The following is a 144,179-nucleotide window of genomic DNA, read 5'->3' on the forward strand; positions in this document are numbered from 1 at the left end:
AGATCGGGAGAAGAGGGAGACCAAGCAGCAGTACCATCCGGTGGACTACTAGGAAGTCCTGAACATTACGTGCCACGTGTGGTCGCACATTCTCCTGATGCAATGTGGCCATCGGCAAGCTACGAAGGCAGGGGCGGACAACAGGCTCCACCTTTTCAGAAATGTAACACTGGCTGGTAAGTGTACCGGCAATGCGTACTACGAGGTTGCGGGAGCCGAATTCGATACCACCCCAAACCATAATACCGGGTGCAGAACCGGTATGGCGATGCATAAGGCAACAGTTCAACAGTCTCGCACCACGGTGCCTCCAGGCTCTAATCCGACCGTCATGATGGCGCAGGTAAATCGTAATTAGCCGGTAAAAAAAATGTCGATCCATTCGGTTTTCCATATCCATCGGTGATCGCATCATTGCCAGCGAAAACGTCTCTGGCGTTTTCATTGGTATACGCAGCAATGGGCGCCTTCCGGACAGTCCACTCTGCTGCAAACGACGTCGAATGGTACGAGCGAACACTGCCTGTTGCACGGCAGACCGAATTTGTAGTGGCAGAGCGATCCATCACTGCCATGCTCTCAATATGCCTGTCATCACTTGTAGAGGTGCAACGAGGTGGGTTCAATCTCTCCCGTCGGTCCGTCGTTCCTTCCTACATCCAGCAATTAGATATCGATCACAGTTGCTTGGTTCCGTCAAATACGATCACCGATTTCTCTTAAGGTTAATCGTCAATCCCAGTAGGCAACTATCTTCCTCAGTCGAAAGACGCTCTCTGCCTTCCATTGATGGATGCTGAAGCTGGTTACGAAAAACAGCGGTACGAAAGAACAATTCCAGTACGTCCACATGGCCGTCTATTCGGCCTTCATAAAGCGCTTGCAGGTCGCGCTCAAATGCTAATCATGTGCATCACTCGTCGCCGCACTCGATATGAATCCTTCTTTCAGTGTGTTGCATTTTAGGTGGCGAGCAGTGTATTAACTTAGTATAACAACAAAAAATAATGAACAGGGTAAAAAATTGTAAGTTCTTAAGTGTGCATGCTGATGAAAACACTCATGTAGACATGCTAAAACGTTGTTCGTTTACTTGTGCCGTATGAATAATTGCCAACTTTGGGGATACAGAAGTCATGACGTTATTATATTTTACATATTTTCATTCACTGATGTTTTATGTGATAATATTCTGAGGCGCAAAAGAAAGTAATTAGAATTATATGTGGCACTCCAAAATGTACATATTGCAGGCATCTATTGAAGTAGCTGGTAATAATAACCACAGCTTTACAGTACATTTATCCCCCTCTGAAATTTGTTACCAACAATCCATATAAGTTTGAGAATAACAGAGATATTCACAAGTACAACAGAAGAAAAAATAATTCGCATTACCCTTTGATGAACCTAATTTTGGTGCAGAAAGGAGTGTAATATGCAGCTATAAAACTCTTTGAGAATACACCCAAGCAAATAAAGTGTTCTCTAATGTAGATTAAAAATTTTATTCATTTATTTTTTTATTTATCGTATGGCAACAACAGCAAACATTGACAAGTACATAAAGTTTAATTTTACATGTATGTCTAGTTAAGTATTTACGTATACTTTAGTTTTACTTTTTGACACTAATTTTACACACATTTTTAAATTGTGAAAATTACTAACTTAATATTACTGAGTACTTTGACTCATATAATTGTAAGTTACAAAACGCAGATACATTTAATCATAGTTCAATATCTAATGATTGAAGCCAACTAACAGCAGAGGGAGTAGCATTAATGAAGTCAATATATGGTCCAGGATACTTCCTCCGAGGACAGTCTCTAACAATATGCTGAACAGTCTGTTCTTGGGCCCCACAGTCACAGGCTGGAGAATCTCGGAGTCCCCAATTGTGCCTCATAGCTTTTCACTTGGCGTGGCCAGTTCTTATTCTGTTCAGCCTTGTCCACTCCCTTCTCTGCAGATGAAGTCTTTGTTCGCTGGCTATTGGGTCTTGGACACCTTGATGTGCTATTGTTGCAACATTCCACCTCTTGGGCCACTCTTCTTTAGTGTCTTATCGTTCCTTCCACTACGCCACAGTGGATTGCGAGATTTTAAGCGGTCTGGGTGAGGGTTGTTTAAGACTGTATGAATTGGGAGGTCTTCTGGGTAGTCATGGTGGTGTAGTTTCCTCCATTCTCGATCGATTGCTTCTTGGCGTCGTAATTCAGGTGGTGGGATGTTGCTGATGGCGTGCAGCCAGGGGATCTGGGTGGATTTTAATGTGCCCGTAATAATCCTCATTGACTCGTTCAGGTGTACGTCCGCCTTCTTCGTGCGGGCACTGTGTTGCCGCACTGGAGCACAGTAGTCGGCAACTGGGTACACCAGCGTTATTACTGTGGTACGTAGAGACGATGCGTCGGCACCCCATGTTGAACCAGTTGGTTTCTTTACGATGTTGTTTCGTGTCTTTAGTTTTTGGCTTGTTTTCCAAATGTTTTTTATACGTCAGAGACCGATCTAGTGTGACACCAAGGTATTTAGGCTGGAAATCATGTCTAACCTTTTGTTGGCAGTAGCTCACATTCAACTGCTGGTTTGCAATTCTGTTGTTTAGATGAAATACGCAGACTTCTGTCCTTGCTGCATTTGGATGGAGTATTCATGCTTTGTAGTATGTGTTGAGAATATCTATGTCTCTAGATAATACAGCTTCTCCTTCCTCAAGTGTGCTGGTTTGTACGGATATGGCAAGGTCGTCGGCATAGCAAAACTTTGCGCTAGCAGTGTTTGGCATGTCACTGGTGTATAGATTGAAAGGTAGGGGTGTTAGGACGGACCCTTGGGGGAACCCATTTTTCAAGGTAAATGACTTGCTCTGTTTTTGTCCGACGCTAACCTTCAAGTAGCGGTTGGTTAACATATTTCCCACAAGTGTCGTCGGTTTCTTACTTGGGATATGCTTTTTTTAGCTTCAGCAGGAGTCCATCTAGCCACACTGTGCCATATGCTGCTGACAGATCAACAAAGGCCACTGATGTCTTTAGTTTCTTTTGGAATCTAGCCTCAGTGTAGGATGTCAAGCTTAGGACCTGTTCACAGCAGCTCCGCTTTCTTCTGAACCCAGCCTGAGATGTTGGGGTTATGTTGTTTATTATTCCTTGTATTCTGTTATGGATGAGTCGTTCCAGTATATTAAAGCACAGGCTCAGCAGTGCAATTGGCCGGTAACTTGAGGGGTCATGTAGTGGCTTTCCAGGTTTGAGGATTTCTGATGTGTGTGCGGATCTTTAACCGCTGAGGCACCCTTCCGGTCTTGAGTATATCGTTGCAGAACTGCTTCAGCCATGTTCTTCCATGTTCCCCTATGAGTTTTATAAATTCAGGGAATATGCCATCCAGTCCTGGGGCTTTTCTCAGTTTTGATGGCCTCATTTATACCTACTTCAGAAAAGGGGTCTGATAGTGTGGTGTTATCATAGAGGTGTCTATTGACTTCATTCAGTACGTTCTTTACTTTTTCTTTCATGTGTAGTGCCAGTTCTGATGGTGTTATCTTCAGTTGCTGATTGCAGACGTTGTTTGCAGTGCCAAGATTGAAGATGTTTCTCGTTAATAACTCCTTCTGTACCATAGAGGAAATCTTGAGATTTTTAAAGAAAAATACCTGTAAATGGCCAACATGTAGCCATATAAATATTATTTTTTATTTTTATTTTTTAGTGTATATAAGTGTTTTGACACATTCCACATCATAAAGTTTATCGTGAATTTCATCTATGGAATACTAAACTAACTTCCCTATCTCATTATCATCATTTCCAATGGTTTCTTTTCCCCTCTTCTTCTCAGAAGTACTTCTTTATTCTTCATTCCATCAAACCATTTCACTTTCAGTAGCTTTCTCCAGTATTATTTTTTCAAAACTATCCAAGTATATTTCCTACTTCCTTTGTATAGTGCGTGATTAGCTGCCAGTAAATCTTACATCCTTCCAAAACATCTTCTGCTCATAGATATCAACTTCTTATTTCCTTCACATAGCTTTCATCTTCTGTCACCATACTTCCTAAGTACCTAAAATGTTTTACTTGCTCCACTGTCTTACTTTCCTCCAATATTTTGACGGAGCCTTCATCTTCACTGATCCTCGTCACTTTGGTGTTTGCTACATTTATCCTCTGTCCATGCTCTTCTTCCTACTTCTATGATTCTCTCCGTAGTAAATCGTAGTTCTTCCTCTGATTCAGCCAACATTACTTGATCATCTGCGTACTTAATTGTCTTTCTCCTTTCTCCTCCTACTATTATGCCTCTTGCTTTTCTATTGCTTTGTCTGTTAGTTTCATAGCATAAATATTGTAAAACGTTGGTGTCAAATAACATCCTTGCTCAACATCCCTTCCTATCCCTATTTTTCAATATATTCTCATTATTCAATTTCTTATTTCCTACCTGGTAAATTAGATTTTTTGTATCTTGTTTTAATGTGCATTTTATTAGTCTATACTCATTTGAAATTTTAAACTGATTTAGAGCCATCACATCCCATCTAATTTCTTTTTTGCGTAAAAAAAGTATTGTCAGTTACATTTATAGTCCTACCTGGTTCTAGCAATGTCCGTTTACTAATTGTTAGCATATTAAAGACAAACATGTTGTTTTATCAGCAATTCTAATAATGTACAACCTTTATACTTTCTGTTATCATACTCAGAGTTTGTAAGTGAGTAGCCTTTCTTTAGATTTTGTCCTATATTTGCATTAAAATTTCCAGTTGTGGGCTTGCACTGGGATTTGCTCTCATTTATGAGTGTATTTAACATATTAGGAGGTTTTTGCCTCCTCATAAGTATGTAGATGCGTTGGTTCATACACTCTAATAATTTCCATGGAGTATCTTTTGTTTATTTTAAAAACAAGTCTTACTATGCTGACGAAGTGCACATCAAAAATTTCCTGCTTGTTCCGTTCCTCTATAACAAAGCATATGTCCTGATTTTAATCCTATCTGGCCTTTTACCTGCAAAACAGCTGTCAAGAGAGTTTACAACCGCCCCAGGAGTTGTAGTTCCCGATGACTACGTCTCAGTCGTTCAGCAGAGCTTGTCTGTACCAGACTTCCGGCATATTTACACCGCAGACTGCACTGCAGAGACGGGCTCGTAAATTATGGAATCACTAACTTCAAGATTGGCCCATCACATTTGGTACGACTGCAAATAAGTGTACACGTGTAATCTCCAGTTGTTCATTGCGAGGTTGTGTCCTTGGCCGACCATGCTATATGTAAATCTCAGTGGAATGTCACATTTGATATATACTTACTAGGAGAACATGTCCGCATCCCTTAGAGCACATGATACACACGTAACTTATCATGGTTTACAAAATACTGTGGTGGTAAGAGGTCCCCACCATTCTTACAGGTGAAGTTAGGGTTCATCAGTCTTAGTAAGCAAGGGACTTAACGTCTGGAAAAAAATACTGTGAAGGGGTGAATGAGAGCGGGCTCGGGATGATATAAAAATAACCGCATGTGTAAAATACCTCGCGTAATTTCAAATAAATTTTATATACACGCAACATATTAACTTGGAAAAATACCATAGGGACAATGGTGGATGAGGGAATGGGAATAGAGTCCCGTCTAAAAATAAACCCATGTTACTGTCGAGTCAACGGTGTAAGGGGTCGTTAAGCTGATGGTAACAGTGCTGTATTTATTAATACCCACGTTTGGTTTAACATGAAGATTAAAAATATGCAGAGCCTTCTCAAATTTTTTAGAAATGAATGGACTGCTCGAGAACCCACGAGAAGAAACTAAATGCACAGGCAAATGTTCTCTTGTGCATTAGTTTTCTGAGGAACAGCTCACTTACATATACACACGAATGCAAACACATGCATGATGACTCGGGAGGTAAGGAGAGGGTAGGGGAGTGATAAATAAGTCATCGGATAACGCCAGACAATCGGCTAGTTAAATAATAATAAACTTTGTCAGTTACAAAAAGAAGTCGGATAAATCTGTAGCAAATGCAATTTTCTCTCTGTAAGCATCACGTTATCATTGTAATTTTCCTCTTACAGTAGTTGTGAATACTTGTAAATTATAAACATTAATGTGATATTAACATTATTATTATTATTTCAGTGGCTAACGTGACCAACCGAACCAAGAAACAGAGGACATGGCCACACAAAAAAAAAAAAAAAATAGCCTGTCAGCCTCCCCTAAGCCGATCTGCTTCCTTACTCAAAGAAAACATACACACAGACACAAACACACACACACACACACACACACAAGCACACACGCGCGCTCGCCATACCTAAAAGAAATTCTCTCTCTACATTCTCTTTCCACTGACTCCGTCCCTCACCATTTCCCGTTCCCTGACACACACATACACACACACACACACACACACACACACACACACACACACACACACACACACACACGTCAAACTAACGAGAATGGAACTGTGTATTGGCACCCAAAACAAAACTAAATTACGACAGAAGAGTACACTACGACAACACTATAAGCAGAAAACATTCATATATAAACGTACCATACTAGCTAAGCGACAAGTAAAAATTGGTAAATAAGCTAAATTTCATGGTGGCCGCTCTGGATTGTACAAGACGTCAAAATCAGTTCCACCGCCGAACGGTTTTGTAGAAGGGAGCGCAGAACGTGGTAAGTGGAACTAATAACTGTTAAAAATTCGTGTAACATGTCCACCAAATAGCTGCCTTTAATTTGACCGATAGAGGCTAACGTCAAACACTGGAGTATAAAAACCTGTTCTATCTTATGTTCTCGTATGTATAGTACATATATCAAAAATCAAACATTGTATTACAATCCACTAATAAGGCTGCATAGCTAAATTAAGTGTAACTCGCGTCACAGACAAGCAAAGAACCTTATATTTAGTCATCAAGACGGATCTTATATATAAAGACGTTGAACATAACGATGTCTACCATCAGCTTTTTTGCAGGTGGGTTATTTTTTTGGAGCCTGTAACATCAATAATCATTTTAGCGAGTTCTTAAATAAGAAACACCGTTACGTGCTTATGTTGTTTCCACTTGACGAGACAGAAACATTAAACAGGGAATCTGTGGGCTTGTTTAATGCACCTCACTGTACCGTTGCATAACGGTACCTCATGCCAGTATAGGAAATTAAGTTGGGATCGACTCAAAATCGCACGAAGTTAGGTGCAGTAGCTTAGTGATAAGGACATTTTGCCGTGAATAAAGCAAACGAAGCAACCTGCCTGTGTGAGACGAAAAGAGCAACTAAACTTTTTGGAAGAATGAGAGGAAACTTGCCAGAAACCGGATTCGGTGTGAACACGATCACTTCCTCATCTGGTGCTCCGTGGGTATACATATTAGATCGATGTTAATTCTATCATCCCAGATCACGACAAATGATAATTACCCCAATGAAGTTAATAGAGTACTTGAAAAATAAAGTGTCGCATACAACAGAAAAGTTATCTGATAAGATCCTTAACCTGTCGTGGGCCTCTGCTATTGTTTATGGTTGGAAGGCTTGAGCATTTCACTTGGCCATTTCAAATGAATAATTTATTTTAATGGTTACTGAATGAAAGAGTTTGAGCTGTTACTAGACCTACATGCATTCTGGGGTGTGAGGGCTGCTATCCTGCTCTTCAGCCAAAAGGTTTAAAATATACATAAAAATGTTACAAATATAATTAAAGAATGAAAATTTAGAAATGTCTTTCAAATCGATTGACACATTTGTTTTCCGATACTATTTACATAAAATTAAACTCATAATTTTGTTTGGTTTTTAATTAAAATCAAAATGAGTAAGAGGTAAATATAAAAAGAAAAACATATATTTATAACACGCTAAAAAGGATCACTATCATATCACCAAAAACATGAAGGTCTTGCTCTGGGGACAACCCGGTTCTGGGGGAGGAAACGTTGTGTGGGGTTGAAGAGTTGGTATAAACACAGTGACCGTTGAAGGTATCTATCGAAAAGAAGACAGAAAGTGATAAGGAGTTTTGGGTGTAGGCAGTGCCGTAATAAAGAAGGTGATGGGGAAAGATGTAGTGGAAAAGGTGGAGGGGGGAACCGTGACGTGGAGTGGGATATGTGAGGAGAAGATACACTTTAAAGGATGGGTAAATACTGGGGCAGATTTCATCGTTTGGGGCGTGGGCGGGTAGGGGGAGGGGGGGGTGGAGGGAGTCGGGTGCAGTGACCTCAGGATACGCTATGGACATTATGCAGGTGTAGGAACAGTGGGATGTGTTGGTAATGGTGTAGCGACGTACCAGAATCTGTGATCAGAGGGGTAACAATGATGGTGATAGAATCTAGCTTTCAGATAATATAGGATATTTGGAGGTGCTCAGTGTGGATGAGGAGGGGTGGGAATTTGATGAGATTATATTGATGCGGAAAGCAAAACGGAATTCACGGCGCTCAAGGATTTGAAAGGAAATGTCCACACCCAGACGTAATTCTTATGGGGACCTCATCCGACAGTCGTGCACGCCCGACCGAATTGCTTGTACCCAGTCCTCTGCCTGGGTACGAGGTGCCAACTCCAGAGCATGTGGCAGATCACAGGTGCTGGTGCCCAGCGTCGCTGTTGATAAGTGCAGGCATATGGTCAGATGCATTTAAATTTGGGTTAGACAAGTGCGTTCCATTTCTATAGATTCTGATGCATGTTAGTTAAGATCTTAGCTCACTGGACATTTATGGCGAACAAATTATCTCGTGAAGAGCAATGTTTGTATATGATATAATCTTTGATGGCTACCATCATAGAACAAAAATCTTGCAGAGGTGAACCGTAATACTCCAACGTGAATTCTCAACTGCGGAACTGGTACTCTAATCAGTGGCTGCCTTGTACACTTACCGAAAGAAAAACTGGAGAGTATCGCTGAAGAAGATCCAACTGTATTACTGAAATGCTGACGTGATATCTGAGTTTGTAACGTCCAATAAAGTACAGTGCCTTAGCTAGGTGAAACGTTTTAACATAATCATCATCATGATCATGATCATTATCATCATCATCAAGGATTAATCGTCTGTCACAGAAGTGTTCACGTCCAATGTTTCTCTTTCCTGTTGGGTTATATGGTATTGTTGCTTTATTTATCCTTTTATTAGACTTAGGTTAGACGTCACCTTTCCAGCTTAGCGCGTATTTTTCATTTATAGTTGTAATGGGTTTTACATTGACTTCTTGTCTAATGTCTATATTTCTTTTATGATCAAGTAATGAATATCACGCTACAAAATAGAACTTCATCTCTGATGATTCGGTTTTTCGTAATTGATGTATTAGGGTTCAACATTCGTTACCATACAGCAGTAAATTGCTTTGTGAATTTTAATTAAGTTTTTCTATCCTTACGTTATACTTTAACGTATGTTGCATACGTCCACAGAAATGTCTGAATCTTCGCAGTTTTCGCTCTACGGTATCTGACTCGGAACACTTAAAATTGCACCCTAGTTATGTAAGCTCTCTTACTTGTTCAATTACTCGGCCAACTATGACAATTCCGGCTCTTATAGGTTCCAAATCCTGAAACGCTATCACTTTTGTTTTGTATGTCGGTATTCTCAGTCCGAATTTAGCGGCAATTTGACTAAACTTACGTACTGCAATTTGAACATTTCCCAAGGTTTTTCTCTTTTAAGTTGATTATCAGCAAACAGAAAATTCATTAAATTAAAATTATCAATTGATAATGTGTCGTTTAACACAACCGACCACTTATGAATGATGGCGTCAATATAAACATTGAAAAGGATGGGGGACAGTGGACAGCTTTGTCTAACTCCTCGATTAACAGCGGCAGATTCCATCCCATTCCAACTTACATTTCAATTTTATATAACTTTTTACTTTCGTTTTCCTTTTACTTGCACTCCTCATACTCTCAAATCAATCCAACATTGTTCTGCTTCACTGCTGTGGACTGAAGAACAGGATTTTACACCTATTCACAGCTGACTTTAACTATGAATGAAAATTCTGGAATATTAAATTTCGCCAACTTTTTACCTTCATTCAATGAAGCAAACTAATGCTTGCTGTTGTCTACCAAGTGAACGGAATCACGCAGAGTGTTGATCGTGCAGTCCAGATGTGATGTAACATGGCAGTTTCTCCATATCTAAAAGAGGGAATGTCCCGTTAAGTACCGCAGAAAGTTACAACAATCATGCTATTACTCATAAGCCTTGAATAATTGCTGCTGGATCTATTTTTGTACGTCTCTTGATCCGTTGTATTTTATTTTGTTACGCTCCCCCTGTTCCCAATTTTGTTGAATCATATCCCTCTTCTCAGTGTAAACTTGCAGCGCAGAGTCTGTATAGGACAGCTACTCCCCAAAAGGAACTATGTACATCGCTTTATGGAATCCTTTTAGAGGGATGGAAGTAGTTTCCATATAGTTAAGTAGAGTTTTGAAACTCAATTTTTTACGTATCGGACAATCTCATTGTTCATTTTCATTTTCCTGACGTACCAATATCTAGCTTGCGCTGACAAAAAACAGCAGTCCCGAATCTGAATATTCATAGAAAACGCTGTTTGTTTTCCCTACGCTGCAAAGGCAAAATTTAAAACCCATTCTGTTGTTAGTTTACGTATGAATAAACAGTATGTTGAACCGAAGCATGCCATCGTTGTTTCTATTCCAGCTGCGAATACATAAACGCTCCAGCAATACCAAAAACTAGAAATACGTGTTTCAGGCATGTGTTCGCTGTTTATGCTCGGCTATTTTAGGAATCTCTCTCGTATATTGAAGAGTTTAAAAATAAATCTTGGTGAATTCGGTAGCTAGCATGTCACAGCGGGGAAATAAGTGCCTCTTGGGGCAGATTTTATAAACTTCGCTGTAGCAACCACAAGGCACTAAACCCAGCCTGCGTTGCAAAAAGGGGCACTGCTGCTCACTGAGGCGCAGGCATTTGATTTAAAGGTAGCCAGTTCGTATCCAGGTAGTGTAAGATACTTTCGAAACGAGTTCATGATTAGTTTAGTATTCCCCACTTTTCCGCAGTGTCTTATCGCTAGAGGTATAGAGCCATTAAACTCGGCGGTCAACTTTTCTCGGAAGCAAAAGATGAAACGTCGGTAACGCGTTGCTCTCCTCTCTTCAACATTCACCTACAACAGCACAACGTTACTCTGTACACGCGCAAAAAAAAACTACCACATGCGTCAGGACTTTTTCTTTTCCTTTTTTACCCAACAATTTATTTAACAAAATTAACGTTACACAAGCACATCACAGTAACATAAAACAAAATCAGTTTATGAATTATTGTGCTCATTGTAACATATCCACACATGTCTTTAGTATGGAAAGTGGTGGGAATACAATTTCGATGTGTTTTTCATCGGGCTCCCCACATGTAAACTATCATCAACTTTTAATGTATATCCATTGGCTATAAACTTTCAGAATATAAAACTAAACAATATTCTTCTTTGCTTTTGTATACAGGGTGTAAACTTTAAGTTGACAGACCAGAATAACTCGAAAAATAAGCTTCACACGAAAAAATGTGTAGAATCCAGATTATTTTCGATGGGTACATCTGCTGGTGCTAAAATTAGCACGCCACCCCAGCCCCCTGGGGGTGGTGCGGGAGGCACCTTTAAAATTTCAAATGGGAACCCCCATCTTTTATTGCAGAATCAGATTCTACATAAAAAAAACTGCGTACATTTTGTCTTAAATATTTGTTTTGATTCTTGGTAGTTGGCGCTGTAATTCAAGAAAATCAATGTTCTCATTTTTGCGTGGAAAATGGTTACGGATAGATAAAAAATACTTATTTACTTCGTAAATTTTCATTCGATAAAGCTAAAACACTCCCTCTCTCCCCACAGGGTGGGGTTTGAGAGAGAGTTTTACAAATGTTGACCCAAATATTTGGGACCAGGGGGCTGGGCTGGCGGGCCAATTTCTGCCCCAGCAGATGTTCCCCTCGAAAATAAGCAACGTTGCGTTCTACACATTTTTTCGTGTGAAGCTTATTTTTCGAGTTACTCTGGTTTGTCAGCTTAAAATTTACGCCCTATGTACCTGTGGAAACTTTTACTGATTTGCTGTTATTCAGTTTTTCTTTCTTGTAGACGTTTTCAATTACTCATTTGTTTGTTATTAAATAGTAAGTTTTGAGAAATTTGGGAACTTTTCCTGATATTTTTTGGTTTTAGTTGCGATGCTGTGTAGTGGTATATAGCTTTTTTTGGTTTTAGTTGCGATGCTGTGTAGTGGTATATAGCCAAAAATCTCCCTTGATTGTATCTTCTTCTGTCTGCACACAGTATACACTTGTGCCGTGTATAAGGATAATGCCATTTGGCAGAGCACGGCAAGAAAATAGTTTTTTCGTTTTAAGGAGGATCGTTCTGGCGTTAGAGACACTCCACGTTCTGGAAGACCTTCAAAGTTAGATGAAGATCGTATAAACTCATTAATCCAGAATGATCCGCGCCAGTCTACTCGAAAAGTGGCAAATGTGATGAACTGTGATGATTCAATCATCGTGCGACATTTGCCTGCATTGCGTAAGGCTCAAAAATCGGGTGTGTGGGTTTATGTCTCGAGGAATGGGTATCACTTGCAAAACATAGACGAGGTTTGAAACGATATACGTACTTGCCAGTGATGCCTTCCGAAGTTCGTCAAGTTTGCTCATGCCGTGCTATTGTACGCTCACTCCTACGCTCGTGAGGACTTTTTCGCAATTGTGCTTCATGTAGGGTCTGTAGTCGACACCCAATAATTTCATATGGAAGACGATCTTCAGTTCTCAATGGTTTTGCACAGATATTCCGCGCCCGATGTTCATAATATCTGATTTAGATATATTTAACTTTGGTCATGATGCCAGTTCATACTGGTCCATGATTTGTAGAGTCTTCTCTGTTCATTGTCATTCGTACAGGTAACCATGAGACTCACTTCATCAGTGTATGTGCTACATATGATATTGTGAGGATTTACGTTTAGCCGTCTTCGCTGTTGTTCCAGAGTGGCTAGAAGAGGTCCAAATGCGATGTCGAATAGGGCCACCGATATTGGACAGCCTTGTCTTACCAAACTATTGCAATTAAATGTTCTCATTAGCTGACGATTTATTAGGATCAGGACTTGGACGCAAGCCTCCGCTATGACGTTCTGTTCAAAAACTTTCATCTACGAGCTACACGGAAGGTAGACTAAGACATCTAGAAATCCTCTACCTCTAACTCTCGGCGTGCGACTTAGGATCGCTGCATGTTCTTCCGTTTCTGCCTGTTTTGAGCTTCCTGTTGCCAGTTTAGTCGGGCTGTCTTTCTTAAGTCTCCGCCTCATTTGTCCAGTAGACATCCCCGTCATCTTCTTCACAAAATAGGCTCTAATCTAGTATTTGTTTTGATCACCTTCCATCTTTTCTTCGAGCGACATGAGAAGCCCACTGCCATTCAAGGTACACACTCTTCCCATTATGTCACTGACATTTTTTGTACATCTGATATCAACTGCTTTCTTTCTATCATTTTTACTGTAGTCCAAAATTGATCTTTCCATTCTTCTTTGGTTTACGATTAGTTTTCTAACAACGAATTCATTTAATGTCCATGTCTCACATCAATAAGGTATTACTGGTAGCATACACTGACCAAAAACTGTTTCCTTCAGCGCAGCCGACATCTTAGACTTAAAACTGAAGAGGATCTTTCATAACCTTGCCAGCCGAATTTAATACGTCGAAATATTTCTGGTTTTATATCTTCTTTCATATTTACGAGGTTACCCAGATAGACAAATTCTGTGACCCTTTGCATTTCCGTACTTCCAACAGATATATTTCACGCCGGTTTCCATTCATTCATAATGATCTTTGTTTTATCGTATTTCATTTTTAGACCAACTTCTAAGCAGAGTAGCGCAAGTTCACTAACCAGTATTTGTAGTTCTTCTATACTATTTTCAAGCAGAGGACAGTCTTGGTTGCAATGTTGACATTAATGCTTATTTATTCATCAGTGACGAGCGTTTCGCCTAATTCAAGACATCTTAAAATTGGCCAATAAATTTTTATAAGTAATTTGTATCGGGCGTGACAGACTGTCAATCCTAAGGGCCCGGGTTCGATTCCCGGCTGGGTCGGAAATTTTCTCCGCTCAGGGACTGGGTGTTGTGTTGTCCTAATCATCATCATTTCATCCCCATCGACGCGCAGGTCGCCGAAGTGGCGTCAAATCGAAAGATCTGCACCAGGCGAACGGTCTACCCGACGGGAGGCCCTAGCCACACGACATTTCCATTTCCATTTATCGATGATAAAACATACGCAAAAATTAACAGCCCTCGTCTTGTTCGGATGTTTCATCATCGATACCCCTAACTGGTTTATCAACATTTATCGGCCAATCTGAAGATGACTTGAATTAGGCGGTGAACTGATGAATAAATAAACAATAATTTCAACATTGCAAGCAACACTATTTTCTTGCTCTCACTGCTGCCGTATCACCACTGGCTGTTGTATCACCACGCCATTAAGAAGCAAACCTTTTATTTGCAGATAGAACAATATAATCAACAAGCATCGGTTATTTAATCTCTTTCTCACCATTTGGATTCCCTCTGTTTTTCCAACCCAGTTTAGACACTGCTTTTTCTAAGTCTGCTGAAAATAGTTTCGCAGATATAGTGACATTGTTTTACACCCTTCCAATAGGAAACTCATTTCATTTTATTTCTCCATCAACGCTCTCAAACGGTGTGGAGGTTTTGTATGCCATATATAAGACATTAATATAGCCCTTTACCCAATAAGTAGCAAATCACGAAGCTTTCTCAGAGGGTTAAGCGATGAAGATATGGAGACATACTGTAGTAGCTGATTGTTTTCGTTCCTTGCAGTTTTTGTAATAAACACTGTACGAAATCGCACAGTTGCAAAATGTCGTACCATAAGTGGACGATATGACTGAGACCTAGCACCAAGGAAGGCAGGATTGGGTTGCGATTGTGGACGGGTCCGTAATCAATCACTGTAGGTTATTTAATTTTTTTTGCGTGCACTTTATATGGAAACAACAACAAATAAAAGGTGACAATAAATTAAGAAATGTTCCATGGCTGAAGGCCTTAATGACGAAAAATTCAAACTATTTCTCGGCTGAAGACCCCAATAGTGATAATTTAAAACTGTTACATGGCTGAAGGCCTGAATAGCAATCTTAAGAACCAGTTAAACTACGTCAACCAGCAATTACAGTTATTAAAATATTTTTAAAAGAAAAATCATCAACATCTCACCGCTAGAATACAAGTGTCTAAATTAAATTTTAAGACAAGTAACACTCATGGCTGAAGGCCTTAATGACAACAAATTCAACTATTCCTCGGCTGAAGGCCCCAAGAGCAATAACTTAAAAACTGTTTCACAGCTGAAGGCCTCCATAGCAATCTTTTAAGAACCAGTTAACTTCTTCAACTTGCAATTACAGTTATTAAAATATTTTTAATTTTGAAAAAAAAAAAAACAATCATCAAATTTGACCAAACTAAGGGGGGAGGGGGGGGGGCGCAGACATTGCTTCAAGGATCGACCTGGGAAAGTCCCTCAGAACTGGCAGTCAGCACTACGTCTTCAGACTCCGGTGTTTAGAGCATCCAGAAGCAGAAAGCAACAACTATTACCACATAAGAAACAAAACAAAAAAACACCACCCAGCCCACAAGTCAAGGAAGCTGTCGAACTACATGCCTTACCGGACAGCAGAGGCAAGGAAAGGAAAAGTACACTGCCATAACATACACTAAGCTCCAGGGCAGATAACTGGGCCGTTAGTGGCCACTAGGCAGGAAAAATACCACTGGTTGAACTTCACAAATAATAACATATATGTTGCGACTTCTGGCACCACTTGTCAACAGCAGACACAGTGGCTGCGCCAAAGACAGAGACGGCGTGGAGTTTTACAATTATTTATTGAACTTTCTTTACAATTTCTCCCTTGTCGTCGCTGCCCAACCCTGCGGATCCCTCCGCCTGGCTGCTACTATGTAGATTCTCCGACAATGCGCGCAACGTGCGCCGCTGATCGCACTCGGGAGCCTCAGGCCACCAGTGCTCCGCTGAAGCCAGGATGCCCTGTGGTTGAGATGAACTCATCGCTGCTCGGCGCACAGTACGGCACGCCCACGGAGCCGCGTCGCCGTGAGGTCAGCTACCGACGCCTGCTGCACCGGCGGCTGGGAAGCCGTCAGTCGCGATGTCCGCGAGGTCCCGTCATGGGCGAACCACGCGCCGTGGGGCCAGGTTGCCGTGAAGTCCGGGCGTCAGTCCCCGGCGGCGCCTGTGACCAAGACCGCACTGCGGCCGGTCCTGCTGGAAGATCTCGCTGTAGTTAGTCAGCCATGGTGCCGACCGCTCGGGCCGACCCCCAGAGCTGAAGTTGACATCTGGCGACGAACGGATGACTCCTGGGAGCTGGAACAGATTTCCGGAATCGTCACCTACGAAGATTGAACATTCGGACACAGACCACGTCCGTCCTCAGATCCGAACTGCTTCCTAATGGCTTCTGTCTGTTGCTGCCTGTGCTCCACTATTTATAGCCGGCAGGGGGACGTTTTTTACACTTGGTGGTAGCTTCTTGTTATTACTCCCGCAGTATATTGCAGCGTAACTTAGCGTGCTGGCCTCACTTCCCCTTACTCAGCACTCTCCAAGCTTCGCTCGGCGCTCGGTCTGTGTGCGTCCTTGTGTCAGTCCCGCGACTGTCGTTGGTAAGCTGAAACGATCCCCTACTATTTCACAATTTGTCCCATTGATTAGAAAATCACTGTCCCGTAATTCGATCTCCGTGGTTGTTGTCCAATTCCCATTGTCATAACACTTGGCTGATATCCTCTTGCTGTTAGCAAGGCCATCTGGGTGGCCTTTCTTCGCAACGCCTCGGTCGCCGGCGTGCCTCTGTTTTGCCATTCTCCACTGCGTGAAGCAATGCTTATTACATGTGGCCGCAACACTGCCTCCTACTAAAAATTAAATTCGTCTCCGAATTTACCCGATACGTTAACTCTAGTTCTATCCTATATTCTACTTCTTCCCTATATACATCCAGGTTGCCTTGACTCATGCCCTACTGGTAATCCATTCTACAGGAATCTCATGGAGCAGTCTTGCGTTAACATGCTGAATACCACACCGATAAATCAACACGGTAATAGTACTGGTTGAAATACCAATGGTCACTATGCTACGTTTCCGCCTGGTATCGTACTCCTCCACGTGCCTTAATAATTGCTGCACTGAAATTTGACCTTTCTCCGAATCTACTAGTTTATCTTATCGTTTGCAATAGTGTAGCATCCAAGGTGTTGTTAATATACGTCAAATTTTCTCCTGGAGCGATGCTGAATAACGCATGTGGCCAGTACAACATTGGATGAGTATCTGTAACCTTGGTGACTTCCGTGACTGTCGCTGGTAAGCTGAAACGATCCCCTACTATTTCACAATTTGTCCCATTGATTAGAAAATCACTGTCCCGTAATTCCATCTCCGTGGTTGTTGTCCAATTCCCATTGTCATAACACTTGGCTGATATCCTTTCCATTGCGAATACTGAATACAACCAATGCCTCCAAACTTGCTGAAAATGTGGCGTAGGCTTCACTATTATTCTCCGACACTCCGAAGCTTCTGCTTCTGCCCTAGATAACTGGATCTCACACGACCCCTTGCCCATGAAAACAGCCCGTGATGGACAAATGGAAACTGACTCCGTTAGACATCTACTCAACTCTAAACTCGACATATTAGCATGAGTATCCCTCTCCTTAGAAATTAATAAAACCTCCTGTGTCCTGAACTGTACACCCTTCCCCATGCGCTCCCATCTGACTGGATAAGGATGCACTGTGTAACAGTGATACTCTCTCCCCACACTAGTTACTGGAAATCTAATCTCTATATACATCTTAACTAGATCCGTCGTTACCTTAATCGTAGACATATGGTAAAAAAGTGGCACACTCGCTTCAATTATCGGCACTTCGTGCTCTACCCCTCGGGAATCTCTCCCTCTGCGTGCTTCAGACTCGGTCTGAATTTTTCTGGTGACATCAACGTCACACTCACCTGCCCGTGCAATGCGTGATGTACTACCTCTTGCAATTCATCCATCCTCACTAGTGCATCACAAATGCTGTTAACCAATTTAGCTATTTCCAGCTTCCTTTCCACTATATCCAAACGCGTTTGTACCTGTTCGAGACCCGTATTCAATAATTTCTGTGTTTGTTCTATATAAGCTCGTAACCCTGTAGCCATCCCACGCAACACGCATGTCACATTCAACAACTCTGTACCTAATTCCCATATGTCTGTTGTGTGTATATCCACTAATTTCCCTATGCTTTCCTCCCTATCACGAATAACTGTTAAAGAATTGTTCAAACCCTCAATATCGTCTCTATCCGCTGTTCCAAAAATTGTTTTCAGCAACTTCCCACCTGCATTCAACCATCCCCTCTTTACTCTCTTTCTCCTCCCTGGAATCATGCTCACGACTTGGCGCAGTTGTTCCCTTATTTCCTTACAAGACCTACCCAAAACCTCGTACTCTTCTTGCACGTCCCATAATATTCTGTTCTTAGATGCAACCGTTTCCACACTCGATACCACCTCCGGTAGCTGCCGCATCTCGTTCCTTACCTGTAGGATGTTGAGTGCCAGCCGAAGCGTCCACTCGTGACTCATGAGGACCACATCCGGTTGTTTCCCGAACAACACCCCACTTCGCAACGGAATATCCTGTACCTGGTCAGCTTCTGTCAGCTGCCAGAGGACTACGCCTCATACTATCCACTTGTACCCCATCCTGCGTCACCTATAGAATGGAGAGAGAAGGAAAAAACTCCCATCACTTTCCCTTAATACCAATAAAACAACCCTAGTCCGTGCACGAAAATAATACACACATGATAATTACTGCTAACTACACATCCCTCGAACGCAACTTATACTTAATACCCCGTTTACTGTCTGCTTCTGGCGCTTCTTTTCGTTTTCTGCCAGAAGGAGAAGTACATATACACGGATCTACTACCCCCTGGAACGACTTAACCCTACTAACATGAACCACCGTTGTCGTGGTAGGCATTTTAATTTTACATTGACAGGTGATGTCATTTCCACGACCTGGTATGGTCCCTGTAACTTGTTTGTGAACTTCTTGGTTCGCCCTTTCGGAACATGTGGATTAGTTAGTAGCACCCATTGGCCTACTCTGTACTGTGGTAACTTCCTCGTTGTACCTCCCATCCGTTCTTGTCGATCCAACGTTTTCGTGTTAGCTCGTCTAACTCTCTGCCATACTTCCTTAATGGTTTTCGCACATTGCCTTACATGCTCGCCCTCCGCTCCCAGCCTTGGACGAAGCATGTCTAAAGATGATGGCATCTTCCGCCCATACACCACTTCGTACGGCGACAATCCTGTCGACGTATGTACCTTATTATTATATGCACTGGTTACGAATTGCAAGTACAGTCGGTGTGTTGACTATTTACATAGTGACTCAACATCTTAGCGATCGTGCGATGCACTCTGTCCGTTAGTCCGTTTGCTTGCGGATGGAATGGACTAGTCCCCAGTTTCTTTACCTTCAGTAACTTACAGAGTTGCTTCATCAGATCAGACGTGAAATTAGTATCTTGATCCGAGATTAAGGACTGAGGTATCCCACACCTGAGTAATCAATTATTAACTAAAGCTTGTGCCACCGTACTTGCTTTCTGATCTGGTAATGCGACCCTGACTAAGTACCTATAAAAGTGGTCAATCACTGTTAACACATACTTATTCCCTGCTGCACTCCTATTACATGGGCCTAATACATCAATTCCTATTTGTTGGAAAGGTTTGTCTGCCTCTGGTAATCTTTGAAGCTGAATCTTTTGATGGCTCAAGTCCACACGCCGTGCGCATGGCACACAATTCCTGACGTACTCGTCCACGTCTTCACGTCGTGTCCTCCACCAAAACTTCTCCACTATCCGCCTATCCGTCGCCCTTCTCCCGCCATGTCCTGAAAGAAAATGGTCATGTGCCTGTTGCAAAACTTCAGATCTTAACGCTGCTGGTATGACGACGTGCGGGCCGCATTTCCTCGACCTGCAAAGTAACCCGTCCTGTACTAGGAACTGCGGTTGCTTTCTGAACGATTGGCAATCACTATCCACGGCTTGTGCCCTTTTCCACTCATCTTCAGTCACCCCTGTTACTTGTAATACTGCCACTTTCCTGCTCAATGCGTCAGCATTGGCACGTCTCACCCCTGGCTTGTGTATTACCTCATAATCGACCTCACTGAGTTTCAGCGCCCATCTCACTAGCCTACTCGCTGGGTCTTTCAGACCTCATAACCATTTCAGAGCTGAATGATCCGTCACAACCTTAAACCTTCTACCGTGCAGATAACATCGAAAGTACGAAATCCCGTATATTACCGCTAGCAATTCCTTCTCCGTCGTGGTGTAATTTTGTTCCGCATTGTTAAGTTGACGAGACGCGAACGCAATCGGATGTTCTATGCCATCAATTGCCTGCCCAAGTACAACCCCAGGACCGTGAGTAGACGTGTCACGTTGTAGTATAAACTATTTCGAAAAGTCTGGAAACTTAAAAACCGGATCTGATGTAATTATCCGTTTCAACTCTTGAAATGCTTTCTCGCACTCTGACGTCCACTGGAAGACATCAACTTTTCTTAGCAGCTTAGTAAGTGGCCTTGCTATTTCTGCGAACCCCTGTACGAATTTTCGATAATAGTTCGCAAGACCAATATACGATTTCAGTTGTTTAACCGTTTGCGGAACCGGAAAATCTCGTACTGCAAAAGTGAGACGTTGGATCTATCCGTACCCCGTCCTGACTGATAACATGCCCGAGATAATTTACTTGTGCTTGCGCAAAATGGCATTTGCCCAAACTTAATGTTATCCGAGCTGCCTCTAATCTTTTAAACATCTCCTCTAACCGTAACCTCGCCATTTGCAAACACATTTCATCCAACCAGCCACACAGTCTAGCCATACTACGTACGTCACCAATGAAAACATTCACATCCTCTGATGTTTTACCCGAGAAGGAAGGTATCAAATTAGCCGCTGAACAATCTACCACACCGGAAAAGACAGTACCCTTGCATTCTAGACTATCACTTCCCGAGCCTGATTGAGTATTTTGCAACAATTGTTGCTCCATCCTCTGTATGTGCTGCTTTTGCAACTTATTTTCTTCAATCAGTATCTTAACTTGCTCTGTCAATGCGACTATGGCGTCACTTGTCCCGGTTGCACGAGTCTTTGGAATTTTCCATGTAGTATACCTTACCTCACAAAAATAAAATTGTATTATCCAGAAGCAAGTTAATTCCTAGCATGTCTAATGGCAAATCATCTATACATACCACATTGCCCTGTTACATGACCATAGAAGCTACACACATCACAAGTGCTTGGTACAAATTTATCGCAAGGAGCGACGTGACCGGTTAATCCACACACTACACATTTAGATGGTACTAAGTTAACGTGACTATCGTTCCCACGAAACTGCGATAAGTCTACAGGGCTGCTAGGCCTTTCAAATGACACTCTCACACCCCTTAACGTTGCCCTCGACATGTCTAGCTACACAGAAAACATAGAGAGAAGGCAATTGCTGGACTCACCCTGTTCGGTGTTTCTCGATTGCTCTGCATGGTGCTAGTCAAAGTCGTGGCGTGGGTGCGCCTGACACCACTTGTTACGACTTCTGGCACCACTTGTTAGCAACAGACACAGTGGCTGCGACAAAGACTGAGACGGCGTGGAGTTTTACCATTATTTAATGAACTTTTTTTACAAGTTCTCCCTCGTCGTCGCGGATTCCTCCTCCTGGCTGCTGCTATGTAGATTCTCCGACAATGCGCGCAATGTGCGCTGCTGATCGCGCTCGGGAGCCTCAGGCCACAAGTGCTCCGCTGAAGCCAGGACGCCCTGCAGTTGAGAAGAACTCGTCGCCGCTCGGCGCTCAGTACGGCACGTCCACGGAGCCGCGTCGCCGTGAGGTCAGCTACCGACGCCTGCTGCACCGGCGGCTGGGAAGCCGTCAGTCGTGATGTCCGCGAGGTCCCGTCATGGACGGACCACGCGCCGTGGGGCCGGGTTGCCATGAGGTCCGGGCGTCAGTCCTCGGTAGCGCCTGTGACCAAGACCGCGCTGCGGCCGGTCCTGCTGGAAGTCCTCGCTGTAGTCAGTCAGCCATGGTGCCGACCGAAATCGGGCCGGCCCCCAGAGCTGAAGTTGACATCTGGCGGCGAACGGATGACTGCTGCGAGCTGAAACAGATTTCCGGAATCGTCACCTACGAAGATTGAACATTCGGACACGGACCACGTCCGTCCTCAGTTCCGAACTGCTTCCTAATGGCTTCTGTTTGTTGCTGCCTGTGCTCCACTATTTATATCCGGCAGGAGGACGTTTTTTACACTTGGTGGTAGCTTCTTGTTATTACTCCTGCAGTATATTGCAGCGTAACTTAGCGTGCTGGCCTCACTTCCCCTTACACAGCACTCTCCAGTCTTCGCTCGGCGCTCGGTCTGTGTGCGTCCTTGTGTCAGTCTATTGGTAGACTGCTGCTGTTAGCAAGGCCATCTGTGCGTGCTTACTTCGCAACACCTCGGTCACCGGCGTGCCTCTGTTTTGCCATTCTCCACTGTGTGAAGCAATGCTTACTACATGTGGCCGCAACATATAGTAATTTTAATTTTAATAATCAACAGCCTCAGTTCCAGTACAGCACTCGTGGCTGCCACATCGCGGTTGTGGAGTGGGGCCAAGGCAGTTTCAGATAAGTTTTACAGTCTGACGATAATTTATGGATTTTTAGTTTTAGCTTGACGATGTCCACTACGGACAAACGGCAGTTACTGTTATTCTGAAGAAAGTTGGGTTATCCCGACTGAAACCTAGGTAAATTATAGGTAAACGGTGCAACTGAGACTGTTGATTATTAAAATTAAAATTAATATTTAAACAGTTGCTGACAGGGCCACGAAATGTTGAAAATATTTAAATAACATAAAGTATGCAACAATTAATAATAAGAAGTGGAGGAAGGCTTATTAGGTTCGCCTTCCCCAAACGTTCCACTCGCTGCTCTTCGCCTCAGCGACACTGCGAGCAGCAACATACAAGCAAATGGCGAGATCTCGCAATGGTGAAGGTTTCACCACTTGAATTAAGGCCCACTCAACTTAAACTTTCTGAGTGCAGTTGACAACGAGGTTGTACCCCTCGCGACTACAGCCCTTCCACCTGGCAGTGCGTGTGTGTCACCAATGGTCCCAGTCAGTGTGTTCTCGCGCTGCGCGGACCTGGCTGCTCGTCCGTCGCCAACCGAACTGCCGACTCACACGACACGGAAAGATCACAACGTCGCCCCAAAGATAGTACCACCGTTGTTAGATATCTATAACCGCCACTGCTGCCACAAGCGGACAGACAACGCTTGCAAACGGAGTGGCGCCAATGAACGCAAAGAAGAAGACAACAACCGTAACTATACCAACTAAACGATGCCAACCTAGCAACGGCACCAATGCTAGCCGCAGCTTGGCTCGGTGTCTTGTCAGTTGAACTGTATCTGCCCTAATCGGTGCGTACGCTCCCGTACTCCACCTCTGCGGTCCTGTTGCGCAACACACGCTCAACCCACGACGTGTGCGACGTGTAGAACCACAGCGATAGATACCACTTGGATTAGGCCTCTGGTCGTCAAGGAACTGATAGTACACAATATGGAGCTCGACAATTCAACTTAAAATCAGGGTTTTTGCTTGTTTAAACACTTTCCTACAGATAATAATTACAATGCCAATACAGTCAGATACCAATAAGACTTCTCCAAACAGATGACACGAAATTAGCTAAGGAGGGACAAGGACGACTTTCCTTTCTAGATTTTACGAAAACATTTCGCAGCGTTACCTTCGACCTTTTGCATTCTAAATATAACCTAGATTTCTCTCAAAGTGCAGCGCTATAGTTTCGCTCATCCTCATGTCTTGTATCTTGCCTGGGACTGTAGTGTTGGCAGTTAGCCAACACTACGCACACTACTTGAGAGAGGAGGCCGAATGCACGCCTTAAACTCACGCAGGATGGCGTGAGGTCTGAAACAGGATACGTAATGAATGCTATAAAGAAAAGTACGTAGCTTCTGGAATACTTAACTTTAATCCATCATTGGTATACATCGTTCTTGATGAGACATGCTTCATACGATAACTATAAATTGCTATGGCGCCTTGCTAGGTCGTAGCCATTGACTTATCTGAAGGCTATTCTAACTATCTTCTCTGCAAATAACCGAGGCTTCGTCAGTGTTGCATCGCTAGCTAAGTCGGTTGTACAACTGGGGCGAGTGCTAGTAAGTCTCTCGAGACCTGCCGTGTGGTGGCGCTCGGTCTGCGATCACTGACAGTGGCGACACGCGGGTCCGACATGTACTAATGGACCGCGGCCGATTTAAAGCTACCACCTAGCAAGTGTGGTGTCTGGCAGTGACACCACAGGGACACCAAAGTCGCAATGAAGATGGTATATCAGGCGTCCTTCAGGATTCGGTATTAGGTTCGACATTCTTTTCATTCTACATCAGTGACATGGCTTCAGTTCTATCCCACTGTTAATTCCATATGTATGCTGATAACCTACAGTTATATTTATACGCCAAATCAGTTAACTTGACCAAAGCTACCGAGAATGTTTATGCTAACCTGTGTGTCTTATCAAAATTGGGACGGAGTATAGGGTCAAATCACAATCGATTGAAAACCTATGCTGCCCTGGTTGCTCATGCTAAGCTCATTAGCTAACTGCTTAACAATTTTAATCTCAAACTGGACAAACAAAAATATCTCTCCCTAAGACGAGACTAAAAATAATAATAGACGATCAACTAAATTTAACTGAACACAAAGGAGAAGAATTTCAGAGAAGTCACATATACTTGTAATGCGCTCAGCTTTATTACCCGTGGGATATGTTTCCAGTCAGTGAAAAACACGGCACTTAATACTTATAAGTGGAATGTCCGACTGGGACATCGGCTTTCGAACTAAACAGGAAAGTTACATGTAGGAGACCTTGAAGCTAGCGTGTTGCAAAATTTTAAGTGTTTGTTTAGAAAATGCTTTTAATTCTTTGAATCTAGAAGTGACGCGTGCCTTTCTGTTCAAGTAGATTTCATCGCTATAAACAAGGAAGTGCAATAATGTTTTATTGTACAATCGATAAATTTATTTATCTGTAATTTTAGTTGATTTAATAAACAGATTCCTTTCTTTGCAGAATTAGATGCACAAAAATGTTAATGTAGAAAATACGCTTTCACGTTGTGTGCGTGCTGTTCCAAAGCCCATCTTTCACTTCTCCCACGAAGCGTCCCACTGTATTACCTGCAACGCAACACCTAACAGTCAGAACACGAATCCGACACTCGAGTTCAAAATAAAAAATGCGAGTGCTGCAGCTTCAGTCCGTCAGCTCACTTCCAAGATGGCCTCTTGGTATCAGATGGAAATATCTGAGAAACAAATGGAGCTTCTGCCTTTACACTTTCTACATATACAGGGTCAATCAATACGTCGCGAAAATACACTGAAGTGCCAAAGACACTGGTATAGGCATGCGTATTCAAATACAGAGATATGTAAACAGGCACAATACGGCGCTGGCCGGCCGGAGTGGCCGAGCGGTTCCAGGCGCTACAGTCTGGACCCGCGCGACCGCTACGGTCGCAGGTTCGAATTCTGCCTCGGGCATGGATGTGGGTGATGTCCTTAGGTTAATTAGGTTTAAGTAGTTCTAAGTTCTACGGGACTGATGACCTCAGAAGTTAAGTCCCATAGTGCTCAGAGCCATTTGAATACGGCGCTGCGGTTGGCAACGCGTATCTAAGACAACAAGTGTCTGGCGCAGTTGTCAGATCGGTTATTGCTGCTACAATGGCAGGTTATCAAGAACTGAGTGAGTTTCAACGTGATGTTATAGTCGGCTCACGAGCGATGGGACACAGCATCTCAAATGACTCAAATGGCTCTGAGCACTATAGGACTTAACATCTGAGGTCATCAGTCCCCTAGAAAAACTACTGAAACCTAACTAACCTAAGGACATCAATACATCCATGCCCGAGGCAGCATTAGAACCTGCGACCGTAGCAGTCACGTGGTTCCAGACTGAAGCGCCAAGAACCGCTCGGCCACCGCGGCCGGCTCAGCATCTCCGACATTGCAGTGAAGTGATGATTTTCCTGTACGACCATTTCACGAGTATACCGTGAATATCAGGAAACTGGTGAGATATCAAATCTCCGACATCGTTGCTGCCGGAAAAAGATCCTGCAAGAAGGGTACCAGCGACGACTGAAGAGAATCGTTCAACGTAACGGAAATGCAGCCCTTCCTCAAATTGCTGCAGATTTCAGTGCTGGGTCATCAACAAGTTTCAGCGTCCGAATCATTCAACGAAACATCATCGATGTGGGCTTCCGGTGCCGAGGGCCCACTCTTATACCCTAGATGACTGCACCAAGCAAAGCTTCACAGCTCGTCTGGGCCCGTCAACACTGACAGTAGACTGTTGATGACTGGAAAAGTGTTACCTGGTCGGACGAGTCTCGTTTCAAATTGTGTCGAGCGGATGGACGTGTACGGGTATGGAGACAACCTCATGAATCCATGGACCCTGCATGTCAGCGGAGAACTGTTCAAGCTGGTGGAGGCTCCGCAATGGCGTGGGGCGTGTGCAGTTGGAATGATATGGGACTCCTAATGTTTCTAGTTACTACTCTGACGGGTGACACGTACATAATCATGCTGTCAGATCACCTGCATACATTCATATCCATTGTTCATTCTGATAGACTTGGGCAATTCCATCAAGGCAATGCGACACTCCACACGTCCAGAATTGCTGTAGAGTGGCTCCAGGAAGATTCTTCTGAGTTTAAACATTTCCGCTGGCCACCAAACTCCCCAGACATGAACGTTATTGAGAATAACTGGGGCGCCTTGAAACGTGCTGTTCAGAAGAGATCTCCTCCCCCTCGTACTCTTACGGCTTTATGGACAGCCTTGCAGGATTCATGGTGTCACTTCCCTCCAGCATTATTTCAGACATTAGTCTAGTCTATGCCACGTCGTGTTGCTGCGTTTCTCCGTGCTCGCGGGGGCCCTACACGATATTAGGGGGTGTACCAGTTTCTTTGGCCCTTCAGCATAAATATGACAATAAAGCCGTTTGCAGTTCTTGTAGCCGTGGCTGAGCTACGTTTGCAAAATATGGTATAGAGAAACACACGCCCCCAGCAAAAATCACGATGCAATGTGACCATTGTAAATCCATCTTCAAGTACGTAATAATATTGTGACGTCATTATTTCCTTACAGTAGTTCCCACAGATCCTAAAACTTAAATACGGATAGGTTCTATGAAAATAGTTATGTTTGCAGCTAATATTTGTAAAAAACCACTTATTGATACTGTTATCAGACTCGAAGTACAGATAATTTGCCTTATAAATCACTGATTTTGTTCATTACCCTGATTTGTTTGCACGTGTTAAAACTTTAAATGTCTGTGTACATTGCAAAAATATTAAAATTATTTTAAGAAAATTCAGACTCAGTGTCTGAAGGTGGATGTTTTTCCTTTCTAATTTGTTCTGAAACACGTAAGCAAGAAATAATGCAACACAAATGTTTTGAGATTATTAGTCGGTATGTCATAATATGTTGTAGGGCCATTATACGACGCAGTAGCAAAATTTTGCAAAAATGTCAGGAGACTAACATCGCCCAAATCTCATGTATTTAGGACTATCTGTCTGAGGGTAAGAGACTAAAAGCTTCTAAACCTGTCATACTGCGGAAAGAATAATCCTCCGAAAACAGGCACTGCGAAACAAGACAGGTTTCGATGTTATTTCATTCGTGAAAAACGTTTGGTGTAACCAAGCTACAGAGGCTTTGAGTGACTGTGCCAGCGCGAAACAATTACGTGTCGGAAGCGCCCGCAGAGGACGTTGTTTGTACTGCGTCTGTGAATGAGTGTGGTTCATCCATAAAACTCATCGTGAACAGGCCTCGTCGAACAGGCCTGTTAGCGTCGATTTTACTTCAAAGCAATCTATTGCAACCTGCCCCTCGGGTTAGTAATCAATTATAAAATGAAATCCTACAAATGCCGTAGAGGGACCACCCTTGCAGAAGTGAATTATTTCCAGATACAGGTATAACGTGATACACTTTTCACAGAAGCTAAAATTCCCTTCGTAAAACCTTTTCCCAGATAATGAATTTAAGTGTTTCGAATCGTTACATACTACATGATGTTAAAGGACGTCGCCGACAGACTGTGAGAAACGATATGTCACACGTAGAGGGTCAGCTTTTGTTAAGGAACATATTGTTTTCAACCCATCGTGCGTCAGCCGTCCGAAAGTTTAAGAGAATGAATTACAACAACCGTACATAAATTGCATTTCGTTAAAGGGATATCAGAATAAATTAACAGTATTGTGTTTAAAACGTCTGATTTGAGCCCATGTTATGCTTCATATCTTTGCAACAATGACCATCCAGCTCTGTTGAGTGTCACTAAATGTGGCAGTCTCACCCCAGCTCTCGCGGCAGCTGGAGTAATATACACCACTCTCTTGACAACTAAAGGAGGCGTTAAATCCGACAAAGCGCTGACCACACAACATATAGACACGTTCCAGTACAAGATTCGATACGATATTTCGTACTGACACGGAAAAGGAAGTACTGAAAATAATACTAGATGCAGGATAGTTTTTCAGTATCTTTAAAGCCTTGATTTATTTTCAAGTGTTTAAATAATTTTGTACTGCCACTACATCTAACAACAGTTCTTGCAGATTTCAGTTTGGTGGTCTCTGTTTCCCTAAATTGATTGTACGCGTGTTTGACATGGGTAATGTCTAAAGCTATTAAAAAGCAAATATGTGGCAAACCTTCACTAGTGTATTAGACTTATAAATAAGTATAAGATATTTTTAAGAAATAAAACTCAGAAAACTGTTAAAGAGAACGATACTTCAGTGCAACCAATGACATGCGAATCCAAGTTCTGACAGTTCGAAAAGGCTTTAGAATGTGTCATAAATAAAATACTATACCTTAATAATCTATGTAAGTAAAAATATAACTTTTTTTTAATATTTTGTTTCCGAAAGTTGTTCACAGATTCCTTTGCAATTCTGACCAAATTCTCCACTCGAATTCGCGAAAATGTCATATATATATTATTATGTGCGATTGGACCCATACGGATCACGCAAAGCTTTTCCGATTCAATTTTTTAATTCTCCAAACTTCTCTCATTCTTTCCCCATGAATTCTCTTTCTTTCCTCTGTCCATTTTGTCCCCTGTCTCTTGCAAACTTCATTCTCGGGTTGTACTTTCCAACTATTGATTTTTTGCCTGTATACATTTCTGTTTATAACTTCTGAAGAATTTATTTGTGCATTTGCTAGATCTGTTTTGGTTTCTTGTATCCAGGGTATGGTTTTCAATTTTTCAATGTATATTAAAATTTTGTGGGAGAGTCTGGGTATTGGGAGTCTGTGGATATGACCGTAAAATTTTAGTCTTCTTTTCCGGATGTCTGCGGCGAGGTTAGATTATTTTTCTGTAGTTTTCCGAGACTGTAACCTGTATCCATCTTCCGTTCTTTTTGGGCCAAGAATCTTTCTGATAATTTTGCGTTCCTCTTTCAGGATGCCTTCCAGGTCGCCTTTTCTATGGAGTGTGAGTGTTTCGCTGGCATATAGTGCTTCGGGCTTGATTACTGTATTGTAGTGTCGTATTTTTGAGTGAATGGAGAGACACTTTTTATTGTAGATGTTGTGGGTTTTCCAGTATGCTCTTTTCAGTTTTTGCAGTCGAACTTTTTGTGCAGTTTTCTCTCCCCCTGTGGGTTCTAGGACCTCGCCTAAGTATTTAAAGAATGGAACTCTCTCAATTTGTCCATATTTTGTAGTCAGTTTTTGAGTTTCAAATTTTGAGCAGATGAATTTGGTTTTTTGGAAGGAAATTTGTAGCCCAACTTTTTCGGCGCATTCTTTGAGAATGTTTAATTGCTGTGGTCTCGTTTTCTGCTAGAATGTCCACGTCATCTGCAAGTGCCAAGCGTGAAATTTTAATACCATCTTTAGATCTTCCTACTTGTATAGGCTTCCAGTAATTTTGATTCTTCAGTTCTTTTTCCCATTCTCGGATGACTTTGTCTAAGACAAGGTTGAAGAGGAATGGAGACAAACCGTCCCCTTGTCTGGCGCCGGTTTTGATCAGGAAGGGCTCTGATATTTCATCGAGGAATTTTATCTTAGAAGTTGTGTTTGTGAGCGTTTCTTTGATAAGGTTTAGGGTTTTCGGATCGAGTCCTAGCTCCTCAAGGATATATATATATATATATATATATATATATATATATATATATATATATATATATAACAACTATATTTACATAGCATGTGGCACTGCCGTGAGTATACAGAAACATTCACGAATTTGAATGCAACGTTGTGTCAAAACTTCAAAGCAATTGGTGAAGAATTTTCGGAGATTTAAGATTTTGAATAAACGAACATTTACGTCTGTATCAATTAAAAAGTAAATGTTCTTTTGCTCGAAATCGTAAATATACGAAGGTGCTTCACCAACTGCTTTGAAATTTTGACACAGTGTTGCATTATAATATGCCCATATTTTTATATACCTGCTGGAACACCACATAAAGTATGCAAATATGTATATGTAGTAATTATAGGAAAAATCTATATAAGAATGTAAATATTCGTTTGTTTAACACCTCAGATCTCCGAAAGTTATTCAAAGACTGCTTCAAATTCTCTGACACGACATTGCATTCGAATACACGCATGTTTTGGCTCAAATGGCTCTGAGCACTATGGGACTTAACATCTTAGGTCATCAGTCCCCTAGAACTTAGAACTACTTAAACCTAACTAACCTAAGGACATCACACACATCCATGCCCGAGGCAGGATTCGAACCTGCGACCGTAGCAGTCCCGCGGTTCCGGACTGAAGCGCCTAGACCGCATGTTTTCATATGGCATTTTTAAATATGTAATATATAAGTAATTATGTAATACATAAAGAGGAAACGTTATTACCAAAAGTCTCAAAAACATCTTGAACGATTAACTTCGAATTTCTGATGGTTCAGATGGCTCTGAGTACTATGGGACTTAACATCTGATGTCATCAGTCCCATAGACTTAGAACTACTTACAGCTAACTAACCAAAGGACATCACACACATCCATGCCCGAGGCAGGATTCGAACCTGCGACCGTATCAGTCGCGCGGTTCCGGACTGAAGCGCCTAGAACCGCTCGGCCAGCTTCAAATTTCTACACAATACCGTAATGAACATTCGGACGGATATAGTCTATGTACCTTCAACACATATAATATATAAATATATATGTAATGCATAAAGGCGAAACGCTGTTACAACGATCTCAGAAAGTACTAGACCCATTTACCCCAAATTTTTACAAGTTGCAATAGCAAACTTTTCGACACATATAGAATGAATATAGTTTTAACACATACACTATCTGATCAAAAGTATCCAGACACCTAACTGAAAATGACTTACAACTTCGTGGCGCCCTCCATCGGCAATGCTGGAATTCAGTATGGTGTTTGCCCGCACTTATCCATGATGCCAGCTTCAACTCTCGCAGGTATACGTTTAATCAGGTGCTGGAAGGTTTCTTGTCGAATGGCAGCCCATTCTTCACGGAGTGCTGCACTGGGGAGAGGTATCGATTGTGTCGGTGATGCCTGGCACGCAGTCGGCGTTCCAAAACATCCCAAAAGTTGTTCTGTACGATTCAGGTCAGGACTCTGTGCAGGCCAGTCCATTACAGGGATGTTATTGTCATGTAAGCACTCCATCACAGATTGGGCATGCTGAACAGGTGCTCGATCGTGTTGAAAGATGCAATCCCGATCCCCGAATTACTCTTCAACAGTGGGAAGCAAGAAGGTGCTTAAAACATCAATGTAGGCCTGTGCTGTGATAGTGCCAGGCAAAACAACAAGGAGTGTAAGCCCACTCCATGAAAAACACGCCCACACCATAACACCACGGCCTCCGAATTTTCTGTTGGCACTACACACGCTCGCAGATGCCGTTCACCGGGCATCCACCATACCCACAGCCTACAATCGGATCGCCACGTTGTGTACAGTGATTCGTCACTCCACAAAACGTTTTTCCACTGCTCAATCGTCCAATGTTTACGCTCCTTACACCAAGTGATGTGTCGTTTGCCATTTACCGGCGTGATGTGTGGCTTATGAGCAGCCGCTCGACCATGAAATCCAAGTTTTCTCATCTACCGCCTAACTGTCATAGTACTTGCAGTGGATCGTAATGCAGTTTCGAATTCCTGTGTGATGGTCTGGATACACATTACAACACTCTTCAATTGTCGGCGGTCTCTGTCAGTCAACAGACGAGGTCGGCCTGTATGCTTTTGTGCTGTACGTGTCCCTTCACGTTCCCACTTCACTATCACATCGGAAACAGTGGACCTAGGGATGTTTAGGAGTGTGGAAATCTCGCATACAGACGTACGACACAAGTGACACCCAATCACCTGAACACGTTTGAAGTCCGTGAGTTCCGCGGAGCGCCCCATTCTGCTGTCTCACGATGTCTAATGACTACCGAGGTCGCTGATATGGCAGGCAGCAGGTAGCAGGTGGCAGCACAGTGCACCTAACATGAAAAACGTATGATCGCATAGTGTAAAATACTAGGGCTGGAAGAAAATGGACATAGAATGTGGAAACGAAGAAATGGACTGAAAGAAAGGACAGGAGGAGATGGAGAGAAGGATAGAAGAAGATGGCTGTAGAAAGGGGATAAGAAGAAGAGAGAGTGGGAGAGGAGAAGATAGAAAGAGAGAGGGGAAGAGAAGCTAGAGAGAGAAAGAGGGGAGGAGGTGATGGGCAGAGAGAGGGTGCAGGTGGCGAAGGACAGAGAGAGGACAAGGAGGCAGAGAGGGACAAAGGGAAGAGGAGGTGAAGATGGTTAGAGAGAGGGGGGACAATGAGATCAGGACGTATACTCAATTCCCATACATAAGAGAAACGTGTGCTTTCCCTTTTCTTTCTTTTTCATTAAACCAGATCGAGCCACAGCAACGTGTGGCCGCGAACAGCTAGTATACTATAAAAATTCCAACAGTATGCAATGAAATCAGTGACTACTATTTGAAAATAGTGGGTAGTGTTATGATCTTAGTGGATAAGGGGCAGGTAAACACATTGTATGACGGTAGTATCTCTTCCCGAAAGAACAGGTACTGTAGATGACCATGCAGCTTTGTTAGAAATGAAATGATAATTAAATGGACACCCTAGGTGCAAACAGGCATTGATATGCTTCATTGGGGACATGTTGAAAATGTGTGCCCCAACCGGGACTCGAACCCGGGATCTCCTGCTTACATGGCAGACGCTCTATCAATCTGCAGCTAGGGAGTCCATTTAATTATCATTTCGTTTCTAGCAAAACTGCATGGTCATCTATAGTAACTATTCTTTCGAAAACAGATACTACCGTAATATATAGTTAAAATATGGCTTCCTGGCCATTGACCTTCCTCCATGTGAACGCACACGCTATGCCCGAACTCGTACGGGACTTGGTAGATTAATCTGCCACGAGTAATGAGTATGATGGGCAAACATCTATTAGGCGCACTACGAATGTAGAGGTGTGGACGTGGGAATCTGGGTCTCACGGGGAGCGCGCAAGGGATAAGTCCCTGCAGGTGCACTATCCTCTGTGCCCTCGGTGGCTCAGATTGATAGAGCGTCTGCAATGTAAGCAGGAGATCCTGGGTTCGAGTCCCGGTCGGGGCACACATTTTCAACATGTCCCTAACGAAGCACATCAACGCCTGTTATCAGCTAGGGTGTCCATTTAATTATCATTTCATTAAACACTTTGTCATGGGAATTATCTGTACTACTTAATAATGATACCAATTATAGCTAAAAGTGTGGTCTTGCCCCAAAGATTATAAATTTCTTAGCAGCCGAGAAACAAGCAACAGCTTATAGCACCCAACTAACACAAAGACTCTCCAGATCCGCTGAGCAAAAGCGAATTCACTTGTGCTCAGTTCAGTCTGTGTACTGTACCTTCATCTTGCGAGTATTACGAAATGGTGGGATTCCCCTTAAGCTAAGCTACCGTACCAATTGTGGCGCATAGAAAGAGGATTCCGAGAGCCCCAATCCTTTATCAACTCAAGGCATAAACAAGTCCTTGAAACATACAGTTCTATCAAGACATGGGAAGCAACACACACACGTACACATTTCATGTGATACTCTTGTAGAATCGTAGGCTTTAGTATGCTGACCCATGTACAAGCCAATGTTGTCCTAGTCTTAACCAATATTGATAGACAAGATAATAGGCCGACTTGTCACAGAAACCAAAAGGCGAATAAGTGGTTTTAGATCAGACTAGCTAATAATGTAGAACTACGTTTACAGTATTATCTCCAGCTAAAATGAAGAGACCATTGTAGTCAAAACAAGAATCGCAGTAAATCAAGAGAAACTGAATGTAACATAGATCAGCTGGGCAATTTTGAAAAACGCAAGTTTAAATTGTAATAGTTACAAAGCAGTAACTGGTCGCAGCTCAGCCTGAAAAACTGGGATTCAGGATATTAGTGAGATTCAGAGAATACTGCACCCCTTCTAATATCAAACTGAAATGTTAATTAAATAAATTGATTAATTACTTACCCCCTCCACCTCTGGCAATTCCCAGCCCATCGGAGGATCCCTACCCACTCGTCCTCTAGGAAATTCCCATTCCCAGTTGCCAGTTCTGCGCCATTTTAATATCAAATTAATTGACTAAGTAATTAAATTGATTTATAAATTACCTCCTACCCCTCAGGTAAATACCCTGCTCATTTGTGGGTCTCTCCGCCTGGTGCTATTGGCGGGAAATTCAGAAACCTTTGGGAAATTCAAAATCGGTGGGAAATTTAAAGTGTCATGGTAAATTCGTATCTTGGTGATAAATTCAGATGCTAAATACCTTGCACTGCAAGGGACATAATAATAATAATAATAATAATAATAATAACAATATATTTTTACTTTAAAAATTCAGTTTCCATATTACTGGTATGGATGGATGTATGGTACTCTCTTTATTACAACATCTTTGGAATACCAGCGCAGTCTATCTGTAACAAACCAAGATGGCCGACGAAAATTCTTGCACAGTCTAACGCCCATCTTCCTCCTATCGGCAGAAAATTCAAAAATAGACAGAAAATTCAAAAACCAGTGAGAAAGTTCAAATTTTTTCCTCTAGCTGTTAAGTATTGGAGTTGAGGAGGGGATAGTTGCCACTGATCGAGCACTAGATAGTGCCTGTAGCCAGCTTTGTCAATAGCTGTTGGATGTAGAGACTATATTTTTGCTATTAGTCTAGCACTAGAGAGTTGCACCAGCCAGTCTACCCAATATACCTATGTAGGAAGGATGAGTAATAATACAGAGTTATGCTAAATTATGGACCCATTTTCAAAACTTCTTATTTATTAAAGTACAAATCCAAAATGAACAAGCTTTTTACCAATAAAAAGAATACTTTTCAAAGTTTTTTATAATGTTTATATCAATTTAATAATTTTATAATAATTTGTAATTAATTAGTTTTTAATAATTATTTAATAATTAGAAAGGTGATAAATGTTATAAATGTTTAATGTATCCACCGTTGGCTGTTCAGCAAACATCGACGCGGTAGGCAAACTCGCCCCACGCACGCGAAAGCGTATCTGCTGTTACTGAGTGCACTGCAGCAGTGATCCGGTTCTGCAGATCGTTCATAGTGGTTGGCAGAGGCGGGACGTAAACAGTCTCGGTGGCCAGAAGTGCAGAGCCAGGTCCTCAAGTCCTCTGCGACCGATCCAGCGTTGAGGAAGGGAGTCATTCAAAAAGCCTCATATATCACGTTGCCAATGGGGTGTAGCTCTATCCTGTTGGAAAATGAAGTCCTGGGAGTCTTCCACAACTTGAGGGGATTCCATTGTTCCAATATGTCCAGGTACATGATTCCCACTACAATTCTTCCCACAAAGAAAAATGGTCCATAAACTTGTATGGGATACGGCACAGTACACGTTGATTTTCGGTAGGTCTCTCTCGTGTTGCAATGGTGAATGTGGATTTTCCAAACCCCATATGTGAACATTGTGTCGCTGACTTTTCCATTAAAGTGGAACGCAACTTCATCGCTAGAAATTACACGCTGTAGAAATGTGTCACTCTCCATCTTTGCTAGCACATAACCACAAAATGCGAGACGCTTCTCTTTGTCAATGGGTTTGAGAGCATGCATAGGTTGTGATCGGTAGGGTTTGTACAGCAAATGCTGTCCCCGAACTTTCCATACGGTTGGTTGAGATATTCGAAGTTCTCAACTGTCTCTATTGGTACACTTACTGGGACTGCACACAAAACTTTCTTGAATCGATCGGATATCAGCCTCTGACAGACGCGATAGGCCTGTTCTTTTTTGCCTTTGCACACACTCACAGTCTGTTTAAATTGCTTAAACCGACGGCTAATGCTTTTGCGAGTTTGTGGGTGAATACCGAATTTGGTACGAAATTCCCGCTGCAATTTGCGACTCACTTCTCGCGAACTCAAGAATACAGAAAACCTCGTGCTCCACAGTCGCCATCTCACACACAACTGACAGTGAAACGGAATGACGGAGCTATTGCCGCTCGAACTCTACCGGCCGCTGCAGAAACCAACCACCAGCCCGTTGCCGCCTGCCAAAAACTTTGAAACTTCCTCTTTCCACTGATATAAAGCTTTTTCATTTTGGATTTGTACTTGAATACATAAGAATTTTTGAAAATGGGCCCATCATTTAGAATAACCCTGTATTAATAGGACAGCAAACTATCACTGAAATGCAGGGGAGTAGCCTCCTGCCGATCAACATGTGAATACGTACTGGTAGCAACGTAAGGATGGGTAACAATATTAGAACCGACCCCCTGTCCCACTGTCGATATTTTTCCCTTTATTGTTATTTCATCCCCCCATGCCCCATATGGGCAGGGGTCGGGCTGTCTGCAGTAAAGGCAACCTGCTCTTCAGCCAATTGACAATGAGAAGTTAAACGGGACAATAAACAAGAAACAGATAGTGGGGATAGTTACACTGAATTTAAAACTATTTAAGGGTGAAAAATAAATCGGAAGTACTTTTTAGATATACAATCGATAACTTCTGGCACTGGTAGTTAAAAAGTAGTAATAATAAAAGGTAAAACGAAACACAATAAAAACACATTTTAAAAATGTTGCCAAAACGCTGATATTTAAAAGACTCACTTTCCTGTCACTAGATAGGGAGTCAGTTGTTGAAGGGGAAAAGGTTGATTGGTTAAGAGGGTAGGCATGTGGAGGTATAAAGATGGAGGACTGGTGCATAGCAGTGATGGTGTAGGAGTGGCTGTTAGGACAGAAGAAGGGGTGGTGTAGAGGGGGGAAATGGTGACGTTGTTGTAGGAAAAGGGTGGTGTGGAAGGAAAAGCAGAAAGAAAAAAGGAGGATAAGGATGAATGGAGAGTAGAGGGAGAGGAAGCCCTGATAAGGCGGATTGTGTTACTATAGCGTAAGGTAAGGGTAAACGTCAGGATGGAGTTCATGATCGGGGAGAAGAAGCTGGTGGAAGTTTCTTTGGGAGAGCATGTGGACGGTGTGTACGTGAAGGGTTGATGGAATGTGTTTGTAAAGATGCAGCAGAATAGGTAGAGTGGGAAGTAGAGGGGAAACGATAGGATTATTGGAGTCGATGTTGCAGACAGTGTAGAATTTTCAGAGGCATCCAATGTGAGTGAGAAGAGGCAGGAATGGGATGAGTGAGGGAAGGTAAACAGATGTAGTAAGACAAACAGAGCACACAGCATTCGAGGATCTGGAGGGACTTACAAGACTTGGGAGAGGCAGATACCCAAGCAACGTTTGCGTAGCAAAGTATGGGCTGGGTTAGGCATTTGTATCTGTGTGAAGAACAGTGGAGGGGTGTAATCTCCATGTTTAGCTGGCTAGTGGTTTTAGTAGTCTTAGTCTACTGTGAGCTTTCTGTTGGGTGGTTAGTAGGTGGGATTTCCAATTTAGTTTCCAGTTGTAGGTTAGTCCAAGGTTTTTTAATGTGTTAGTTAGCGGGATGGGACAGTCATAAATGGCGAGGTAGAAGCTGTGGAGACAGAAGGTGTGGGTAGTGCATCCTATAATTACTGCCTGGGTTTTGGAGGGGCCATTGGTGACACCTGGAGGTAAAGTGAATGAGATGGATTTGGAGGGATCGTTGGGATGCCTGGAGCATAGTATAGAGGGCGAGAAAAGTGGTGTCATCAGAATACTGAAGGAGGTGGATGGGCGAAGGTGGTTTGGGCATATCAGCACTCCAAAACGTGACTGAACTTCCTTAATATGGATGACACTCTATAACACAGCTGTGATGTAAACGTTGCCCCCTCTGCTTCAACACACGAGCATCAATATTTTCAGGGTGGATGATGATGATTATTATGTGTTTAAGGGACAAAACAACTGGGTCATCAGCCCCTATTTATCATGGGAGAAACATGTCAAAAGGTAAAAAGTGCAAACAATGGCGTCTAGGCTGCTCAAACTATATAAGCAAGTCGAAGAGTTTAAAAGGGCGTGACAGTAGATGTACCACAATAGGTAAAAAAAAAAGAGAGAGAAAGCAGGCAGCATCTTGTACAATGAGGGGGGGGGGGGGGGCTAAAAGCACAACATGGTAAGAGGGGAAGAAAGAAATCTGCGGTTGCTTGGTGGATACCCGCCACAGGGGAAGGCTGTCGCCCCTACCACCGCCCCTAACACTGGAAGTCGAAGAGTAATATAGGTTAGAGTAAAAGCCTCTCCCCTCAGGAATTGCAACACTTTGGTAGTGGCTGTCACGTCACCCACAAGCACCTGAGGTAGTGAAGTAGGAAAGCTGAGGGTGTACCGTAGATATGCCAGCAGGGCGCACTCAACAAGAACATGCACTATCCTCAGTAGAGTGTCTAAGCTGCACTGAGGAGAATCCTCCCGACGCAGTAGGAACTTGTTGGTGAGTCCCGCGTGGTCAGTGCCACAACACAATGTCGTCTTTCGGAGAGGCCTGAAAACATATAGGCCACATCTTAAAGTCTCTTTAATGGCTCTTAACTTTTTTTTGGTCGTAGTAGCCTGCCATTCCAATTCCCAGAGCCTCAAAATATTGCGTCAGAGCTGTAATCTTAAGTTTGGGGCCCGGTATCCCGACGTCAAGTTGATCTCCTGAATGTTGTGTTTTTAGCTAGATGGTCAGCGAGTTCATTTCCTGGAATGTCTATGTGCCTCGGTGTCCAGATGAAGCTCATCATCTTTCCAGAACTGTAGAGGTCAGCCAGCAGGTCCTGGATGTTTGCGACCAAAAGATTTTTGGGATAACACAGGGTTAGCCGTTTAAGCACCTCATGGACTCACTGTAGCTCAGAAAGTTCGTCGTGGCCTGAGATTTAACATACTGCAAAGCCTGAGAGATGGCAACCAACTCTACAGTGTATACACTGCAGGCACTCGGCAGAGAGTACTTCTCATGTCCCACGCATGTGCAAAAGCTTAACCAACCCTGTCGTTGACTTTCGATCGATGTGTATAGATGCATATGGAATTACAATAATCGTAGAGGATTGAAAGAAGCAGATGTCGGAGAAGGATAGGATCAGCATCCTTCTTGAGGCCACAAAAGAGGTCCATCTGTATCACAGGACATGGTACAGTATCACTAGGGACATAGACTAAAGGAGACTGTTGGAGGTCCTTCAGTCGAAAATCGAGTCGGACACCAGCTGGTCTTCCCAGTTTTGGGAAATGAGCAAACAGTCTGAACTGCTGGTTGTGAAACAGTGTTGAGTGTCATGGGTGATAGGTATCTGGCAGACTGTGACTGTGTAACTTGCCAGAAGCTGCTGTCATCTAACCCACAGCAGAGAGACACTGGATTCTGTCAAATGGCTGTCAACAGGGCTCATACAGAAGGCCCGTGTTGTCAACCACATGCCAGTGTAGTGAACAGGGTCCAACAGGCTCGATATGGATGGTGCTGCTGACCCATAAGTAACACATCCATAGTCCAAGTGGAATAACATCAGCACTTTGTAAAATCTCAGAAGAACTGTGCAGCCCGCACCACATGAGAAACCACTAAGAAAACAGAGATCACTCAGCTTCTTCATGCAAGCTGCTTTGAGCTGACGGACATGTGGCAGCCAAGTTAGCATGTCGTCAAATAAAATATCTAAGAATTGGAGTCTCAACGATTTCAAGTAACTGGTCACCAAGATAAATTTCTGGGTGTGGTTGCACAGTCTGGAGTCGACAAAAATGCATAACTCGTGATTTTGCAGAGGTAAACTGACATCTGTGGTTCAGGACCCAGTCATGGACTCTCCAGACGGCACCCTGAAGCTGGCGATCAGTGGTTCGCAGTAATGCAGAGGCTCAGAACAGGCATAGGTCATCCACGTACAGTGATGGAGAGACTGTGGCCCAACTGCATTTTCGATACCACTGATGGCGATAGCAAACAGCGTTACACTCAGAACTGAACCCTGGGGAACTCCAGTTTCCTGTACATATTGGTTCCTGAGAGCCTATTTTTTATGGTGGAGATTGATACGGGTATCGTCAGAAAAGAGTTTTGTGTCCCACTGCTGCTTAACCCACAAAGAGTGGTTTTGATTCCATGTGACACATGGTTTAGGAGAGGAACCTTGAGAGGTCTTCCGGCACTTCATCCTTGTTTGTGGGGCCTATTTCGTGCTGTTTGTTGATACCTGCACTCCTGTAGTTGTTTGGAACTGCCGCCATAGACGTGTAGCATAGTGTTGAGGGCTTCTGCTTGCTGTTATACGCCTGATATTGGTCCAGTACAAGCGTTGCTTTTCTTCCGCGGCCACTTCCGTTGACGTTAATCGTGAAAAACAAAAAATTCATACACAATGAGGAAAGAAATCAACAAACTTAACTCGAAAACTTCACAAGAACATTAAGAGCATTCTACAAAGAGACGCAAGGAAAAAAATCCTAAAATGAAAATCAGCTACACACTGGAAATATACTCAATGAAATTTAATAACTAAGGAAATTTTTTAAGGAAAAACTGAAAGAAAAAAATTATGTAACACTTCTTAATAAGTTCTGCTGTGTTTATGTATATACAAAACTGAATCAAGTTTGTTAAAAACAGGACTCGGCCTCTAACCCTGAAACTGCTTAAACTTTGAACAAAAATAATCAGTAATGGTGGCAGAAGACTCACCTTCATTCTGCCAACGGCATTGTCAAAAAGGACGGAGGAGTGGACAGAGATTCAGGACACTCTCTTATCCTTGCGGTGAGAAACTGCCCCAGTAAGGTGGAAGAATAAGCAATGGTCAAAGGCATGAGGATGCAGAAGGCAATGGAAACCACTGCACTGAAAACACATATTGTGTATCCAGAGGACATGTGGCCTGTAATTGAAAAAGTGTCGCGATCATCTCTTCATTGGCAAAAGATTCCGGAATAGCCCCCCACTCGGATATCCAGGAGCAGACTGCCATGGGTGATGCGACCATGAGAGTCGGGGTGTGGAATGTCAGAAGTTGATCGTGGTGTGGAAGCTAGAAGTGAAAATGAGAATACTAAGGCTCAATCTGTATATAGTGGGATCAGTGAAGTGAAATTGAAAGAAGACAAGGACTTCTTATCAGATGAATATAGAGTAATATTAACAAGCAGCAGAAAATTGTATAACAGGAGTAGTAGTATTCGTTACGAATGGGAAGGTAGGGCAGAAAGTAAGCTACTGTGAACCATTCAGTGAGAGGGTTGTTCTCACACACCGACAAAAATAGTTCAGTTATACATGACGAAGTCGCAAGCAGAAGATGAGATACAGAAAGTATATGAGAATATTGAAAGGTAATATAGCACGTAATGAGAGATGAAAATCTAAAAATCATGGGGGGGACTGGAATGCCATCACAGGGAAAGGAGTAGAAGAAATTGTTACCAGAGAATATGGACTTGCTAGTAGGATTGACAGAGGAGAAAGAGTAACTGAGTTCTCCAATAAATTTAAGCTAGTAACAGCGCATACTCTGTTCAAGATTCAAAGAAGGAGGAAATGTACTTGGAAAAGGCTGAAGATAGGGGAAATTTACAGTTACATTACCTAATAGTCAGGCAGATATTTCGAAATCAGATACTGGATTGTAAGGCTCACCCAGGAGAAAATATAATCTCAGATCACAATTCAGTAATGATGAAGACCAGGCTGAAGTTCAAGATACTAGTCAGAAAGAATCAATGCGCAAAAAAATGGCATATGGTAATACTAAGGAATGAAGAGATACGCTTGAAGTTCTCTGAAGCTATGGATACGGCGATAATCGATAGCTGAGGAGGTAGTTCAGTTGAAGAGTAATGGACATCTCTAAAAAGAGCAATTAAGGAAGCTGGAAAGGAAAACGTAGGTAGAAGGAAGGTAAGGGCGAAGAAACCATGAGTAATAGACGAAATACTTCAATTGATCGACGAAAGAAGGGAGCACAAAAATGTTCAGAGAAATCTGGAATACAATAATACGAGAGTGGTTTAAAAAGTTCTCGGAACGGAATAGAAAAAAAGTACTTACATCCTTGCAAATAAATGTACTTGTTCCAACGATATTCCACTGCCTTGATCCCATCTCGAAAATGAGTTTCCTCCAGGCCTGCAAAATAGTTGTCAACTCTGGCTATCAGTTCTTCGTTTGAAGTGAATCGCCGGCCGCGGTGGTCTAGCGGCTCTAGGCTCTTCAGTCCGGAACCGCGCGACCGCTACGGTAGCAGGTTCGAACATGCCTCGGGCATGGATGTATGTGATGTCCTTAGGTTAGTCAGGTTTAAGTAGTTCTAAGTTCTAGGGGACTGATGACCTCAGATGTTAAATCCCTTATTGCTCAGAGCCATTTGAACCATTTTTTTTTAAGTGGATCTTTGTCCACGAAGAAAAATTTTCAGTTTTGGGAAGAGATGAAAGTCTGACGGAGACATATCAGGTGAATAAGGCAAGTGTGGCAACAATTCATACCTCAGTTCGTGTAATCTTGCCATGGCGACGGCATATGTATGCGGGCGCGCGTCAAAGGTCGTGGCACCTATCTTGCAGACATTTTTTTCATTTCTATTTCTTCAGTTAAAATGTGATATACCGTTTCAGATGTCATCTGGGAAGCATGAGCAATTTCATGCACTTTCAATCGGCGATCTTCGATGACCGTTTTGTGCACTTTTGCAATGATTTCTGGAGTAGTGACACATCTTGGCCGACCACTGCAGGACCATCATCTAAGCTTTCCCGACCAAATTGAAATTCATTTGTTCACCTGGAAATGGTTGAATATGAAGGAGCAGAGAACCCAGTGTATTCTGGAAATCGGCATGAATGTCCTTTGCTTTCATACCTTTCTTTACGAAGTACTTAATCACTGCTCGAATCTCGATTTTTCGCATCTTCGCAAATCACTACGCGGGAACAACAGAGCCACGTGACCGCCACAGCTCTCTTCCAAGAGCAGTGACGCGGCACGTGTTTACAGGCAACAGTCCAATGGATATCACGTGAACAATTCGTTGCGCTAGCTCTGACCTCTCGTGGTGATTCCGAGAACTTTTCAAACCACCTTCGAACAAGTCACTTAGGAACGAAATAAACAGTAAGTGCAGGGAAGCTAAAGCGAAATAGGAAAAGGAATGATTGTTGGGAGGATTGTTCAGCATATAGAAAAGTCAAAACAAAAGGGCTGTAACATTAAAATTGCAATTGGAATTCCACTGTTAAAAACAGAAGAGAGAGCGGATAGGTGGAAAGAGTACACTGAATCGCCTCTATGAGGAGAAGGACTTGTCTGATGACGTGACAGAAACAAGAGTCGGTAGGGAAAAGAGAGGGGATTCAGTATAAGAATCAGAATTTAAAAGTTTTGGAAAACTTGAGATAAAATAAGGCGGAAGGAATGGGTAACATTCCATCGAAATTTCTAAAATAATTGGCGGAAGTGGCAACAAAACGACTATTCACGTTGGTTAGTAGAATTTATTAGATTGGCGATGGACCGTCTGACTTCCGGCAAAAACATCATTTGCAAAAGTCCAAAGATTTCGAGAACCAACAAATGTGAGAATTATCGCACAGTCAGCTTAACAGCCTATGGATCCAAATTGCTTACGACAATAATATGCAGAAGTACAGAAAAGTAAACTATGTGTTAGACGGCGATTAGTCCGGCTTTAGGAAAGGTAATGGCACCAAAGAGGCCCTTCTGACATTGTGGTTGATAATAGGACCAAGACTGAAGAAAAAAATAGATACATTTATAGGATTCATCGACCTGGAAATAGTGTTTGGCAGTATGCTCGAGATAATGAGAAAAATATGGGAAGCTATAGGGAAAGAGGGGTAATATACAGTATGTACTCGTTTAAGAACCAAGGGGTAACAATAAGACTGGAAGACCAAGCACGAAGTGCTCAGATTAAGAAGGGTGGAAGACAGCGATGTTGTCTTTTCGCCCCTACTGTTCAAACTATACATCGAAGAACCAATGACGGAACTAAAAGAAATGGTAAAGATGGCGATGAAAATTCAAGGTGAAAGGATATCGATGATAAGATCTGATCATGGCACTGCAATTCTCAGTGAAAGGGAAGAAGTATTAAAGGATCTGCTGAATGTAATGAACAGTCTAAAGAGTACAGAATAACAATTGAGAGTAAATCTAAGAGAGACGAAACTAATACGAAGTATCAGAAATGATAATAGTGAGAAACATAACCTCAGAATTGATGTTCGCGAAGTAGCTGATGTTAACGAATTCTGATACCTAGGCAGCAAAATAAACCCACGCCGGACGGAGCAAGGAGGACATAAAAAGCAGACTATAACTGACAAAAAGGGCATTCCTGGCCGAGAGAAGTTTACTAGTGTCAAACATAGGTCTTAACTTGGGGAAGAAATTTTTGAGAAAGTACGTTTGAAGCATAGCATAGTATGGTAGTGAGACATGGGCCGCAGGAAAACCGGAACAGAAGGGAAAAGTCAAAGTGAGATGAGGTGTTACATAAGAATATTGAAAATTAGATGGACTGATACGTTGAGAATTGAGGTGGTTCCCCACAGAATCGGCGAGGAAAAGAATATAAGGTAAACAGTGGCGAGAAGAAGATACAGGACGGTAGGACAACTGTTAGGAGAACAGGGAATAACTTCCATGGCACTAGAGGGAACTGCAAAGGGCAAAAACTGTTGAGGAAGACAGAGACTTGAATACATCCAGCAAATAATTGAGGACGAAGTTTGCAAGTGCTACTCTGAGATGAAGAGGCTGTCACAGGAAAGGAGTTCGTGGTGGGCCGCAACAAACCAGTCAGAAGACTGATGACTGAAAAAAAATAGAAGTCTACAAACCATTACTTCGCATATGCTTTTTCATGAAACGTTGCATTGTCATGCTGATATAAACCATCATCACTGAACTATGCAATATGCAGTACTCTCCTGTAAAATATGTTCAAAACTTTCCGCAGAAATGTAGCAGTGTACTTATTATTAAAATATGTTCAAAACTTTCCGCAGAAATGTAGCAGTGTATGGCGACAATGGCAAATATTAAGGAACACATACAGTTTACAATTGTACATTCCACGGTGATCTTTTGTACTGCCTCGTATGCTGTCAGGTGATAGTCCTTTATCTGCGTACTGCTTCACTTTTTTCTACAATCCATCGAATAACCAAAAAATTGTCACACGAGAACATATAAGCGAGTTTGCATTGTTCTGTATCTTTTTTCCTTTTGTGCTCTAAAAAGATTGTATTTTTTGCTCCTTACGATCTGCGATCGGCTCCTGTGTCTTCTGCATTGCTTTAATACGTATACTACTTACTTATTATGGCGCTACTCACGCAGAGCTATTCTCAAATTCATTTCAACAAGATGCTATTGTCTCAGTGAGAGCAGCGCATTTTAACTAGTCCGAGATGCTTCATCAAATAAAGCCCTCATTCCGCCGAATAATTCTCTTGTCGGCTATAATTTGAATTCTTGGTCTGTCTGTCGAAAGGCGCAAATCTGAAGTAAGAGAAATGGATTATCAACTATTTCGCGGCACTTGTGAATCTTTGATAGATATTAAATAAGTTGGAGCTTGGTTGCCCTCTACCAGAGTTCTCTCAAACAGCAGAACATCGCCATCTGCACTCGACTGGAGGCACGGCAACAAAACTTGTCTGCCCAAACGTACACTTGACTGCATGTTCTTCAAAGGACTAAGTTAATTGAATTCAGTGTCCTGTCTGCCAGGCTGTATTTCCTTTTACATTAAAAGGGAAATCTCAGTATTTTCTTGTTCCAAATTCTTACGTTACACTGACTCTCACTAGATGATTTACTTTGTCCCGCTATCGCCCTTTATATCTAAATCGAGTACACATGTTTTCAGTGTCTCCTTGTAAAGTAATAGACGTAAACCAACCATCTTACAAAGAGACATGTAAGACAGTATACTGAAAAATAAAGAAATCTTTTAAAATCTTATCTCTAATATTATATCTTTGTGAAAGTACCAAGCGTCAAAAAATATCATTTAGAAGGAGAGATACAAAATATTGATTCTCCCTTACAGTCTGGTTGTAATTATGTTTCATAACACACACAGATCAAACCTAAATGAAAAATATTCGCGAAATGCTACGGTAACATTACAAAACGCATTTTTTTCTATTTCTGTTTACTTAACACGCTGATACACAAAGCTGCCCTCGACTGAATCTGAGAAAACGAGTGCCATGTATGAATTACTGCTTGGATATACTCGAATGGACAGAATTATCACATAAGAAGCAGTCAGATGGAAACGAGAAAAATGGAAGAACAGAAAGTAAACTGTTCATTAATCCAAAAGTAATAGCCACTACCCTTAATACAATTATTTCACTGTGAGACAAGGTGGTCAATGCCTTGATAGAAAAATGTTTGCAGTTGTCTACGGAACCAAGACTGTATCCAGGCGTAAACGTCTTCGTCCGAAACAAATCGACGGCCACGAATATCTTCCTTTGGGGCTCTGGAAATATGGAAAAACATTTTGAATAATCATTTTTTAAATGTTGTAGAGAAAATAGGATCTAAATGTTCATTAGAAGAAGCAAGGCAGTTAATGGAAGAAGCCTTAACCACACAATTATACAACTGAAATTCCACCCACCTCTCCTTCTATAATTAGGAAAATAATAAACTATCTCAAGAATAAAATCTCACATGGAATTGATGATATCTCCAGCAGGATAATAGAAGCTTGTTCCTAAGAGATAAGTGGGATTCTTAGCCACATATGTAATAGCTCTCTGAAGCAGAGTATTTCCCCAGATAGACTGAAGTATGCCAATGTTAAACCACTGCATAAAAAAGGGGATATGTCTGATGTCAACAACTAGCGCCCAATATCTCTTCAGACTGCCTTATCCAAAATTCTTGAAAAATTAATGTATGATACAGTAGCTTCACACCTTTGTAAAAATAAAGTTTTAACAAAATGTCAGTTTGGTTTCCAGAAAGGTTTTTCAACGAAAAATGCTATATATACTTTCACTAATGAAATATTAAATTCTCTGGGTAATCGGAAGTCATCCGTTGGGATTTTTTGTGATCTCTCAAAGGCTTTTGATTGTGTAAATCATATAATACTTCTAGATAAGCTCAAGTACTGTGGTATGAATGGGACAGCGCTCAAATGGTTTAAATCATACCTAACTGGAAGAGTGCAGAAAGTTTAAATAAGCAGTTCACTTAATATGCAAAAAACTGGTGATTTCTCAAACTGGGAAACAATCAAGAATGGGATGCCGCAAGGTTCGGTCTTGGGTCCTCTGCTGTTCTTAATATATATTAATGACTTGCCATTTTATATTCACGAAGATGCAAAGCTGGTACTTTTTGTCAATGATACAAGTATAGTTATCACACCCTACAGACAAGAATTAACTGATGAAATTGTAAACGATGTTTTTTAGAAAATCATTAAGTGGTTCTCTGCAAATGGGCTCTCATTAAACTTTCACAAAACACAGTATATATAGTTCCACACAGTAAATGGAATGATACCATTAATAAATATAGACTTCGATCAGAAATCGGTAGCTAAGGTAGAATATTGAAAATTTCTAGGTGTATGCATTGATGAGGGGTTGAACTGGAAAAAAGGCACACTTAAGATCTGCTGAAACGTTTGAGTTCAGCTACTTATGCTATTATGGTCATTACAAATTTTGGCGATATACATCTCAGTAAATTAGCTTACTTCGCCTATTTTCATTCTCTGCCTTCGTATGGCATCATATTCTGAGGTAACTCATCATTGAGTGAAAGAGTGTTCATTGCACAAAAGCGTGTAATCAGAATAATTGCTGGAGCTCATCCAAGATCCTCCTGCAGACAGTTATTTAAAGAGCTAGGGATCTTCACTGTATCCTCACAATATATATATATATATATATATATATATATATATATATTCACTTTTGAAATTTGTTATTAACAATCCGAACGAATTCAAAAGTAATAGCAGTGTACATGGCTACAACACTAGGAGAAAGGATGATCTTCACTACTCAAGGTTAAATCTAACTTTGGCTCAGAAGGAGGTAAATTATGCTGCCACAAAAGTCTTTGGTCACTTACCTGATACCATAAAAAGTCTGACAGGTAGCCATATAGCATTTAAAAGGAAATTAAAGGAATTTCTGAATGGCAACTCCTTCTACTCATTAGATGGAATTTTGGATATAGTAAGTGGGTAATTTCCCCACCCCCACCCAAAAAAAGAAAATTAAAAATATTAAATGTCATGTAATATTTTGTGTAATGTAATATCTTGTGTAGACACCTTTTATTAACCTGACACGTTCCACATTATTACGAAGTGTCGTTTTCATGATCTATGGAACAAGTACAAATCTAATCTAATCTAATCTAATCTGGAAATCGCATACGAAGTGGTCGGGACTCTATGGAGGACGCGAAACGGCTTCCCAGGGAATCTTCGTCAGCGTGTCGAAACAACTTTGGCAGCACATGTGCCCGATCTCTCCCCATGCGATTTCCACAGTTTTGGAGCCCTCAGGAAAACATTCGTGGCCGTCGATTTGTTTCGGAGAGGTGCACATTTTGGTACAAGTGTGATTCCATAGGGAACCGAAAACATTTTTCCATGGAGGTAGCGACTGTCTTGTCTTGAGGTGAGCTAAGTGTATTAACAGTTTTGGTGTTTACTTTTTAAGTAACAAAAAGTTTACTTACTTCTTTTCCATTTGTCTCGTTTCCTTTTGACTGTCCAGTATAAAAATGAGAGCACGTAATGTCGTCTATATGAGGTACAAGGCCAATACTGTACCGTACATCGAGATAAATGAGGGTGTTGTGTTACGTGGCGCTATACCATACGGTAATTACAGCCCATACCGGACCTCTGCGAGTAGCTGCACTTTAATTATAACCGCCTGATAGCTTTCATTGCTTTCATTTTTGACTTGGGAATAGTGATAAATTTTAACCAGTCTTTTGGGTCAACGCGAAATTGACGACCCTTATTTAAACTTATTTTACACGTATAGCAGATCACAAAGTAAATCCGGATACGCCAATTAACGTTGCGGAGCAAATCTACGCGCACGTCTCGTACTTTGTCTCGCGCTGCAGATCGCTGTGAGGGAGCGAATTGTGGTCGCAGCCGCGAGTGGACTTTTCGAAAAATCCACCGTCAAAGTTCACTACATTTCTGCGCTCTTAAGAGAACGTGTTCCGTTGTGATCTTGAAGCATTGCAAGGTTTCATTACGGGGGCCGTATCCAGTCTTGTCGAATATTAGGACGGTTTGGAACAGCAACCGTAAACAAGCACTTTGGGAAAAAAAAGGAAGCAATGAGTGGAAAGTATCGGCACCTGTCCCTATGAAGCATTAGCATGGATAGTGGGCTCTATCAGTGCAGACCGGACTCGTTTTGTTACCTAGAACTCCCCTCTCACTTCTCGACTTCATCTCCATCCTCCAACCACTGCAATATTTGCAGCTTGCATTTTAGTTTAATTTCAGGCACGCTCTTCTCCAGGGCGATCGTTTGTTACGCGCTTACTTTGTTTGTGCCAAATTCTTACGGTTGCTTGAGACTGCTGTATTTATCATTACTATTATTTTTCGTGTGATACTGAAGCAACTCTATCAAACTTTATGAGTGGGAAAGTTTGACATTACTCACCAGATCAGGAAATCCCATAATGAAGTGAGTGCACAGAAATGTTGTAGAGGTTACATTCCTTCTCCTAAAAAATTGTGGTCAACTTCTCTCTGTTAACAGCGTGACCGAAATAACTGTTGAATCTTTAAACACAAACGAAATGCTGTCGAAATACTGGGAAGAGTGTGATCGAGAGAGAAGAGAAGCTGGAAAACCATTAAAGAAACCGATTACCAATACAATTTTATTTGCTGACGATGTGAGGCTTCCTAATGTTTATGATGGTTATCAGAGAAAGGAACCTGCGAACGTATCACCCCAAGAAAGCAGGAGTTTATCAAAGCATTCGTACAACTTTATTTGCCGTTCTTTAAAGCCCAGAGTCACTTCTGAGGCCTGGGTTTCACAAAAGAATTAGGTGTCAATATATGTGAGAGGGAGATTCTGACCTGGTATGGGGCCGTTAGGTAACCTCGGCAAGGGAGGAAGAAGACCTGGAAAATTACTAATGTTAAAAAATATAGATTACTAGGAGTTTATTTCAAATAAAATATTTTTCAGGTGACTTTGGTTTACAGTGGGGTGCAAAGTAAAAAATCAGAGATATATCTGTTACGCATAATCAGAGCAAAATCCTACGTATTTCGCGAAAAAAATTAGTAATAACGGCTAAGCTACTGATAGAGGCCACGGTCAGAAAAGTCTCTGCCTCTTGGAATTCATCACGAAAATTAACAAGAAGTTAACTTGACTATTCTATCCGTTTTTCATGTCGTAATTCACACTCTGTCTTCCTTGTGGAGGGAGAAGGATTTCTGCGAGTTGCAGTTGATGACGTCTCTGAAGTAGTCCCACCAAGTTGTTCCAATGTTTCTATCACACCCTGCACTCTATGTTCACCTCAGAAGTTCTGTCTATGCTCTCCCTGACTGATGCTCTGGCTACCGCCAGTTACTCGTGAACTATTTAGTCAGCTTGCAACACACGCAAATATTTATTTCCATTTTTATGTTCGAAAATTTAATCTCTTTCATCACACAGAGAACGTGTATCCATTATAAGAGGGATTCATCCCTGCTTTTAATTTTTTGACACTTGGTCTATATCAAACTACAGGGCATATGAGCCCATTATCGTAGGGATTTATTTATTTGCCTTATGTTTGACAGTTTCCCTTCAACTATCAAAGCAAATGTAGCTGTTCTGCTTCAAAGGTCCTTTCGGTAATAACACGAGTTCCTTTCTTTTACTACAAGTCTTGCGCTCCGACAATACTCTAAGCCATGAAAGCCTGTTTCTCCTAGATTCTGCCTTTTCTGTTAACTAACCGAAGACTGGGATTCCCATTCGCGAATACTCCTCGACGTAGTGTCGCTTGCTAGGATAGTTTTGCCAATCCTTAGAATTACATTCAAGAAATATATATATATATATATATATATATATATATATATACATTCAAAAGATTCCATAAAAGTTTAACAACTGCATGCATGAAAGAAGTGTAGCGTAGCTCTGAATCACACAAATTCTCCAACAAACATTTTCTACAAGGTTACAAGAAGCTTCTTATAATCATTCTTGCTGCCCTCTATATTTTTGGCCTTATCCACATTTAATACAGCAAATATTGCAATACTAATGCACCCTGTCGTCCTAACTTCGATTTCGAGGGAAAATGAAAGCTGTGAGGACGGGCCATGAGTCGTGTTTGGGTAGCTCAGTTGGTTGAGCACTTGCCTGCGAAAGGCAAAGGTCCCGAGTTCGAGTCTCGGTCCGGCACACAGTTTTAATCTGTCAGGAAGTATCATATCAGCGCACACTCCGCTGCAGAGTGGAAATCTCATTCTGGAAACATCTCCCAGGTTGTGGCTAAGCCATGTCTCCGCAATATCCTTTCTTTCAGGAGTGCTAGTCCTGCAAGGTTCGCAGGAGAGCTTGTGTAAAGTTTGGAAGGTAGCCGGCACGGTAGCTCAGCGTGTTCGGTCACAGGGGTAGCTGCCCTCTGTAATAAAAAAACTGAGTGAATGGATCAATTACGAACTTCAACGGGCGTCAGGGAACGTCCGCCACGAACAATTGCAACGAACTATAAAGAACAAAATGAGATTAAAAAAAAAAGTTGGTAGAGCACTTGCCCGCGAAAGGCAAAGGTCCCGAGTTCGAGTTTCGGTCCGGCATACCGTTTTAATCTGCCAGTAAGTTTCATATCACCGAACACTCCGCTGCAGAGTGAAAATCTCATTCTGGTATGATTATTCTTTATCCCTAATACATTGTTTATGAAATGGTACTCCATTTCCGCTTCTACATCTTCTGGATTTTCTGGGGATTGTGTTATGATGGTAATTTTTACAGATATTGCTCGGTAACAGCCATTATCACCACAATAGTACCACAGTCTTTTTATCTAAAGTGAATTTTGCTATAACTTTTTACAGTTTTATTACACGTAAGTAACGATGGAGTAATGTTTGAAGTCATCTCTTAGATTCTGATCTTCAGCTGTTCTCTCTAGATCATCCTACCTCTTACCATTTATTTTTAAGTGATCCAACTCAGACGAGCGAACATACCACGTTAACAAATTGCCAGTGTGTATATGACACAATGTCATCTGTTAAATAGTTCATAACGATTTGAAGTTTGGATGCGTATTTTACAAAATTATCATCGGTGCCGCCGTCGTTTAGGGAGAACTGAACGGCAAGAAGCAACACGTGTGCTCAGAGCGTTCGAAATAAAGTGTGTTAGTGAAGTAGAAGACCATAGGTGGCCACTCCAAGTACTAAATTTTCTGTTGTTCAATATTTCTAAGCCCGAGGTGAGCACTGTGTGGTCTAGGATGCCACCTGGTGGTGCAAATACATCAATTATTGCTCTGGCATCAGGACTAGCAGAAGTGTCAAGTACACCCTCTCGATAGAGCTGTGAAGTCGAAGTTCGAAATGAAATGAAGCTATCTTTATGTACACAAAGAGATATACCATCCCAGACTTAGAACTGTCACTAAGTTAGGTAAATAAAAAAGACATACCCCGTTCTTGCCAAACACTGCCTCCAGAGATTAATGTTACAAAAGTGGTGAATCGCCACACACTTAGAGGGTGATTAATCTGGGCTTTTCACCTCAGATATTTCTGGAACCGTTAAAAATACCGGAGTTCTATTTCCACCCACATGACCTGTGAGAAGATCCTCCCCAACCGACGCATCTACATCTACATCTACATGGAAACTCTGAAAATCACCCAAGTACCTGGCAGAGGGTTCATCGAACCACCTTTTACTGTTATTCCACTCTCGATAGCGCACGGAAGAGACGAACACTTATATCTTTCCATGAGAGCTCTGAATTCCCTTATTTTATTACGTTTTTCCCAGTGTAGGTCGGCGTCAACACAATATTTTCGCATTCGGAGGAGAAAGTTGGTAATCGAAATTTCGTGAGAAGATCCAACCGCAACGAAGAATGCCTTCGTTTTAATGTTTTCCACCCCAAATCCTTTGTCATGTCCGTGACACTTTCTCCCCTATTTCTCTATAAAAAAAAAACGTACTGCCCTTCTTTGAACTTTCTCGATGTACACGACGCAGCAATACTCCAAAAGAGGACGCACAAGCGTAGTGCAGACAGTCTCTTCACTAGATCTGTTGAATCTTCTAAGTGTCTTTTCACAGCTACGTTAAATACAGAGATATCAACCTCTTTTTGTCAAATGGAAATACAGCAATTTCTGCAGACAGTGTGGTAGTTCTGAAACAGACACTCCACTCTTCAAAATGTGAGTAGTAGTTTAGGAACAATGACAATATTTAGAATTTAATATTTATCTGTTTTGATCGTGAACGATGTCTTTCATGATTTCATACCCAAATAAGGAAATACGTCACGGCGGATAAGGAGGGAAGAGGGTGTCACACCCCAGCCTCATACTGATGTGAAAATCGCACGGAGGAAAAGCAGCTTATGCTGTGTGTCGCTCACCCTTGTCCAGTGCTGGTTAGCTTGAAAAAGGAATGTATTTCACAAACAAAGAGGAACTACGAGGTTGTGCTGAAAAGTAATGCCTCCGCATTTTTTATGTGAAAAGCTTTTCATACTTTTTAAATAACATATTCCCGACATATTGCCGGTGGAATAGCGACCGTTGCAATACTGAAAATGAGTGTTTTTTTTTTGTAAATAAAACAAGCACTGTGAACATTCTACAACTTTATTCTTCACGTTTACACATTTACTTCCCAGCATCCTGGCGACGAACACATTTCTCACAACAAGAGACCAGTTTGTTGACAGAAGGTTTGACTTTGTTGACGGAGCCATAACATTACCTCGCCTTGCACCACTTCATTACTACCGAAGTGAGGTTCTCGAAGACGTTCTTAAAATTTTGAAAACAGGTAAAAATCGAATGGGACCAAGTCGAGAATGTATAGAGCACGATCGATGACACTGAACCCAACCGTCTTATTGTTGCAATTGTCGCAGCGCTCGTGTGTGGTCATTGTGAAGGAGAAAGTGCTCGAAGTGTGAGCCAACTCTTCGAATTCGAAACTCGATAACGGTTCCCTGTTCTCACTCACCGACGTAGTTACATTACATACCGCAATGTTACACGCTACAGTTTGGAGCACTCCAGTGGTGGATGGCTGCAAATATGCAGACAGGAAGAATCAAGATGCAGAACGTTAATAAGATTAATTTCATTTAAAAAGTTTATAAGAGTTTTCACATGAAAAATTAGGAGGCCTTACTTTTCAGCACGCTTTTTACATGCAAACCTGTGTAATGATTAATGTGAGTTTGAAATTTGCATCATAATTGTGCTAAGCTGAAGTAAGCAACGAACATTGCAGCTGGAGTTTCTAGGATGTGAAGATAACCGATATTTGTAGGGTCGTGTGGAACAATCACACCCTAACTTTTTATGGCCAAATTTTGTGGAAAGAGGAGTTCTCATATTCGGGCCATACGGTACACTGACAAGAGAATACAGTGAGTTGTTGACAGCATAGGATGGGAACACTAACAATTAGCTCTTTATGTAGCCGTTAGCCCTGTAAAACATTTCCATTATTTTGGGTGTGGTCACGACTGTCAGTGACGCTGTAGTCTGCGTTACAGGAAGACGCCGCGTGCTGGACATGTCCCTGACGTTGAGGCTTCACTACTTGTTCTAAAAAGTGGTGGCTATGCCGTTATTTCGTCACTACAATATGACTGAGGAAAGAACAAGAGAGCAGCTCTCAGTGTGACCTGCCCCGAGTCAGCTAAGGGCCTTCCATTACAGTTCTTAGACAATGTTGTGTCCAGAAAGACAACCGATTACCTTCTTTATCGAGGTAAGCCAGGACAGCACCGACAACGTGCTCTCTAGTGTTATCTTGTTGAAAGGTATCGCCACGGAGACCTGAAAGACAGTGAGAAGGGAAGAGGCGCGGATTGTGGGAAGTGGAGCATGCTGGAAGATTAGTGACTGTCAAAGACATGCTTTTTTAAAACACTTTATTTGATAGCCAACGGCTCGACATAAATATAACACTGCAGGTCAGTTCCATCGTACTCTAGTACATCACTGTTAGTTATGAGCATAACTTTTAATAAATTTAATTTGATACCTTGCAAATTGCACTAACATTTGACCATGCAGACTGCATGAGAGACTAATAAAGCTCACTTCAGTCATGTGAGCACAAATGCAATCTCATTAAATTAACAACCTTCACAAACATAAAAATTTTTCATAACTGAAAACGTATTAAACTGATTTATCCACCTTTTTAAAAATACAAGCTGAAAACAAAAGAAATTACGGTTACTGTATTGCACAATATTCAATAAGGACTTCTGTTATTTAAGTTTAGTCCAACGACAGTATATATATATATATATATATATATATATGAAAACTGTCACTGGCTTACGTGTCACGTTCCCGAAAATCGTAGTATCGTCTCTGTCTTGTCTTTACATTAACGGGAAGTATTAGTGAATATGACCCAAAGTTCGGAGCAGCTTGTCTTACTTTAATTATTATTAGCTCGAGCACACTAATTCTTTGGTAGATTGGTTACACTTGTACGGAAACACGTCCGTTATACATTTCAGTTATGTTCTCAGACATAAACAATTCCTACTGGTGTGACATAGCGTCGATACCTTTGCTTTAAATCTTAAAACCGCTTGTTTGATGACGCACGGCAGTCGGTCAACAGCTCCAGTGTTCAGCATTCGTGGTGGATGCATTCCAAATCCACGCAACGTGATCTAGGCCTATGAGTGGCCGCCTCGCCTCCGGTCATAGAGCCCGTACGCTGCCCCTTGTCTGTGTGCGCAGAAGGACGGGTAGTTCGCAGCGGCACGCTCTCTGTTTATGGCCTCAGCTCCTTCCAGAGCGTCACTTTGTATGGATTATCCGACTCGATTTCGCTCTGTTAATGTCCTCGTCCTCCTCCTTCGCTGACTCTCTTCAGCGATTATATATACGCACAGCATAGTTCACGTCTTTGGTAACAACCCACAGCCTTAACACGTCAGAAATGTACGGCTATTCTCCAAATTACTGGTTATGAGAAGCGCAAGTGATTGTGTATCGAGTGGTATCTCATACCATCAGGCTAGTAGTTGCAGCTATATGACGACGGCAGATGCAACCTGCCAACATTGATTCTCCCCAGGGCATTCACAAACGGGTATGTCCATCATCACAGAAGCAGGACTCGTCAGGAAAAATAACGTGGTGCCATTCCTTTATCCATTGTCGTACTTGGACGAACCGCAGCCAGAGCGCCACACACTGCTGCTGCGTTAAGAGAAGGCACAAAAAAATGGCTCAAATGGCTCTGAGCACTATGGGACTGAGGTCATCGGCCCCTAGACTTAGAACTACTTTAACTAACCTAAGGACCTCATACACATCCATGCCCGAGGCAGCATTCGAAGCTGCAACCGAAGCAGCAGCGCAGTTCCGAATGAAGCGCCTAGAACCGCTCGGACACAACGGCCGGCAGAGAACGCAGAGCACTGGTCGCAGTGCTGACGGCCCATAGTACTCCAGACGTCGTATGACTGTTCGTGCCTTGCCACTAACAAGCTTCATTCGTGACTCATGGCACGGGATGTGAGTAGAGAAGTCTACTAAATTTATGTTAACAACTCACTCAAACCACCCATTTCACTAAGTAAACTGTAGCCGAGCGGACATGGGCTAGTCTTTAGGGACAATTGAGATCATGTATGGTGTTACGGTGCTCCTGAGACCATCGCGCTCATATTCGCATTGGAGTTGTGTGGTCGTGACCAAAACGAGCAGGCACGATCTTGCTGCTGTCGGTCTTTGAGACTAGTCGACGGATGTTTCTCTTTCTTACACGAGGACAACACTATCAACAGTGAACATTTAAATGCGATTTCTGAATGAGAGAATGGCGTTACTCCTGTTTAATTCTTACTGTTGCGCTGAAATGCTCATTCAGACATGTAGTACAATTCCAGCCGTTTGATGTTTGTTGATTGCCGCTTCATGGGCTGGCAATTTGAAAGACATAACTTCCTTTCCAGAGTTCTCGAGCAACCATCAGCTATATTGGACTTGGCATCGTGGTCGCTTTTTCTCAAAGTTGCCATCTATAACCAGCAAAACGGAATTTACAAATATGTAAGTTCCCCTTAAGTTGGTTGGTTGGTTTGGAGGGAGGGAACCAAACAGTGAGGTCATCCGTCTCATCGGATTAGCGAAGGTTGGGGAAGGAAGTCGGCTGTGCTCTTTCAGAGGAACCATCCCGGCATTTGCCTAAAGCGATTTAGGGAAATCACGGAAAACCAAAATCACGAGGGCTGAACGCGGGTTGCAACCGTCGTCCTCCCGAATGCGAGTCCAGTGTGCTAACCACTGCGCCACCTCGCTCGCGTCTGCTCACCTACGCTCATTCCCTGAACCTGGAACTACCTTGAACTGCAACAACAGAGGGCAGCCGCACAGTCCATTTCCAGCAGCGGCAGACCCTTGCGATCTGGACACTCGCCAGTCATTAGCTGCAGATGTGGACTTCTGTGGCTCGGTTTGGAATCCATGTTTATTAAGCTGTGAATCATTCTTTGTAGACGGACCTTTCAAGGGTTCGAGCAAGCAGTTGGACAGTTGTTTATACTTCAAGTTGATCTTAGAAGTGCTTGGGAGTAAACGAACACTATTGCAGTTATCTACGATCTACTGACGAATCAAAAACCTACAAACATATGATCTTTTTTTAAGCTGTTAAGTATCTGGATGGAATCCTGCGTCTCTTATGACAGATTTCGTAACTGCTGTTGTCCAATCAGCAACAAGTTTGTTGCTTGAAACAGAGATTGCGAGTCGCAATTATCATTTTAATTAGTGTTTGTCAAAACAAGTGCAGTTCTGCGCCCTTGTTTCTGCCTGTAACGAAAATGAAGAGAATCGCTGGCATATAACAATGTCGTCAGCTCTAGAGTATCTTCTTCTTGAAATATTGAGCAATGGCTGGCTGTGTATTCAGGAGAGCACTCCTGAAAACCAAAAGCTTCGGGACTTCTAGGACTATTTAGCGGACCAGTAGCTCGATAACGAGCGCATGCCAAGAAATATGTGGAATTACAGTGGAAGGCGTCATCGCACTAACAACGTCTCTGAAGGATGGAACCGAAGAATAAACGCAGTAACATCAATAGTGCATCGAAAAGCTTACTCTTCACTAAAAAAAAAAACTTAGAAAAGACACAAAGTACCATGCCAGCCAGCTTGACCGATTAATTTTAAATATCTGGGAAAAGAAGAAAGAAGTCAGCAATTAAAATTGACGAGACCACTGCAAAGGCATTAAAAATCTCAGAATTGACGGTAACACTAGGTCGTTTGTAACTGGTTTGGCCCACGCACAGAAATTACAGAGGCGAAGAAAATGTTTGGATTCCAACGGAGACTGAGCGCTTGTCACCAACCACCAAGTCCCCTTTCTTATAATCCAACAGCAATGTCACTGCAGCGGCCGTCGTTAGTCCACAAACGATACTGAAGAGCCGTTCAGTCTAGCGGAGTTGTTAACTACCTCCTCTTGTTCCTGCCAGATTATTGAATGATACGGATCTGCTGTTCTGTATGGATCATTTTTATGTGTGAATCGTCTACTTAGAACAGGACAATTTTTCAATTGTTATTTCGACTTTCTTTTTCTATGTTGTTCTCTAAAGTACTCTTGCAACGGCATTAAATTGAATAAGTTCAAAAATAGTTCAAATGGCTCTGAGCACTATGGGACTTAACTTCTGAGGTCATCAGTCCCCTAGAACTTAGAACTACTTAAACCTGACTCACCTAAGGACATCACACACATCCATGCCCGAGGCATGATTCGAACCTGCGACCGTAGCGGTCGCGCGGTTCCAGACTGTAGCGCCTAGAACCTCTCGGCCACTTCGGCCAGCATTGAATAAGTATCGATCTTACTACTTACTGGCTTGTATTGTTTACGAGGGCGTGCTAAAAAGTAATGCTTTCGAATTCTTTTACTCCTTTCTCAATATCGATTGAGGTATTACGTGTCACGCGTATTACTCGGTCGATTATCCCGCTTCGCTGATGCAAGTTGCAACCCTCTGCCGCTAAAGGACTCCGAATTGTAGCGTGTAACACGGCATTGTGTAACATAACTATGTCGGTGCGTGAGAAACAGCGTGATGTAATGGAGTTTCTAACTGCAGGAAATGTGTCTCCAATGAAATCCATAGAATAAGCAGAAGTGTATACGGTGGTCATTGTATCGACATCGGCGATGTGCGACGTTTGATTGTTCGCGCTCGTAGTGAAGGAAACGGTGGTCCTAACCTTACCCGTGAGTGACAGAGCTCGGGGTTGACGACCACGTACGGCAAGCGACGAGATTCATTAGATGAGCTCATCAGAGGAAATCGTCGGATAACAATGACATGCCAGACCACACACGAGCGCAGCGACATCTGCACATCTCACGCCTTGAGTACTCCTGCCACCGCTCGTCTTCCATAATTCAGTGACACTACTTTTCAGCACGCCCTCGTACATATCGCACGTGTCTATTGTCCATTAACACATTTTGCGTAAAACAAAGGAGTGGCTTGTATAATATCTGACAGTCAATTATTTCGGCTCTATGTGAAACATTTGAGTAAAATATCTGTAAGAACAGGAAATTATTTTCCAAATCAACCTTCTGCCAGAAATGGGTCTGAGGTTTTTATAGTACTTCGGATTGCTCTCGAGCTGCAGTCTGAATGTGAACCAAATTCGTAAGCAGTGTTTGACGAATGTGGAAATGAAGTAGAGGAGTAGCAGATTTATAAATGTCTGACTCTAAATACAAAGCTTTAGCAGTACATTCATTAGCACAAGACACAGATTAACATTCGATCGTCAATTTCACCTGTTCACATTAATTTGGATGTTTCCTTGTCTTTCTTATTAAATTTCTTACTTATTTCACGTTGATGCATTCATGCCTTTTCGGTTTGCGTTCTTTAGATGTCATCTAGATCTACATCTACATGTGTGCTCTGCAAATCACATCTAAACCACTTTCATAACAACGAACACCTGTATCTTTCTGAGCGAGCTCTCATTTCCCTTATTTTATTATGATTATCGTTTTTCATTGTGTAGGTCAGCGTCAACAAAATATTTTCGCATTCGGAGGAGAAATTTATGTTAATGAAGTCCAGCCCAAATCCTGTAGCATTTCAGTGACACTCTCTCCTATTTCGCATTAATACATACATCAAAAAAATTTTGCATTAGCCCGGTTCCCAGAACTCCTGAAGATAGACGTTGACTGTGGATCTTGTATCACATACACAGTCCCTTTGACTGTTTAGAAATGTCACTAAACCCGCCCAAAGATGGAAACAAGCGTGCATGAGCAGCACCTATTAGACGGAGGGAGTCCGAGAACCGATCAGTTCCAGTCATTTACCAGGAAGTAGGCACACGGTTAGAAGCCAACCTCGGGGAAGATCAGTTTGGATTCCGTAGAAACACTGGAACACGTGAGGCAATATTGACCTTACGACTTATCTTAGAAGAAAGATTAAGGAAAGGCAAACCTACGTTTCTAGCATTTGTAGACTTAGAGAAAGCTTTTGACAATGTTGACTGGAATACTCTCTTTCAAATTCTAAAGGTGGCAGGGGTAAAATACAGGGAGCGAAAGGCTATTTACAATTTGTACAGAAACCAGATGGCAGTTATAAGAGTCGAGGGACATGAAAGGGAAGCAGTGGTTGGGAAGGGAGTAAGACAGGGTTGTAGCCTCTCCCCGATGTTGTTCAATCTGTATATTGAGCAAGCAGTAAAGGAAACAAAAGAAAAATTCGGAGTAGGTATTAAAATTCATGGAGAAGAAATAAAAACTTTGAGGTTCGCCGATGACATTGTAATTCTGTCAGAGACAGCAAAGGACTTGGAAGAGCAGTTGAATGGAATGGACAGTGTCTTGAAAGGAGGATATAAGATGAACATCAACAAAAGCAAAACAAGGATAATGGAATGTAGTCTAATTAAGTCGGGTGATGCTGAGGGAATTAGATTAGGAAATGAGGCACTTAAAGTAGTAAAGGAGTTTTGCTATTTGGGGAGCAAAATAACTGATGATGGTCGAAGTAGAGAGGATATAAAATGTAGGCTGGCAATGGCAAGGAGAGCGTTTCTGAAGAAGAGAAATTTGTTAACATCCAGTATAGATTTAAGTGTCAGGAAGTCATTTCTGAAAGTATTCGTATGGAGTGTAGCCATGTATGGAAGTGAAACATGGACGATAAATAGTTTGGACAAGAAGAGAATAGAAGCTTTCGAAATGTGGTGCTACAGAAGAATGCTGAAGATTGGATGGGTAGATCACATAACTAATGAGGAAGTATTGAATAGGATTGGGGAGAAGAGAAGTTTGTGGCACAACTTGACCAGAAGAAGGGATCGGTTGGTAGGACATGTTCTGAGGCATCAAGGGATCACCAATTTAGTATTGGAGGGCAGCGTGGAGGGTAAAAATCGCAGAGGGAGACCAAGAGATGAATACACTAAGCAGATTCAGAAGGATGTAGGTTGCAGTAGGTACTGGGAGATGAAAAAGCTTGCACAGGATAGAGTAGCATGGAGAGCTGCATCAAACCAGTCTCAGGACTGAAGACCACAACAACAACAGGCACACGGTTGGTTCTGTCTGTAGTTCAACCATGCCTAGACGGTCAATACCGCGGTTCGATCGCGTCCGCATTGTTACTTTGTGCCAGGAAGGGTTCTCAACAAGGGGAGTGTCCAGGCGTCTCGGAGTGAACCAAAGCGATGTTGATCGGGCATGGAGGAGATACAGAGAGACAAGAACTGTCGATGACATGCCTCGCTCAGGCCGCACAAGTACTACTACTGCAGTGGATAAGAGCTACCTATGGATTATGGTTCGGAAGAACCCTGACAACAACGCCACCATGTTGAATAATGCTTTTCGTGCAGCCACAGGACGTCGTGTTACGACTCAAACTGTGCGCAATAGGCTGCGTGATGAGGAAATTCACTCCCTACGTCCATGGCGAGGTCCACCTTTGCAACCACGATACCATGCGGCACGGTACAGATGGGCCCAACAACATGCCGAATGGACCGCTCAGGATTGGCATCACGTTCTCTTCAACGATGAGTGTCGCATAGTCCTTCAACCAGACAATCGTCGGAGACATGTTTGGAGGCAACCTGGTCAGGCTGAACGCCATAGACACACTGTCCAGCGAGTGCTGCAAGGTGGAGGTTCCATGCTGTTTTGGGGCGGCGTTATGTGGGGCCGACGTACGCCGCTGGTGGTCATGGAAGGCGCCGTAACGACTGTACGATACGTGAATGCCATCCTCCGACTGGTAGTGCAACCATATCGGCAGCATATTGGCGAGGCATTCGTCTTCATGGACGACAATTCGGGCCCCCATCTTGCACATCTTTTGAATGACTTCCTTCGGGATAACGACATCGCTCGACTAGATTGGCCAGCATGTTCTCCAGACATGAACCGTATCGAACATGCCTGGGATAGATTGAAAAGGGCTGTTTATGGACGACGTGACCCACCAACCACTCTGAGGGATCTACACTGAATCGCCGTTGAGGAGTGGGACTATCTGGACCAACTGTGACTTGATGAACTTGTGGATGGTATGCCACGACGAATATAGGCATGCATCAATGCAAGAGGACATGCTACTGTGTATTAGAGGTACCGATGTGTATAGGAATCTGGACCGCCACCTCTGAAGGTCTCGCTGTATAGTGGTACAGCACGCAGTGTGTGGTTTTCATGACGAATAAAAAGGGCGGGAATGATGTTTATGTTGATCTTTATTCCAGTTTTCTGTATAGGTTCCGGAACTCTCGGAACCGAAGTGATGCAAAACTTTTTTTGATGTGTCCACATAACGTGCTCCTCTTCTTTGAACTTTCTCAATGTACTCCGTCAATCCTATCTGGTAAGGATTCTACATCACGCAGCAGTACCGAGCGAGGTGGCGCAGTGGTTAGCACACTGGACTCGCATTCGGGAGGACGACGGTTCAATCCCGTCTCCAGCCATCCTGATTTAGGTTTTCCATGATTTCCCTAAATCGTTTCAGGCAAATGCCGGGATGGTTCCTTTGGAAGGGCACGGCCGATTTCCTTCCCCATCCTTCCCTAACCCGAGCTTGCGCTCCGTCTCTAATGACCTCGTTGTCGACGGGACGTTAAAACAACACTAACCTAACCTAACGCAGCAGTATTCTAAAAGATGAATGACAACCGTAGTGTAGGCAGTCTCGTTAGAAGATCTATTACATTTTCTAAGTGTCCTGCCAATAAAACGCAGTCTTTGCTTTGGCTTCCCCACAAAATTTTCTATGTGTTCTTTACATTTTAACTTGTTTGTAATTGTAATTCCTACGTATTTAGTTGAATTTATGGCCTTTATATTTGTCTGATTTGTCGTGTTCCCTAAACTTCTTTTTAGCAATTTTGTGGGTGACCTCACACTTTTCGTTATTTAGGGTCAACTGCTAATTTTTGTACCACACAGATATCTTTTATAAATCGTTTTGCAATTTTTTCACCTGCTGATGTCTTTACTAGTCGATAAACTATAGCATCATCTGCAAACAACCTAAGACGGCTGCTCAGATTGTCTCCTAAATCGTTTATTTAGATAAAGAACAGCGAAGGGCCTATAACGCAATCATGGGGGACACCAGAAATCTGTTTTAGTCGATGAATTTCTGTCAGTTGTGACCTCTCTTACAGAAAATCACGAATTCAATCACATAATTGAGACGATATTCCACAAGAACGCAATTTCACTACAAGAGGTACAGTGTCAAAAGCCTTCTGGAAATCTAGAAGTACAGAATCAACTTGAAATTCGTTGTCAGTAGGACTCAGCACCTCGTGTGTGTAAAGAGCTAGTAGGGTTTCACAAGAACGATGTTTTCTAAACCCTTGTTGACTGTGTATCAGTAGACCGTTGTCTTAGATGTAATTCATAGTGCTCAAGAACTATATAACCTACTCTTATTACAACTACGCCAAGCGACAGATTATGTTTATATTTCAAAACAAATTCATCTTTCAATATTTTCGTGCTCTTATGTGAAAGAGGACAGAAAGATTTAAAAATTCATAAAATATCACTAGTTGCTTATTCTTTCTTTTCCACAAACTTACGTGTTTATGGGATCTTGGCCAATACAGTAATAAAAATTAAATATTGAAAAAACTGTTAATGAGGAAATAATTTGCCACTTCCAGCATTACTCTCATGCAAATTTCATGTTCTCCCTTACTACATTCCAATGCCATCATACATTGTCAGCAGTAACTTAAAGATGCAAACAAGAGAGTCTTTGTCGCAGAGCTCTATGTTATCCTAAAGGCACTGCAGACGGTGAGGGGTAATCGACGGAATAATTTTCTCATCTACTCCCATTTCCTAAGTACCCAACAAACCATTCAGCACAAGTGCCCATGTGCACATGTGGTTCAAAACACACAAGACACACTTCACACACTACAGCGCAGCGGAAGGAAGTTTCATTGTGCTGGTTACCCGTCCACATGAGCATCTAGGGAAATCAGCAAGCTAACACAGCATGCTGTAAATCCGTAACAAAAATAATGTACTTTTGTATTTTCCTTGGGTGCTATTTCCTAGTCACTGAGGTCGAGTGTTATGTGTCGATGCGAGAATGTGGAGCTAGAGACATAAAATAAATAATTAAGGTTGATAGAGCCAGCAGTTATGCCATGGCGAATACCGTTTCAGTAACACAGTCGGGAAGAAGTGGCAATAGGAACGACTGACAATACGCTAAATAGGCTACTGCCTCTACGGCATAGGCACTTCCTCCAGAGAAAGGATCCACCGTCTACGGTGTTTGTGGCGTACCACTGTCAGTGCACTACATTTTACTTCACTCTATCTTATATTCTGACAAGGAATCGGCAGTATTTCTTGGGAACGGTTTGTCCATTGTTTAAGAATGAGGCAAACTTGGAAAAGGTTTTACGGTTTTATGTGTTGTCCGCATTCTTGCACAAAGTACTGGTTAGGTTATTTAACGTATCTCAGAGTGACTGGTTCATTCTGTTTTTATCAGCGATCAGGTCACACAGTTATCTGAATCACAGTTTTACAGTTTAAATGCATGCCCATTTTTCTTTTTAGTGTATAATTTTAAACTGGGACTCAGTTTTTTACTTGTGGGTTGTTAAAGTTCATATGTAGAGCTGTCAGTCAGCTTCTACTTGCTCTCACTTTGACTGAGTCTTTCCCTTCTTTAATTAGTGGGCAGCAAGATACATGAAACAAGAAATAGGTTTTAGCATTTTTTTCAATTAATTGTCGTATTTTCAGTGTTTTATCCCATGACTGCACCGTCCATCCAAAAAGTGCCGCGAGTAGCTTTAGTCCTGGCGTACAAGCGACGTCAGCGCAGTAGCTACGGTGGTTGCTTGAATAACAAGTGTAACAACAGGTGCGCATTCGACCAGTCATTTCTGAGTAATCAGTGTTAAGTAGTGGACGCGTGGCCATAAAGTGTCACCGTTGTTATGGCACAAATTGCACAGCAGGAACGAACTGAACACGTCTCAAATGCTTTGAAGAAGGGAAGTTTGTGCTTCACACCATGACCCCCAAACAAAAAACCAACGACGCTTGGAGACATGCCTCCATGCCACCGACATGAGAAACGGACAATTCTTTTCTGGAAAAAATCATCACAGGTGAGACTCGATGTCATCAGCACGAGTCTACCACAAAACGACAAGGTGCTGAATCGGTCTCTGGAGGCTAGTGAAGACGGAAGAAGATGCAAAAATGAGGCGCGATTTGAACAACATTCCAAAGGGGGACTTTTCTGTCAGTTTCACATGGTTGCAGAAGGAAAGTGCATGAACTTGGACATGTAAGCCCACATACGTGATTTCTACGACTCTTTTTAATAAACTGCACTAAAAATTAAAGAAAAGCGTTTCCGAAACACAGTAATTGTCTCCCATTGTGATGCATAAGTTTGTAATTTGTCTCAAATGGCGCCCGACGACGACGTCACTGTCGGGCTCGGCGATCCTTCAGACAGCAAGTTGACGTCGATCTGTCATACAATGGGAAGGTCCTCACGCCCCATCTCTTCTTTTGACCCCTTTGTAATGGAGGTCAGCGTTGAAGTCAAGCCGTTTCCTTACGGAGGCCGAGGAAAACAATTCAGACACACCGCCGTTCAGAGTCGATACGAGAAACCCTCAGGAGGTGACATAAAAGGCGCCAATGAAGCCACCTCTTTCCTAGGAGCATTCATTCCCGCAGATTTCACGTCGTAAACGACAGTTCGCACTGCGAGAAGCAACAGGATGACGTTCTTGACAACATTCGACACTGATGACGCCCCACGGACGATTAAACCCTTCTATAAGGACATCGCAGTTCTGAAACACCACTGAACATGGTCTGATCCTTTCGAGTACAGTGCGACCACAATTTTTGCTCTAGCATACATGATGGAACCACTAGGGACCATTCAAAACCATTCGACGAAATCTGAAGGCGATGCAAAACAGCAAACGCTGTTTAATCTTTTCAGGCCCTCCTATTTCGTGCCCTCCTGTGCCATGATCACGAAGGGGTGCAACATTCCATGTGTATGAATTAAATGGCAAAGCCGGCCGGGGTGGCCGAGCGGTTCTAGGCGCTACAGTCTGGAAACGCGTGACCGCTACGGTTACAGGTTCGAATCCTGCTTCGGGCATGGATGTGTGTGATGTCCTTAGGTTGTTAGGTTTAAGTAGTTCTAAGTTCTAGGGGACTGATGACGTTAGAAGTTAAGTCCCATAGTGCTCAGAGCCATTTGAACCATTTTTACGACCACCCAATCTGGAAACACCTTCAGTGCCACACACGCACCTCTGTTGACCATTTTAAAAATATACCAGCTAGAGACCTCGACGCCCATTTAATTGGATTTTCTCATTATCAGAGTACTGAAGGTCGATCTGTTTTAATTGTTAAAACCATTCAAAAGCCAAGATCACACAAAATATTTGTTATTCAAGACAATCGGTTGCAACAAAAAAAATGCTCAAATGGCTTAATATCTGAGGTCATCAGTCCCCTAGACTTAGAACTACTTAAACCTAACTAACCTAAGGACATCACACACATCCATGTCCGAAGCAGGATTCGAACCAGCGACCGTAGCAGCAGCGCGGTTCCGGACTGAAGCGCCTAGAACCGCTCGGCCACATCGGCCGGCTCGGTTTCAACAGTCTCAGCTGTCATGTTCAGGTCTTTTTTTTTTAGTAAAACATGTTCACTTTACGCTGACCTCATGCACAAGATGTCAAGTGGATAAAACTCAGCATATTATAAACGTTTATTTTGTCCAAAAGAACAAGGTGCTGTGTACTTGTAAATATTTTAGCCAAGATAAACGTTTATAATGTGCTACGTTTTATCCAGTTGACATCTTGGCATGAGGTCAGCGTAAAATGAACATGCTTTACTACAAACAATGTTTAATACCTGAAGATGACGGCTAAGACTGTTGAAACCGGTCGTCCTGAATATAAAATATGTTGTGCGATCTTACCTTTTGAATAGCTTTGACACCCAATTAGCTAAGTGTTGCCTCGTGGCTGCTCTAGCGACTGGGGCCAGGCAACCCCTTCGATACCCCTTAGACGGAGTTGTCTTTTAATATTTCCATGGGCCACTGTCACAGTAAGATTGCTTAGGAGAAGACAAATCATTTCAGCCAAGTATTTAGGTCATATTCTGAAATGGTGCTGATAATTTTACCACAGAGTGCCCAGAAAGTAATGTCATCATCAGTAAAATTTTCAGAAGTTAATTTTCCTCCGCGTTAAAAGTTTAAAGATAATATTCTACTATAACGGCATAAATGAGCTTCGGAAAAGACACAAATTTATGCAGTTATTGTGCCGCAGTTTAAGTAACGAATCTGACAGTTCTTACAACAGTGCAACGCCTTTCAGTGTCCAGTCGCAGATATCAGCGACAAGATGAGCACCCACTTATTATTGATCCTTAGATCCCACGAAGCAGAGATGAAGACACGTGGCTTCGGACGCCAACGCTGCGGTTGCAGCTCTACCACTTGGTCGGCAGCGAATCGGAGAGGCAGAAATTATGGCGGACACGCCACAGCGGGTGCGGAAAATCGCCTTAGCGGCTAATCCGCCGCTCTGTGGCGAGGGAGGCGGCAAAGATCCCCGCCGCCTGGTGCCTGAGTAATCCCAGCCCGTGTTTGCCGACACGGCTCGGCGGCGGGGCTAGCCCCGGCTGGCTTACCGACTGCGCTCTGCACCTGACCGCGTCTCATTCTCCAGCAGTGGGAGCCCGCCGCCTGCCGTCACAAAGTCCAGCTGCCAGATATCGCACCTCAGCAGTGCTCCGCGGGAGCGCTACCATTCACGTAGCAGCGGCGCCTCAGACGCTGTGAACACAATGGAAACGACGGAGAAAATACTCTATATTACCGCGTTGCAGTGACTTCTTAGGTTCTGTTTTGATGATTACGATGATGTATTGGGTTTCCAAAGGACTGGTTAGCATGGTTATGCTTATAAAGAACTGGCTAGTGGAAAAGTTTCGGGAGTAGTGTGCATCATCTCATTAGAAGCATTCCGACGCCTAGTAGTGGACCTTAATATGAGGTACGTCTACTCTTCGGTCTTATGACGTCTTGGACTGTACTGGGGACGCTTTCAGAGAGGTTTCCGAATTCCTGTGGAGGAATGGCATTCCATTCTCCCTAAAAGCCGAAAGAAAAGAAGAGAGTGGTGGTGGGCGCTGAGGGCTGTAGTGAAGTCGACGTTCTGACTCGTGAAAAGCTGTTCCATTGGGTTCAGGTTGGGAATCAGGACAGGCCAGCCCACTTCAGAGATATCATTAGCCACAACGCATTGCCTCACAGATACTGCTTTGTAATAAAGTGCTTTATCAAATGGTTCAAATGGCTTTAAGCACTATGGGACTCAACATCTGAGGTCATCAGTCCCCTAGACTTAGAACTCTTAAACCTAACTAATCTAAGGACATCACATACATCCACGCCCGAGGCAGGATTCGAACCTGCGACCGTAGCAGCAGCGCGGTTCCGCACTGTAGCGCCTAGAACCGCTCGGCCAAAGTGCTTTGTCATGCTGGACAAATAATCATCGTACCCGAATTTGTCCTCTATTGTGCACTTTACACAGAGCTGTAAAATGTCCTCATTTATTTCCGCATTTAGCATTTCCTTAAGCGCAGTAAGGGGACTATGCCTTAAACATGAAAAAAAGTGAAAAGCACTTCCTCTGTACGTCACTGTTAAGGCAGTACCTCATGGCAGGTAAAGTTTTCCAGGCATTCGCCAAACCTAAACTCTTCCATCAGCTGATAGAGTGATTCATCACTCCAAATCACTCGCTCACAGTCATTCATTGCCGTCATTCTTTACATTATAAGTGTCGCTTATCACTGACTATACAAATAAAAAAATGAGAATTATATTAATACCTTCAGCTGCTAACGGGCGTTGATATAGACTGCTGGCCACCGTAAATGCAACACCAAGAAAGACAAGAGGTAGCACAACAAGATTTATTTTGTAGATGACATGTTGACCAAGTATCAAATGATTACGTGTACAGACGTCTGTGACATATGGTTCCTGCCAGAATCAGTAGCCAGAGTAGCCGCCATTGTTGGAGATCACCGCTGCCACACGTCTCGGCATTGAGTCAAAGAGACGTTGGATGTGTTCCTGGGGTACAGCAGCCCAAGCAGCTTCCACACGTTGCCAAAGATCATCTGGTGTGGCAGCTGGGGATGTAATCTGGGTCACTCGTTGAGCAACCATGGACCACATGTTTTCTATCGGCGAAAGATCCGCAGAGCGAGCCTGCCAGGGAAGCAATTCAATCTGGTCATTGATGAAGAACATTTGGACAATGCGTGCCACGTGGGGTCGCGCATTATCCTGTTGAAATATGGCTGTGGCCGAGCCCTGAAGGTAAGGAAGGACAACTGGCTCCAGCACCTCGGATATGTAGCGCCGGCTATTTGAAGTACCGGCAATGCGTACTAGAGGCGTGCGAGAGTAATATCCAATACCTCCCCATACCATAATACCCGGTGCAAGACCGGTGTGGCGGTGCATAATGCAGCTGTCCAGCATCGTCTCTCCACGGTGTCTCCACACTCGAATCCGACCATCGTGGTGCTGCAGACAGAAGCGTGCCTCGTCAGTAAAGACAACGTCATTCCATTCTGCCGTCCACATCCGTCTGTCATCACACCATTGGCGACGGAGTCGTCTGTGGTTCTGCGTCAATGGTAGACGAAGCAATGGACGTCTTGCGGACAGACCACTCTGCTGTAAACGGCGTCGAATGGTACGCGCAGACACTGGATGATGCGTTACAGACGCAATGTGCTGTGCTATGGTTCGGGATGTCACTGAGCGATCCGTCACGGCCATGCGCACAATTTGCCTATCCGCACGTGCAGTGGTGCACCGAGGTGAATGCGATCGACCACGTCGGTCCGTCGTACCCTCCTGCATCCAACGGTCACATATCCGCATTACAGTTGTTTGGTTTCGTCCAACACGACTAGCGATTTCTCTGTATGATAATCCACAATCTCGGTAAGCCACTATCCTTCCTCTGTCGAACTCGGATACTTGATCAAAAGATGTTCGCTGTTGTCTACGAGGCATAACTGATCGTCTTGTGAAACAACCACAAGGTAAACACACGTGCCGAACGTACACTCGTCGAAATCGCCAAGCCTTAAATGGCGCTATGAGGTGGCGCCACAGGCGCGCGTGATGTGCGTCTGCGCTGAAATTCTAATCAGTTGCATATCTCATCGCTGCAAACCCATGGTGTAAATTTCACTTGATTCGGATACTTCCTTCAGGGTGTTGCATTTACGGTGGCCAGCAGTGTATATCAAGGGCGACGGGTGAAAATGTGTGGTCCAACCGGGATCTCCTGGTTACATGGCAGACGCTCTATCCATCTGAGCCAGGCAGGACACGGATGACAGCGGGACTGCAGGGACTATCTCGCGCATGCCTCCCGCGAGACCCACATTCTCACGTTGTATGTCCACACACTACATTTGCAGTGTCCCACCCTAACACACTCATTACTCGTGGAAGACATTCTTACCAAGTCCCGTAAGGGTTCGGAGAATATGCGTGCATCCGCACAGAAGAATGTAGTGCGTGGTCATACAAGGTGACAATATGGGTCTCGTGGGAGGCGTGCGCGAGATACTCCCTGCAGTCGCCCTGTCCTCTGTGTAGGCCTACTCCGTGGCTCAGATGGATAGAGCGTCTACCATGTAAGCAGGAGATACCGGCTTCGAGTCCCGGTCGGGGCACACATTTTCACCTGACCTCGTTGATATATATCAGCGCCCGTTAGCAGCTGAAGGTATTAATGTAATTCTAATTTCGTTGTAGATGGTTGAAGGTCATCAATGGTTTCTGTTCTTGCGGACATGTCCGAAAGAACAGGCTCCATATCCATATATGACTATACAAATATGTGCCTTTGACGAGCTGCTCAACCAATATACCCCATCCATTCTTTGTAACCCCCTACACACAGTGAATGTGCTAGCTAGACTGCTGGTAGCAGCTTGGAACACACGGGTGTTTCTTTCTGCTGATTTCATGCGAATTTTACAGTCACCCTCCACAATGCTCGACGGTCCCTGTCCATCAGCACATGAGGTCTGCTTCGTCTTGGTTTAGCTGCGGTTGTTTCTTGTGTTTTCACTTCACTTCGCGCCACCAACAGTCGACTTGGGCAGTTTTAGGGCGGTTGAAATGTCGTTGACGGATTACTAAGGCGACATCCAATGCCTGGTCTTTGTTTGAAGTCACTGAGCTCTCCGGACCGACCCATTCTGCTGGTACTGCTCCTCTATTAGCACTATGTCTACAGGCCACAAGTGGCCCATCGGGACCACCCGACCGCCGTGTCATCCTCAGCTGAGGATGCGGATAGGAGGGGCGTGTGGTCAGCACACCGCTCTCCCGGTCGTTATGATGGTTTTCTGTGACCGGAGCCGCTACTATTCGGTCGAGTAGCTCCTCGATTGGCACCACGAGGCTGAGTACATCCCGAAAAATGGCAATAGCGCATGGTGACCCGGATAGTCACCCATCCAAGTGCCGGCCAGGCTCGACAGCGCTTAACTTCGGTGATCTCATTGGAACCGGTGTATCCACTGTGGCAAGGCTGTTTCCCGCTTCTCTATTAGCCTCATGTACACTGGAGTTCCGTCTCTCGTAACATCCAGTGGTCAGTTCCCTATTATGTAGGGCTGTCCGGATACTTTTGATCAGATAGTGTACACTGACAAAAATAGAAGCACCAATCCGATATGTTGAACATGCCAAGGGTATTAACTGATTAAATTTCCATTTCTTTTGAACCTGATACCCATCACGAGTAGCAGTATGAGTCAAACTCAGCAGGGCAATATTGGAAGATACAACATCGATTATGATGATGATGTCTGGTTCGTGGGGCGCTCAACTGCGCGGTTATCAGCACCCGTACAAATTTCCAACCTTGGCTCAGTCCAATCTCGCCACTATCATGGATGATGATGAAATGATGAGGACAATACAAACATCCAGTCATCTCGAGGAGGGTGAAAATCCCCCTCCCTGCCGGGAAGCGAACCTGGAACCCCGTGCTCGGGAAGCGACAACGCGGGCGAGAGACCACGAGCTGCGGACACGACATCGATTAGTATTTTATCCACCTTCAGCAACTATAATCGTATGTAATGAAATAATAAGCGATCAGTTGTGTAAAACAAATTCAATTTCGTAACTGGTTTCGGGCACCTAGTTGCCTTCTTTAGAAGGTTATGCATGTTGCAAATAACGCGATGTGCAGAACCTTCTGAAGAAGGGCACTAACTGCCCGAAACCGTCAGAGACATTAGATTTCTCTTATGCAACTGGTTGCTTATTATTACATTTAATATCGATTAGGCAATAAATACACCGTTTTGAAAGACTGCCTAGATTTTTATATAGGAGGTGAGAGGCAGTACTTTGGTTTTTCCGCGAGAACGGTAGTACTAGTCTACGGAGCAGTGACAAATCTTGTAGCAATTCCTTAGTAGTTCCTACGGCAAGAAGTATTCGTCATCATTTCATTTCATCTTTCTCCTTGTTTATTTTATTTTTGCACTGGATTTTGTATATTGGGATAATGTTTCTTTTTTCTATTTTTACCGCCAAGAACTAGACCGAGTAATACCCAAGACTTTTCTCTTTGGATACTATTACTAAGAAGCATTAGTTATAAGCCGCGTAACAGCAATTCCATAAAAAGCAAACAATGACGAAAGGAAGGAGGGATTTAAGAAGTGAAAGGCGCAAAAAATTACTCAAATTCGATAAAGCAGACCTGTGCGGTAGCGCTGAACTTGATGGTAGCCAGTTAGAACCCTGGGGGTGAAAGAAAGTGTCGAGGAGAGGACAGGTAGCGGCGTAGAGTTTCTGATCATCAGACTTTGCGGCAGTAGACTGCGTTTAAAAAAACCCAGAGCTTGAAACGTCCCCTTAGAAAAATTATAAATTACTGTGCTGGTAAACTTCTACGTTATTTGATTTTCAAACAGCTGAGCAAAACTGAACGTACACAGACATTTCTCTCTTTACTTATTCTGATCATCACTAAACCGACACACAATATTTTTTTCAGCGCAACGCAAGCTGACTTTCAACAACCCCTACAAAAGAATGGCCCTGACTAACAATAACCTATACCTTTCATGAATCACTTACCTCACAAAAATCTTCGTTACTGGAACTACTGCAATATAGCGAACGCCAATACTGCCAGCTAAATATATATCAGTTCATGATACCCAGTCTTACAAACTTCCTCTTTCTGACGGACACACGTCCATATCGTCCGCTCTTAAAACTCTGGCATCTCTGTCCCACATCCACCACTGCTGGCGGCTCACCTAAAACTGCACAACGCTACGCGCTGTTCACATCCAACTGCCCAACACTACACAAGCTAATATTCCAAAAATGAGTCCAACCAGCCACAGACTGCACACAGTACAGTCAGTGATTTTCATACAGAGCGCTGCGTGGCGTTACCAACATAAAAACCTAAACAGCCTACTTACAACCTCTCAGCAATGTCATACGGAGTGAGGTCTTCTGACATTGTGGATGACGATACGTCCATCGGACAGGCCACGGTCGGTGCCCATGATAGTATTACAAGGTATATTGAACATCTAAAGGCAAACTGGAACGTAAGTGGTACAGAAAACCGATGAATTTCAAAATATTCGTGCATGTTTCTTACACTGACAGCGAAGCTGATACATCACAACACGAACGACTTCTGGACAATATTGCTTGCGAACGGATAAATGAGCAATGAGGGCCAGCGAAGACAAAATAGATAAAGGAATGGGAGAACACTTCCCTGTTGCTCGCTTACCTTAGAGTACATTTACACTGCAGCCTCGTAACTGGTACATGGCTGCCCGTTGTTGGTACATCGTATCTCGTTGCTCGCCAGGAACCTTGTTAAGGTGAAGCTGCGACCTCGCTGCTGGCTCGTCGTTAGCCACGCGAGCGTCTCGCTTCTCTCCGGGAACCTTTATCCTACAGCTATTCACATCGCTAGCTGAGTGGATTGAACCGATATTCTCTGCATTATTTGACGACAGTAATAGTAGTTCGTTCAAGTCAAAAATGTAGTTATTGGCAAGAAGAAAGAAGTAGAGATATGGATGCACCCTTTGAATGAGGGAAAAATGCAGTTTCACTCTCTTTTATTAAAAAAGTAACGAATCAGATCGGTAAGATTTTACAGAAAAATGACGTAAGACCGGTCCTTAGGCCAACAAAGAAATTAAGTCAAGTGCTCCGATCTGTGAAGGCTAAACGCCCTCCTCTGTCGACATGTGGTGTATACAAAGTTTCGTGTACTTGTGGTAAAGTATTTATTGGAACTACCAAGAGGAGCGCAAACACACGGCCAAAAAAAGTACAAAAGTCTTTGCCGACTAGGAAAAATAGAGAAATTAGCTGCAGCAGAGCATGCTCTTCAGTCAGGAAACCACGAAGTAATGTTTTCTGAAACAGAAATTTTATCTGCAACGTTAAATTGTTATCCACGACTATGTAGAGAAAACAATGAAATTTGTAAGCATCAGGATAATTTTAATTGGAAAGAGGAGGCAATGAACTTTGCGACATATGGACAGTAGCTCTGCAGAATCGCTAGGCGGTTTTATCTCGATAGTTAAGTTTCATCTCTGACAAGGATTATCTCTGCTTATCACGTGTTACTTTGACCACGCCCCCTTTCCTACGGTGTTTATGTCTCTCGCGCACGTCCGACCGGTCAGTAGGCAAGACTCAGCGGAGGAGCGCCTCTGAGGATGTCGTGCGCAGTCTGGACGAAACGTCAGGAACAGAAGAGTTTCTTGGACCAAGACCTCACATCCCGAAAGGCTTACCAGCAGCTACACTTAATATTATCCATCATGAAACGGATTTACTGATCCGTATGCTACTGGTCCCAGATATCACTGCGCCCAGAAACGGTTGAAATCAATGCCTAATTAAAATCTTCACTTGCAGTTCTCACTCTTGAAATTATCTCGTATTATCGCAACAAGCATTATTGTCTGCGTACGATGGCATACTGAGAAAATGCCTTCAGTCGGCAAAGGAAACTACTTCGACCCATCCTAGAATATTAATCAAGTTTGCGGGGTCCATACCAAATAGGACTATCAACAGATATTGAAAGTATACAAAGGATGGTAGCACCAATGCTCGCATATTTGTTTTATCCACAGGAGTGTACCTGGGAATGATGAAAAAATCTGAATGGCAGACGTGTCAAGACAGATGCTAACCCTCAAAACCGTGATTACATTTTCAAGAACCAGTATTGAGGAACATACTACAGCCTTATATATATCGCTCCTGTAGGGCTCGCGAAAGCAAAATCAATCTAATTACACCGCGCACAAAGACGTTTAAGTAGATATTCCCCCCACCCCCCCTCACCCCCCTCCCCCCTGCCCCATATGCAAGTGGAACGAGAAGAAACCCTAAAATATGGTTAGATATTAAGTACACTCTGCCACGCACTTCGCAGTAGTTTGCATAGTACGTATGTGAGTGTATGGTACATATAGACGAGAGGCAGTCCTCTAAACAGCGCAAGGGCTAGAATGACCCTGAAGTATTCAATCACAACTGAGTTTTCAGGACGGCAGGTTATGGTCCCCATTCCAAGTACAAACCATCTGGATATTCTCGCCTGGCGAGGACTGTAGGGAGCAGCGCGGTTGTAACCTAAGTGCGTGTCTCTGATGAGACTCAGTGGGCGAGGCTGAAGCAAAAGGGTACATTTGAATGAGATGCTTCAGTGGCATCATACACCAAGACGGGCACGGTCGAGGAAGGAAGTCAGTATTTTCGGGCGCTGCAAGATTCGAGATACACCGAGGCCCACGAAGAATTCCGTGCATGCTCTGTCGCTGTAGGCTTTTACCATCTTCGATGTTAATTCGACTACCTCTGTGTTGGCAAATCCCGGAGACCGATTAGCATTAGTGAGTCGAAGCATTAAATTTAAATGCATCAGAGGGAACAAAGTAATTTAGTAATAGGCGAACACGACTTGGACTATGGTCTTTCTGTCAATTTTGAAGACGATCGTGTTATTTGTCGGTAGTCACGGTTGCAACACCGAAAAATAAGAGAGGCTGTTGACGTAATTAAGAGCCCTAAGAGAAAAAGTAGGAGAATGGCCTGGCTGCCATATCAGTTCAACGACACGCGTTTGTTCGTCAACCAGCACCTCCTCAAAATCCGGGAACAAGGCACCACAGGAGAACTGCCGTGCGGAATCGACCACTAGCTGTAAGGAAACTTTACCCCTCTGTACAATTTGCTGATTCGTTGCTACGTGCCACTCACCCGCTAGAGTTGCACAACAGTCTCCAGTTTAATCACCCTGGGAAGGGCCACTACGAAAACGGTCGTTTGTTTGTTTTACAGTTGATTTAGTATTACATAATGACGCAGGCTAAGATCCAAAATTATTTTCCGCAATTAGCACTAAACCGTACAAACACTGAGCAGTCAGCCATGTGACACAGGTCCGCGCTTGATACTTCTTATTAGTTCCAAACAACTTTCACAAGTATCTCCAGCGATGTGAGAATCCCCAATCAGCCTCCAGCATTCATTTTCCGAGTATAGGATTCACCTTGTCTTTTTTGTCATTTCCTGTTTAGCAACAAGATTTTCATGCCTACATATCTAGTAAACTGCACACCCTACATTACACTGGGCAACGGAAGACTTGTGACAGTGATACTTTCGTAACAAAATACTGTATATTTTAGTTCTGATGATGACTCATTACAGTCGAAACCGGTTAACTGTAATATGCCTACGAAATATAATCAAGGCATGTGTGGATAAGGAACTAGTGGTAGGCATGCCAACATGGACCCCTTTCAACATAACTGAGTACGTACATGATTCCTGGTCAGACGGACGGCACTAAGCAGGAAAATGGAATTAACTACAGCTTTACTCAAGGGAAAAGGAGGATTATAGCTGAATATCTTGCCGACAGGGTCATCATAGACGGAATCAAAGCTTGGGTCTGCAAAGCTATGGAGGTGATAAGTTGAGAAAAGTGTCCCGAAACACATGTGCTACAAAACGCCAGTGTTTCCTGCGCATGTACCCCGACATCAGTATGGGATATGATCACCATGCACATGTACACAACCCGCACAACGGGTTGGCATACTGTGGATCAGGTGGTCGAGCAGCTGTTGGGGTATAGCTTCCCATTCTTGCACCAGTGCCTATCGGAGCACCTTAAGTGTCGTAAGGGTTTGAAGATGTGCGGCGATACGTCGACCGAGAGCGTCCAAGACGTGCTCGATGGGGTTTAAGTCTGGAGAACAGGCAGGCCTCTCCATTCACCTGATATCTTCTGTTTCAAGGTACTCTTCCACGATGGCAGCTCGGTGGGGCCGTGCGTTCTCATCCATCAGGACGAATATGGGACCCACTGCACCCCTGAAATGGTAGACATACTGGTGCAAAATGACGTCCCGAAACACCTGACCTGTTACAGTTCCTCTGTCAAAGACATGCAGGGGTGTACGTGCACCAATCATAATCCCACCCCACACCATCAAACCATACATGTCCCTTTCAAGGCCATTAAGGGGTTGGTATCTGGTTCCTGGTTCATGCCAGATGAAAACCCGGCGAGAATAACTGTTCAGACTATACGTGGACTCGTCCGTGAATATAACTTGGGACCACTGTTCCAATGACCATGTACTGTGTTCTTTACAGCAGGCTTTACGGGCTCCTGCGACCAGGGGTCTGTGGAATGCACCTTGCAGGTCTCTGGGCGAATAAACCATGTCTGTTCAGTCGTCTGTAGACTGTGTGTCTGGAGACAACTGTTCCAGTGGCTGCGGTAAGGTACGAGCAAGGATACCTGCAATACTCCGTGGCCGGATGTGGGCACTGATGGTGAGATATCGGTCTTCTTGTGGTGTTGTACACTGTGGACGTTCCGTATTGTTGCGCCTGGACATGTTTCCTGTCTGCTGGAATCGTTGCCATAATCCTGAGATCACACTCTGTGGCACACGGAGGGCCCGTGCTACGACCTGCTAAGTTTGACCAGCCTCCAGTCGCCCTAGTTTCTACCCAATATAACGTCATCAATATGTGTTCTTTGAGCCATTTTCAACACAGAGTCACCATTAGCACTTCTGAAAAAGTCTGCACATTTACTCGCTGCACCGTATTCTCACATGCACCAATACACCTCTGCGTATGTGGACTGCTGCCAGCGCCACCGTGCGACGACCGCAGGTCAAATGCACCGCATGGTCATACCTCGACGTGATTTAAACCCACAAACCGCCCACCAGTTCGTTGTTTCACCATGTATCAGCATTATCCTTAATATATGAGCACGAGTGTAGAAATAGTTCGGTTGGAGGTGGTATACATCTTTATTCCTCTCACCCTTGGAAAATCTTAAAAGAGTCAGTTCTAGGAGAACCTTCTGTTATAACTGCACTTTTCACATACAGGGTTGGACAACGATATGGAAACACAAAATACACAAATCATTACTGAAATCCCCTGCTATACCCACAGGACAGGACAGATAGTTTAATTTGTGGAAAGGGCCCAAATGAGTGGCTGTCAGTTGCGCTCGAACATACTACTTTATTCATTTGGCAAAAATTACAAGAGTAAAGAAAACATTAAAAACAGATCAAGTCAAACATTAATTTTAGAACTTAATTCCCGGCTAAATGCGCCATTCAATCTCACACCTCAAGGGCAAAACAACTTTAATTTTAAACCGGCTGAAGGCCAGTCCCTTAAAACTCAAAAACAAGAATCTGAATTTTAATTGCAGAAGGCCTCATCTTAAAACATATCTCTAATTTATGCTGACGGCCCAAACAATCTCACGCCTTAAGGGCAAAACAACTTTAATTTAACATCGGCTGAAGGCCAATTACTTAAGACTCAAAACAGGAATTTGAATTTTAAAAGGCAGAAGGCCTTATCCTAAAATTTCTTTAAATCAGGCTGAAGGCCGAAACAATCTCACGTCTTAAGGGTAAAACAACTTTAATTTAAAATCGACTAAAAGCCATACGTAAGCAAACAACAAGGACAAATAAGAAAAGGCAGCACATCAAACGGCGCTCTAAAGTTTCCAAGTGTCGGCCTGGAATTCAAACACCAACACTCGCTTAGGTGAGACAGGCAGTCGGCCCAAAAATTCTCAATCCGACGGCAACCCAACCGACAGACAGTCAACGGACCACGCGACAGGATAGCTCCCGCCACAGCCGACCAGCACATAACAGGGAGTTCAATGGAACAGCGCAGAAGGTATCGGCGCCCACAGAGAATTACACATTCAGCTGTCAAACTACACGCCGTGCTGGACAGCCACAACACGACGAGGAAAATACATCGCCTGAATTTACGTCAACGGCCAGGGCAGGTAACTGGAACGTTAACGGCCAATAGGCAGAAGATTCCGCTGGTGCACTTCAATTCAAAAATAATCATGTTAAGCTAAACTTCACAGGAGGGCGGCTAGAATTTCGGTAACTTGGAAACACACATTGTTGCTCGCGGGAATGTCCCAACAGCCTACAACGAAATTCAAACGACACAATGTGAACAGTTGGGGCTGGCTGGTAGATGAAGTACTTAACTTTCTTGTCAGGGATCGGTGAGCCACGGACCTCGCAGCAATGGGAACAGCACCTCACACACTGACCGCGCGTGGACGCCGGCAGCGGCCCCGGCCAGACACGCGCAACGGAGACTTCCTCGCTGCTCCACGCCAACCGACCAACCCCGCATACGGCTCAGCCGGAAACTATAAGCGTGAGGCTAAAGATAGTACAAGGGTGCGAATATCGATACACGCTGCTGCTGCCACTCGCGAAGGGAGGGGATAACACCATAATCGCGATAACCGCGGGAGACTAAGCACAGAATAGCAACCAAGATTTAATGCAAAGCTTAACACGAGCCAGCCACGGCTCAGTTACCATACCTAATACGGTGGAGGCAACCCCTTGGCGTTAAAAACAGCTTCCAGCCGTCTCGGAATGGATAAATACAGATCCTTCACAATTTTCAAGGGAATCTTCTACCACTCTTTCTGCAAAATATTGGCAACTCAGTAACGATGACGGAGGTGAATGGCAATGACGCGCACTTCTCTCCAAAGTAGGCGCAAAAGGCTCAATAATGTTAAGATCTGGTGACTGTAATGGCCAGGGGAGATGCGACAATTCGTTCTCGTGCTCACAGAACTAGTCCTGGACAGTGCAAGCTGTGTGAAGAGGGCCCTGTCTTATTGTAAAACAGTATGACCAATGGGAAACAAATATTGTACCATGGGATGGATCCGGTCAGCCCAAATGGTCACATAGTCCTTAGCAGTAACGTGACATTGCAGATTAACCATGAAATCCATGGATACCACTCTATAACTGTCCATGCCATAACAGAACCCCGCCATGTTTCATTCTTGGGACGTACATTTGGCCAGAAAATGAAAAAAAGTGTGATACAGGACTCATCCGGCCAAATGACTTCCTTCCATTGCTCCATAGTCCAGGTCTTCCAGCTTCGGCACCACGTTTGCCTCCTACGGGCATTTGCATCGACAATGAGTGCTTTTGAATTTCTAGCCCGCCCTGCGATTCTTTTCCTATCGACAGGGCTCGCGAGTGCAAAACTCATTTCAGAAGTGACTTATACAGCTGTCGTCCTCTTATTTTTCGTCACAAACCTTTTCAATTACCGTCTGTCACGATCATTCAACACACACTTTCGTCCGTTGTTCCTCTTTCCCTGTATGCGGCATAAATCGCCGATACGGTGCCTCTTGAAACACCAAATACATCGGCCCTCTTGACTACAGAAGCGCCAACCGTATGTGCAGCAACAATTTGCCCGCGTTCGAATTCTCTTAGCCCCGACATAATGCAATCACTACTACACAGTACACTTTTCTCGCCGTGACTCACAGTTGCATCATGTTGAGGACATTTGACAGGTATCGTCCGTGGACAAATACCACTGTACAACATTCATGCCTGGTTAGCAGCTACATTTATGTTCAAGCACACATTTCTCGCGGTGTTTGTCCAACCCCCATACACTTCCTGGTAAAACGATGGTACACCTGGAAGACACGGTCGTCTGTCAATGTAACTTCATACAAGTACACAACATCGGAGGGTACGTATATGATTAGCGTTACAATACTCTGTGACAGGTACAACGGCCACCAGAGTGCTTTAGTGTTCCTACAAAGCTGGTAAGGTATATATGAAGCGCTAAAAACATCAGATCTTGTGTGATCACTGTGAAGGCCACGCACATACTGTGTCCTCGTGAGACAGAGTTATCTGCTCGAAACAGAATTTGAAAGGTGCCTCATTGTGTGTCTCCATTTGACCAGCTAGTCGAATCGAGCAATAGATTTGTGATGTATTCGAGCGCGACAGTGACGCGATGCTGGACTACTTAGATACGTGAAGACAAACGTACTCACAGTCATGGTTCCGATCGGCCACTGCTGACCACCACAAGGAAGGACATAGTCACAACTTCACATCAGCGAATGCCATACAAGAACAAGTAATGGACCTCTTATTTTTCATCCCTCGCCATAGGCCGAAGATTAGCAGCAGTTGGACTGGGGAGTTACCGATCCATGACACAAACGGCTGCGTTTGGAGAGATACCTTAACCAGGAAGCATGAAATACTGAAGACATGCATTGTGATCAGCGATGAATCGCTGTTCTTCACCACCCCTGGTGGCCATCGAGGGAGAGGTAGGCGGTGATCTGGGGAGGGGTGCCGCTCCAACTTTTTGGAGAGGCACAGTAGGGTAGCCCCAGGCGTCATGGTGTGGGGTGACATCGGGTATGACTTCGGATCACTGTGGGTACTGATTCAGGGAACGGACATCCTGTGTCCCATGTGTTAGCTCTTACGCGACAGCAAATCTCAATTTTCAAAAGCAGAATGATCGTCCGAACATGGCATGTGCCTCTATGAGCTGGCAGCATGATGCTGAAGTGTTCCTGTGGCAAGTGAGATCCCCAGATCTGTCACCCATAGATTATGTGTCGCTCCAGCTCGGATGTTAACTCTGTCCCACTGCCTTTTATCCAAGGTCTCAAGAACCAGCTACAACAGTTACGAGCTAGCTTGCCTCAGGAGAGGATATGACGGTTTTATGCCATCAAAATCAGTGCGTGCATCCAGACCAGAGGAAGAGCAAGTCGACCGACACGTGGTCTCATATTGCCAAGTTCTTTGTAAATTTGACTCGAATTTGTAATCAGTGAAATAACATTACGTACCTTCTCATACGCTGAAATTTCATTTCGTTTTCTTTTCCCCTCCTGGTTCCTTCCCTTTTTTTCAGGTTGTTTACATAACTTAGTGCCATGACCCAGGGTTTAAAAAAAAAAGGCAAGGTGGATGCAAAAATCTGTCACTTCTTTCTTTTTCCTTTCAAGGTGTTTGGTTGAAATGTTTCTGAGCACTATGGGACTTAACATATGAGGTCATCAGTCCCCTAGACTTAGAACTACTTAAACCTAACTAACTTTAGGACATCACACACATCCATGCCCGAGGCAGGATTCGAACCTGCGATCGTAGCAGCAGCGCGTTTCCGGACTGAAGCGCCTAGAACCGCTCGGCCACAGTGACCGTCAAGGTGTTTGTTAACGTGAAAAATGTCGAGCTGCACACTAGTCCTGAATCCATACTAACTAGCTGTCCCCTATAACTAACTGTGTTAGTCTGCTCAAATATCGGGGGAAGCAAGGCAATATGACCTTTAACAGGAGCATGTCTACTAAAGCAGTGTAATATTCAAACCAAACTTCGGGCTGATGTCACTGTAACTTAAATCATAGTTCAGAAGTGATTAACAACAGAAAACAATTAAAGGCCAGCCGAGAATTTAACCGAATCCTTGGATTTGGACTATAGGTGAGTTAAGGTGTTAAGGCAACTAAGGTAAATTCTTTTCATGCGAAAGTGGAGCAAAGCAGAGTGGAGTGTTAGCGAATGGCTAATATATTCAACGAGCTCGCTGATCGGCGGTCTTATAATAGGTAATCCGGTATTACGCGATATCTGCGGCGTTAATTCCTGCAATTTGCCAGTTCAGCACACACACACACACACACACACACACACACACACACACGCACACACGCACACGCACACACACACACACACACACACACACACACACACACACACACACACACACACACAAGGACACGCACACCTGTACGTCGGAAATGCAAGTAATCCATATTTCAATTTCAAAGGGTTGCGAAATTAAAAAACCGAATTAATTTATCTTCCACATAACTGCTGGCGAAGAGTAATCTCTAATAAATTCTGATTCCTTTTTTGCAAACGGAATAGTGAAAAATATTTATCAGCACCGCGCGAAAGCGACATGTGACGAAATGACACGAGGCGGTTCTTTTCAAAGAGACGGCAGTCAGTTGCCGTTGATAAATGGAACTCTGGAGCTTTAAAACATTCCATTTAATATACCGCCAGGGCAGTTTGCTGCCCGCCTGCCTCGCTACCTGGAATTTGTAGTTTGTCGATCACCAAAAGCTTCCCGCTAAAAAGGATGGATTTTACGTAAATTCGCAGCATACCGTCTATGAATACGACGAGTACAACTCATTGCACCGTTAAACGTAATTGTACTTTGTGTCAACCATTATTTCAGCTTTTTAGTGTTCGGTGCCACAGTCTGTAAAAACGGAACCTTTATGGAATCGCTTTGTTGTCCGTCAGTCTGTCTGTCTGTCCGACTGCTAAGAATGATTTTTATCAGGAGCAAGTGGACGTATCACGTTCAAATTTATGTCACATGTTAGGGTCGACTGTCCCTTAGCGGTTTAAAAATTTTAAGCTTCTAAGTCTGTGCAATCAAAAGATACCGCCATTTATGTCACATATTTTAATACTCGAAAACATACTCAGAAGAACTTCCACTGTACTTCCAGTTGACCTAGATACACGAAATTTGGCAACAAGCAAGGTTTCACAGCACAAATAAAGGAGAAAATGCGAAATTGTTAATTGCAAAATTCTTTTGTCATTTGTTATCCAACTTCGAACTTGAAATTAAAGCATTCTCGAATGTCTTGGAATACCTGGGACCGATATCTTGCCGGTATCAATGTCGATAACAGGCAAAAATGATCAATATCCTCATTTCTTAGAATGTCTGTATACAAAAGTAAGTTTGTACGGAACACTAAATGCGCGAGTGCTACTAGCACCTGAATAATTGTTTTTATTTAAGTCACAAATCTGTTACAACCTTTTTCGTATTAAAGAAAAAAATTAGTAAAAGAAGAAGCGAGTAAGCAATTACACAACAGAGCCATGTAACCTGTAGGTATCGTAAGTAAGCTGTTTAGGTTTTTATGTTGGTAACGCTACGTAGCGCCTATATGAAAATCACTGACTATGCTGTGTGCAGTCTGTGGCTGGTTTGCATTGTTGGAATATTCACTATTGTAGCGTTGGGCAGTTGGATGTGAACAGCGCGTAGCGTTGGGAAGTTGGAGGTGAGCGGCCAGCAGTGGTGGATGTGGGGAGAGAGATGGCAGAATTTTGAGAGCGGACGATCTGGACGTGTGTCCGTCAGAAAGAGGAAATTTGTAAGACTGGATATCATAAATTGATATATATATATATATATATAATGACTTTTGGACTCTGTTAACGTAAATACATTGTTTGCTCTCTATCAAAATCTTCCACTTGCTAACTATGCCTATCAGTAGTTAGCGCCTTCAGTAGTTAGAATCTTTCATTTAGCTGGCAGTATTGGCGCTTGCTGTATTGCAGTAGTTCGAGTAACGAAGATTTTTGTGAGGTAAGTGATTCATGAAAGGTATAGGTTATTGTTAGCCAGGGCCACCCTTTTGTAGGGATTATAGAAAGTCAGATTGCGTTGCGCTAAAAATAAATATAAATAAATAAAATAAAATAAGTATTGTGTGGCAGTTTAGTGATGATCAGAATAAGTAAAGAGAAAAATGTCTCAGTACGTTCAGTTATGCTCAGCTGTTTGACAATCAAATAACGTAAGAGGTTTACCAGCACAGTAAATTATAATGTTTCCAAAGGGGACGTTTCAGTATAGAGACAGTTTCGAGCAGTAAGTAGTACAACAAAAATAAAATAGAAATAAAGCGTACATGTGGGCAACTAATTTATTGCCAACACCAAGATTCAATAAGAAGAACATAAAATTAAGAAACCCAAGTGCGTGTTAAAATAAATGTAACAGGAAGCAACGTGGAATGCGTCAATCAGTCAGCCTCTTATGTAACCTTGTGATTTTGCTTTAGCAAGTTCAGCAGGGCAATTTTCCTCTTCCTGCATTTGCTCACATTTTCAATATCAGGGAGGAAGATCGCGATGGGAATCTGAATTATACGTCTTTATTCTCATTTTAATAATAGATAGCACAACATGCATCTATGGCCACCTGTCCCAAACATGGCTGATCGCTCCTTGTGAATGAATGTGTCATAATGTGGTGTGTGTACTGTAAGACCTTCGGTACACACACCATCAGATTATTTGACTTGTCGCTCTAACGAAGGAGGCGAGTGTCAGTAATATGTCTCGTGGTCTTATCGTGGCGTGTTTATCTTCTGCCATTAAGTCAGACGATATAAATGCCACTTGCATGCTTAGAGTAGCAGATTGACGGTGACCAACTTTCAACAGAACTTGATTAATTTTCACACACATTTATTAAAATAATAACAAGCATAAAAATTACTTAACTTTGTTCTGGATGCTATTTACAATTGACAGTCTTTGGTATTGGCACGTTAATCTTATTCTCACATGTATCTCTGATACTTGACAAAAGTGTGCTATTTACAATTGACAGTCTTTGGTATTGGCACGTTAATCTTATTCTCACATGTATCTCTGATACTTGACAAAAGTGTCTATACATTTATCTTCATGGCTATGTACAGGAATATGGTAATCTTATTAGGTGCAGACTGAAACTTGACTACAGACTGGTACAGACAAACGTAGAACTCGTACAGACTGTTGCACACCAATACATACTGGTCATCGGAGGTCTGTACACTCGTTATATTACCTCGCGCAATCATGTATCACTGCACGAGTGTGATCCGCGAGGAGAAAACGTTCTACGTTAGCAGCAATCTCATTGGCTGCGTTACATATTAATACGCGGATCGGCGGAAGCAGAATTTGGTCCGTCTCTACGGCAGCGCCATCTCGTAGTGCGGAGACGGACGGGCGCTGCGCCTGCGCTGTTGTGCTTAGCGGCGCACGCTCTAGTGGGAAAGTTGTGTACGCGCTGACTACGTGGAACTATGTACACAACACATAACAAATACACAACCAGACAAATTCAGGTGGAATTTCTTGAATTAGGATTGCAGTAACACCCTGGGAAGGCAGTTGAACATTTTTTTCGAAGCCAGCTCCGATGACGTCAGGTTGTCGCGACGCCTTGTCGCCACACGTGTCGGCCTGTCTCCAGGCCCCGCGGTTGGCCGTTTCGAATCCGAGCACTGGGACGCCATATTCAAAATTGCTGTCGTTGAACGGAGTGGAAAACTTCAGACCGAAACGATCAAACATTTCCTCTCCTGTCCTCTGGGTAGAGGAAACGCCTGCTCTTACTGAAAAAAGCGGCTTGGCGATTGTTCAGTGAGCCGTGGTAAAATTTGCTGTTTTTAAGAGCGCACCGCAGCGCGTCGTGTGAGGCAGTCGCCCTCCATTTTTGGCGGTGGCGCCGCTGTGGCAATCGCAGCTCTGGTGGGAAAGGGTAAAAGTTGCCTGTTCACGTGCATTTAAGGGGCGCTATGAGCTCGGCAGTGGGTCAGTCTGTCAGTAGTGGCGAGTCTGGGCAGTTGGTCAGTCGTAGTGAAGCTGGGTCAGTCTCGCGTCACCAGTTGCTGGTCTGTCTCTCGTTCGCATTTGTGCGGCAGTTAGTGTCTGTCTGTCGTCGGAGGGCTAGTATGTCTGTCGTTTGGATCAAACTTTAAATCCAGAAAAAGGAGAGTAACAGAACTCAGCTAGTGGTCGCCCGGTCGGAGCTGAGTCCTTGCATCTGAGTTCCTAAATAACAGAACGCGGCATGTCATTTTCAATGGAGAGAAGTTTTCCGAAGTAAGAGTGATTTCAGGCGTGCCGCAGGGGAGTGTCGTAGGACCGTTGCTATTCACAATATACATAAATGACCTTGTGGATGACATCGGAAGTTCACTGAGGCTTTTTGCTGATGATGCTGTGGTATATCGAGAGGTTGTAACAATGGAAAATTGTACTGAAATGCAGGAGGATCTGCAGCGAATTGACGCATGGTGCAGGGAATGGCAATTGAATCTCAAAGTAGACAAGTGTAATGTGCTGCGAATACATAGGAAGAAAGATCCCTTATATTTAGCTACAATATAGCAGGTCAGCAACTGGAAGCAGTTAATTCCATAAATTATCTGGGAGTGCGCGTTAGGAGTGTTTTAAAATGGAATTATCATATAAAGTTGATCGTCGGTAAACCAGATGCCAGACTGAGATTCAATGGAAGAATCATAAGGAAATGCAATCCGAAAACAAAGGAAGTAGGTTACAGTACGCTTGTTCCCCCACTGCTTGAATACTGCTCAGCAGTGTGGGATCCGTACCAGATAGGGTTGATAGAAGAGATAGAGAAGATCCAACGGAGAGCAGCGCGCTTCGTTACAGGATCATTTAGTAATCGCGAAAGGGTTACGGAGATGATAGATAAACGCCAGTGGAAGACTCTGCAGGAGAGACGCTCAGTAGCTCGGTACGGGCTTTTGTTGAAGTTTCGAGAACATACCTTCACCGAGGAGTCAAGCAGTATATTGCTCCCTCCTACGTATATCTCGCGAAGAGACCATGAGGATAAAATCAGAGAGATTAGAGCCCACACAGAGGCATACCGACAATCCTTCAATCCACGAACAATACGAGACTGGAATAGAAGGGAGAACCGATAGAGGTACTCAAGGTACCCTCCGCCACAGACCGTCAGGTGGCTTGCGGAGTATGGATGTAGATGTAGATGTAGATGAGTCTGCGCGTTAGGCCGCCAGTCTGTCAGTCTGTCAGTCTCGGCGAGTCTGGTCAGTTGGTCAGCCGGGTCAGTGTGGGGCAGTCAGTGTCTGGTTCAAAAATGGCTCTGAGCACTATGGGACTTAACTGCTCAGGTCATCAGTCCCCTAGAACTTAGAACTACTTAAACCTAACCAACCTAAGGACATCACACACATCCATGCCCGAGGCAGGATTCGAACCTGCGACCGTAGCGGTCGCGCGGTTCCAGACTGAAGCGCCTAGAACCGCTCGGCCACTCCGGCCGTCGTCAGTGTCTGTCTGTCGTCCGAAATGCTAGGATGTGTTAGGCCGCCAGTCTACTTGAGTTTGTTCAGGCAATGGTCATTGGCGGTCGGATCGATCGGTTGCTCGGTCGCGCACTGGGACACAAGATGACTTGTCCGTCTTGAGCGTCGGCGCATGTGAGGTCAGCCCAGTGTTCCGGGCCGTATAGTGAGGGGTAGTGGCTTCGCGGCCGACACGAGAGCAACGGGAGTCAACCCACGCCATCGGTCTGGCCGGCGCGAGCTGCGACGCCGTGAGACGGGAGATCGGCGCGCCTTCCTGCGTCCGTTGAAGCGGCTGGCAGCGTACGGTTCGGGAGAGCGTTTTAGCGTTTTGGGGGTGCTGCGCCAGGTCTTCGCCAGACATCGCAAGTTATTAAAGGTTAAGTGATTCGTGATATGTTGTTTCAGTTACTTGTTAAATTCTACTTGTTTTCTTGGTCAGTCTCTCGTCCCCAGCTTGCTCGTTTCTCTCTTGTCCGCATTTGTTAGGCAGTTAGTGTCTGTCTGTCTGTCGGTCTGCCGTACGTTAATGGCTGTCTCTGTCATGTTTGTCGGATTCGGTGTTAATGAATTTATTGCTTAAGGTATAAAGGCCGAATTCCAGAAACATGTTTTTATCTTGCCTATCATCTTGCGAGGTAGTATATGTGTAATGTAGAGCATGTTGGTACATTTTATGTAAAACTGCATTTCATGGATTTTATTTATATGGTCATTTTAGTTTATAAAGTTGCCACCCTTCCACCGTAAGAGTTCTTTTAAAAACTAGTTGCACTTTCGGTGGCAAATAATTTTAATGTGAGTGCTTTGTACCAGCCCCATCCCTCTTACGGGGTGCATAGTTTATGTGTTTGTGTGAGTTGTTAAAACTTTTAGTTTAAAGTAATCTGGTGTGTTGCAGATTTGCCCCCGTGTAGTCTTTCAGAGGTTGTTGTCAGCGGTCGTGACTACGGCCTGTTAAAAGGGAGCGGCAAGGTTCTCAGCCCGAAAGCTGATACTATCAAAAAACAAACTGTTATTTCTGCCTCTTAATAAATTGTAACTTGATATTTACAGGGTGCTTTCTGATTACAATTTTAAATCCGTTTAAAACAACAGGGCTTTTAGGAATAAAATTTCGATGTTTTGAAAGAAATTTGATTTGTTTCCATCAGTTACGCACTGGCAACTACTTCCACTCTCACATAGTGTGATTAAATGTGTTAATTTTCTTGGTGAATCGCTAGCAAATAAATTAAATTCTGTAAGAAAAGGTTTTGAAAGTAAAATCACGGTTTATTCAGTATGTCCCCTTCAAGTTTTGTCTTTCTCGGTACGCGGAGACAAGGGCGTTTAAGCTGTGAAGAGAATTTATTGGGCCCAAGGCGAGTAGTCGGAGCAAGCACACGCTGCTACGTAATCAAGTAAGTGGTCATTGTTGAGAGGGAGTACTATTTCGAATTAGGTTCCTCTAGAACGGTGAAACTCCGTCGTTGGGAGCAATGCGGAATTCTGGTGAGCGATAGTTTCAGTATCGTTTTACGGGAATTCATACGAATTCGAAGAAAGGCGAAAATAATGAGAAGTAGCAGAAATGAGAGCAGCGAGAAACTTAACGTCAGAACTGATGGTAACGAAGTAGATGAAATTAAGGACGGACGGAGCAAGGAGGACATCAAAGCCAGACTAGCACCGGAAAAAGGGCATTCCTGGTCAAGAGCAGTCTACTTGTATCAAACATAGGCCTTAAATTGAGGAAGAAATTTCTGGCAATGTACGTTTGGAGTATGGAATTGTATGATAGTGAAACATGGACTGTGTGAAAACAGGAACAGAAGAAAATCGAATCATTTGAGAAGTGATGCTATAAACGAATGAGGAGGTTCTGCGCAGAATCGGAGAGGAAAGGAATATGTGGAAAACACTAACAAGGAGGAGGGGCAGGATGATAGGACATCTGTTAAGACATCAGGGAATGACTTCCATGGTACTAAACGGAGCTGTAGAGGACAAAAACTGTAGACGAAGACAGAGGTTGGAATACACCCAGCAGATAATTGAGGATGTAGGTTACAGGTGCTGCTCTGAGATGATTAGGTGGACACAGGAGAGGAATTCGTGGTGGGCCGCATCAAAGCAGTCAGAAGACTGATGACTCAAAAGAAAAATAAATAATAAAACCGAATTCGAATCGGCCACGACACACTTCACGTATTGTGTACCCAATTGAGTACCACGATTCCTTTCACAGTGTCACGAGATGGCTCTGGTGATTCATGTAGTAATGGAAAGTGGTGAACTTTGCTTTCGAATCTTTGGTTTGAGTGATTTCCGCACCCATGTTGCGTTTTCTTAATACTGACAATTCTTTGCTGACATATGATCGACATGTTATTACCGTTTGCTCGTAGGGAACCAGAGTACCAGTATTTTTGTGTTCCAAGTAAATGCAGTTTCAGGAGTACGCTCCTCTGTAAAAAAGATTGTTAATAATACATCCACTCAGTTCGTTAAACTTCGCCCCACCGCCCGTGCAAGCACATTTTCCCTTGTCCTATAAACTTTTACTTCCTGTATCCTGTGAGAGAAAATATCGTAAAACTATTAATAAACTCAACTCGCTGATCAGTTGTTCTGGAGTGTTCATGGAACTTCAGACGATTTGGTACTCAGCACCGAGTGTGTAACGTCAACTACAGTATTTGTGCAACAGATAGCACTCAGCTACCAAACGTCCTTGTCATAAGGCGAACTTTTAAACTTTCCGTATACACTGAGGCGACACACACGCACGTACGCACGCACGCCGCAAGCAAGCACTCCGCTGCTCGACTCGCTGCGGCTCGCATCGTTACCGTCGCTCGCTCGCGCGCGCCAACGCCACTAGCCCAACACCATGTCCGGACGCGGAAAGGGAGGCAAACTTGCTGCTGTGGCAAAGCTTCTGCTCACGTTGGCAGGAGACGGCCGCGGCAGCAAAAAGAAGAAGAAGCGCAGCCGACCGCAGCACAAGAGGCAGTGCTACCGCTGGCAGAAGATGAGACACGTCGCCAGGACGTGCAGGGACGCGGTCGCGTGTCTGAAATGTGCAAAGGCACATGATACACGCGACTGCGACAAGCCACCACACGTCGCGACAACGTGCGTTAACTGTGGCGGCGCGCACGCCGCAAATGCACGCAGCTGCGCATACCTGAAGCAGCGGACACCAACAACCGCCAATAAAGCGGTACATGAAGAAGAGGCAGCCGTCCCGCCACCCCCGCCCAAGGGGGAAAACGGGGCGGCCGCAATCCCGCCCAGCGCCGCTACCGACGACGCCGTGGCCGCCCTCAAAGCCGCGATGGCGGCAGAGAGAGCGGCCATGCAGAAGGAGATCGTCGGTCTCCACCGGCAGCTGCAAGAGTTGCGGGAAGAAATCCGGACGACGCAGAAGAAGACACCCGCCCCCGTTGCCACCCCCACGGTGGCACGACAAGTTGGGGTGGATGTGTCCACGCAAACGGACGTGTCCACGCAGACGGATGTGTCCGCGCAAACGGACGTCGCCCCGGAACCTGTAGCAATACAGGAGACCGGGGAGACGCCCATGGACGTGGTACAGTCCGTCTCGCCGCCGCCGCCGGAAGTGGTGAAGCAGCACCTGCAGGACATACAAGCAGTCGTCACTCCTGTCTCTGCGGAAACGCAGACGACACAGGAAGTGCCGATGGAGTCCGAGGGAGAAGAAGAAGACGAGCCGTTCGAGTGCCTCCCCCTCCCTAACAAGAACTGTGTGAGGAAGGTGCTCACCAAGATCGCCGATTCCCTGCGAGACGGTGGCTACCCTCATCATGACCATCCCTACCCTTTCACGGTAGACAACACCCCTCCCCTTCCTCACAAACCTTACGATTTCCACCGGGGGTGCGAACCCTTAAACCAGAAGCTGCGCGGGAGGGCAATCGTCAGCCGTGGAGATCTGGAGCTCATAAACAAGCACCCGATCTTCACGGATGAGGACTGGAAATACATGACTGAGGAAGCAGTCAAGTATATCCGGACACAGACGCCGCCAGTGGACTGGTCCCGCCTGAAGAGAATAGAATTCGGGCAGTCAGGAAGCAGTAATAAGAAGAAGAAGAACAAGAAGCCGCCGGAATCAGCCGGTAGATAAGCTGCTGCATCCAGAGAAACCAGAGGACAGACCAACACGCGAAGAAAAACCATTCCGAACCGAGAGGACTTCAGGAGGAACAGCTCAAACAGCTTAAACTCCGCTACCTCGGGCCAAGGCAGGCCCGTTTGTAAAGCGTAAGCGTAAGCACTGAGGCGACAAAAAACGTGGGATAGCTATACGCGCTTATACAGATGGCGATAGTATCGCGTACACATGTCTATAAAAGAGCAGTATACTGGCGGAATTGTCATTTGTACTCAGGAGACTCATATGAAAGCGTTTCCGTCATGATTATGGCCGCACGACGGGAATCAACAGACTTTGAACGCAGAATGGCAGTTGGAGCTACACGTATGGAACAGTCCATTTCGAAAATCGTTACGGAATTCAATATTTCGAGATCCATAGTGTCAAGAGTGTACAGGAATTGCTTCTCACCATGGACTTAGCAGTGCCCAGCGCCCTTCACTTACCGACCGAGAGCAGCGGCGTTTGCGTTATCAGTGCTAACAGACAAGCAACACTACATGAAATAACGGCAGTATTCATTGTGGGACTTGCGACGAACGTATCCGTTAGGATAGTGCGGTGAAATATGGCGTTAATGCGCTATAGCAGCAGACGACCGACGCGAGTGCCTTTGCTAACACCACGACATCGCATGCAGCGCTTCTCCTGGGCTCGTGACCGTATCTGTTGGACCGTGGAACGATTGAAAAACCGTGGGCTGGTCAAATGAGTCCCGATTTCAGTTGATAAGCGCTGATGTGTAGGGTTCGAGTGTGGCGCAGACCCCACGAAGCCATGGATCCAAGTTGTCAACATGGATGGCACTGTGCAAGCTGGTAGTGGCTCCATAATGGTATGAGCTGTCTTTAAATTTAATGGACTGGGTTCTCTGGTCCAACTGATTCGGCCACTGACTGGAAATGGTTATGTTCGGCTGTTTGCATACCATTTCCAGCCATGTATGGACTTCATATTCGCAAACAACACTGGAATTTTACACAGTTGTTTGCGACTGGTTTGACGAACGTTCTGAGCAGTTCAAGCGAATGATTTCGCCACCCAGATTGCCCGACATGAATCCCATCGAATATTTATTGGGCACAATCGAGGTGTCAGTTCGTGCACAGAATCCTGTAACGGCGACACTTTGGAAACTACGGACGGCTATAGAGGCAGCATGGCTCAGTACTTCTGCAGGGGACTTCCAACGACTTGTTGAGTCCATGACAAGTCGAGCTGCTACTCTACGCCAGACAAAAGCAGGTCCAACACGACACTAGGAGGTATCTCAGGACTTTTGTCACCTCAGTGTAATTCCTTGGTACTGGACTGAATTCTTGGCTCCGAAATCGTAAAAAAAATCACGATACGAACAAAATATTTAAGTTGTAAATGAATAACCTAATAAATTAGATTTAATTATGATACTGGTAACGAAAACATACCAAAACTATCACAGGAGTAACAAGCTACTTATTTTCTGTGTTCTGTCTTTAATATATTCTACGTTTGCCCACAGCCGCGTCATATTTGTTGGCAGAAGTCATTTTCCTTTATCAATGTGTTTTTAATTTGAAACACGCCATTCATTTTATTGACACATGAGTTCGGCTTATACCCAAATTTCCGACTAGACGCTCCTATAATATTTACTTCCAGTCACACAAACGAGTATCGCTTGTTTCTGACACAGATGGTATTGTTTGGATTTGAAATAGCTGTATTGAGCACTGCCTTTATTTCGTCTCTGAAGATGCCTGTATACCGGAGCAGGTTACGTTCCTGGAATTAATAAATCATAGTAATGTATTTCTTCGTCAATTCTTGGGAAAACAGTTTCATACTGAAACACAAACGAACTTCATTTTGTTCAAGCAATGATTATTATCACATAGTTTTTGGCTTATTAGAGCGTCATCAGATGGCAGTTGACTAGTGTCTACAAGAAACACTACGGTGTAAGAATCCAAAAGTTTAAAACTAAAGATTTTCCCAAAGGACAGAATAATCCGCCATGATACTGATACGTAATGGGAAATCGTGTCCTCAGGCCAAAAACGGTTGATGCAGCGCTCTACGCTGTCCTATCCTGTGCAAGTCTCCTCGTCTCCGAATGGCTACTGCTTCTGCTTCATCTCTTGCTCTCCTAAATATTTTACCCCCCCCCCCCCCAGTCTCAGAAGGTGTTCAGAAAAGATAGATTAGGCAGAATTGGTGGTGGAGTGTTTGTGTCTGTCAGTAGTGCTTTATCTTGTAGTGAAGTAGAAGTAGATACTCCGTGCGAATTGGTATGGGTGGAGGTTATACTTAACAGCCGAACGAAGTTAATAATTGGCTCCTTCTACCGACCCCCAGACTCCGATGATATAGTTGCTGAACAGTTCAGAGAAAATTTGAGTCTCGTAACAAATAAATACCCCACTCATGCGGTTATAGTTGGTGGGGACTTCAACCTTCCCTCGATATGTTGGCAAAAATATTTGTTAAAAACCGGTGGTAGGCACAAAACATCTTCCGAGAGTGTCCTAAATGCTTTCTCCGAAAATTATTTCGAGCAGTTAGTCCACGAACCCACGTGAATTGTAAATGGTTGCGAAAACACACTTGACCTCGTAGCCACAAACAATCCAGAGCTAATAGAGAGCATCATGACTGATACAGGGATTAGTGATCACAAGGTCGTTGTAGCTACGCTCTATACCGTTTCTTCCAAATCCACCCGAAACAAACGCGAAATAATTTTATTTAAAAAAGCGGATAAAGTGTCACTAGAAGCCTTCTTAAGAGACAATCTCCATTCCTTCCGAACTGACTATACAAATGTAGACGAGATGTGGCTCAAATTCAAAGATATAGTAGCAATAGCAATTGAGAGATTCATACCTCATAAATTGGTAAGATATGGAACCGATCCCCCATGGTACACAAAACAGGTCCGAACGCTGTTGCACAGGCAACGGAAAAAGCATGCGAAGTTCAGAAGAACGCGAAATCCCGAAGATTGGCTAAAAGTTACAGACGCGCGAAATTTGGCACGGACTTCAATGCGAGACGCCTTTAATAGGTTCCACAACGAAACATTGTCTCGAAATTTGGTAGAAAATCCGAAGAAATTCTGGTCGTATGTAAAGCACACAAGCGGCAAGACGCAGTCAATTCCTTCGCTGCGCAGTGTCGATGGTACTGTTGCCGACGACTGTGCCGCTAAAGCGGAGTTATTGAACGTAGTTTTTCTAAATTCCTTCACCAGGGAAGACGAATGGAATATTCCAGAATTTGAAACACGAACAGCTGCTAGCATGAGCTTCTTAGAAGTAGATACCTTAGGGGTTGCGAAGCAACTCAAATCGCTTGATACGGGCAAGTCTTCAGGTCCAGATTGTATACCGATTAGGTTCCTTTCAGATTATGCTGATACAATAGCTCCCTACTTAGCAATCATATACAACCGCTCGCTCACCGATAGATCTGTACCTACAGATTGGAAAATTGCGCAGGTCGCACCAGTGTTTAAGAAGGGTAGTAGGAGTAATCCATCGAACTACAGACCTATATCATTGACGTCGGTTTGCAGTAGGGTTTTGGAGCATATATTATATTCAAACATTATGAATCACCTCGAAGGGAACGATCTATTGATACGTAATCAGCATGGTTTCAGAAAACATCGTTCTTGTGAAAGCAGCTAGCTCTTTATTCGCACGAAGTAATGGCCGCTATCGACAGAGGATCTCAAGTTGATTCCGTATTTCTAGATTTCCGGAAAGCTTTTGACACCGTTCCTCACAAGCGACTTCTAATCAAGCTGCGGGCTATGGGGTATCGTCTCAGTTGTGCGACTGGATTCGTGATTTCCTGTCAGGGAGGTCGCAGTTCGTAGTAATAGACGGCAAAACATCGAGTAAAATTGAAGTGATATCAGGTGTTCCCCAGGGAAGCGTCCTGGGACCTCTGCTGTTCCTGATTGATATAAATGACCTTGGTGACAATCTGAGCAGTTCTCTTAGGTTGTTCGCAGATGATGCTGTAATTTACCGTCTAGTAAGGTCATCCGAAGACCAGTATCAGTTGCAAAGCGATTTAGAAAAGATTGCTGTATGGTGTGGCAGGTGGCAGTTGACGCTAAATAACGAAAAATGTGAGGTGATCCACATTAATTCCAAAAGAAATCCGTTGTAATTCGATTACTCGATAAATAGTACAATTCTCAAGGATGTCAATTCAACTAAGTACCTGGGTGTTAAAATTACGAACAACTTCAGTTGGAAAGACCACATAGATAATATTATGGGGAAGGCGAGCCAAAGGTTGCGTTTCATTGGCAGGACACTTAGAAGATGCAACAAGTCCACTAGAGAGACAGCTTACACTACACTCGTTCGTCCTCTGTTAGAATATTGCTGCGCGGTGTGGGATCCTTACCAGGTGGGATTGACGGAGGACATCGAAAGGGTGCAAAAAAGGGCAGCTCGTTTTGTATTATCACGTAATAGGGGAGAGAGTGTGACAAATATGATACGCGAGTTGGGATGGACGTCATTAAAGCAAAGACGTTTTTCGTCGCGGCGAGATCTATTTAAGAAATTTCAGTCACCAACTTTCTCTTTCGAATGCGAAAATATTTTGTTGAGCCCAACCTACATAGGTAGGAATGATAATCAAAATAAAATAAGAGAAATCAGAGCTCGAGCAGAAAGGTTTAGGTGTTCGTTTTTCCCGCGCGCTGTTCGGGAGTGGAATGGTAGAGAGATAGTATGATTGTGGTTCGATGAATCCTCTGCCAAGCACTTAAATGTGAATTGCACAGTAATCATGTAGATGTAGATGTAGATGTAGAAACGCCAATACTAAAATGATGATTCCTTGATGTCTCAGAATATGTCTTATCAAGCGATCCCTTCTTTTACTCAAGTAGTGCCACAAATTTCTTCTCTCCACAATTCTGTTAAGTTCCTCATCATTAGCTATGCAGTCTACCCATGTAATCTTCACCTTTTTTCTACAACATCACATTTCTAAACCTTCTATTCAGTTCTTGTCTGGGCTGTTTATCGTTCACGTTTCACTTACGTACGAGGCCACACTCCAGACAAACAAACAAATAGCTTCATAAGGACTTCTGAACACACAAATTTATAATAGACATTAGCAAATTCCTGTTTTTAGAACACTTTTCTGTCCATTACCAGTCTACATCTGATATCTTCTCTACTTCGCCCATCACTAATTATTTATTTTACGGCCTAAGAAACAAAATATCTATTACTTTTAATGTCTCATTTCCTAATTCAATTACTTTAGCATCGCCTGATTTAATTCGACTAAATTTCATTACACTTGGTTTGCTTTTGTTGATGTTCATCTTACATCCTCTTTTCAAGACACTGTCCACTGCGTTCAACTGCTCTTCCAAGCCCTCTCCTGTCTCTGATAGAATTACAGTTTCATCGGCAAACCTCGAAGTCTTTATTTCTTCCGCCTGAACTTTAATTCCTTATCCAAATTTTTCTTTAGTTGCCTTTACTTCTTGCTCAATGTATGGCTTATATAAAATGAGGAATAGGCTACATAACTGTATCACTTCCTTGTCAACCACTGCTTTCCATTTCAACAGCATAGAAATGTACATCAAATAATACTAGGAGTGAGGATGAAATGCACGTATTCCCTCAAGGAGAACCTCAATTCAAAATCAATATCAGCAAATACTAAGATATGATTATATAATACAGCGATGTTCCCAGCAGTCATTTACTGTTCAGAAACCTGGAGTGCGACTAAACGAGAAAAGGAATAACTATTAATATTTGAAAGAAGAGTAATGGGAAACATATGGCGAGCAGTCTGAGATAAAGGAGAATGGTGGAGGAGGAAGAATGAGAAAAACTGCCTCATGATGCAACAACAACCAACAATATTATTATTACAGAAGCTGAATAGCAAAAGAATCTAGTGTAGCTCGTATGCCAGAAGAAAGACAGGTGAAGAAAGCACTTGAGGAGAAACCAAACACCAGATGGCCCCGAGGATGAACAAGACGACGCTGAATAGACGACTTGGCAAAGAATCCGGCAGCACTGGGGACCGAAGAAACAGATGGAATGGATGCAGTTTGTGGAAGCAGCCCATGATCTGCAGGAATTACGGTGGCTGGATGTGTATGTATGTACAGGGTGCCAATTATTGAACTATATGAAAAAAACTTAAATTAGTTACAAACTACGGCGTGCACACACTTTATTCAACATGTAAACGTCACTACAGACATTCGGATTTAGATTTTGACGTGTTCGATATGCTTGCCATAATTGGCGATGACATGGCGCAGATATATAACGAAATCCTACATGACCCGCAGAAGTGTCTAAATATCTATGCTGTCGATGACTTCTTGAATGGCTGTTTTCAGCTCAGCAATGGTTTTGGGGTTATTTCTGTACACGTTATCTTTGATGTAGCCGCACAAAAACGAGTCGCATGTATTTAGATCCGGAGAATATGGCGGCCAATCGAGGTTCATGCCAGTGTCCTCTGGGTACCACAGAGTCAGAATCTGGTCCCCAAAGTGCTCCTTCAGGACATCAAGCACTCTCCTGCTTCGATGGCGTCGAGCTCCGTCTTTTATGAACCACTTCCTGTCGAAACCAGAGTCACTTTGGATAATGGGGATGAAATCATCATCCAAAACCTTCACCTACCATTCTGTAGTCATAGTACCACCAAGGAATATCGCGTCGATTATACTCTGACTGGACATTGCACACTACACAGTCACCCGTTGATGGCGAGGAGAATTCTCGATCGCGAAATGCGGAGTATCAGCCCCCAAATGCACCAATTTTGCTTATTAACGCACCCATCCAAATGAAAGTGGGCTTCGTCGCTAAACCAAACCACACATGCGCATACTAATTCCCATTTCCCATCATTCCCCGCCGCCTACCCCGTAGTTTTAACGTCCTAACACAAAATGTTCAGAAGGTATGACTATTTTATTTCGTGTAGTTCACTAATTGTTACCCAGTATGTATGCATGCGTGTACACCTCGCCGTATTTTAGACGCATGTTTCCCACGTGCATGAAAGTAATACTTTTCATTAAGGCATGTTTTATAGTTTTAAAATGCAAACTGTGCACTAGTTCTATTTGGTTTTTCCATGTTTTGCTGCAGGTCTGAAGATGGTCATCGCTGTCCGAAACCGGAAGTCTAAGGACCAAAAAGTTTGGTGATCATTCTACTGTACTTTCTAGTGTTAGCTATTGTGCTTCACCTTACTGACGATCTGAAGAACTTAATTTATGATCTTTGCAGTTTCTTAATATATTTCTTAATTGGGGCTCAATACTTCCCAAAATACTGACGCAGGAACTGTAATCACTTCGTAGAATTTCGTTTCAGACTCTTGACCTCCTTTTCCTGCATTGTTGTAGTCCTTTCACATATCTTGTTAGTAAGCGTCTTTTTTAATAATTATATCTTTGTCATCCTCTTAAGATACATAACACCCAAGATACTAGAAATGTGACAGTTGCACTAATGAGATCCCACCAATGAGGATCTTTAACCGAACTGTATCGTTTTCCGTTAGTACAACAATCAGAAAAGACGCTGCAATCAGCAAATCTTCCGTTGAATGATTTATTTCCATAACCTGTTTCTAACTGCGGCAAACATTTCTTACGCTGCGCGTATTTCAAAGTAAAATTTCATAAGAATATGATGCCCTCGGAAAATTAATTAGTTATGGTAAAATAAATAGTTCACTCTAGAAAAGTCTGCCTGTTTCAAACCCTTTTCCCAAACAGGTAACTTCCTAAAAAGCTGCAGGTTTCTCAAGCCATCTCGGATAAACTAACTGAAAATTAAAAAATTATAATTGGAGGCCAGCTGATGCGGCAGCTGCATTGTCATAAGCTGTTTAACCTCATTTTCTTGTATAAGAGTTTGGATAGAAAAATGTAGGCTAGAAACATTGTGTCTTCATCTCCAGTGTCTAATTGTTGCACCCAGAGAGCCGTTGTCGTCATACACCATAGATAGGACTTTACGTGTAAAATATCATTTGGAACATAACACATTGTTTCTTTAACTTATATCTTCCTCAGACGGCAACATTTTTGTAGTTTGTGTAATAATATTTGCGTCAACATAGACACTTTCGGCAACTTTTGTCTACACAGTGAAATATTTTATTAAAATTTGTGAATTCCCAAATGGAATTCCTTTCTTTTTCTATACTATCTGTTTATACTAGATGAAGCACTGGGTTTGAATGCTTATTCTCTTGCTATTTAACAATAGCCTCTTTCCTTGCAGTATCGTTTTTCTCTGTTAATTGAGATTATTCCTCCTCTATCTTTTCTGACATGTCCAAGAGCTTTGTAAACTGAGATTTTGACATTGTCGACTTTTATTTAATGTCATATAGAAAGAACAACGGCGGCTGCAATTAAAACATGTTTTGTTCTTCTATCACCGCAAAAGCCGATAACCGCGGAGTAAAACTTAGACTTGAACTGCCGCTTTTGAATAACAGACTGGCATTAACTACCCTCAGGTTCAAAAGATGGAAAATTACCTTCTAAACCAACACTGTGATTCATCCTGCTATCTTAAAGTGCAAGTATGAGAGAGTTCACTACATAAACGTTGCAGTGATTGCGGAATGGCAGGAGTGAAGAGGCGAGTGGGTGATGTTAGCTAAGGCGTGAAATGTTGGGGGAATAGTCTTTCAGGGAGGTGCCGCAGGCCGTGCGAAATTAATTCACACACATTATGAAGGATTATATAGTTTACCTCTTGCGTAAGCAATTCGTACTTCTTCATCTACTTGCAGGAGGGATTCATGTCCTGTAATGTTACTGTCCGCAGCTCGTGGTCTTGCGGTTTCGTTCTCGCTTCCCGCGCACGAGGTCCCGGGTTCGATTCCCGGCGGGGTCAGGGATATTTCCTGCCTCGTGATGACTGGGTGTTGTTGTGTCGTCTTCATCATCATCATTCATCCCCATTACGGTAGGAGGAAGGCAATGGCAAACCACCTCCACTAGGACCTTGCCTAGTACAGCGGTGCGGGTCTCCCGCATCGTCCCCTACGCTCCTCGGAGTATGGGACATCATCATTCATTCAGTGTTGCTGGTAGTGGATTTCCTGTTAACTGTGATTTTCACAGGATAACGTATGACCTTCCTGTTGTTATTACCCAACACAGTGCGTACATTTATGAGGAAAAAAACAAATAAAAGTGTTTATTAATATTTTGACTCAAGGAATGTAGTCGAAATTTGACTGCTACAACAGTTTTTATTTTACTGACATTAGCACCTGTTATACCCAAAGGATGTCTTGAAATATAATGCACCAATACACTGGAGAAAACATACACAATAAACCTTTATAGCACATTGTTCTTCTACTGCTAGTCAGTACTTAAGTAGTACTTAATTAAGGACCAACCATACAGGAAAGGGTCCCTCCACCCAACGGCCAAAACAGGCGCTGGCTTTATTACACCACTACATTCGCGGTAGCTTTCCTGCCCTTATTTGCAACTTTACTGTTAATTTAAATATATGTGCTATCGATTCGCACTTAACAAGACGAAAATAGAAGTGGGGAGGAGGGAGGAGGACAGTTTAATGAGATGGCTACCTGTTCCAACAATTAACAATTACTACATTGAATTGGCCGACTAAAATTAGGTACTCAAAGGATAAGCCATATTTAATTAATTATTTCATCCATTCACTCCTCCAAAGGTAATAACTTATTAATATGTATGTATTGGTTATGTCTTTGTGAAGAAAGGCAGCTTTAGCCTTTCGCATCCTTTGTGTAACGATGGGCCACAAGTTCTTCATACCTAAATCCAACAGAGAGAGAAATTTCGACTCTGTCCCTTAGTAGTATCCTATAATTCTCTTTTTTGTCATTTAACGGTCTCGGCAGCCCCACGAGAGATGCTATACTACAGATCTAAATATTCGTGATTTAATCTTCTTTCTGCCCTATGACATTTTGTAGCGATTTATATAACATTAATTTTTTCGAAGGACAAAATTTTGTCTATGTTAAAATATCATCTAGTATAAATTGGATTCCATGTCAAACCGTAGGTCACCACAGAACTGTCAGTTTGAAGAAACAACGGGCATTCGTTTGAAGCGTTTTATGTATGTGTTACAAAATCTAAAGCAGGATGACTGGAGTGACTGGAGAATGGATCTAAATTCCAGCTATCCTGAATATGAATCCAGTATTAACCACCGCGACACTTCGGTCGGATCTTAATCTTCTCCGTTCCTACATTTTCCTGTCTCATTACTGCTTCTTCCAATAGAAAAATATCTGTTCGTTGAAATCGTATCTAAAGAATCACAAATATATTCTTCATTCAGTTGTTTATCTTCCCTAGCCAATTCGCATCATTAGTGACCATAACAACTCGTAAATTGAAGAGCATCACGCATATAAGACAGTTACTGTCCCCTTACTGCGTGATTACAGCTACATCAAGCTTGCTGTATTTACTGGCAGCTTTTGACAGTCGTCTTGCTGCTGTATCTCACGGAAGAATTGTTTCCGTCGACAAAAGCACTTATGAGGGCTATGTACACCTCTACTGTTCCGCTTATCTTTGCGGTAACACAGACATGTGACAGCTTACCACTAAACTTTTCTTCTACAGAAGCGTAAAATGGATTTCATTTTATGACAACCTCAACAAACCCCGAGCTGCACGACCAAAGCAGCTGCACGCATGTTGGAGGTATAATACCCTTTATAAATCTGAAGTCTCCTGCGAAATACTACAGCACTGAACAGCAGCGATTCCCATAAAGCTAAATAAATTCCGTCAGGTCCTGTTTGCATAAATATGCATGTACGCAATGGTTAAAAGATGATCCCTTCTGTTTACGTTAGCCATATTATTGTGATTTATTATACTTTTATCAGATTTTCCATTTTGGAAAGTAACCGGGTTTTTCATCGCTTCGTCGTCGTCAAGCAGCTTCCTAAAAAAAAGAGAGCAATATGTTCGAGCAATATTTAAACAGATAGCTACATTCTAAATTTATGCTAATTTATCCATACAGGATGAATTGATTCGGAGATGGTACAGGTTTCGGAATCTTGAGCATGGCTCATGGCTGAATGCAGCTACTGTAGAATCGAATCTGCTTGAGGATAAAGTTGGGGGATTTTAGTGATACAAGAGATAATGAACATGTCATTTTCCTCTATCTGTTACTGTCCCAATAATGGGTTGATAACGTAAATACACACATCAAAAAAAAAAGTTTTGCATCACCTCGGTTCCGAAAGTTCCGGAACCTGTGCAGAAAACTGGAATAGAGATCAACATAAACATCATTTCAGCCTTTTTTATCGCTCATGAAAACCACACATTGCATTTTGTACCACTATACAGCGAGTCCTTCAGAGGTGGTGGTCCAGATTGCTGTACACACCGGTACCTCTAATACCCAGTAGCACGTCCTCTTGGATGCCTGTATTCGTCGTGGCATACTATGCACAAGTTCATCAAGGCCCAGTTGGTCCAGATTGTCCCACTCCTCAACGGCGATTCGGCGTAGATCCCCCAGAGTGGTTGGTGGGTCACGTCGTCCATAAATATCCCTTTTCATCCACCCCAGGCATTTTCGATAGGGTACATGTCTGGAGAACATGTTGGCCACTCTAGTCGAGCGATGTCGTTATCCTGAAGGAAGTCATTCAAAAGATGTGCACGGTGGGGCCGCGGTTCCTTGCTAAGAGTTTATTACAGCCTCAAAGTAACGGACTCAAGACTTACGCGCTGTTTTCTGCGCAGGGAACAACAACTATAGAACACTGCAGGTTGATGAACGTTTATTAGAACTTACGCAGTCCACTCAGGGCGGTGGAAGCAAATAGGCATCTCGCGTGTACTCCAATGAGGTCAGTGGCACATCATCTGTGATAACACAGAGAAGGTATGAAGGAGGGAAATTGTAGAGGAAAAGGGTTTCTCATATGCCCGTCTGTATCTCCCTTTCTCTCTTTTTCAACTCGCCGTACCAGTAAGTGTAATTAATTAGTTATTTTTCACTTTTTCTCTGTACACCCACATTTCCGCATGTGTCTAAAGTTAACTATTGTACGTGTAACCATTGATCCTTATGACCAAGACGTTTTTAAACAGGTCGAAACCTAGGACAAGGGGTTTGAATAAACCTTTCATTTCTGCAACTAACTGGCAGCATTTCATTTTACACTCACAAAGATCCATATGTCAATTCTGTTGTAATGTTGCAAAACGTTAAAATAAACTTTTAGAAAAGGAGAAGTAAACACTAGAACTGATCATCGTTCATTACATCATATAAACTATTTCTCAAGTCTACATCTCTTTTTCTCAACAGAAACATGAATGAGGTATCGTTAGAAAGGTTTGTTAACCGGCTTCAGGAACTGCATACCGATTTTGCTCTTAAACTTACTATTTGAGAAAATTCAACATAAAAGCGTCTTTTAACTACGTTAACTAAGTGTACCTTCATGCCTATATTTTACGAAGTTAACTTATTAACCACGAATAAGGAACCCCATTTTATTTGCTTTAAACTACCTATCAACTGGATAATTTGTGTATACCATTGTCATAGATAGTAAACGCGACCACTATGGCAGTCCATTATCTCTGCCTGTCGTTGAAGTTGGCTTTTCTTAACGAATATACTTTCCGAAACGACGAACATATTCGTCGTTGTCGCCCTGATTTGTGATTTAGCTATCGTTGCTAGGACTCAACATTTTTACTGAAACTGAAAATAATTGTCGATTTAAAGTTATATGTTATGTGGCCCCACCAACAGTCTCTGACATCTGCCCGTCGTACAAGTAGGGACAAACATTCCAAACGCAGAAGACATTTTTGGAGACATAGAAATATATGTACAAGGATGTATCATAAATTGATTATTAATTCACGCCGTTCGGTTCATTTTTAAAAACGTTTTCTCTTCGTTCCCATAACTACCCTTCTCCCAACGACCACAATTATTCCAAATACTGTCATTATTTAAAACTATGAAAGTGCGGAAGTTTCGCCCGGGTCCCCTGTTCATTACAAATTTAATAATATCACTATTTTATTAATGTTGCCTCACTGCTTTTGAAACACCAGGAACGGTAGCAAATTTAACTTCTTGATCGAATATAGTATAGCAGCAGGAACACATGATTAAATTTGTAGGTGATTTGATGGTGTAAAGAAAGTGGAAGTTAGTTCACAGAAGTAGTGGGACGAGGTTCGTGTCACCCCACTCTCCATTGTTGCCAGATGTATCCAAGATGGCGGCCATGACGTCATCTACGATGGCAGCCAGTAGACTTGGAAACAGCGCATTATATCATCCAAGACGGCGGATTTTGGCGGGAAGATAGGTCAATTGGGCTACCTCCACTAACCTAACCCCACCCCTCCCGCCTCCCCTAAAAAATGGCAGGAAGTTCAGATTCCATCAAGACAATGCAACACACCTCTACTAACCTAAGAACATGGCTAGAAAATAGGTCACTTGGGCTACCTCCACTAACCTAAGTCATCTGACCGCCACATCTTCCTAGGAACTGGCAAGAAGTTCGAATTTTGGAGGGAAGATAGGTCAATTGGGCTATATCTCCATTAACCTAATAAAATAGCAGGAAAGAAAGGGCAGTTAGGCTACCTCCACTAACCTAAGTCATCTGAGCACCACTATTTCCTAGGAAATGGCAGGATGAGGACTCGACCTGTGCTGGACATAAGTTTTTATTTTGCATGCACTATTTATTCAAACAATTAGAGGCACTACCATGATCAAGTGTAGTCACCATGGGGTCCGCAGTCCAACCGACCCCGTACACAGTACTGCCACCAGAGGACACTGTCATCTGTTCTGTGACATAATCCAAGATGCTGGTCTGGGTTGGGGGGGGGGGGGGGGGAATGGCGAGGGGGGGGGGGGTATGGCGGGAAACAGTGTGGTCGCCATGGGGTCAGGAGTCCAACTGACCTAGTACACAGTACTGCCACCAGAGGGTGCTGTCGTCCATTCCGTGGCATAATCCAAGATGGCACAGGGAAATGGAGGGAAACAGTGTGGTCGCCATGGGGTCCAGAGTCCAACTGACCTAGTGCACAGTACCACCACTAGATGGCACTGTTGTCCATTCCATGATGTAACCGAAGATGGCTGTCTGGAGGGGAAAATGACTCAGCCTGCACTGGGCTGCTGGAGAGAGGAAGGAGTGTGCTTTATTTATTTTGGAACAATTTATTTAAGGATCGATTTTAGATAGTACATTTATCACACTGATACAAAACACATGCTCAGACATGCTTGGGGTCACACCACACAGCCTACAGCCTGCTACTCGTAAATTACAGAAATAACGCCCTGCAGACACTCAAACAACTCCTAAATTACCGAAATAATTTCAGTACACAGCACACAGACATGCAAACTCCTCCTAAAAATGCAGTACACTGATGTTCAGACAAGAAACCAACTTGTAAACTGTCCAAATAACGCGTAGCACAACCTACAGACCTGTTCGCAATATAATGCGACAGACATGGAGCCGGCCAGAGTGGCCATGCAATTCTAGGCGCTGCAGTCTGGAGCTGAGAGACCGCTATGGTCGCAGGTTCGATTCCTGCCTCGGGCATGGATGTGTGTGATGTCCTTAGGTTAGTTAGGTTTAATTAGTTCAAAGTTCTAGGCGACTGATAACCTCAGAAGTTAAGTCGCATAGTGCTCAGGGCCATTTGAACAGACACGCAAATAATGTGCGCAGGCACCACCTGCCGACCCCTGTGCACTGTCCTGCACAGGAGGCTACCACACATGCTCCCAGAAGTTGGGATGCACCGGCAGCTGCCAAACCATGCACAATTGCCCATTTGGCTCCCTCAAGTATGAGGCAGCAGCATCCCTTTCATACTTGAAACCTGAGAAATTCCTCTCGAAATACGTAATCACCTAGGCACCATTGGTGATGTGACCAGATGGGAGCAAAGACCTATGTGCAGAGTGCAGATGCTCTAAGGGCTCACGCATGTTGACACCACCGCCAGCCACCACCAGACGCAGTCCTGTATGAGCCATTGCTCTCATGCCACTGCTGCCTACAGCGAGCAGGTGAAAGTTGGGTCTGTTTTCAGGTGTACAGTTAGAGTTCTTTGAGTGTTGTACTGACATCACAGAACTCCAAGGTGCACACACACCAGTCCCATATGTGAGACGCCTCTGGGCAGCACATGTGTTTACTGTTGCTGACGCGATACCTGCAGATACTGATGTCACAGAATAGCATAGGGTGCATTGTTCCTAGCGATTCTAATAGAGCATGCGAGCTGCATCTAGCTGTGCACGAGTACCCATTGGGGCTTACACATCCTGTGAAATAACATTAAACTTTCTCACCGCTAAAAGCCTGTGCATGCTCGCATAAACACCGTTAATCATAAAAGCTTTTAATGTTGTTTGGAAAGAGAGCACCCTCTAAGCTCAGACGGGGGAGGGGTGGAGTAAATCAGATCAATTTTTTTGATATATGGGAAGAGAGAGATGTGGTAAAAATCTTATTGAGTTCTCTATCGGATGAAGTTAGTGGAGCTTTTATTGCTCATAATTTTTTTCTGGTGGATGGAATAGAATAATGATGATAGAATGGTGAGGTCATCGATGTGGATGGGCCCTGAGGGACGTGGATCTATAGTACCTGCTTGTAGTTTGGAGAAACACCACAATGCAGTGTAGTTTGGAAAAGCACCACAATGCAGTAGCAAAATCCACATCACTCCCCCAGTTCCAGTACTGACTTTTATACTACATCTTGTTGCTGGAGCAGGCTTCGTTTCCGTCGAATTGTCAAAACACAATTCTGTCACAGTAGCTCATCTTCCCCTGTTTCTGCACGGGTTGCAGAAGGTGGTAAATGTAGTATTCTTCTGACCCATACTTAGTTCCAACTTACATTGGAACAATCAAGTGTGCAAAGCTGCAGGGATGGTAGTGCAGAGTCTGAGGGGGCTGTTACAGGATGCATAGGGGCTACCTAAAACAAGGTGGTGATTTTACTGTAGCAGATAGGTTCGAGAAAAGTGACTTGTTTTGAAACACGAGAGTGCCAGAAATATGATTCACTTGTGGCTGTAATCATTAAAAGACTTCTCCGTAGGATCCAACGCATGTGTGTGGTTGAATGGAAAGACTTGATTCCAAATCATAGATATCATTTCTAGTGGATAGCGTGGCACTAGAGATCTGAAAAACTAGTGCATATTTCTTATGACCTCAACCAGCGTACCATCTACTACTGTTTATGATCCTTCTCAGTCAGTCATCGCCTATAACTCAGTGGATATATCGCAGAACCTCTGGCATGGTATTGAGACAGAATATGTTACAAATAATGGAGAAATATATAGTGGCGGCGGCCTGAGGGGATTGCAGATAGCGGTTTCATACCACTTTCCTTAGCCGAATCACTTTCAAAATTCAGCGATTTTATGACAAGGCTGAATCGTGGGCTATGTGTAACAGGGCTGCTGGTCTGATAATATACACTCTGGCTATCACCGTCTTGGTATTTGTGTGGAGAAACCACATGATTTGTAGGTAATGCCATACGTGGTTTTATAAAGCCGATATAGCTTTTAACATGGATACTTGTGTGCACATGTAGAACCAAGACCACTTGTGACAGTAACATACAGTAGTTGTTGGGAGCGGGTTTTCCTAGCATCTGGTAGTTTGTAAGATGATTGAACCTTCTCTTTCTAAGACATGGTGGTAGCACTCACAAGAAAAACTTGTGAGATATGTCCACCAATCGTTGATTTACAGCCACTATTACTTCGTATCACCAACAATCAGTTATTGATGAAGTATTATATTTAGTAGTAGAGGTTGCATGATAGGTTCACCTTGAGCATCAGGCTTATAAAGTATGTGTTTATTTTCCAACATGTCCAAAGCAAATGACTAAGTCACATGAATAAGGAAAGTATGGATTTGACGTCGAGTACTGTGATAGCAAAGGGAAGAGTATGTCAAGTCATAAGAATGGTACTCATATTTCTATTTCCAGAGCCACAGCCATCAAGTGGGTGTATTTCCGATACTTTGCTCATTGTCAAATGTCATTCAACTGAGACTGTGATCATAACATTTAGTTGTAAATACAGGGATAAAATATAAATGAGACTTGCAGCGTCAGTGATCTGTGTGGGAATGATTCACGTTTCCTGTTAACAGTAGGAGCCGTCCGAATGGAAAGGTCTGTTGGAGTGCAGGAATGTAGCTGACGTGTTGTCCTCTAGACTACTGAATAGCGGACTAATACTTAGTATGTGTTGGATAGCTTTTGTGATCGCATGGAAATCTGAGGAGATTTAATATGGAGGTGTGTTTGCGCTGGATCGTTATTCCCTCAGATGTAAATTGTTAGTTGACTGCTTCTGCACATTTCGCGCCTTTATTTAGTTGAGGGAACATTGATTGTGGTGTGTGCATCTGGCATGTGGAAGACACGTTTGCCGGTTCTCTAGATATGAGAAACACCTTAGTTGGCTTTGTAAATTATAAGGATGATTTGGAATCTGCCACATCGCCGACATCGGTATTCCACGAGTGGAAATAGCACTTTTTTCCATTTTTTTTCGAGTTTCCATGTCAACGAACTCGCTGACGTGACAAGATTGCTAGTTAGTCAGTGGTTTACAGCATGCTTCACCTGACTTAAGTTTTGGCTTTGTAGAGAAGTAATTTCCAGTCTATACCATCGGAATTATGTTGCGTGAGCGATCAGTAGGATACTGCTGTGTGCCTGATATCAAGAAGTACCGCGAAAATTGTATAATATTATGGCAAACCATGCAAAAATGCATGTGTTCTTGTAATCCCAGAGTCTGGAGATGGGTGTAGAAAAAGCAAGCAAGCAAGCAGGTCCGAACCAGAAACAGTGACACGTTTGTGCCGAGAGGAAACGAGCCCAAATTGTAGAACAGTTCTGAGAGTGACTTTGGTCCGCAGAGGGCGCTTTGGTCACCCGATGGGCGCCGATGTCCGCTGACCTTGCAGAAAATTTCTAGTGCTGCGAGGAGTGTATACAGTGCTGTCTGTCTTTGCGGTATATATGTAGGAATAATGTGAAAGGACTGATTTTGTATGGTGCAGGATACAAATTGTATGTTTACTACATCGACATGGTACGCAGTGATATATTGCTGGGTTGGAGATCTGTTTTGCACTCTAATATTCAAGTTCCTGTCCTCAGTGGGAAAGCAGTGTAATTGAGTAAGAGTCTTTCCATATTTGACGATCTGTAGGCTACTTTGTAGGATTTAATTGTCAGTGCAATATGGTGATCTGTACAAAATACAAACATAATGCTCTATTCATTCACAAGACATCCTTTGTGCTGGGAATTAGGAGAGTCTACAAACTGATTCGAACAGAACAGAGGCAAGGTACGTATGGAAAGTTTTGAGAAAGCAAGTGTTCAAAGACAAGTTGAAGCAGACCCTCCATCTCTGGTGGGGAAGCCGTCACTCATCTGCCACTGTGGCATTAGGATATCTTCAGACCTGTAGCTGCAGGATACCGAAAATTCTGGCTATTTATTTCTCTTCTCTAAGACTGTGCTTCGAATTCTGTTTGTGTAATTGTTCTGATTTACAACCCCCCCCCCCCCCTCCTGGTCTGTGAATAGTAGGGAGTGCTCTCTTTCCAAACAACAAGAATGCTTTTATGATTAAAGGTGTTTTTGCGAGCGTGCACAGGCTTTTAGCGGTGAGAATGTATATTGATAGCAGGAAGAACATTTTTAGCGTGATGCGTCAGCCGCGCTGGGTATGCATGCATGGCTAGACGCAGCTCGCATGCCCCATTAGGATCGCTAGGAACAATGCACCCTGTGCTATTCTGTAATGTCAGTATCCACAGGTATTGCGTCAGCAAGGGTAAACACATCTGCTGCCCAGAGGCGTCTCGCATATGGGACTGACGTGAGCGCACCTTGGAGTTTTGTGACGTCAGTATAACACTCGAAGAACTCGGACTGTATACCCGAAAATAGACCCAACTTTCACCTGCTTTCTGTAGGCAGCAGTGGCGTGAAAGCGATTGGTAACACTGGCCTGCGTCCGGCGCTGGCTCGCGGCGGCGTCGACGTGTGTGTGCTCTCTGCAGTGTCAAGAATGAAAGGGATGCCGCCGCCTCAGGGTTGAGGGACCCGAACAGGCTCCTGTGCGTGGCTTGGCAGCTGCCAATGCATCCCGACTTCTGAAAGCCTGTGCGGTAGCCTCCTGTGCAGTCCAGTGGACAGGGAGCAGTGAGCGGTGCCTGCGCACGTTGTCTGCATGTCTGTTGCATTATTTTGCAAGCAGGTCTGCCACTTTCTTAGATTAGTAGAGATAGCCCAGTTGACCTATCTTCCCTCCAAAATTTAAACTTCTTGCCAGTTCTTAAGGATAGGTGGCAATCGGGTTACTTAGGTTAATGGAGGTTGCCCAAGTGACCTATTTTCTCGCCCTGTTCCGCTATGTGAACGAGAAGTTTTCGTGTTGCGTAGACAATGGCCCCCCAATACACGACGACAGGTGCTGAGTCCATATGATGGCTTTTCTGTCAATGTTCATTCTTGAACTTCCTTGCAGACTTAAACTGTATGCTGGACTGATACTCGAACTCAGAACCTTTTCCTTTCAAGGGCAAGTGTTCTACCAACTGAACTACCCAAGTACGACTCAGCACTCATCCAGACTGCTTTACTCCCAATCAGTACCTCATCTCCTACCTTCCAAACTTCACGGAAACTCTCCTACTAAACTTGCAAGACTAGCACTCCTGGAAGAAAGGATAGTGTGCAGACATGGCTTAGCCACAACCTGGAGGATGTTTCCAGGATCAGTAGAGGTGTGTAGTATTTGTCCTGATGGAATTTAAGCTTCCCTCCATTTTCTGGGGGAAGGGGGGAAAGGGAGGGGGTTAGGTTAGTGGAGGTAGCCCAAAATCCACCATCTTGGATGATGTCATGCACTGTTGCCAAGTCTACAGGCCGCCATCGCGGACGAAGTCATCGCCGCTACCTTGGATACATCTGGCAACTATGGAGAGTGGGGTGACACGAACTTTGTCTCACTACTCACGGACCTGTCATCCAAGGTGAGAACAATGTTTCTAATCTGGTTGAGCATCGAGGCGAACTGAGCTTAAATGACAAAAATGGGTACAACGTTCCGTACTGCTTTGCACTCTTGCTAGAGTTTATCAGTTGTGGTGGCTGGCGAATGTCGGAGTGCCAGTAACTCACAACCAAGATGTTTTCAGTTGGTGCAAGATCTGGACAACGTGCTGGCCAGGGCATTAGTCGAACATTCTCTGCATCAAGGTGCATCAGGAGAGCACGGGCAGCATTTGGTCTTGAGTAATCTTTTCGAAAGATAACGTTACGGTAATCGAACATAGGTTGCAGCCGCCGGCCTTCACGTGTCGGAAATGTGAAGCCTGCTGTCCAAATTAGCCGCTATGTGAACGAGAAGTGATCGTGTTAGATAGACAATGGAACCCCAATACACTATGACAGGTGCTGAGCCCATATGATGAATTTTCTGTCAATGTTCGTTCCTGAACTTCCTGGCAGACTTAAACTGTATGCCGGACCGAAACTCGAACTCGGAACCTTTTCCTTTCAAGGTCAAGTGTTGTACCAACTGAACTACCCAAGTACGACTCAGAACTCGTCCAGAATGCTTTACTCCCAATCAGTACCTCACCTCCTTCCTTCCAAACTTCACGGAAACTCTCCTACTAAACATGCAAAACTAGCACTCCTGGAAGAAAGGATAGTGTGTAGACATGGCTTAGCCACATCCTGGAGGATGTTCCCAGGATCAGATTTTCACTCTGAAGCCGAGTGTGTGTAGATATGAAACTTCCATGCAGATTGGATCAAGACCCGAACGCAGGACATCGGAAAATCCGTAGGGCTCCACACGTCCTAAGCACTGTCCAAGAGGATACTTGTCTTTCTGTAATAAAGCCCTTTTTATGCCTCAACATACGTGACGCCGCTAAGCGATCTCGTAAGGCCGCGCTAACAAACCGGTATGTCTGTTCTCTCAGGCACTGGTATTAAGGAGCCTATTTTGCGTTGTGTGTCCTCCCCGGAGCCCATAGATTCCATATTCTCATGACAGTTGTGGGATTCTGAACAACGCGAGCTCCATCTCCGAGAAACAAATAAAACCCAGTCTCGATAGGCCACGATCCTGCCGCTGTTGTATTTCCGACACTTGCTGTTCATACCTGAGGCTTAACACAAGCCTCTCACACTCAACATTCAAACGAAATTTCTGAATTAAAAATCCTCTGTGTAATATTTTACTGTCTGCCTTCGTAGTCAAGGGATCAAAACGACAGACTCTCATCCGGGGGACCCGGTTTCGGTTGCCGGCACTGCCAGGTATGTTTTTCTGGTGAGATGACTGGACTAGGGTGAACTGAGCCTCGTGATGCCAGTTGAGGAGCTACCTGATCTAAAGGTAGCGGCTCCAAGATCTAAACGTCGGGAGAGCGGTGTGCTGTCCTCATGCCATACCATACCACTTGCGATGGTGAATTATGAGGATGATCTGACTGTCGGTCGACTACCGCGTTGTCTTTAAGGCCTCATCGCGGAGTTTCTTATCACTATATACCAAATACAGATGGCGTTATCTTTCCTAATTTATGTGCCAGCTCTGAAATGTTCTGTAAAGTTTTATGTTCAGTTTTCCCTAAGGTCTTATTTGCAAACCAGCTGATAACAACCGACTTCGCTAGGGTTTTAAATTTCTTTCGGTAGCTTATAAATGTAATAAGGGATAGAAAAATTGCAGAAAAAGACATTTTCTTTTTTTCGGGCAAATATCTTACATATAAATCCATTGCATTAAATTACATTCTTATATAATATAATTGATGTTTGGCTGTGTGGCGCATACACCTATATATTTTTTGCTCGTCCGATGCGTGAACACGTAACGTATAGATGACCATGTGAGAAACTGGGTTCCTTCAAATTAACTCCGCAATAGTGAAAAGTTTGGCCCTGGATATTTTAAGGCGTCATAAAAGCGATTTGTTTGAGCGACACGCTGAAACAAATATGTGCTCCTTCGCTGTATCACATTATCACGATAGCTAATCTCATTGCCCACAATTACAGCGGCCACTTCATTTGATTGAGGTGCTGTGAGCCGTCTTTCATGCTCGCTGTTGGTCTCTTAGCTTGAATTATTATTCCGTAAATATCTGCGACCATATTTCCGATCTGACTTTAAACATTCGTGACAATTCATTATCTTTACGTAGGAAACGTTGTAGATCCTGAATTACATCTCGATCCAATCCGGTAATGTTCAAAGAGGGATGATCGGCTTCATGATCTTCATTTCCTACAAAGTAAACTTGACAAATCTTCGGTGTTTCATTTGTAAGTGGTAACAATGATCCATTTATGGTACACTTGTCCGAGTTCAATCCTACCTTCTCGGTGATTGCTGTTCCTCCAAATGATATCATTTAGGAGCATGCGTTATAGCGCCTTATTTTTTTCAAAAAGTCTTTCGATATCATCATTTCGCCTTTCACGTATTCAAAAACTTCAGGTGCTGGAAATGTAATTTTACCACTGGAGCAGCATATACTTGGCGTTTCTCCTTTAACTTTTTTCGCCTTACAATATCTACATTGTTTAGCCATTCTACCGACTGCGATACTTGGACGTTCATTATATTTTATAGTTGAATACTAATGAAATGCCTGATTTTTAAGACAGAGACGTCCTTGCTGCCTTGCGTATCCAGCATTTGAAGATGTCTTCAATGATTGTGCAGCATCTTGATTTCCTAACGTCCGTATTCTGTTCATCACTTCTACTGCTATTGGATCTTTTTCCTGTTTTTCTTTATGACTGCTTTCTTCTCCAATCTGTCTATTTATTAACGTCACGTTGCTTTCTATTCGATTATTTCTTCTTCGTTGAGAATTTCGTCGTAACACTGCTAGACATGCTTCGTTTTCTTGATCGGATTCGTTGTTCCACGCAATCGTTTGTCTTTTCGATACTAAACGGGATCGAGAAAAGTTTCTTTTCCGTTTGGGCATTTTGCTCCAACATATTTTCACGTTCTTTACTGTTACACAAAGATATTAATTACTCCTCCTTTAAATGCTGATTTGGAACTGAATCATACTTTTCGTGAGCAGTTTTTCCTTTGTTTTCTATCTCCGATTATTATAAATAATATTGTGAAGCGATAGGCAGAGATTAAACCAAGCAATTTGTGTTGGCAGCGACGAGTCTTAATTACGTTCACATTACAATTTTTACCACCCACCGCGACCAAAACACTATAGCACACAACGCGAGACTCAAAGCTACCCCCATGCATAAACGTCATTGGTTCAAAAATGGTTCAAATGGCTCTGAGCACTATGGGACTTAACTTCTGAGGTCATCAGTCCCCTAGAACTTAGAACTACTTAAACCTAACTAACCTAAGGACATCACACACATCCATGCCCGAGGCAGGATTCGAACCTGCGCCCGTAGCGGTCGCGCGACTCCAGACTGTAGCGCCTAGAACCACTCGGCCACTCCGGCCGGCAAACGTCATTGGTCTGCAGTGAATAGTTATGACTACAAAGTGAAATACACAGACACACATCCCATAACACACATACACTGAAAAGTCAAAGAAACTGTTACACCTGCCTAATATCGTGTAGGGCACCCACGAGCACGCAGAAGTGCTGCAACACGACGCGGCATCAAATGGTTCAAAAGGCTCTAAGCACTATGGGACTTGACATCTGAGGTCATCAGTCCTCTAGAGTTAAAACTGCTTAAACCTAACTAACCTAAGAACATCGCACACATCCATACCCGAGGCAGCATTCGAACCTGCGACCGTAGCAGCAACGCGGTCCCGGACTGAAGCGCCTAGAGCCGGCCGGGGTGGCCGAGCGGTCCTAGGCGCTACAGTCCGGAACCGCGGGACCGCTACGGTCGCAGGTTCGAATCCTGCCTCGGGCATGGATGTGTGTGATGTCCTTAGGATAGTTAGGTTTAAGTAGTACTAAGTTCTAGGGGAGTGATGAGCTTAGAAGTTAAGTCCCATAGTGCTCAGAGCCATTTTTGAAGCGCCTAGAACCGCTCGGTCACAAGGCCGGCTACGACGCGGCATCGACTCGACAAATGTCAGAAGTAGGTGGTGGTGGTGGTTAGTGTTTAACGTCCCGTCGACAACGAGGTCATTAGAGACGGAGCGCAAGCTCGGGTTAGGGAAGGATTGGGAAGGAAATCGGCCGTGCCGTTTCAAAGGAACCATCCCGGCATTTGCCTGAAACGATTTAGGGAAATCACGGAAAACCTAAATCAGGATGGCCGGAGACGGGATTGAACCGGCGTCCTCTCGAATGCGAGTCCAGTGTGCTAACCACTGCGCCACCTCGCTCGGTGTCAGAAGTAGTCCTGGAGGGAATTGATACCATGAATCCTGCAGGACTGTCCATAAACCTTGTAAGAGTACGAGGGCATGGAGATCTCTTCTGAACAGCACGTTCCAAGGCATCTCAGATATGTTCAACAACTTTCATGTCTGGGGAGTTTGGTGGCCAGCGGAAGTGTTTAAACTCGGAAGAGTGTTCCTGAAGCCACTCTGTAGCAATTCTGGACATGGGGGTGTCGCATTGTCCTGCTGGAATCGCCGAAGTCCGTCGGAATGCACAATGGACATAAATGGACGCAGGTGATCAGACAGGATGCTTACGTACGTGTCACCTGTCAGAGTCGTATCTAGATGTATCAGGGGTCGTCCCATATCACTCCAACTACACACGCCCCACACCATTACAGAGTCTCCACCAGCTTGAACAGTCCCCTGCTGACATGCAGCGTCCATGGATTCATGAGGTTGTCTCCATATCCGTACAAGTCCATCCGCTCGATATTTAAAGTACAGCGTCTCGCCAATCACGAGGACAATGCAACAAAACCTTAGATTGAGCAGAATGGGGAAGAAAGCCGGGCACATCTATTTCGAGGGAGCATCCCGTTAACTGCCTTAAGCGATTTAGAAAATCATTTAAAAATGGCTCTGAGCACTATGCGACTTAACTTCTGAGGTCATCAGTCGCCTATAACTTAGAACTAATTAAACCTAACCAACCTAAGGACATCACACACATCCATGCCCGAGGCAGGATTCGAACCTGCGACCGTAGCGGTCACTCGGTTCCAGACTGTAGCGCCTAGAACCGCACGGCCACTCCAGCCGGTAAAATCATTTAAAACTTTGACATGGATAGATGCAAGTGAATTTCAACAGCGGGCCTTCCGAATGCGCGTCCAGTTCCTTAACCACAGCGCCACTGAAAATTAAGTAATAGTAAACGGGCACTTACGAGAAGAGGAACTCGCAGCGAGTTTACCCCTTTATACTCTGACGGAAAAAATCTCGACACCAAGAAGGAGTCGTGCGCCATAGATGAAAGTTGGTAGGTGTTTTTCTACATCTGAAAGATGATTTCTATTCAGATTTCACGCCAGGCGCGTAACAGCGGTGCTAGTAACGCAACTCTGAGTCTACAAATCAGATTTGCTTTAAATACGCGCTGTAACAGTCGTGAGCATTAGCTACCTTTGAGACTGGAAGCGGTGAGTGATGTTAGCCAAGAATGAATTCGAAACAACTAAGACGTCATTATCAACAGCTCTCCAGGTTTCAGCGCGGTCGTGTAACCGGTGAAACGTCCCCTTAGAAAAATTATAAATGACTGTGCTTAAACTGACACACAATATTTTTAGCGCAACGCAATCTGACTTTCAAAAATACATCGAGCGCCACTACTGCCAGCTAAATAAAAGATTCTAACTACTGAAGGCACTAACTACTGATAGGCATAGTCAGCAAATGAAAGATTTTGATAGAGAACATACAATGTATTTACCTTAATAATGTTCCAAAGTCATCATATATATACCAGTTCATGATATCCAATATTACAAATTTACTCTTTCTGATGGATACACGTCCAGATCGTCCGCTCTCAAAATTCTGCCATTTCTCTCCCCACATCCACCACTGCTGGCGGCTCACCTCCAACTACGCAACGCTACGCGCTGTTCGCATCCAACTGCCCAACACTACAATGGCGAATATTCCAACAATGCCAACGAGCTTCAGTCTGCACACAGCACAGCCAGTGATTTTCATACAGAGCGCTACGTGACGTTACCAACATAAAAACCTAAACAGCCTACTTACACAGGGCTATAAGAGGCTAAATGTTCCTCCAGAGATATTGCAGACAGAGCTGGCAGGAATGTAGACACCGTACGTGGTTGTAGCTGTCGTCACGGGAACGTACGGTCACAAGATCACCGCGCTGCGGACTGCCACGTGGCACTACCGAGAGGGAAACCCGTCTGTTCGGCGCATGGCTCTGGCGCATCGTACTTCATCTGCAACGGCATCTGAACAGCAGTTAGCATCACAGTGGCAGACCAACTGTCGCAAATCGGTTCCTTAAAGGACACCTCCATGGTAGACGCCCTGTAGCGTGCATTCCACTAATCCCAAACCACCGCTATTTGCGACTTCATCCTGTCAAGCGAGAGCTCACTGGAGGGTGGAGTGGAAGTCAGATGTATTTCCTGAAGAAAGCCGGTTCTAGCTTGGTGCCAACGACGGCCGTGCGTTGGTTAGGAGGCGGCCAGGTGAGCACCTGCAACCCACCTGTCTGCGGCCTAGACACACATTGGGCGTACACCTGGAGTTACTGTTACTGCGATTTCGTATGACAGCAGGAGCACTCTCGTGGTTATCTCACACACCCTGGCTGCAGATTCGACTGGTGATTCCACCTGTTGTTCTGCTATTCATGAACAGCATTCCAGAGCGTGCTTTCCTACAGGACAATGCTCGCCCACACCGTTGTTGTAACCCAGCATGCTCCACAAGTGGCGTTATGTTGCCTTGACCTGCTCCAATCGAGCACGTCTGGGACATCATCGGACGAAAACTCTAGCCTTACCCACAACCAGCACATGCCGACCCTGTATTGACAGAACAAGTGCGACAAACCAGGAACTCCATGCCTCAAACTGACATCAGGCATCCGTGCAAAACAATACATGCACACTGTCATGCTTGCATTCAACATTCTGGCAGTTAAACCTGTTATTAATGTATCAGCTTTTCGCATTTGCTGTGGCTTCTCTGGCGCTTACATTAATCTGTGAACTTCCAACGATAATCACTGAAATATATTACCTAACCAAATGTATTCCAGAAAATTCGTTACTCTGCATTAATTATTGTCTGGTGCTGAGATCTCTTTCGTCAATGTACAGTAAGGTATATGTCTGGTTACTGTTGGCGTTAACATTACTTGATTCATATCTGTGTCGAGAGCATTGTTTTAGTCGTACTTCGCTAATCTTGAGCTTCAATTCTGTCTAAATGTGCCTAGTAGAATACATGTCATGTTCTCAGACGAACTGTAGACATAATATGACGTTTTCCAGGCATGATCTTCTCAATATTGGGTCTTGATGACGTTGACGGCTTTATTTACCTTTAGGACATCTGAAAATATCGACTGAACGGGCAGCAAAAGAAGCAAACAGAATGATAAATATTGCCTGGAATGGAGGCTACTCACCTATCAAGGAGAAGATGCCTGTTGGCAATTATTAGGAGAGACAAGAACCAAGTAATTCAGGATACACACTGGAGTGTGCAGCGGCAGCCGCCGAACCGAGAGAACGCGCAGCAGTGCAGCAGCAGCACTTGTCTGATAAACTATAAATTAATGTAGTCTTTGTAGACTAGTGCTTACAAAATTAATCGTAGTTTTAGCCGTTGCGTAAGTCTTGTGAATATCCTTGCGTATGGCGCCTTCCTAGCGTAAATGTAGAGAAATTTATTTCTGTTTAATAGCTTGCGGTCTCAGAGTATAGTGAGAAATCTGCACACCAACTTTTAGTTTTACTTTATTCTCCTTTGATATGTTTTCAAACTCAGTTGCGCCATTTCAGACCACGTATCTGTTTTATACACAGCACGATATGGCTAGGGATTGTGCTTGTTGTGAGCGGACACAAGGAGAGTTGGCTGCTGTCCGTAAACATCTGGAAGCTGCGTTGGCTACCGTCGACAAGCTTCTAGCTAATGTTCGAGGTTGCGGTGGCGTCGGGGCCCCAGTGACGAGAGCTGCGATGCCTTTGGTGCCACTGGAATCCCCCGGTGGTCCGCACGTCGCTGCGGCTTCCGATGCGCAACATCTGAGCGGTCCGTCCTCACTCCAGAGTGGGTGGCAGACGGTGGTGTGTTCGCGTGTCACTGGGCAGAAGGCGAAAGAGGGAGCAGACCGTGCGACTGACTACCTAAATCTTAGCAACAGGTACGAGATGCTTCCCAGTGTTGATGATAACTCTGAGCCAGCACGGGATACCTCTCCTGTTGGGCCAGCGGTCGATTTTCCTAACCGATCCGGCCAAGTATAGAGGGTGGGTATGCTAGTAGTAGCTCCAATGTTAGTCGGGTTATGGAGCCCCTCTGGGAGATAGCAGGCAAGACGGGAAAGAATTCCAGTGTGCATTGGGTATGTTTGCCTGGAGGTCTCATCTGTGATATGGAGGAGGCCCTGCTGGCGGCTATCGAGCGCACTGGGTGCAACCGGCTACGTGTAGTGGCACATGTCGGCCGCTTGGGTTCTGAGGCCATCCTCGGCTCCTTCCGGTGGCTGGCTGATTTAGTGAAGGCAACTAGCAACGCACGCGGGGTGCAGGCTAAGCTATCTATTTGTAGCATCGTACCCAGGGTTGATCGCGGTCCTCTGGTCTGGAGCAGAGTGGAAGGTCTAAACAAGACGCTCAGACGACTCTGCGACGGTATCGGATGCGAATTTCTCGACCTCCGCTATCGGGTGCAGAATTGTAGGGTTCCCCTTAATAGGTCAGGCGTCCACTACACGCAGGAAGCGGCTACTTGGATAGGGGAGTTCGTGTGGCGTTCACATGGGGCTTTTTTTTAGGTTAGAGGACCCTTCCTTTGGGAGCAAAGACGATTTGCCTGTTAAGTCGGCCACAGCGATCTCAGAGAATCTTGGTCCTCGCAGATCAGAGATAAAAAAGATTAATATGATTTTAGTAAACTGTAAGAGCATCCAAGGAAAGGTCCCAGGGTTAGTATAGCTTCCTGAAGGTAAGTATTGGGAACAGAAAGCTGGTTGAAACCAGACGTCTATTACAATGAAATCCTAAGTTCAGACTGGAATGTTTATTGTAAGGACAGCTTAGTCGCCGTGGTGACGGCGTGTTTATTGCAGTAAAAAATTCAATAAAATCTAGTGAGGTTATTACGGGTTCCGAATGTGAATTAATGTGGGTGAAATTATCAAATAACAGCCAAAAACGCTGAACGGATGCTATAGACCGCCTGGGTCAGGGTCTGTAGTTGTAGACCGCTTCAGACAGAACTTTCAGGATATTATTAGTAATTTTCCTGATCATGCCGTTGTAATAGGGGGTGACTTCAACTTGTCAGGTATAGATTTGGAGTGTTATGCCATTCAAATTATGAAGGTGGAAGGCTATTTACAATTTGTACAGAAAGCAGACGGCAGTTATAAGAGTCGAGGGGCATGAAAGGGAAGCAGTGGTTGGGAAGGGAGTGAGACAGGGTTGTATCCTATCCCAAATGTTATTCAATTTGTATATTGAGCAAGCAGTAAAGGAAACAAAAGAAAAATTTGGAGCAGCAATTAAAATCCATGGAGAAGAAATAAAAACTTTGACGTTCGCCGATGACATTGCAATTCTGTCAGAGACAGCAAAGTACTTGGAAGAGCAGTTGAACGGAACGGACAGTGTCTTGAAAGGAGGATATAAGATGACCATCAACAAAAGCAAAACGAGGATAATGGAATGTAGCCGAATTAACTCGGGTGATGCTGAGGGAATTAGATTAGGAAATGAGACACTTAAAGTAGTAAAACAGTTTTGCTATTTGGGGAGCAAAATAACTGATGATGGTCGAAGTAGAGAGGGTATAAAATGTAGACTGGCAATGGCAAGGAAAGCGTTTCTGAAGAAGAGGAATTCGTTAACATGGAATATAGATTTAAGTGTCAGGAAGCCGTTTCTGAAAGTATTTGTATGGAGTGTAGCCACGTATGGAAGTGAAACGTGGACGATAAATAGTTTGTACAAGAAGAGAATAGAAGCTTTCGAAATGAGATGCTACGGAAGAATGCTGAAGATAGATTGGTAGATCACATAACTAATGAGGAGGTATTAAATAGAATTGGGAAGAAGAGGAGTTTGTGACACAATTTGACTAGAAGAAGGGATCGGTTGGTAGGTCATGTTCTGAGCCATCAAGGGATCACCAATTTAGTATTGGAGGGCAGCATGGAGGATAAAAATCGTAGAGGGAGAGCAAGAGATGAATACACTAAGCAGATTCAGAAGGATGTGGGCTGCAGTACGTACTGGGAGATGAAGCAGCTTGCACAGGATAGAGTAGCATGGAGAGCTGCATCAAACCAGTCTCAGGACTGAAGACCACAACAACAACACAATGCCCTCGAAACTGGTGCCAGAGACAGGAAATCGTGTAACATTGTTCTGGATGTCTTGTCCGAAAATTACCTTGAGCAGATAGTTAGAGAACCAACTAGTGAGGGTAACATCTTAGACCTCCTTGCAACAAACAGACCTGAACTTATCGAACTAGTTAACGTAAAGGAAGGTATCAGCGATCATAAGGCTGTGACAGCATCTATGACGACCGGTCCTACAAGGAATGTTAAGCAAGATAGGAACATATATTTGCTCAGCAAGGATGACATGATACAAATTTCAGAATATCTCAGCAGTCAGCATCAGATATTCGATGATGAGGATGAAGATGTGGAGAACAAGTGGAAAAAATTCAAAGGCATTGTTAAATATGCCCCAGACAGTATGTTCCGGGTAAGGTTTCAAGGGATGGTTTAATAGCCGTGTTAGAAAAGGGTTACGTAAATAAAGAGCACTTCATCTCAGATTGAAGAGAAGTAAAAACCTACCTGACAAACAAAAGCTGAACGAAGCGAAAATAAGCGTAAGGAGAGCAATGAGAGAAGCATTCAATGATTTTGAAAGTAAGACGTTGTCAACCGACCTGAGTAAAAACCCTAAGAGATTCTGGTCGTATGTAAAATCAGTAAGTGGGTCCAAATCATCTATTCATTCTCTCAGCGACCACATCGGTACCGAAACGGAAGATAACAGAGAAAAGGCCGAAATACTGAAATAGGTCTTCCGAAGTTGGTTCACCGCGGAAGATTGTAACACTGTCCCTCCTTTCAATCGTCGTGCGAACGTCGAAATGGCAGATATTGAGATAACCGATGGCGGAATTGAAAAGCATCTACAGTCGCTTAGTAGTGGAAAGGCTTCAAGACCAGATGAGATTCCTATAAGATTCTATAAAGGTTATGCAAAAGTACTTGCTCCCCTTATAGCAGTGATTTATCGTAGATCGCTTGAGCAAAGAAAAGTACCTAACGACTGGAAAAAAGCGCAGGTCATTCCCGTTTTTAAGAAAGGCCGTCAGGCAGATCCACACGATTATAGACCTATACCGTTGACGTCAATCTGTTGTAGAATCATGGAACATGTTTTATGTTCAAGAATTATAACGTTCTTGGAAAATGAACAACTCCTCTATAAAAATCAACATGTATTCCACAAAGATCCTTCGAAACTCAGCCCGCTCTGTTCTTCCATGAGATCCACAGTGCAGTGGACAACGGCTCTCAGGTTGATGCCGTGTTCCTTGATTTCAGTAAGGCATTTGACACCGTCCCGCATTGCCGTTTAATGAAAAAAAATACGAGCTTACGGAGTATCGGAGCATACCTGCAATTGGATTCAAAACTTTCTCACAGATAGAACTCAACACGTCGCTCTTAACGGGACTAAATCGACAGATGTAAAGGTAATATCCATAGTACCACAGGGAAGTGTGATAGGACCGTTGCTGTTTACAATATGTATAAATGATTTAGTAGAAAGCTTCGGATGCTCTTTAAGGCTATTCGCAGATGACGCAGATGTTTATACCAAAGTATCAACGCCAGAAGATAATAAAAATTTGCAGAACGACCTGCAGAGAATGATGAATACATAGAAAAAGAAATCCACTGCTGTACAGCTGCACTGTTGATAACAAACAGCTGGAAACAGCGTTTGCCGTAAAATATCTAGGCGTAACTATCCAGAGAAACCTTAAGTGGAATGGTCACACAAAACAGATAGTGGGTAAAGTGGGTAAAGCAGACACCCGACTCAGATTCATCGGAAAAATCTTAAGGAAATCTAACCCATCCACGAAAGAAGTGGCTTATAAGGCGCTTGTTCGCCCGATTGAGTATTTTTCATCTATCTGGGATCCCTATCAGGTAGGACTGATAGAGGAGATATAGAAGATCCAACGAAGAGCGGCGTGTTTCGTCACGGGATTGTTCAGCTGGCAAGAGAACCTTACGGAGATGCTAAACAAACTCCACTGGCAGACGTTACAAGAGAGGCGTTGTGCACCACGGAGAGATTTATTACTGAAAGAGGAGTCAGACAACATATTACTTGCCCCTCGCGTATTGACCACGAGGAGAAAATTCGAGAATTAGAGCCAATACAGAGGCTTACCGACTATCATTCTTCCCACGCACTACTGGATGAATTAGATTTCCTTAAGATTCTTTCGATGAATCTAAGTCGGGTGTACCCTCTGCCACACACCATTAGGTTAATTGCGGAGTATGATGTAGATGTAGATGAGTGGCAGAAGTAATTATGACCATAATGAAAATTAAATGCAGCCAGGCGATTGATTGTATGATAGATGGACCAAGCCTTGTTGGTTTCCAGATGATGCCGAAACGACGTCCTGAAGGCCCTGATGGAAGGTGGATAGGTGATATAAGGAAACATGGAACGTAGCCTTTTAATTTTTGAAAATCACTTTGTACGTACCGAATAGCTGATGATGATAGCACCAGTATAATGATTACGTTTCTATGGTTATCTTCCTGTCTCCCCTCCTGAGATGTAACTCGATCAATAATTAACCAATAAAACACGCCTGTCAGTGGCTCTTTTCAGTCGGGACGGTGGTTTCCAGTTGTATTCTCAATGAGATCCTGTCACAGAAAAACTTCGTGCTGTTCGTAACCGATGCAGTTCTGCGTTTTTACTGCGAGAAAACGACCGATCTGACATCGATGAGGAGAGTTTTCGCTATGGAGGGCGCCACCAGCAGATTGCAGACTTGCACGTGCTCATGCAACGCCCGTCTCTAATGACCTCGTTGTCGACAGAACTTCCTTCCTTCAAGCAAAGTGGGTACTCCACATATGCGCCGACGGATTTTTAAATAGAGGATGAAAGAAAAATACCGACGCCAGCCGCATAAGGGCTTTGAAATATTTCAGTGGCGACAAGCGAAAATTTGTACCGGAGCGGGACTCGAACCTGAAATTTCCGCATTACTCGAGGGGTCGCCGTATCTGCTTCAGCTATCCAAGCACGCAAGCACGCTTCACGAACAGGCCAAATTCTCGACCTATCTCACATAACTTCCGTTGCCGTCATTGCCTTCAGCATTTACCTCACTATTACATGTTTGGTGCTTCACTATTATAAGTTGTGATATCTGTTCTTCTGGACACGCCTGAAGGAACATATAGCACCATATAATATTAAAGAGGTGAGCTCAGTGTACTGTCGCCAACATAGAGATGGCCAGAAGACTCTGGGCCGATAGAAAGTGACACCAAGTTACTGACTCCTGGTAGTTCGCCCTAAATTTTATGGAGCAATCTATGGGCTGAGAAAATTTAAAATTTCACAACAGTCGGGTAAGAGTTTCTTTGAAGGAATCCTCCAGAAATCAACATGACTGTCTGTTAATGACTGTGAATAAAGACTGACACAAATACCCTAAAAAAGCCAGCCCAAGTGGCCGTGCGGTTAAAGGGGCTGCAGTCTGGAACCGCAAGACCGCTACGGTCGCAGGTTCGAATCCTGCCTCGGGCATGGATGTTTGTGATGTCCTTAGGTTAGTTAGGTTTAACTAGTTCTAAGTTCTAGGGGACTAATGACCTCAGCAGTTGAGTCCCATAGTGCTCAGAGCCATTTGAGCCATACCCTAAAAAAAGCCCGCCCGGTTGGCCGTGCGGCCTAACGCACTGCTTTCGAGGCAGGAAGGAGCGCCGGTCCCCGGCACGAATCCGCCTGGCGGATTTGTGTCGAGGTCCGGTGAGCTGGCCAGTCTGTGAATGGTTGTTTGGAGGTTTTCCATCTGCCTCGGCGAATGCGGGCTGGCTCCCCTTATTCCGCCTCAGCTACACTATGTCGGCGATTGCTGCGCAAACAAGTTCTCCACGTACGTGTACACCACCATTACTCTACCACGCAAACAAAGGGGTTAGACTCGTCTGGCGTGAGACGTTCCCTGTTGGGGGGGGGGGGGGGGGGGTCCACCGCGGACCGAACCGCACAATAACCCTGGGTTCGGTGTGGGACGGTGGAGGGGTGAAGTGGACTGCGGTAGTCGCCGTGGGGTTGTGGACCACTACGGCTGTGGCGGGGACAGAGCCTCTCCATCGTTTCTAGGTCCCGGTTAACATAACATAATATAACCCTATAAAACAGAAATGCAACTTGTCGTCTACGTGCCAGTGGTTAGTAGATTTTAGCACTTACACACCTGAGTTGAAACTAAAGATCAGTCTTTCAGATTCGCTTTCATTCGTTCCGCAGAGCAACAGCGACATAATTGGTAATACGTGGAGAAAAAAAATATGCACGGAGGTTTCTAAAAATGTGATAACCTCCCCATGATAACAGTATGAGAGCTGTTCTCTTTTTCACACTTCTTGCTAAAAGTAAATATTCTGTTACGAACAATTTTTCTGAATTATATTCTCTTATTTATACTATCGTGTAACGCTTAATAAAGGTACCAGTCGTCTGCTCAGAAAGTTCGAGATGGAGAACTCTTCCCCCTTCCTCCCTCCGACGGAGCTGCATTACGTGTTTCTGATTTCCCCCCCCCCCCCCCCCCCCCCGCTTACGATTGGGATACGGCAAGGCAAGCTGCACTAAAGTAGCCGTCTTGCATAATCTGTATGTACATTAAAAGCCAAGCGGACAGTCATAGGACAGGCGCCATACGAAGTCAGATGTCGAAATGAGACTGTGTGCAGCGCAGTGGCTGCCTTTGCATTGAGAAGCGGGCTCGCAGTTTTCGGTGTGTGCCGTGCAAACAGACACGGCGCCGCGGATCTGCAGCCTTCCCGCCGGTTCCCGAGAGATCTGCGGTCGCGCTACATGGAAACACACTCAGTGCGGCGCACGGCTGCAGCGCGCCGCGGCAGGTGAACCCCAACACATCCCGGCTCTGCACGAGGCGCCCCACCGCTCCGACGCGGACGTCCCCAAAGCTCCGTAATACTGCGTGAAAAGAAAGCAGCCAGAGCGCGGATATTCAGGCTACGCGTAAGACTCTCAGTGTGGAAGTAAGTGCGTTTCAGCGAAACATCTTTTCGCAGAATACATTTACGGCGTTATTTTATTATTTTCTAGCAGATTACCTGGCGTCCCACTTCTATTAGTCCATCTCCTCCTTCCCCACTTCTCTCCCCTTGTCCCCATCTCTGCCCACCTCCTCCACCCACCATTTTCTGCTAATCTGTTCCTGTTCCTCTCTCTGCGCATCTGCTGCTCCATTCTGTCTCTTTGCATGTGTTCCTCCCCACTATTCTGCCTATCTGCTCCTCCCCCTCCTCCCCTGTCCATCTGCTCCTTCCCCCTCTGTCCATCTCCAGCTCGACCCTCTTCATCTTCTCCTCCCCTCTCTATCTGTCCGTCTATTTCTCCCTGCAGTCTTTTGTCCACGTTGTCAGTTCCTCCCCAAGAGGAGGCTGCTGTTTCTCACCATCACAGTATTCCTTTCGATATGGTCAGTAATATGTGTGCCAAGTTTTGTTGAAAAAATCGACCCACGGATTTTTTATCCGCAGCTTTGTCCACATAGTCTATCTATCTATCTATCTATATCTATACTCCGCGAGCCACCTTACGGTGTGTGGCGGAGGGTACTTATTGTACCACTATCTGATCCCCCCTTCCCTGTTCCATTCACGAATTGTGCGTGGGAAGAACGACTGCTTGTAAGTCTCCGTATTTGCTCTAATTTCTCGGATCTTTTCGTTGTGATCATTACGCGAGATATATGTGGGCGGTAGTAATATGTTGCCCATCTCTTCACGGAATGTGCTCTCTCGTAATTTCGATAATAAACCTCTCCGTATTGCGTAACGCCTTTCTTGAAGTGTCCGCCACTGGAGCTTGTTCAGCATCTCCGTAACGCTCTCGCGCTGACTAAATGTCCCCATGACGAATCGCGCTGCTTTTCGCTGGATCATGTCTATCTCTTCTATTAATCCAACCTGGTAAGGGTCCCATACTGATGAGCAATACTCAAGAATCGGACGAACAAGCGTTTTGTAAGCTACTTCTTTCGTCGATGAGTCACATTTTCTTAGAATTCTTCCTATGAATCTCAACCTGGCGCCTGCTTTTCCCACTATTTGTTTTATGTGATCATTCCACTTCAGATCGCTCCGGATAGTAACTCCTAAGTATTTTACGGTCGTTACCGCTTCCAATGATTTACCACCTATGGCATAATCGTACTGGAATGGATTTCTGCCCCTATGTATGCGCATTATATTACATTTATCTACGTTTAGGGAAAGCTGCCAGCTGTCGCACCATGCATTAATCCTCTGCAGGTCCTCCTGGAGTACGTACGAGTCTTCTGATGTTGCTACTTTCTTGTAGACAACCGTGTCATCTGCAAATAGCCTCACGGAGCTACCGATGTTGTCAACTAAGTCATTTATGTATATTGTAAACAATAAAGGTCCTATCACGCTTCCCTGCGGTACTCCCGAAATTACCTCTACATCTGCAGATTTTGAACCGTTAAGAATGACATGTTGTGTTCTTTCTTCTAGGAAATCCTGAATCCAATCACAAACCTGGTCCGATATTCCGTAAGCTCGTATTTTTTTCACTAAACGTAAGTGCGGAACCGTATCAAATGCCTTCCTGAAGTCCAGGAATACGGCATCAATCTGCTCGCCAGTGTCTACGGCACTGTGAATTTCTTGGGCAAATAGGGCGAGCTGAGTTTCACATGATCTCTGTTTGCGGAATCCATGTTGGTTATGATGAAGGAGATTTGTATTATCTAAGAACGTCATAATACGAGAACACAAAACATGTTCCATTATTCTACAACAGATTGACCTAAGCGAAATAGGCCTATAATTATTCGCATCTGATTTATGACCCTTCTTGAAAATGGGAACGACCTGCGCTTTCTTCCAGTCGCTAGGTACTTTACGTTCTTCCAGCGATCTACGATAAATTGCTGATAGAAAGGGGGCAAGTTCTTTAGCATAATCACTGTAGAATCTTAAGGGTATCTCGTCTGGTCCGGATGCTTTTCCGCTACTAAGTGATAGCAGTTGTTTTTCAATTCCGATATCGTTTATTTCAATATTTTCCATTTTGGCGTCCGTGCGACGGCTGAAGTCAGGGACCGTGTTACGATTTTCCGCAGTGAAACAGTTTCGGAACACTGAATTCAGTATTTCTGCCTTTCTTCGGTCGTCCTCTGTTTCGGTGCCCCGATAGCTGAGTGGTGCCGACACGGTAGCTCAGCGTGTTCCCTCTATAGCAAAAAACTGAGTTAATGGATCAACGAAGAACGTAAATGGGTGTCATCGGACGTCCGCCTCGAACAAATTCAACGAACAATATCGAACAAACTGAGAGCAAAAACAAAACAAAAAAGAAAGTAGTCAGCGCGGAGGTCTGCCACGCCAAGGGGCCCAGGTTCGATTCCCGGCTGGGTCGGAGATTTTCTCCGCTCAGGCACTGGGTGTTGTGTTGTCCTCTTTATATATATATATATATATATATATATATATATATATATATATATATATATATATATATATTGGCGCAACTAACAACAATGGAATATGGATCAAGAAGTCTACAGAGGAACTATACAAACAGTCGGAGATAATCACAGAAAAGATTAGAAAACGCAGACTACAATTCTATGGACAGCTATACAGAATGCCATCACACAGACTGACCAAACAGATCTTTGACTGAGTAACCACTAGAAACAACAGATTGGTGGCATAGGTAAAAAACGACCTGAACCAATTCAACATACCAGCAGACACAATAAAAAACATGGACAGAGGGCCGGAAACAGAAACGCAGTGAGTGAATGAAAGAAGTTTGGGCAGCAAAAGGAACTGGCCATGTGGTTTAGTCCAATTAATCCAACTGGCTCTTTAAGGGCAAAACACCAATAATTATAATAATATATATCATTCTTCACACATATTTGTCATACACTGGGTGGTTATAATTAAACTTCCCCCATTTAAAACGTTATAGCACGGAAACTAGTTACTGTACGAGTTCCAAACTTGGTAGCATTAATGTCCACAGAATGGGGTCCATGATTTCCATGCTTCACAGCGCCACCATCCAGCTCCAACAATGGCCACCACGTGCCGTGATCACTAATCGTGATTCATTGTCTCACACGCCTGATCAGGCGCAGTGCACTTGTTGACGTGTCAACACGAGCTTGGACAAAAGGAGCAGGGCATTATTGGTGAAGCTCTGTTATCAAAACAACAATAATGCTGCAGTTGCACTTCGAGAATATCGCCGGCTGAAAGGATTATAGAAGGGTCCTCTTTCTCCACCTGATGTGGGGAGCATGTTGAAGAAGTTCGAAACAGCTGGAGAACTGGGCGTGGCTCCGGGAAGAGGCCGACGACCGGTTGCACCACAGGTGGTTGATGAAATCGCTGTTGCTACGGCAGACAACGCTGCGCGCAATTCCCGATCGTCAGGCTGTGTGCGTGCTGTGTTGCGACAGTTGAACATTCCGTAGTCCACTGTACTGAAGGTGCTTCGAACCATTGTCAAATGGTATCCGTACAAGATCCACGTCATACAGCAGGTTGTACCACAAGACGCACAACGACGTGTTGACTTCGCTCTCCACTTTCTCGCAAGGATTGAAGTTGACGAGGGCTGGCCGTGGGCCATCCTATGGACACACGAAGCTCATTTTTCTCTGACGGCTGAGGTGAACACACATAATTACCGAGTGTGGGTACCTTCACCTTCAGCATCTGTGGATGAAATTCCTCTGTATGGTGAACTTGTCACCGTGTGGCTACGTTCATTATTGGCCCATATTTTTTTGAACAGGTTGGCGCTCGAGGAGCAAAGACAGGCAGTGTGACTGGCGAGCGTTAATGCGACTTGCTTCCCCAGCATGTTATACCCGCCCTACAGGAGAGAGACTCATTGAACTCAACAGTTTTCATGCAAGATGGGTCCCCGCCGCACATCGCTCGTGAAGTTCACCTGCTTCTCCGAAACACATTTGGAAACGATCGAATTATCAGCCGATCGTTTCCAAATGCTTGGCCGGCACGATCAGCTGATCGCACTCCCTGTGATTTCGGTGTGGCTACCTGAAGAACGGGGTTTACCAGGAGAACCTTTACACACATGTGCTGATCTGAAGCGCAGGATATCAAGAGAGGCAGCCAGCATACCTACTGACATGCTTCGTCCTGCGCTTTCGGCCTCTTCTGGACACTGATGGACGCCATATTGAGCCCCTATTGTAGCAGTAATGGTACCGGTATGTAGTGGTATGATGTACCGTAGTAGCACATTAAAAGTTTCATTTGAATTGCTTCTGCATTATTTCTCTTCCCCATGTCCTTGTCATTTATGCTACCAAGTTGGGTACTGGTACGGTAGTTATTTTCCGTGTTATAGCGTGCTAAATAGGAAAGTTTAATTATAACCACCCGGTATTTCGCCAGTATCACTAGCGAATTTCGCTCTGCAGTATCGTTTCCACGCAGCTCAATGTTTATGACATTGAATATCCTGAACTATATAACGTACAGTGACATAATTTTGTAGATACCTTCGGCGTCATATGCGGATACTGCCTGAGAAATGTTTTGCGAGTGGAGATAAATTCAAACGTCATGCATGGTGCGGCAGTTCTTAACTCATCTCAGTGTTTATGATGTCATACCTCCTGAATTATGTCATAGAATGATACAAATTTGCAGATACATTCAGTGGTATACGTGCATACTGTCTCCAAAGTGTGTCGCGAATACAGTTCGTAGTAAAGAAGTAATAAATTGAAACGGTATGCCCGGTGCGGCAGGTTTACCGCACGAACAACGAGAATGTGGTAGGCGATAACTTGTTTCCTTTCATCATATTGTGGGAGTTGTCAGCGAGGAAACATTTCGTAAAGGTTTGTAATTGCGTGTAAAGCTCGCTGCAAGTCACTAAGTGCTCTCATTCTCAAGTACTGGATAAATAAATTCTGGTTATTCGTACGTCGTGAGCTTCACTTCTTCTTCACTCCCCACTTCAATGACAGGTAGGTGGTTCTTACCCGCACAGCGGTTCTTGCAAGACAGTAAGTGATATGTATCAAGTTTGGTTGAAATCGGTCCATTGGTTTAGCAGTAGATGTGGAACATGAATACATACATTTTTATAATATTTACTGATTTATTGGCCTCGTCAGATACACTTCTATGACAAAATGCTACAAACAGAACATTTGTCTGAGTTCAGTTAAAAAAAAAAACACATGACATGATATAGCAGATAAATTGAAATTAAATAAATGTAAGTGAACAATTATGGGAGATAATTAGGCGAGTTTAGTATATTTCTTTATGAAAGGCAAAACTATGTTCATAATAACTGTTGATTTAGAGAAAAGCTTTTGACAATGTTGATAGTAATACTCTCATTGAAATTCTGAAAACAGCAGGGATAAAGTACATGGAGCTTGTACAGGGCGTAGATTGCAGGAATCAAAGGAAATGAAAAGGAACCAGTAGTTGATAATGTTGTGAGGCAGGATTATAGCTTCTCTCTGATGTTATTCAATCTCTACATTGAATAAACAGTAAAGCAAACCAAAGGGAATTGAAGTTCATTTAAAAAGAAATTAAAGCTTTGAGATCTGCCGATAACACTGCACGTCTATCAGAGACAGCGAAGGACTTTGTAGAGCTGTTGAATGGAACCTCGAAAACGGGTTATAAGATTAACATCAAAAAACTAAATCAGGTGACGCTTAGGAAATTAGATTAAGATATGAAACAGTGCAATTAGTTTCTTTAAAGTCAGTACCGCCATTAGACTGTTTTTTTTTATTTGTTGTGTTACGTTTACACGATCACGATTTCGGCTTTACAGTGCCATTATCAAGTGTTTTAATGTTACACAGTGCCTAAGATGGCATACTGTCTTATTTAAAATACACTATTAGACACATTATCTAAAGGTCGATATGTCTAGTAAATAGTGTATTTTAAATACGACAGTATGCCAACTAAGGCTCTGTGTAACATTAAAACACTTGATAATGGCACTGTAAAGCCGAAATCATGATGGTGCAAATGTAACACTACAAATAAAAAACAGTCTAATGGCGGTACTGACTTTTCTTAAATATATTATGACTGTGGCCCCACATTATGAAAAAATTATTAAGTGCAATTAGTATATGAGGTTTGTTATCTGGGCACAAAAATAACTGATGATGGTCGAAATTGAGAGTATAGCAAGCACAGCATACCCGAAAATGAGGAATTTGAAAATATATTATATAAATTCAAGTTTTAGGGAGTCCTTCTGGAGTTACCCACTTCTTTTGTGGATGGATTATATTGTCTTAAGATGCTTCCAATTAATGTCAGCCTGAAATCTGCTTTTGCTACTATCTGTTTTACTATCCCAAATGTTTATTCCTAGTTTTTTAAGGTAGTTACTGTAATCAGTGAATTATCGACAATAGTGTACTACCTACCCAAATTAGATAACACTCGGCGCGGTGGCTGATGGGAGCCACTGTACTGCCATTTCCTACTCGCGGTTGCTCCCGTCAGCCACCGCGCCAAGTGCCAGCTTAGCTTGCGCGTATAGTAGTCAAACAATAGTTGATCCCTACGCGTACTTACGTGCACTATGTTACATTTACTTGCGTTTAGGGTCAACCGCCACTCCCTGCACCAACCATCGATCTTATACAGGTCTTCCTACGTCCGGCTACAGTCCTCTGGCGTTTCAACCTTCCTACGGACAACTGTATCGTCTACGAGAAACCTCAAGGGGTTTCCAACATTATAAACAACAATATAAATTCCAAATCCAAAACTCCTTTACGGAGCTCCCGAAATTATCTTTATATCTATCGATCTTGTTACGTTAAAAACCTCAAGAAATTCTGGAATACAGCACAAATTGGGTCAGAACCTCGATAAGCTCATATTTGATTCACTTAACGACCATGAGGAAACGTATCGAATACCTCCCCTGAGTCAAAGGACACAGAAGCAACTTACAGCTATATTGGCTGGTAATCGACTGTGACTGTTTTAAAAATATGAAAAGATTTTTGAAATACTAGTCACAAAATTTGCTGACTACTAAAATTATTTAATTGGCAACATGTTTCGAGGTTAGACCTCATCATCAAGCTACCGCGGCAGCACAAAAACGTTTAACTCAAGTGTACACTAATATTAAAGTTTTTGTGTAGTCTTGGCATGTGTGCCGTGGTTATGGCGTGTATAAAGAGAAGGATAACCTAAGAGGAGACGCTTTCTCTTTGTATGTCTGTCTACTTTTCACACAAACAATTTTTAAATGATCACTCGCTTTGTTCTTGTAACGTGGCTGCCTTCTTATCATATGTTCAGTAACTTCCATTTCTAACACTCTTCTGAAATTGTTAGCCGTTGTTCACCAACTACTAAAGATAACTTGAACCACGATATCATTAACAACTCAGCAGTGCAGAAAGCCGCACGGGATTAGGCGAGCGGTCTTAGGCGCTGCGGTCATGGACTGTGTGCCTGGTCCCAGTGGAGGTTCGAGTCCTCCCTCGGGCATGGGTGTGTGATTGTCCTTAGGATAATTTAGGTTAATTAGTGTGTAAGCTTAGGGACTGATGACCTTAGTAGTTAAGTCCCATAAGATTTCTCACACATTTGAACATTTTTTGAACAGTGCAGAAAAACAAAATGGGGTCAAAACAAAGACTTTTTTCGATTTAACTATCGGTAAGTCGACCCTGGTGTTTTCACTAACTTGCAATGTCTTTCGCAGGCAGTGCTGCCACATCCCTGAGTGAAAAAATGGCTCCGAGCGCTATGGGACTTAACTTATAAGGTCATCAGTCCCCTAGAACTTAGAACTACTTAAACCTAACTAACCTAAGGACATCACACACATCCATGACCGAGGCAGGATTCGAACCCGCGACCGTAGCGGTCGCGCGATTCCAGACTGCAGCGCCTAGAACCGCTCGGCCACCTCGGCCGGCTCCCTGGGTGATCTCATCGCAGGTTCGAATCCTGCCTCGGGCATGGATGTGAGTGATGTCCTTAGGTTAGTTAGGTTTAAGTAGTTCTAAGTTCTAGGGGACTGATGACCTCAGCAGTTAAGTCCCGTAGTGCTTAGAGCCATTTGAACCTTTTTTTTTTTTTTGGGGTGCTCTCATCATTATGGAAGGCACAATGGATCAACACATCCATTGACGTATCCTTGTGTACCACACACACGGCTAGATGCAGTTTGTTTCTCCTTAGTACTTTGGCATCTATTAGCGAAACAAAGCAACGTGTCGCACAATTCACAGTGTACGGGCGTGGGCGTGGAAGAGAGGGATGAGTTTACCGTACTCCCCTGAGCACGAAACTCGCCGGATTTAAACACAATCGAGCATCTGTGAGGCCACCATGATCGGGCTGTTCGTGTCATGGATCTTCAACCAGGAGACCTAGTGCAACTGACCATGGCAATGGAGTCGGCATGGCTCCACAGCCCTGTCGGTACCTTCCAGAATCTCACTGACACTCTTTCTTTATGTCTTGGAGCACTGCGCAGTGCAAAAGGTCCTTATTCTGGCTTTCGATGGGTGGTGACATTATTATGGCAGGACAGCGAATATTACATACATATGTGTGTAAAGGAAGCAAAAATGGTTCAAATGGCTCTGAGCACTATGGGACTCAACTGCTGTGGTCATTAGTCCCCTTGCACTTAGAACTACTTAAACCTAACTAACCTAAGGACATCACACACACCCATGCCCGAGGCAGGATTCGAACCTGCGACCGTAGCAGCAGCGCGGCTCCGGACTGGAGCGCCTAGAACCGCACGGCCACCGCGGCCGGCGTAAAGGAAGCATATGATGGCATTTCTAATGTTGCGCCGAAACTGATTGCTCAAATAAAATAACTATTGGAAATTTAGACGGCTTAAAGATGTATATATTCGACATTACATATTGAACAGACGAGGTCCCCCAATCATCTGTATAAATATGGACGTACAGAAGCTATTGACATAGGTACCCTCTGCCTTGCGGCGATAAAGCTTAACGGTTCGTGGCTTCGAGCACAGTCTAATAATGATGCTCGGATTCGATTGCCGTTTCGGTCGTTCGGTGATCGTGAGTATTTCGCAATACTACGGGAGAGCAGCAGCGCCAGCCATGCAGTAAGGTTCATTGAATTCTGCCACCCCGTTCCCCCTTTTGTTGCCGAAACCATGCGCTCACGGTTCAGTATTCTGTCTCCGAAGTGTTCTCAGTTAAACTTTGGTAGCTATCTGTGAATTCTATTTCTATGTCATTCTGTGAACGTGTCTGTGTCAGTGGTTAAAAGAGTTCCTTGTTCTGTGCTAATTTCATAATATATCTCTTTGAGCTCGTTTCTAAACCTTTTATTTGTCCTGCTGTTTCTACCACCTACCCCCAGCATGCATTCAAATCAGTAGCTCCCTGTAAATAGGGCAGTAGTCCATCCCTTCCCACGGCCTAATACTGGATAGGAAAATAACATGAGATCCTGATGGCCTGTCAGTATTTATCTCGCCCTCTAACTGGGGCAAGTCGTTTTCAGTCAGGCCGCCTGGAATACTAAAACTGTGGCAGTGTAGGTGTGGTAGCGCAAATTTAGAGGGCATTATGTTGTTTGTATAAACTGTTCTGTTTGGTATCACAGGAAATTAACTTCAGTAACCCTTTACAGAAGAGTATCATTAAACAAGTAATGTATTTACTTCGCCGCTACTGAAATAATAAAACAATAATGAAAACTCTCAGAGTAATTTTCCAGCATTGTTATTAAGAAACAAACAGATATTGATTGGCAGACTGTGGAGCAAGTGTTTAAATGTATGTCATTTAACAGGCAGCCATCAGTCCGCTGGCGGCATATGTAACTGAGTGTGGGATTCGGCTGAGAGCGTCCTCGAGTGGTAGCGTGAATGAGGTGGGTGGATCATGTGTTTCAGCAGCAGCTAGAAACAAAGGTGGGCGGGCTTCTACTGTCTGTGACCGCTGAAGACCATTGCTAAATAGTGAGCGATCTCCAAACTGTAGTGAAGTGTCTTTCGTGAAGGTTCACATCAAATTCTCTAAACAAAGTCCTACATTAGGAAGACCTTCCCCTAGCGTTCTGCAACGTTTTCTGTGTTCATGTTACAACAGTCCTTGTGATGTAGTTGTATTGGAGCAAACTTACACGCAAGCCTTGGAAATGTGCGAAACCGTCACAGCTCGCTGTTTTTCTGAAATCACTAACCTTGCGTCTATAGAGGTGTCCCTTTCGCTGCAGTGGATGTGCTCGGTCGTGGACTCATACAGATGTGGTGCTATAATGGTGATAATTGGAGGAACTCCTTAACTACTTAGTAAGCATATAGTTTAACTTTTTAACGAGTGTCATTTAATGATTCCTGTGGTTTTAATCACACCGTAGTTCGCTATGCCTTAATACGTTGCACGTGATATTTATGAGGGTTGGAACTTTAACAGTGGCAACTATTTATTTTCAGCTCGTACAAAATAGATACGTATTTCAAAGTTTTACTGACCTTCAAAGTAGTCACCAGCATTGAGTATAACCCGTTGCCAGCGATATGGAAGTCGTAGGACACTCTTAGCAAATGCCAGTTGCGTTGACAGGTCGAGCGACGCAGTCTATTGCCTGACGAATTTGTAACAGTTCTGAAGCGAATGCCGTGAAGTGTTTTCTTCAGTTTATAAATCGAGTTGAACTCACAAGAGCTTAAATCAGGGGAGTGCAGTTGGTGGTATAGCACTTAGCAGCCCCATCAGTCAAACAAATCAGTAACAGCTTGCACCATACGTACTTGAGCATTGTCCTACAAAATGATGGTCAGGTCCTGCAGAAAGTGTCATTTCTTCTGTCTCTATGCTGTTCATTTTTGTAACACAACCTACGACCAGCTTAGAGACAGAAGTGGTGACACTTTCTGCAGGACCTGACAATGCTCAACAGGTCTGTCAACACAACTGGCACTGATAAGAGTATCCTACGACTTCCACATCACTGGCAACTGGTTGTACACAATGCTGGTGACTACTTTGAAGGTCAGTAAAACTTTAAAACACGTATCTATTTTGTACGAGCTGTAAATAAACATTTGCCACTATTAAAGTTCCAACCCTCGTATAAAGTATCTATGTCTGCTGTTTCCCAAAAACTCAGTTTGAGCCTCCTCTAACTGCGTTAAACATTTTTATACATGACATAATAAAATAAAAATACACTTCAAAGTGGGGAGGCAAACTCAGAGAGAGGGGGTAGGCTGTCAGATCAAATACAGTTCTGCCATTTCAGGCAGATTACACATTAATTACTCCCAATGTACATACGCGACACGCTAGAAACTGTTCCGCGACCATGCAGTCATAAACAATATTTTAAATGATAATTGCAACAACGGACGAGAGCCACCAGCAGCCCCTCTGTCTCCCCTCCCAAACTACGTCTCTGGATTTTTTTTATTTTTTTGTTTTTTTTTATTTATTTATTTATTTTTCGTTTTCTGACTGGTTTGATGTAGCCTGCCACGAATTCCTCTCCTGTGCCAACTTGTTCATCTGAGAATAGCTCTTGCAACCTAAGTCCTCAATTATTTGTGAATGTATTCCACTCTCTGTCTGCCTCTACAGTTTTTGCCCTCTACAGCTGTTCTGGTTTTCCCACAATCCATGTTTCACTACCACACAAAGCTGTGCTCCAAACGTACATTCTCAGAAATTCAGAAATTTATTCCCCACATTAAGACCTATATTTGATACTAGTAGACTTCTATTGGCCGGAAATGCCCTTTTTCCAGCGCTAGTCGGCTTTTTATGTCATCTTTGCTCCGTCCGTCATTGGTTATTTTGCTGCCTAGGTAGTAGAGTTCCTTGACTTCATCTGCTTCGTGACCATCAATCCTGATGTTCAGTTTCTCGCTGCTCTCATTTCTGAAGTCGCACGGTTCCGGACTGAAGCGCCTAGAACCGCTCAGCCACCGCGGTCGGCTCCGCTCCTGAACCTTTCTTTTTTCTCCATCATTGCTTCTTCGATAAACAGATTGAACAGGAGGGGCGAAAGATTACATCCCTCACTTACATCCTTTTTAACCCGAGCACTTCGTTCTTGGTCGTCCACTCTTATTATTCCCTCTTGACTCTTGTACATATTGTATGTTACCCGTCTCTCCCTGTAGCTTACCCTAATTTTTGTTAGAATTTCGAACATCTTGCACAGCAACGTGCCTCTGGTGCCTCTGGTGCGATGTATGAGCTGTTAAGTTGATCGTGCGATAATTCTCACAATTTTCAGCTCGCGCAGTCTTTCCAGTTGTATCGATGATACTTTTCCGAAAGTCAGACAGTATGTCGCCAGACTCATACATTCCACACACCAATGTGAATAGTCATTTTGTTGCCACTTCCCCCAACGATTTTAGAAATTCTGATGGAATGCCATCTATCCATTCTGCCGTATTTGATCTTAAGTCCTCCAAAGTTCTCTTAAATTCTGATTCTAGTACTGGATCCCCTATCTTTTCTAAATCGACTCCAGTTTCTTCTTCCACTACATCAGACAAATCTTCCGCCTCACAGAAGCCATCAATGTACTCTTTGCACCTATGAATTCTCTCCTCTGCATTTAACAGTGTGATTCCCGTTGCACTCGTAGTGATACCACCCTTGCTTCTAATTTCACAGAAGGTTGTTTCCCTGCAATTCATGTCTGTTTCATTCATCTGCGTCTTGAATTTCTGTATTCCTGAATTGACTAAAACATTTTTTAACTTCCTTCTTTCGTCGATCAACTGAAGTATTTCTTCTATTTCCCATGGTTTCTTCTTGATTGCTCTTTTTAGAGATGTCCATTCCTCATCAACTGTAATGCCTGCTGAGCTATTCCTTATTGCTGTATCCATAGCCTTAGAGAACTTCAAGCGTATCTCCCGACTAATCTCTTAAACTTCAGCCTACTCTTCACTATTTCATTGTGATCAGAGTCTATATGGGCTCCTAGGTATATACACTCCTGGAAATTGAAATAAGAACACCGTGAATTCATTGTCCCAGGAAGGGGAAACTTTATTGACACATTCCTGGGGTCAGATACATCACATGATCACACTGACAGAACCACAGGCACATAGACACAGGCAACAGAGCATGCACAATGTCGGCACTAGTACAGTGTATATCCACCTTTCGCAGCAATGCAGGCTGCTATTCTCCCATGGAGACGATCGTAGAGATGCTGGATGTAGTCCTGTGGAACGGCTTGCCATGCCATTTCCACCTGGCGCCTCAGTTGGACCAGCGTTCGTGCTGGACGTGCAGACCTCGTGAGACGACGCTTCATCCAGTCCCAAACATGCTCAATGGGGGACAGATCCGGAGATCTTGCTGGCCAGGGTAGTTGACTTACACCTTCTAGAGCACGTTGGGTGGCACGGGATACATGCGGACGTGCATTGTCCTGTTGGAACAGCAAGTTCCCTTGCCGGTCTAGGAATGGTAGAACGATGGGTTCGATGACGGTTTGGATGTACCGTGCACTATTCAGTGTCCCCTCGACGATCACCAGTGGTGTACGGCCAGTGTAGGAGATCGCTCCCCACACCATGATGCTGGGTGTTGGCCCTGTGTGCCTCGGTCGTATGCAGTCCTGATTGTGGCGCTCACCTGCACGGCGCCAAACACGCATACGACCATCATTGGCACCAAGGCAGAATCGACTCTCATCGCTGAAGACGACACGTGCCCATTCGTCCCTCCATTCACGCCTGTCGCGACACCACTGGAGGCGGGCTGCACGATGTTGGGGCGTGAGCGGAAGACGGCCTAACGGTGTGCGGGACCGTAGCCCAGCTTCATGGAGACGGTTGCGAATGGTCCTCGCCGATACCCCAGGAGCAACAGTGTCCCTAATTTGCTGGGAAGTGGCGGTGCGGTCCCCTACGGCACTGCGTAGGATCCTACGGTCTTGGCGTGCATCCGTGCGTCGCTGCGGTCCGATCCCAGGTCGACGGGCACGTGCACCTTCCGCCGACCACTGGCGACAACATCGATCTACTGTGGAGACCTCACGCCCCACGTGTTG

This window comes from Schistocerca piceifrons, chromosome 2, assembly GCF_021461385.2.
Source record: "Schistocerca piceifrons isolate TAMUIC-IGC-003096 chromosome 2, iqSchPice1.1, whole genome shotgun sequence".
Classification (NCBI taxonomy): Eukaryota; Metazoa; Arthropoda; class Insecta; order Orthoptera; family Acrididae; genus Schistocerca; species Schistocerca piceifrons.